Source organism: Hetaerina americana, unplaced genomic scaffold, assembly GCF_022747635.1.
Source record: "Hetaerina americana unplaced genomic scaffold, ioHetAmer1.1.p SCAF_112, whole genome shotgun sequence".
In the NCBI taxonomy this organism is placed as follows: Eukaryota; Metazoa; Arthropoda; class Insecta; order Odonata; family Calopterygidae; genus Hetaerina; species Hetaerina americana.
In genome coordinates, this window is record NW_027286204.1 from 170,637 (window position 1) to 314,815 (window position 144,179).

The 144,179-nt window shown below is 40.8% G+C and overlaps 3 protein-coding genes across 3 annotated transcripts; all 3 read right to left on the reverse strand.

Annotated features, from left to right (window-relative positions):
- Positions 1-5,870: 5,870 nt before the first annotated feature.
- LOC139685433 (octapeptide-repeat protein T2-like) lies at positions 5,871-21,187 on the reverse strand (the record flags this gene model as incomplete). Its single annotated transcript, XM_071582448.1, has 5 exons — positions 21,137-21,187; positions 8,388-8,473; positions 7,399-7,470; positions 7,244-7,315; positions 5,871-6,015 (listed from the first exon to the last, which is right to left on the reverse strand). Coding segments are annotated over exons 1-5 (426 nt in total), but the record flags the coding sequence as incomplete, so codon positions are not given.
- Positions 21,188-27,131: 5,944 nt separating this feature from the next.
- LOC139685449 (glutamate [NMDA] receptor subunit 1-like) lies at positions 27,132-65,289 on the reverse strand. Its single transcript, XM_071582470.1, has 12 exons — positions 65,124-65,289; positions 64,485-64,628; positions 62,229-62,386; positions 60,719-60,855; positions 58,916-59,019; positions 51,180-51,328; positions 49,632-49,789; positions 39,868-40,040; positions 36,229-36,338; positions 31,254-31,409; positions 29,628-29,762; positions 27,132-27,275 (listed from the first exon to the last, which is right to left on the reverse strand). Exons 1-12 carry the CDS (start codon positions 65,287-65,289, stop codon positions 27,132-27,134), a joined length of 1,734 nt encoding a protein of 577 aa, XP_071438571.1.
- A 10,295-nt stretch (positions 65,290-75,584) lies between these two features.
- Positions 75,585-80,018, reverse strand: LOC139685450 (glutamate [NMDA] receptor subunit 1-like). Its single transcript, XM_071582471.1, has 4 exons — positions 79,884-80,018; positions 77,583-77,687; positions 76,045-76,170; positions 75,585-75,908 (listed from the first exon to the last, which is right to left on the reverse strand). The coding sequence occupies exons 1-4, from the start codon at positions 80,016-80,018 to the stop codon at positions 75,585-75,587; spliced, it is 690 nt and encodes a 229-aa protein (XP_071438572.1).
- Between the last annotated feature and the right edge of the window lie 64,161 nt (positions 80,019-144,179).

Sequence of the window (144,179 nt, forward strand, 5' to 3'; positions counted from 1 at the left end):
GGGGAGTGTAGTCTGTGGCATCCTCTGACCCCACCGTGCCCACTCAATAACGCCCAAGCACGCGGCAATGGCATCGAAGCTAATATGCACTTCACATGACGACCGACGCCCCTTCCTCCCCTCCGACCAGTGACCTACATTCCTCCGAGGTATAGTTATTCGCACCCCTCGAAAGAGCACTCTCTTTTGATGTTAATTCCAACTGGACCGCACGCTCGACTGGAACGAAACAGAAAATCAAACTCAAAAGATGAATCGAATAGCATTCTCGTATCCGTGACTTCTGCTCACCACAGCGCTCGTTCCGGCGACTCCAATCCTGCCAGTACATCGGGGCGGAAGCGAGCGGGCCAGGCGGGTCCATCTTGAAGATGAAGGGTTTACAAGGCTCAGAAAAATGTAGTGATTGCTAATCTTACCCTCCTTCCTCCATATACATAAGTCTCCACTTCTACACACGAATCCCACACATCATCAGTGTCTTTCCTTTTCACAGGTTTTCCCGATCTTGAGTGAGAGATGCCGTAAAATGTGTCGTCCGTAAGTGTTCACAGCGTTTCATTGAAATTTCAAGAGGCAAGGAAGAAGACTTAATTCCTTTAAGGGTCCAGGTGCGGTCCTTCCCGCGGGTGCGCCTAATCCCATTCGTTGAATGAGAGAACGCAACGATCCATTCCCTCACGCCTCCAGTTCTCCCGACGACCATTCGTTGCAATCGAATGGGAGGTGATTGTCTTGTAATTTTTGTCGCTGAGTGTGGTGCGCTAGGTTTTGCAGACGCGATTTTAGATCCTTAGAGGATCCAATGCGCCGCTGTCCCTCTGTTCGGGCAATCCCGATACGCCCACGGACGCTAAATATGAATGCGTAATGACGAAGGAAGTTGGAAATCATCCCTCCGTTCAGACCGCCAACCGACTTTCCGCCGCGAAGCAAGGTCTTCCTCGCTTCGCTCCGCCTCCATCCGAGTGCCCTATGCCGACCGACGCCGTCGTCCTCAACGGCGAAAACGAGAAAGTAATCAGTTCGATGGCGCTCGTGATGGCTTGCCCTGGGTTAAAATCAACCCGTGATGTACACTGTTCACTAATGTGCTCTTCTATTTCGAAATATTGAGTAAGAATGTCCTGAACTCGCACCCATCCAACATCTGGAGTCCCTGGCTTCGCGTACGTCTCATGAAAATGCTCATTTCTTTCCATTTTTCCCGCCCCCGTTCTTGCCCTCTTGGAGTTTTCACGTGAGAGTATCCACGAGATGAAAAAGTGAATGCAAATGAAGAAGTGTGTAATACGAGGAAGAGAGCATTGAGGAAGTGTGAAAAGACGACGGGGAAACGGTCTCCGTTTCCACGCCCTCCCTCCCCTCCGCCTTCCCGCCCCCTCGTCCCTTTTCTCGCCTCCGATTGGTGACCGACCACTAATGAGATCGGGGGCCGATTGAGTGTGGATGTTAGATTTATGGACGCCAGCCAACGCAGGCTAACTCCAGCGGTCTTTTCTATGTATATTGCAATTGTTTAGTCCTGCTACTGGTCGTTAACCAGTCGTGACGCGAAGCAATTTTGAGATAGAGAAGTGAAGAAGCAGTTCAGTTTGCAATGCATCGCCGCCCCAAACAGCGTGCCAATTAGCGGAGAGTACCGGACGCAATCCGTCCATTTCTTGTCCATACTCGTCCTCGCCCTCTATACCCTCAGATGTTTCACCCTCCAGTTCTTCCTGTTTCTTTCAAGGGTGAGCCAACACTCAATGTCTATGGGCGCATGAAGTACGTTTCTGACGACGTGCATGCGCTGAGGAGTGAGCTTGTGCCCAACATTGGAAGAGGTCCCCTTCCTGTTATCTCCTGTATCCTATAGTATCTCCACCTTTCCCTCTCTCTTTCACTTTCTCCTTTTACCCCTTACTAACCCTTCCCCTTTCTCTCTAACAATCTCTCTCTTCATCTCTTCTTCTCTCTCCCCTCTCTCTTTCCTTCTCTTCCTTTCCTTATCTCTCCTACTTTCTCATACTTTCTGCATGCCTCTCATTTCTTCCTTCTTTCTCTCCTTTCCTTTATCTCTGCTTCTTTCTATCTACCTCTCCCTCTCAATCTCATACTCTTTCCATCTCTCTCTCTGTCAATCTATCTCCCTATCTAAATCCATCTCTATCATTCTCCTCATCCCTGTCTCTCTACATCTACATCTCGCTCCTCCTCTCACGCTCTCTCCATTTCTCTCTTGCACTTCTCCTCCCTATCTCCCTCTCACACGCTCTCATTTTCTCTCTACCACTCATCCTCTTTCTCAATATCTCTCCCAGAATATCTCTCATTCCCCCTCTCTCTCCCCCGCTTTCTTCTCAACTCACTCATTCCTTCACCCCTTTTCTCTCTCTTTTTATACATTTTTCCTTTAGTTTATATTTCTCTCTTCCCCCCTCGCCATCCTTTCCTCAATTTCTACCTCTCTCTCTGTTTCCTCACTATCTCTAACTCTTTCTCTGTCTCCGTTCTCCCCTCTTTCTCCCTCCCCCTCTTTCCATATTTCTCACTTCCTCTCTTTCCCAATATCTCTCTCTTTCTTCCTTATATCTACCTTGGCTCTCTCTCCTCCCTCTCATTATCTATATCTCTCCTCCCTCTCACCCTCGCTCTCTCTCCATCTTTCTCTATTCGCCCCTATCTCTCTCCCTCATTTTCTCTCACCATACTTTGGTCTCCCTGTGACTCTCTCTACCTCTCACTCTCGCCCACTCTTTCTCTATGCCCCTCCCCCTCTCACTCTCCCTCTTTTATCTTACTCACTCTCCGTTCTCTCTCCCTCTCTCCACCTTTCCCCCTTCTCTCTCCAAATGTCTCTCGTCTCTCTCTCAATACCTCTCACCACCTCACTCTCTACCACTCTTTCCCCAGCTCTATCTCCCCTCTCTCACTCCCTCTATTTTCCTCTTTCACTCTCTGACTTTATCCCTTTCTTTTTTTCTCTTTCTGTCTCTCTCTATCTCAACTATCTCTTTTTCTTCATCCTTCTATCTCTCCATTATTCTCCCATTCTCCCTCCCTCCCTCTTCATCTATCCTCCCCTCTTTCTCTCCTCCCCTCTCTCTCTCTTTCCCTCTATCTCTCCTCCTATCTTTCCTACTTCACCTCCCTCTTCCTTTTTCACTCTCTACAAGCTCTTCCTCTCTCTCTCTCACGACTCCCTTCCCTTTCCATATCACTCTCCATGTTCCTTTCCCTCTCCCTCCCCCTATGTCTCCCTCCCATCACACTCTCACTCGCTCTACTTTTCTCACTCAATTAATCTCTCACCCTCCATCTCCTTTTTTTCTCTCTCTTTTTCTTTCCATTTCTCTCACCTCCATATCCTTCTCCATTCTTTATCAATCCCTCACTCTTCCTCTGACTCTCTTTCTCTCTCAACATTTATCCGTCTCCCACTCTATCTATTGTTCCGTTTCTGTCTCTCCCAATCCCTCTTTATTCACTCCCTCTCACTTATTCCCTCCATCGCTCCCCTTTTTCTGGCACTTCACCTCCCTCTCCCTTTCTCACCATCTCCTTGTCCAACTCTCTCCCGGTCTCTATTCTCAACCCATTTCTTCCTCTTTCCCTCTCACTTACTTTGGCTATCTCTTCGCCTTTATCACTATATCGGAATATCTTACTATATTTACTTATCTGCACCACTTTGCGGTTACTCTCACTCTCCATATATATCTCTTCTCTGCACCTCTCACACTTTCATTCCATCTATCTCTCTACCTCTCCCTTCAACTATCCCTTTCTCTTTCCATTTATCTACTCTTTTCTAGCTTTCCTTCTCTCTCTCTCCACCTTTCCATCTTTCTTTTCATACATCTCTTTATATATCTGTCTACAATTCACTCTCCCTCTCTCAATATCTCTATCTCACACTCCCTTTTTATTTCCCTTTCTATATCCCTCTGCTTCTACCTCTCTCTCTCTCTCATTCTCTCCATCTCTGCCTCTGTCTCTCTACAACTCTCTATCTATTAATCACTATTTATCATCCATTCTCCATTCTTAGCTGATCCTTTATACTTTTCTTTAGTCTCTCTTTCTTTTCTCTCCCAATCTCTCTCATGATATCCCCCTCCTTCCCTCTCTTCATATACTTCTTTCGACATCTTATATTATCTTCCTTTCTCTTTTTCTCATTCCTCTCTTTTCTCTTTGACTTCCTCACTCTTTTTCTCTCTCAACTCTATATTTATATCTCCTCTTCTCTCTCTATCATTCTTTGTCTCTTGAGCCCTTGTTCTATCTCCCCTTCCCCATGTCTTTGTACCTTTTCCGCTCTTGTATCCTCTCTCTACATTTCTCTCTCAAATTCCCCTCTTTTCCTCTCCTTTCCTCTCTACTTCTCACTCTACCCCTCTGTCCCTACCACTTTCTCCCCGTGACCTCTTCCTCTTTCCCTCTATCACATTATATCTCTTATTCTCTTCTTTTCTCTCTCCATCCTCTCTATCCTCCTGAATACTTCCCTCTCTCCACACTCCTATTATATTACATCACTCAGGCTGTTTCTCTCTCTAGCCATATTACTATCATGTTCTTTTTTCCGTCCGACTTAATACCACTCTCTCACTTCATCTTGCTCACCCGTTCTTTCTATTTATTAAATTATGTCTCTCTTTCTCTCCCTACCTACAACTCTCTCCATCTTACTCTTCCTCCCAATCTCTCCTACTCTCTCTATCTCCCTGTTCATTTCTTTATTTCCCCCTCTTTAACTCTTTTAATCATTCTGCTTCTCTCTCTTCCCTTCCGTCTGTCTGTCCTTTACTCTCTCCGTCTCCCTTTCTCCCCACACTCTCTCTCACTTTCAATCTCTCCCTCCCAAACTCTCCCAATATATATCTATTTCGATCACTTTCCCTCTATCTCGTTTCATCTCTCTTTCTCCTGATCTCTCTTCTTGTGTCTTTCTTTTTCCATCTCTCTAGCGTTCCATTTTATTTTATTTTAAAACATTGTTCACATACAGCAGTGACGCCAATTTACAGTGAAAAATACAACAAACATAAAAGAGGACAAAAGACAATAACAGTATAACAATAACAACGAGAACCAAGCATGGACCGGGGAAAGTTTTAATTTACTGAAAGGTGGGATAAAGCTTGGGTGGTGAAGTTTTTGCATGATAGGTTAAAGGGGTCGTAAATTTTGTCCCCCTCTGTCTCCAGCCCCTCTTACACCATATATTTTCTTTCTCTTTCCTTCCCAACAGGTATGTCATTCTTTCACTCTCTGTCCCTCTCCGTCGCTTATTCTGTCCTTATAATATATCTCATACTATGCCTCCCTCTTCCTCCCCAATTTCTCTCACTGATGCCCTCCCTATCTCCATCTCTTACTCTTTCTCTACTTTGAAATCTTTCCCTGTCTCATTCTCTATAAATCTTGTCCAATCTCGCTCTTTCCCTCAGTTACACAATCTCATTTACGATCTCCGTCTTTATCCATCCTAAATCTTCATTTCCCTCTCCCTTTCTTTGTCTTTCTCATTTTTCCGCTCTGTTTCTTTCTCTTGGTCTTTTCTCTCCCTCATTATTTTCTTCTCTCTTTCTTTCCATCACTTGTTTTTCTTTCTTTACCTCGTTATTCATTAATCTCTCCCTCTTCGCTCTCTATTTATTCCCCTCTCTCTTTCTTTCCCTCTCTCTTTCTTTCCCTCTCTCTTTCTTTCCCTCTCTCTTTCTTTCCCTCTCTCTTTCTTTCCGTCTCTCTTTCTTTCCGTCTCTCTTTCTTTCCGTCTCTCTTTCTTTCCCTCTCTCTTTTTTTCCCTCTCTCTTTTTTCCCTCTCTCTTTTTTTCCCTCTCTCTTTTTTTCCCTCTCTCTTTCTTTCCCTCTCTCTTTCTTTCCCTCTCTCTTTCTTTCCCTCTCTCTTTCTTTCCCTCTCTCTTTCTTTCCCTCTCTTTCTTTCTCTCTCTTTCTTTCCCTCTCTTTCTTTCTCTCTCTTTCTTTCCCTCTCTTTCTTTCCCTCTCTTTCTTTCCCGCTCTCTATCTTTCTTTGCCTATTTCTTTCTTTTCATCACATTTTTTTCTATTTTTCCTTCTTCCCCTCTACCTTCCTTTCAATCTCCCTTTTCTCCTCTCTCTATATTTCCCTCTTCCTTTCATTCAATCATTTCTTTCTTTCTTGCCCTCTATCTTGCATTGCATCTCCCTTTTTTCCATTTGTCTTCATTTCCCTCTCCACTTCTTTCCCTCTATCTTTGTTTCCGTATCTCCTTTTTTCCCTCTATCTTCCATTCCTTTTTTTAATTCCCTTTTTATTTCTTTCCGTTAATTCTTTCTATCCTCCTTTCTATTCCACTGCTATTCTCTCCATCTCCATTTTCCCTCGCTCTTTATTTCCCTCTTCCTTTTTTCCCTTGTTTCTTTTATTCTAATTCTCTTTTTTCCCTTTCACTCTCCATCTATTTCTCATCCTTTCTCTTTCGTTATTTGTCTCATTTTTCTTTCTTTCTTTGCCTTCCTTCACTCTCTCTTTTTCTATTTCAAGGTTATTACCCTCTCTCTTAATTTTCCTATCGATTTCTTTCCATCACTTCTTCTATCCCTATATCTTTCTTTCCCTCTTTCTTTACTTTACACTCTCTCTTTGTCTCTCGTTTTCGTTCCATCATTTTTTTTCATTTTCCTCTCTTTCTCAATTTCCCTATCCCTTGCTCTCCGTCACTTGTTTTTTCTTTCTTTAATTCTTTACTCATTTCACTCTCTATTTATTTCCCTCTCTCTTTGTTTCCCACCCTATTTATTTCCCTCTCCCTTTCTCTTTCTTTCCTTCTCTCATAGTTTCCCTCTTTCTTTTTTCCCTCTCTTCGTTTCCCTCTCTCTTTGTTTCCCTCTCTCTGTTTCCCTCTCTCTTTGATTCCCTTTCTCTTTGTTTCCCTCTACTTCTTTCCCTCTCTCCTTCTTCCCCTTTCTCTTTCTCTAACTTTCTCTTTCGTTTTCTTTACGTCTCTCTTTGTTTCCCACTCTCTTTTTTCCTACTCTTCCCTTTTACCTCTATTCTTCCTTCGCTCTCTTTCTTTCCCTTTCTCTTTATTTCCCTCCCTTTCTTTCCTCCTCTCGTTCTTTCTGCTATCCTTCTTCCCCACTCTCCTTTCACTCTCACCTTCTTTCCCTCTCTCTTTCTTTCCCTCTCTCTTTATATTCCTCTCTTCCTTCCCCTCTATCTTAATTTCCCTCTCTTTCTTTCCCTTTCTCTTTATATCCCTCTAACATTGTTCCCCTTTCTCTTTCTTTCGCTCTCTCTTTATTTCTCTCTCTCTTTCTATCCCTCTCTCTTTTTTCCCTCTCTCTTTATATTCCTCTCTTCCTTCCCCTCTATCTTAATTTCCCTCTCTTTCTTTCCCTTTCTCTTTATATCCCTCTAACATTGTTTCCCTTTCTCTTTCTTTCGCTCTCTCTTTATTTCTCTCTCTCTTTCTATCCCTCTCTCTTTTTTCCCTCTTATATTCTTTCCCTCTCTCTTTCGTTCTATCTACCCTTCTTTCCCTCTCTCCTTTCCCTCTCTCTTTATATTCCTCTCTTTATTCCCCTCCCTCTTTATTTCCCTCTCTTTCTTTCCCTTTCTCTTTCTTTCCCTGTCTCTTTCTTTCCCCGTCTCTCTATTTCCTTCTCTCTTTGCTTCCCTTTGTCTTTCTTTCCCTCTAACATTCTTTCCCTCTATCTTTCGTTCTCTCTACCCTTCGTTCCCTCTCTCCTTTCCCTATCTCTTTCTTTTCCTATATCTTTCTTTGCCTATCTCTTTCTTTCCCTCTCTATATTTCCATTTCTCTTTTTAACCCTCTAAAATTCTTTTCCTTCCCTTTATTTCCCACTCTCTTTATTTCCCTCTTTCTTAATTTCCCTCTCTTTATTTCCCCCTATTTTCCCTCTCTCCTTCTTTATCACTCTCCTTCTTTCCCACTCTCTTTCTTTCCCTTTCTCTTCCATTCCTTATCTCTTTCTTTACCTCTCTCTTTATATTCCTCCCTTCCTTCCTCCCTCTCTTTATTTCTCTCTTTTCTTTCCCACTCTCTTTATTTCTCTCTCACATTCTTTCCCATTTCTTTCCTTCGGTCTCTCTTTCTTTCCCTCTATCTTTCTTTCCCTCTCTCTTTCTTTCCCTCTCTTTCTTTCTCTCTCTCTTTATTTCCCTGTAACATTCTTTCCTTTTTTTTTCTTTCGCTCTCTCTTTCTTTCCGTCTCTCTCTATTTCCGTCTCTCTTTATTTCCCTCTCTTTCTTTCCCTCTCTCTTTATTTCCCTGTAACATTCTTTCACATTTCTTTCTTTCGCTCTCTCTTTTTTTCGCTCTCTCTTACTTTCCCTCTCTATTTATTTCCCTCTCTTTATTTCCCTCACTCTTTATTTCCCTCTAACATTCTTTCCCTTTCTCTTTCTTTCGCTCTCATTTTCTTTCTCTCTCTTTCTTTCCCTCTCTTTCTTTCCCTATCCTTTTTTTCCCTCTAACATTCTTTCCCTTTCCCTCTCTTTCAATTTATCTTTCTTTCCCTATGTCTTTTTTTCCCCCTCTTTCTTTCTCTCTCTCTATTTCCGTCTCTCTTTATTTCACTCTCTTTTTCCTTCTCTCTTTCTTTCCCCCTCTCCTTCTTTCCCTCCATCATTCTTTCCCTCTCTCTTTATTTTCCTCTTTTTTTCTCTCTTTCTTTATTTCCCTCTCTTTCTTTCCGTCTCTCTTTCTTTCCCTCTCCCTTTATTTCCCTCTATTTCCTTCCCTCTATCTTTATTTCCCTATAATATTATTTCCCACTTTCTTTCTTTCCCTCTCTCTTTATTTCCATTTCTCTTTCTTTCGCTCTCTCTTTCTTTCTCTCTCCTTTTATTTCCCTCTCTTTCCTTCCCTCTATCTTTATTTCCCTATAACATTCTTTCCCATTCTCTTTCTTTCCCTCTCTTTTTATTTCACGTTCTCTTTCTTTCGCTCTCTCTTTCTCTTTCTTTCACTCTCTGTCTTTCCCTCTAGTTTTTTCCCTCTCTTTCTTTCCCTCTCTTTTTCTTTCCCCTTATCTTTATTTCCCTCACTTTCTTTTCCTGTCTCTCTATTTCCGTCTCTCTTTGTTTCCCTCTCTGTTAATTTCCTTCTCCCTTTACTTCGTTATCTTTTTTTCCTTTTCTCTTTCTTTCTCTCTCTCCTTCTTTCCTACTAGCTTCTTTCCCTCTCTCCTTCTTTTCCTCTCTTTGTCTTTCCCTCTCCCTCTATTTCCCTATCTATGTCTTTCCTTCTAATATCCCCTCCCTCTCTTACCTTCCCTCTCTCTCTGTTTCCCTTTCTACTTCTTTCGCTCTCTCTTTATTTCTGTTTCTCTTTCTTTCCTTCTTTTTTATATACATCTCTCTTTCTTTCCCTATAATATTCTTTCCCTTTCTCTTCTTTTCCTCTCTATTTATTTCTCTCTCTCTGTTTCCCTATCTCTTTCTTTCCCTATAACATTCCCTCCCTCTATCCTTCCTTCCCTCTCTCTTTATTTCACTTTCTCTTTCCGTCGCTCTCTCTTTCTTTCTCTCTCTCTTTAGTTCCCTCTCTTTCTTTCCCTGTCCTTTTATTTCCCTCTAACATTCTTTCCCTTTCTCTTTCTTTCACTCTCTGTCTTTCCCTCAGTTTATTTCCCTCTCTTTCTTTCCCTCTCTCTTTATTTCCCTCTCTTTTTCATTCCCCATATCTTTATTTCCCTCACTTTCTTTCCGTCTCGCTATTTCCGTCTCTCTTTGTTTCCCTCTCTTTCTTTCCCTCTATCTTTATTTCCCTATAACATTCTTTCCCACTCTCTTTCTTTCCCTCTCTCTTTATTTCACTTTCTCTTTCGTTCGCTCTCTCTTTCTTTCTCTCTCTCTTTATTTCCCTCTTTTTCTTTCCCTATCCTTTTATTTCCCTCTAACATTCTTTCCCTTACTCTTTCTTTCACTTTCTGTCTTTCCCTCTATTTATTTCCCTCTTTCTTTCCCTCTTTCTTTCTTTCCCTCTCTTTTTCTTTCCCCATATCTTTATTTCCTTCACTTTCTTTCCCTGTCTCTCTATTTCCGTCTCTCTTTGTTTCCCTCTTTCTTTATTTTCCTCTCTGTTTATTTCCTTCTCCCTTTATTTCCCTCTCTTTTTTTCTTTTTCTCTTTCTTTCTCACTCTCCTTCTTTCCCTCTCTTTTTCTTACCCTCTCCCTGTATTTCCCTATCTCTTTCTTCCCTCTAACATTCCCTCCCTCTCTTCTTCTTTCCCTCTCTTTCTATTTCCCTTTATCTTCTAATATTCTTTCCCTGTCTCTTTCTTTCTTTCTCTCTTTCTATCCCTCTCTCTTTATATAAATCTCTCTTTCTATCCCTCTCTCTTCATTTCCTTTTCTCTTTCTTTCCCTCTCTCTTTCTTTCTCTCTAATATTCTTTCCCTTTGTCTTTCTTTCCTCTCTCTCTATTTCTCTCTCTCCTTATTTGCCTCTCTCTATTCCCTCTTTTTTCCTTCTCTCTTTTGTTCGCTCTACTTCTTTCCCACTCTCCTTCTTTCCCTCTCTACTACTTTCCCTCTCTTTTCTTTCCCTCTCCCTCTTTATCCCTATGTCTTTCTTTCCCTCTAAATTCCCTCCCTCTCTCCTCCCTTCTATCTCTCTTTATTTCCCTCTCTCTATATTTCCCTCTCTCTATATTTCCCTCTTTCTTTATTTGCCTCTCTTTCTTTCTTTCTCTCCTTCTTTCCTTCTCTCTTTCTCTCTTCCTCTCCCTCTTTCCCTCCCTCTCTCTTTCTCATCCACTTTTTTCCCTAAATCCTTCTTTTCCTCTCTCTTTGTTTACCACATCTTTTGTTTCCCACTCTTTTCCTTTCCCTCAGAGCCTATTTCCCTCCATGTTTTTTCTTCTCTCTCCTTCCTTCCCTCTCTCTTTCTCTTTCCTTCTCTTTCTTTCAGTCTCTCTTTCATTAATTCTTTTATTCTTCTCTCTTTCTTCTTCTCTGTATTTTGCTATCTTTCTCTTTCTCGGTTTCTTCCCACCCTCTTTCTTTCATTTGGTCCTTCCCTCCCTTTTTCTTTGTCTTTCTCATTCTGTTCATCTCTATCTCTTTCCCTCTTTTGATCTTTTCCCTTTCTCTTTGTTTCCCTCTTTGTTTTCTTTCCCTCTCTCTTTTTTCCATTACATTTTTTCTGTTTTCCATTATTTCCCTCTATTTTCTTTCCATTTCCATTTTTTGCCTCTATTGATTTCCCCCTCTCTTTCTTTCAAAACTCCATTTTTCTATTTCTTTCTTCCCTCTCTCCCTATCTCTTGCTTTGTTTCTCTCCCTCTTTTGTTCACCATCTCTTTCTCTATCCCTTTCACTTCTCTCTCTCTTGTCTTTCTTATTCTTTTGCTCTCTCTTTCTTTCCACTTTCTCTCTCTCTTTCTCTTTCCATATTTTTCTTTCTTCCTCTCTTTCTTTCTCTTTCTCCTTCTTTCATCCTCTTTTTCTCCAGCTCTTTCACTCAATTCTTCTTTCTTTCTCTCAGTCCTTTATCTCTCTCTTTATTTCCCTCTCCTTCTATTTCCATTACTTTTTTCTATTTCCTTTCTTTCCCTCTATCTTGCCTTCCCTTTCCCTTTTTTCCCTTCTCATTTATTTCCCTCTCCCCATCTTTCAATTTTTATTTCTTTTTCTCTTCCTTTCCCTCTCTTTTTCTTTCCCTTGCTCTTTCTTTCTCCCTCCCTTTTACCTCTCTCTTTCTATCCTTCTGTCATTCTTACCGTCTCTCTTTCTTTCTATAGGTCCTCACTCCATATCCCTCATTTCTTCTTCATATCTCTCTCTCGTTCTGTCCCTCTCTCTTTCTTCCTCCATCTCCCTCACTCTCTCTCCCATCTCTCCCAATATATAATTATATAAATAAATATATATATTTTTATAATATATTATACACACAAACACACACACACACATATATCACTCACTTTTTCGCCATCCCTCATTCTTTCCCTCACCATTTCCTCTCTTTCTAGCCCCTCTTATACTCTTTCTTTTGCTCTCTCTGACCCAGCTCTTTTACCGACTCTCTTTCACTCTATATACATATATATTAATATATATATATATATATATATATATATATATATATATATATATATATATATATATATATATATATACACATAAACATATATGTAAATACATATATGTTTATGTGTACATCTCTTTGTCTCTTTTTCATTCTATCTCTTTCTTTTCATCTTTTACACACTCTCTCCTATGTCTCCCAATTACATTCCCCCTCTCTCTTTCTTTCCCTCTGTTATTATGTTCTTCTTTTTCTCAGCACTCTTTTAACCTATTTTTACACTTTCTCTTACATTTTCGCTCTATATCTCTGCCTCTCTCATTTATCTCCTCTTTTTATCTCTTTTTCTTTCTCTCTAGCCCTTTTTCTCTTTCTCTCCTTGCCTCTCTCTCTATCTTTCACTTCATCTCCCTTGTTATCACTTTCTCTTGCTTTCACTTTCCTTCCGTCACAGTTCACTTATCTCTCTGCATCACTCTCTCATTCTCTCTTTCTCCACCTTTTGTCTTTCACACTCTCACTCCCTCTCCTGTTTTTCTAAACATATCACTCTTTATCTATTTCTCTCTCACTTTCTCTCCTTTCATCTTTCCATCTCTCTTTCATTTCCTCTCTCTTCCTTTCTCTCTCTTTCCCCCCTCTGTTAATCTATGTATGCGTATGTGTGTGTGTGTGTGTGTGTGTGTACATATATATATATTTTTTTGTATATATATATATATATATATGTACACATATATATAAACCATAAACACAGTAATCAACCCGAAGGTCGGTTTAGTAGGTGATGGTAGAGATCACCCAGTACTAAGCCCTATGCGGCGTGTGAACATTCACACATCAGGGAAGGGGGGCCAGTTCCTTTCCCTGTGCCAGTTATGATTTCCCAGAAAGACCTGGTACCTGAAAAATCACTTAAGCTTGGGTAGAGCTGCAGGTGCTCAGAGTGCCTTTCCCGGGAATCGAACCCGGGACCCTCTGGTCAGCAGTCCAACGTTCTACCCACTGGGCTACCGCGACCCATATATATATATATATCTTTCCCTATCTCTTTCTTTCCTTCTCTCTGTCTCCCTCTATATTAATTTCAATCTAACGCTCTCTCCCTCCACCTCATTCTCTCTCAGTCTCTTTCTTTCTCTTTTCTCTGCACAAATAAATGTTCATCTTGAGCAATTGAATAATTCCACATATTCTTCCATGCGAAATTCTTTTCTCAGGATGGGGCAGTATTATTAAACTTTTCTTCATTAGTTGCACTTTCCTTTCTCCATTTACAGCTGTTTATGCTATGCTGCATATTATGACAATGTCTTCTCCCTGTAGTATATTATAATTATTCTCTTTTATTTCCAAATAGTTGTACTTTGGAATGAATGTTGTGTGAAATAGTGAGGAAATTTGAAAAAATTAAGTTATATTTCACAAAATATAGTTATTTCTAGGTAATTGTTTCAACATTTACAAGGCAGCATGAAGTGTACTATACTTTGAAAGCTAATACCGTGTACTATATACCAAGGGGTAAATTACATTATGCCTACATTATGCCATCATAATAGCAGAATAAGTACCTTGCAGCTGTTATCTCTTGGCACTCCGTCAGTGTGTGGATAGCGTTGTTTTTTCTTTAAAGACCTCAAAGCAGCGAAACATGCTGCATGTTCATCAATAAAAGTATTGTGAAATTTTAATTAGTTGAGCTTTTTTGTGCACTTAAGATGGAATTTCATCAAGTCAAGGCTTTACCTTCCACAGCCAACTTTACATCAGCTCTGTTTTTGTTATTTTCCTTTAACTTTTGCATGAGGCGATTACGTTATTCTTGCAATATGTTTTCCTCAGAATTGACTTTTTTTTCTAAGCATGTCTTTACAATTTCTTCTTCACTTCTGCCATCATTTATTTATTCAAGAATTTATATCGTTTCAATTAGGTAATTGCCGTGGTCCAACGATCAAGTCTGGTCAACGGTCACTCTTACAATGCACATGCATACGAGATACACAAGAAGAACAAAATGCTCTTATATACAACAACATTTTAATATTACCAACCGGACCTTTACTATCACACAAGGGCTAGGTTCACATCATACATAAAATGCTCCGTCCATCACTGCACTCTGTCCATAACTGCGCACCCTTCAATTTCATATAGCATTCAAAATCAGGCACTGTTAACGTATCATTCACTTTTGCAATGCAACTTCTCACGCTGTGGACATCACATAGAAACAATATTTTACAATACAATATTTACAATTAACAAAATATAAAAAACATTTACAATAGAATATATTACATATTTTCATGCTACCTTTTGTACACAGTACCATCTTGAATATGGTTCCATTCTAATAAATGAAAAAGAAACACTTTGTTCCAATCCACCAATTTATAATAAATGAAAAAGAAACACTTTGTTCCAATCCACCAATTTATTACAGGTACGACTAGTTTCGACGCTACGGCGTCATCCTCAGGTACAAAGTTGTCTAACAAACTAGTCGTACCTGTAATAAATTGGTGGATTGGAACAAAGTGTTTCTTTTTCATTTATTATAAATTGGTGGATTGGAACAAAGTGTTTCTTTTTCATTTATTAAAATGAACTTCCACAAAGTTGAGGCTGAAACTATTGAACTGGTTCCATTCTCTTCATATCTAATTGCACGCTAAGTTTCAATGATTTGCATGTAGAATTTTGTTTCATCATTCATTGCCTTATTTTGTTGGACCTGAATGTACCATATTATATCCGGAAAGGATGCATTCATTCATAATTTTGAGAAAAATAGCCTATCCATAGCAATAAGGCCTTTGTTGTCCCCTTCAAAGTACTCCCCTTGGGACATCACAAACACTTATCCCAGCCTCTCTCACACTTTTCAAAATAATCAGCTTATTTATTTTTTAAAATGGTCATCAGCTGCCTCGTGGTATTCTCTTTTATCTTACTGATGACCATTCTGGACTTGGCCAATTATTTTGAAAAGTGGAAGAGATGCAGGGACAAGTGTTTAAAGTTCCAAGAGAATTACTTGGAAGGGGACAACTGAGACCACATTATTCTAGGCAGGCTTTTTCTCTCAAAATATTGCATGGCTCGATCATCCTCTCTGGACTGACCTTGTGCTTTGCCCGTGGTTGTATAAATCCTTATTTTTTAATTTAAAGGCCCTTTCATCATTGTATGTTTTTAGATCCTTATTTTATTAACGCAGGCATTCATTTTTGCATGAAGTTAAATTTTCAAGGCATTGCACTTTTCTCAGATTCTTCACTAGCAACTTAAATTTATTGCATGGGCAATTGCCTCTTTTTGGCATGCAAATACTTTTAATTTTCATTGTCATGAAGTAATTTGAACTTGAAGTTGTTTGCTTATTGTAGTTGAAGTTGTATTTTCTCCTTTGCTTGAGTATATATTTTTCTGTACTCATCCTTTGTCGTGAAAATATGATTATATAGCATGGAAATATGATTATATAGCATGGAAATAGAATTATTTAGCATGGAAATATGATTAATAAGCATGGGAATAGAATTTATTAGCATGGATATAAAATTATTTAGCATGGAAATAGAAATATGTAGCATGGAAATAGAAATACTCAGCATGGAAATATGATTTATTAGCATGGAAATAGAATTATTTAGCATGCAAACAGAATTTATTAGCATGGAAATAGCATTTATTAGCATGGAAATATAATTATGTAGCATGGAAATAGAAATACTCAGCATGGAAATAGCATTTATTATCATGAAAATAGAATTATTTAGCATGTAAACAGAATTATTTAGCATGGAAATATGATTCATTAGCATGGAAATAGAATTTATTAGCATGGAAATAGAAATACTCAGCATGGAAATATGATTTATTAGCATGGAAATAGAATTATTTAGCATGCAAACAGAATTTATTAGCATGAAAATAGAATTTATTAGCATGGAAATAGAATTTATTAGCATGGAAATAGAATTTATTAGCATGGAAATAGAAATACTCAGTATGGAAATACAATTTATTAGCATGGAAATAAAAATACTCAGCATGGAAATAGAATTATGTAGCATGGAAATAGAAATACTCAGCATGGAAATATGATTTATTAGCATGGAAATAGAATTATTTAGCATGCAAACAGAATTTATTAGCATGGAAATAGCATTTATTAGCATGGAAATATAATTATGTAGCATGGAAATAGAAATACTCAGTATGGAAATAGAATTTATTAGCATGGAAATAGAATTATGTAGCATGGAAATAGAATTATTTAGCATGGAAACAAAAATACTCAGCATGGAAATAGAATTTATTAGCATGGAAATAGAATTATGTAGCATGGAAATAGAATTATTTAGCATGGAAACAAAAATACTCAGCATGGAAATAGAATTATGTAGCATGGAAATAGAAATACTCAGCATGGAAATATGATTTATTAGCATGGAAATAGAATTATTTAGCATGCAAACAGAATTTATTAGCATGAAAATAGAATTTATTAGCATGGAAATAGAATTTATTAGCATGGAAATAGAAATACTCAGTATGGAAATAGAATTTATTAGAATGGAAATAGAATTATGTAGCATGGAAATAGAATTATTTAGCATGGAAACAAAAATACTCAGCATGGGAAAAGAATTATTTAGCGTGGATATAAAATTATTTAGCATGGATATAAAATTATTTAGCATGGATATAAAGTTATTCCATTCTCATGATAATGGTAGTAGTTATCAGGAAAGGGGACTGACAGGTGAGTCCATTTGCACGAGTACACTCACTGTTCTCCCAAAGTTCAGGCCATTTTTGCCTCATTCTCTCCTTCTTAGGCATTTCACAACCTCTTGATAGTATTCCTTGTTGACTGACTGGTCTTTAGGTAATTATTTGTGATGCACAACCCCCTTTGAAAGGAAAAAACAGTCAGCATTGTCACCTTGACAATGGAGCAAACTTGTTGAGGTTGTTGGGGTGGGAGGATGTTTCACCAATTTATTGTAAACATTACTTTTGTTTTGATGTCATATCCATAAACCCATTATTCATCACCTGTTATAATCGTGGACAAGAGCAACTCGATGCATATTCAATATTTCATTCAGGAATTCATTGCACGAACCAATTGAGATTCCATGCTCTTCTGCAAGTTCCCTCATAGTCAAATGTTGATTTGCATGTTCAAATATTGAAATGCATAATCAAATGTTGAACAAGATCGTTCACTTTCTCAATGTGGGGGTCATCAGTCTACGTAGATAGTCTTCCAGAATGATTGTCATCTTCCACAGATTGCAGGCCCTTTTTGAACTTGTTAAACCACTCATACCACACAATATGCTTCATAGCATCCTCACTATAAGCCTTGGGAGGACCCACAAGATCAAGATTTTCCTCTCATCTGACCTCTATTCCATCCCTACACTCTTACACTAAAATATCTTTTCTGGTGTGGAACATTCTTAATCTTCTCTTCTATTCTTCACTATTCTTTCTCAGATATTCCAATATCTCCCTTTCTACATTAGTATTTCCAATTTTATCTTGTTCTTTTGACCATTATTCCACTCAGTTCTAAGTCACCTCTTTCTATCATTATAAATCTTTTTGGTTCATAATGAATCAGTTTGGCTCTAATTACTTTATTATTTTCTTCACACTTAATGAGCTGCATACCTACTTCACTTCTATGCTACCATAAATTTTCACAACTCTCTCCACTTTTACTCCGCATTTAATTCTCTTTCTGTCTTCATTCATTTTCTCTCTATGCTCATTTTGCGTTCTTATTTTACATTTTCATTTTCCATCATTTTTCATCCATCTGTCCTCTTTCTTTATCCTTTCTCTTTTGTATATTCACTTTTCTCTATCTTTATTCTTTTTATCCTTTCTTTCTTCTTATCTTTCGTCCTTCTCAACCTTTGTTCTATCCAAGCCATTGCAATTTTCCATTCTTCGGTCTTTTTTCATCACTACTCTTTACATTACGATTTCGCAGTTTTATAATTACTCTTCCTTAAATTTTCGCATGCTCTCATATTTTCTCATTCTCTTAATCCTTTTCCATTTTCATTTGTTTTCCTTCTGTAATGTATCTCTTTGTTTCCTTCAGTAGCATAACATTCTTCTATATTCCTATTCTTTTCTTGCTATGTTTCAGCTCAATCCTTATCTTATTAATTCATTTTGCATCCTGAGTCTTTCGATTTCTTTGACCATTCTAATCCTTAATCCTTTACTATATAGCTCTTCAAACTTCTTCATTTTATCTCCTCCTTATCCCATTATATGTACTATTTATTTTTCTTTATATACTATCCAGTTTCTTTTTTCTTCAAGACATGTCTTTGTTCTATGCCCTTTCCTTTATTTTTTCTTGTTATAGTCTTTACATTACTTTGTTCCGTCTTTTTCACTTTGCAAATTCTTCCTCTTTACTTATTACCTCTTTGTCCTTTTTCTTTCATTATTCTTTGACTATCAATCATTTTTCTTTCCTATCCTTTCACTTACATCATTATTTCCTTTTGTCCAGTTGCTGTTCAATTTTATTTCTTCATCTTCGCTGTGCTTTTCCATTCTTTATTGTTTCTCTTAATTTCTATTACTTGGTTTATCATTCCTTATAATTTTATAATTTATCTTAATCTACACTTTTTTATATATTCTCCTTTTACTCACTCTCTTTCTTCATTTTTTATCTTTAATTATCCTTTCTTCTTGTTCATCTCCTATCCTTATTGTTTCTCATACCTTTTCTTAGAATTGTTTTCTCATAATGCACATTTTGTTATTTCCCTTTCTTTTCATTTATAATTTATTTTTAACCCTTCTTTCTCTTAATACTTTTTCTCTCTCTGAATATCTATATTTCCATAATTTCTTTCATTATCTTTTTTGTCTTTCCTTTTTTCTTTGAATTTCTTTATTCAGCGTAATTTTTCTTTCATTATATATGGGGTGTTACTTTTCTTTTTCTGATCTTTATTTCCATTTTACTTTGTTTCTCTACAACTGAAGGTATTTTCTATTTATATTTCATATTTTTTTCAATTCTCTATCCCCTTATTATTTTCATTGCTTGATATGATTTTTGTGCCATTTTACCATTTTATCCTTTATCTTTGTTTATCCTTTCACTTTCTTGATTACTTTCTTCTCAATGCCCTTCTCTGTTTATCAAGACCCCGTCTTTACTCTAGCTTTATATTTACTCTTTGTCTTTCTCCCTCTTCTCTAATTATTTATATTTCCATTTCTTTGATCTCAATTATTTTTATTCCAATTTTTTAATATTGCATGTATTCATGCTTTCTCTTATTTTAAAATGAATCTTCATCCTGTATTATTCAATGCTTTGCATGGTCATTTTTATTTCTTTTTTATCATTACTCTTCCCTTTTCCTTTCTCTAACTTTATTTCCTTTTTATCTATTTTTATTGTTTATCATTTCTCTTTTGTTGTATTATTAATGTTATAACATCCATCCTCTTTTGCTACAATTTTCTATGATCTTCTATTCCTTTTATTAACCCTTAATCCCTTCATAATCTTTATACTTTTCTGTCTCTTCCTATATTCATTCTCTTACTTTATTCTTATATCTATAAATGCCTTCTCTTTCATTTTCCTTTTTCTTCCTATTCACATACTTTCTAATGGGTTACAGTAGTTCAGTGGGTAGAGCGCTGAAATACTGACCCTGGAGGGCCCCTGGAGGGTTCAATTCCCAGGCAAGCCTCTCTGGGCACCCTCAGCTCCAACCAAGCTGTGTGATTTTTTGGGTACAAGATCTTCCTGGGAAACCATAACTGGCGCATGGAAAGGCATTGGCCCCCCTACCCTGAAGTATGAATTTCACACACCGTCGGGGTTAGTACGGCGTGAACTCCACCATCACCTACCAAACCGAACTTCGGGTTGTTTACTGTGTTTATGGTTTTTTATATACTTTCTTATTTCCCTATCCCAGCTTTCACTTTTTTACAGGTTTTTCTTTTGAATTCTTTACTCTCAAACATCTTTTCCTTATTCTTGCCCATTGTTTATTTTCTATTTTTATTTCAGTGTCCTTTTTTATCCCAGTTCCTATTTGTCCATTATCCTCATTTTTTTCCCTCTCTTTTTTATATTTTTTTGTCTTTTCTCTCCTCCTCTTTCTTCGTGATTTCTCTAATCTATTATCTTTTTTAAATTCATCTCCTATTTTATGATTACTCTCTATTTCTTTTTTCCCTTGTACTGAATCCTTCCTCATCATTCCTCATGCTCCACTCATAATTCAATTTTCTTGAGTTCTCCACTTTATTAAATTTATTTTCTGTCTTTATTATAATTCTCTCTTCATCCTTTTTCATTTTATGTCCCTTTTACTTCTTTAATTATGCCCATTTTTAATTCTATTTCTATGCCATTTTATTTCCTTGCTCATTTCTCTTCTTCATTCACTCTCTTTTCTCCTTCCTCCTGCTGTATGTCCTATTATCTCATGCCATGCATCAGTTCTTTAGACTCATATCTTCCAAAACAATTTTCTTTAGGGCATAAAATCTTTCTTAACACTATTCCTTTCCTCTCATGCACTCTCTTTTTTTAAAAAATAATAAATGTTTAAGTCTGGACAGGAACTACCTTTGCTTCATAAATGATGTGACTCATCACTCCCTTACTTTCTGTTCAAGGTGACCTATATCCTTCCCCACCCATGAAGACGATTGCTGTATTGGCAACTGCTATTTGAGCCAAGCTCTGGCAGACAGTAGAAGAAAGGATCTTATGTTTAGAGAACAACTTCTTAATTTCAGTGCACCCATCTACTTTGCATGGTGTAGAAATGTTTTTAATCATATTTTCTGGCATATTATTTCAATAATTGCATGTTGACAACCAAACTCGCATGATGAAGAATGCACTGCGTGAAATTTTGCATGACATATTACCAACACATCCACATGCTACACAGACCTTGACAACTCCTATTCTGCTATAGCAATCTACTAATTTTGTTTAATTATATATCATGGAGAATGCATACTTTGAATATACGGTTCAGCAAATTTTTATCACATCATTTACCTGCTGAAGACACATGTGATCATAGGCATTGGAGACGTTGACCACAGGCATATCATATTTAAAAAGAAGGTTAGGTTAGTAGTAACTCATGTTTTATTTGAATCAATTATTTTATCAACCTTAAGCAACACTTTAATACTTCAAATTTTATTTTGGCATTGTTCTTTGCATGAAAAATATTTATTATGTAATTAACAAGAAGCACAACAATATTTTTGTAGCTGATGTAATTTATTTGATATTCTACATCAATATTTTACTCACATAAACGAACATTTTCTCATGATGCTTTTTCATTTATTAAATTGCATGTAGACCTTGTGCATATCATATTTTTCTTCCTTGTATTCATAACGGTATATTTATTTCCAATTCAGAAATTGAAATGTGGAAAATTTCATCCAAAAAATAATGTTCATGCCTTTCATAATTAATGTCATTGATAAAATATATCTTCTAGCAACTGTCTTCTCTATTAATAGTGTCCATATTTCCAGCCTGTTTATTTCATCTCTTTTGACCACCTTTACTGCATTCATTATCTGCATCTCTTCATATCAATATTATTTTTCACTTCTTACGGCATCCTCTGTTCTCTCCATACCATTCTCTCTTTCTCTCTCTCTCTCTCTCTTTGAGTGTTTTTGTCCTTCATTATTCATATTTTTATCGCCTTCATTTCTTAGCTTTCTATGATTTTCTCAAGAAATATTTATTTTCAATCATCAATTAGTGGGTTGCGGCAGTCCATTATTATTATTTCTATGTGACATATAATTTTGTACCTACAAGGACTATTGTATTTTTCATTCAAACAATGTTAAAATGTGATATTTGAATTACTTTATATCTGTGATTACTAAACTGTGTATCTGTGATTTATTCAATTCTTTTATGTGAAATTTATATATATATTTTTGAAATCTAAAAGTCATCATTTTGCCTTAACATAATGCACCTATTTCCCTTTATGTGTGTTCATCCTGTGGAAAATATTTCAAGTTCAGTTGTAATCAGTGAATTCTGTTTTTGAAATATGTATGATCTGTATTTGGTGGAAGTTTCTATCTATCCACAGTAGTTTGAGTGTTATTGTCATGGACCTGGGTTTAATTATTAATTTCATCACATGAATTGCCTCACGTACCTGAACTCAAAAACAGTGATTAAATAATATCCCAAGTGAAATGTGTACCAAAATAAATCTGTGCATTTCTTAGATGTTTACTTGTTGTAAATAATGTACCTATCAAAATGAAGTTAATTGCTCCAAATTACTAATACAATTGGGACCTTGTATGCATTTCTTTTATAATAGTAAACCCTAGAATATCACCAACAATTTCTCTTAGATTGGGGTTTTCAAATGAATATTGGCTCCGAATGATTAATTTTAATTCCATTTCCATTTAATTGTCATTAATTATTACATTTTTGCATTGATAAATTAATCAATTTGGTGAATTTTCCTGGCCATGAGATGCACTGAGGCATTTGACACACTGTGGTTTCTTCCAGGTTAGAATTTACCAAAAATATTTTGATCGGACAGAAAAGGGTCACAATATTTTCATAGTAGCACTTAATACAAATAAAATGGAAGCGTTGCAATAAAAATTTAACAGCTACACACACCCTGTATGCTCTGTACCTATATTTCACTGTTTATTCATCGTAGAATCCCAGTAATTCATCATCACTGTTGCCAAAATCATTTCCACAATTATTCTCACTTTCCTTATACGCAATGTCATATTTCCTTACATGTGGCACATTGCTAATTCCGCAGTTTTAAAAAGGTCATTATGATAGTCTCAATTTCAACTTTTCACCAGGACTTTTCCAATCAATTACAAAAACTAGAAATTGATGGCCATTGCATTCTTCCAGCTAGTACGACATTATTCATTAGTGCCTTATAACCTATCTTTCCCGTTCAAGTGGCAGTTTTTTTGACATTGTAGTACTGGTATGCATGCACAGACCATTTCTCTTCGTGAATCACACAAACCATGACATTGCCCCAGATAAATTGGCAACAAACGTACCTATCACAAATTTTCTTACTACCTTTAAAATCATTTTTATGAAACAGTGATCCAATTCTTCCTGTGATTATAATTCAGTTCTTAAAGTCTTCTTCAAGCCTTAGTTATTTAGGAGCACACAAAAGAAAAGTCATTTACTCCAAGTTTATCAGGAGAGATACGTTGTGTTAGCTGAGGGGTGGCATCCCCAAACCAAACTAGATGGTTAGAGCTGTAATGGGGAACATTCTGTAATATTTTTCACCCAAATATTTTGATTGTAATAAATATAAATAATGAATGCAGGCTGTTTTCATTTATTCACTGGGTCTTCAGATTATGGCTGCTTCTTAATACATGAAAATTGCGGAAACATGTTTTGGATAAGCTAAATTGACATGTTGTTGAAAAGGCTGTTAAGTGTGTTGTAGCGAGGGGTTACTAAATTAAAAACATATACACGTATTAATGACACCGCCATCATCAACCCATGGGTTCAAGGTAAGATTAGGGCTCACCTTGTGCACAGGCCAACACCATGTAATATTCGCACGCAGAGGGGCCAGTTCTTTTCCCTGCGCCAGATGCCAGGTTTACCGGAAAGACCTGGTGTCTGAAAAATATCTCAGCTTGGCTGAAACAAAGAGTACCCAGTGGCATCTCTGAGAATCAAGCCTGGGCGCCCTACCAATTGGGCTGCTATGTCATGCCATTTATGTTAATATTGTATTAATTATAATTATACTTTTGTTTTAAATATAACTGTGCTCTCAATGTAATTAGTAAATGACAAAAATGTTATCTTAATCATTTCCAAGGAATTTCTTGTAAATAGTTAAGAATTATTTGCTATTCATATGGTTATTAGCATTGTTTAACTTCCTTGATGGCAATAAATAAATCTAAATAATGTTTAAATCTGGAAAGAACCTTCCCATTAGCTTCACTTTCCTAACTGGGGATTAATTTCAATTAGATTCAGTCAATTGTTCAAATGGCACATTCGGATATTTAAATTCAGTCTTGGCTTCAAGTAGCATATAATATTTGGCTATGTCAATATTTCTATAGAAATGAATGTAAATCGTATATTTGACTTTTCTATTATTATTACTTACATAGCCGAAACATCAAACTTAGTATTTGATTTTTCAACTTCAATGAAAAAGACTGAATGCTTGACAATGTTCCTGACCTAGTTTTAGTTGTAGAGGGCTAATAAGTTTCTGGGCAGGAACAGGAACCTCCAACGAAATCCTCTCCCGCCGGCTCATTCCCCCTTTCAAGTGACCAGACTTTTCATTTGCATTCCCACAAAGCATTTGAATTGGTGATTGCCTGAATTGGCGTAGCCCTGGAGAACAATTTTCCGGGCATCCACTTGAGATGGACATGTTGTGAGGTGACATTAGGCGATTTCCTCATAATGCACATGATTTTTTTGAAGAAAGAATCTATACAATATATAACCTATATCTAATCTTGTAAATGAACTGTTCCCCAGATATATTTATTTTTCTAAATAAAAAAGGATGGGTAAAAACAAAATTGCTGAGTGGTGCAGAGAAAAAATGTGAATGAAAAAATAGTGTGTAACATTGAAGTTGAGATTTCTCATCAAATAAGAGGTAAAGAAGGAATAGCATCGATTAAGAGCAATTTATGGGGGAAAATTGAAGGGTTGTTGTGCAGTCTACATGTTAAGATTTCCCATACCTGAAAATATGGAATTAGACATCATTATTAATAGTATTGCTGACTCCTTCGTTAGCCATCTGTGTGACAGAAACCATTTTAATTAGAAAGAGCTCAGTAGTTATGGTATCCACGTAAAATAATGATTTAAGATTGGGAAAAGATATATAGTGGATTGATATAAAAGTGAAGACATCATGGGTTGCTGAGTACTAAATTCAGTAAAGTATCATAACAGACTCTTCATAGAGACATTACCCATTCCACATTACTCCTACCATGCATGCATAAGATGAAAAAACCTACCATCATATTCTGACTCAAATATGCACTCATTCTAATTAAACACCAGGATGTAATGATCGGAGAAGGTAGTGAAATTATCAGAAAAAGGCAAGAAGGGAAAGCAGTGATATGCTATTAAAGACACTACACCAAAATTCAAATTACAGAACTTCTTGACAATAATTTAAAGACATGTATCTATGGAGTTAATTAATCATTGACTTTGAGATGTGAAAGTCAAGCAGCAGAAGAAGGAAGGAAGATGAATTTAGTAATTAGAGTAGGGATGACAAAGAAGGTTTCCTTTGGAAGAAAAGTGCCAATTGAAGTTGCCTAAAATTAAGGGAGCAGTGGGTTATATAGGTCCAACCAATCCTCTTTTCTACATGGGTGAAACTTGGCCAACAGTTGGGATCAGACAAAAGAACATTATAAGAGAAGAGACGGTGGTGTAGGCTGAGAATGATGGAAATCAATCAAATCAGCACAGTGTAAAATGAAGGAGAATTTCATCCATCTTTGTTGGTTATTGCTGCTTAATTGCTGGTTTAATAACATATAAAATTATGTGGTGGAGATAAACATATGTGTAACTCATTTCTATGTCACTTGACTAACCTATTGAGTAAAATAGGTAAATGCTATGCAATAAAATCAATTCTCTTTGAATCGAATAGTTTTCTGCTGTCTTTATCAATTATTTATAATAATTTAGTTATCTTGAAAGCATTAACCATTTATTTGGCTATTAGTTTGGATTTTGAAGAGGAAGATTAACAGAATAAGCTCTCGTTGATATTATTTACATTATAAGTGAAAAACTCTTAAAATAACAAAATAATGGGAATCTACTTTGACATAAGCAAAGCTTTTGATATGGGAGATGATGAAATATTGCTAGCAAAATGTGAGGTGCTAGGCATAGGAGAAGTTGCTCTGAATTGGCTAAAGACATACTTATCTAACCGACAGAAGAAAGTTGCTCCCAACAAATATTAGAACTATTGATAGAACTAGATACTAATTGGAACTATTTTTCTCTCATCTCCACTCCAGTCGACTAAAGAAGTACCTAGGGGGTCTGTGCTAGCCCAAATAATTTTTTGAATATTTATTAATGGTCACCCCGTAACTTAAATGGTTAACTGCAATAAATGTGTCATGTATGCTGACATTGTGAGAATTATAATTATGTGCATACAAATGCTATATATTTATATTGAAAATTATTTGAAGTATAAACTCAAATGCTATTAGTGGTATTGTATATGATACTGTATTGACATGCAATATGTGATAGAGCAAGAGCTGAGGTGGAGTTAAAGCCATCTCCTGACAACATATGCTTTTGTACAGGCTAATAGCAGCTTCCCCTTCTTCCTTCTCGCCCCTCCACCCACTCGGTGCATTCTCCCAGCTGTGGGTTTAATTCTCTGCTGATCACCTCTGTTTAATTTGATAACCTTACTGAGGTGAGCTAACAGGAGGGAAAATGAAACGGACAAATGCCTGTGATAATTCCAAAAAGGCAATATTTTAAGCAAGTAGAAATGGATGGCACTCTATTCCCAAACTTTCAAGTTGTAGGTTTTGCAATTTCCCCTCCGATTGGCCAGGAACTCATCAGTAGGGGATGACACAGAAAGAAATTTCTTATTGCAGTTCTTAGTTTGTAATTCATTATTATTATGACATACAAGATGTCAGAAAAGTGATGGTAATTACTTTGAGGGTGATAGATTTTACAGTTGTAGCACCTTTGATTTCTTGTTAATGTGTCATTTACTTCTTGGTTGTCAAGTTTAGGCAGTGAAAACATTTACCTTTCACATTTCTCAGAAGCCAAGAAAATGCTTTATCCATTATGCCATAATATCGTGCTTTTGTCTTTATGACTGTTTTTCTGAAGTAAACCATGAGATGCCCTGGTCTCTCTTCACATTTTAGAAATGAAAACCATAATAGTCATTACCCTTCTGCATAACAGTTTACTCTGAGGAATAACAAATGTCATAAGAGCCATCTTCAATATCTTCAAAAGAGTCAAAGGAATCTATGTTCTCAACTTGAGGTGACATCTGTTGAATCAAATCCACATTTGCAGCTGCAGCGACCACTGAACCGACATTCCCCTGGAATAAAGGAAAATATATTGTCCTTTTATCATTGCTAATGTTTGAAACTAGATAATTCCTAAGGTAACTTTTTTCTGAGCATCAGCTCATGTACAGAAATCACATCATCACTACCATCTTAATTTTTATGATTCTATATAATATCACTGGGCATAACTCCATGCATACATATTTTTCCATTTTTTCATATTAATCACGATCAATGTCATCAGCTTGTAATTGCATGAAAGGAAAATGATTAGTTGTGTGGAAACGGGTGAGCCTGGGATTATTTGGCTCATACCATAGGAGGGTAGAGGTTTGTAGGGAGTAGCGTGCAACATCAAAGGTCAGCGTGGTTAGAGGCAGAGTGTCAGCGTGAGTGCATTGGAGATAGGAGGAGTCTGAATATAAAATAATTGATGTCCCTGGTGATTATTTTGCCCTTTAATTGCATTTAAGAGTAAAATGTTTTTGGCCAAAGATAGTCTAATAATTTTAGAGGTTATAAAGAAATGTATTTCGAAACCTTTGCATAATGGAGGTTAAATTTTGGGATGAATTCAAATACGAATAACTCTGTGAAATTTTTGGGATCATAATGTTTGATTATTTTCTATTCATGTATGTCTAGTGAATTTACTACCTGTGACTCCAAAATACTCTAAACTGGTCTTTCTTTTTACCATGCAATTAAAATGCACTTTGCAATTAAAATTTCTTTGGAGTCCTTGGATTTGTCAAAAATTGGCTTATTTCAACTCTAGTGGCATTTTTATTGACGATTAACAGTCAAGTTTGCATACTAATAGTGATAAACCAGAATAGCTCGATGCTGATGCTGTCCTTGTTGGCCCTGGGAGTATGAATTGTATGAGAAAAGTTCGACTTCAGTATTCATTGATTACTTAATTAGAACAAGACATTTTAGAAAAAAGACTTAACTTCAAAGTGAAAAATCATTTATCTAAAGTAATGGTCACATTTTAATACAGAGTGCTATGTGATTTTTACCTCATGCTTGCATTATGTTTGCACTGCATTTTTGCTCCATGAACATAGCTGCATAGCAGATGTTTATGTAGTGAGATAGATTCAGAGCCATCTTGATAATGTCTCGATCAAATTGCTCAGGCGTATCAATGAAAAGGGAGAAACGCATATGCATATTTTCATTATGTTGCAAAAAAGGAAAGCTCTTTGGCAAAACTTCAGGAAATTTAATGGTTTATTGATTTATCATTAAATTTTTGTGATAAATTTTGAGAAAAGATAAAACAAACTATCTCATGCATCCATCAGCAAAATTCATTGTCATATGGAAAATAGTCATACCTGAATACCAAATAGGATTCAACATACCATATGGAAATGGCACTAGGACCGGAAACTCATCTACCTATGTTTTAAAATCCATTGCTTTCGGGTGATGCAATGAGAAAAAGCTGTAAAGCAATTACATTTTTCTTGCAGACCCAGGAATTAATTTAAAAATATCATTATGAAAAAATTATGGGAGTATATTTACAGCCTACCTCCTAAAATGTATTCTTTGCAATTCTTTCTATAAAGAAGTACTCTTCTTATTTTCCTAGGATATATTCTTGAAATAAAAAATTTTAGCCACATTTTATCTTAATTTTTTAAAAAAGAAATGCATATTTCAAGTTGAGATGTTGGCCATTTGCAGATGCTATCTGCTTAGTTGCTCTAAAACGGATTACATTCCTGATTTGACTCTGGTACATCGACATTGACAATGACTAGAATCTTTAAACTTGCAAATATGTTATAGAATCATCGACATAGTCGTAATGGGAAAAAAGGAATGTCCAAACGTGGCAAGGCGGATAGACCCTCACTATACTCAAACCTCAAAGATCGGCTTACATATGAAGGAACTCAACAGAAATTTACAGTTCCATACAGAAGTATTCAGCAATTTGCCTTGAAAAATGAGGAAAAGTATGTACTGTAGACATAAAAAGCAGTATTGTGCGAGTTATTTCATTTCAAGTAAATTGATGCAAGTCAATTTTTATTTTCTTATCCCTAAAGCATTTAGATGACCTACTTCTTGAAAAAATAAAAACATTTCAAAGTAATGCATAGAATCGGTGTTCTTATACCAGATTTAAATGATAGTTTGGGTTTTCTTCATTTTTCTAACATTTTTTAATGGTATTTAATTATTTTATGTTGATGCATCTCATGAGTACTTTAATAAATAATATATCCCTCTGAAAATTTAGAAAATGAGCTCAGCCTTTGCTAGAGACAAGTCTCAGTTGGATAATGTCAGTTAAGGTATAATATGTCTGTCAGATAAGTTATTATATACACCAAATACAAAGATTTTACAGAACTCACAACAGACGATGGAATTAATGTTCCAAATGTCAATTCCTGAGGTGATCGCAGTTGTACAGTCTCAGCCATCCCATTGGATATCACCTGTGTCTGCTTCTTATGGGCAGCAATGGCCGCACGGATGAAGCGTCGTTTCTTGAAAGTGAAGGATATGCATATTATATCATAAATAAATACTTTCAGCATGGACACAAAATACTCATTGCCCCTAAAATGGCTGTAATTCTTTAATCTGTCTCACTTTCTGACCATTTAGTTTTCCTCTCCTTTGTTTCAGCATTTCTTAAGCCTCCAATTCACTTCGTTTCTTTTTGGTGAGAAAGCTATTGAATCATCAACAGCTATGCTCCATTTAATTTTAACGACATTATTATTATGTATTTATCTTAGGTGGCTTAACCTCCCTGCTTTGTGGTCACATATAATGTAGGTCCCCATGCTTTATTCTCTTCTCATTGATAGCACTGATTTAGTTAATCTAAAATACTGCCCTAACAACTAATGTGTATGATTTAACCACTATGATTTGTCATTTTCATTTTATCCTTTCCTTTCTCACTCTCTCTTCAATTCCATTACTTTCATTTTGACGATTCATTTCATGCTTTGCCCTTAACACTGATTCCACAGTGCACCCCTAAATACTGAATACCAATGGTTAAGAATGCCAATTATCTGGCTATTACCCTTTTATCTCTTGGCATGGATACCCTTAGATCTAGAGGAATGTGTCAACTCATAGAGAACAACCATCATTGCTGCTATACCACTGTAAATATCATCGGAAGGCTGAGATCCTTCAACAATTTCAGGACTAGTCCATTAGGTAGGAGGATATGAGGCAGTTTAAGAAATCATGGTGATATATTCCCCTGATTGACATGTTCAATACAGAAAATTTGCCTTAAACAGTGAGCTATTAATCTTAGTGGAATATAGTATGTGATAAAATAAGTCTATGGCACAGGGTGGAGGTAAGACTTGAATGCCCAAACCCATCCTAACATATGTCATTCTAGTGTTAATGGTTTTTGATGATCCTGGCAATGCTTCCAGGAGAAAGCCAGGCTTTTGATGTTTCCCTCTGAAGTAGCAAGAGGTACATGATAAGATTGCCGGAAGAGGCAATAATGCACGATCTCAGAAAGCAGCCTATGAACCACTCCGAAGATGCCACGCCCGGTCTGCTTTGGCTATAATTGTGCTACATGATGAAGGTTTCCATTCATCAGAATGAGCTTACAATACGATACTAATGAGAGATCAAATTCAGCATTTCCATCCATGCTCCCATGCATATTATTTCTGGTGAACTAAAGTAGCTGCATCACTTCAGCATGGACTCTTTGCTGGATCCTCCTCTCCACTCATAGTTAAATTTTTTTCAGTCTATTAAGGTTATTACAGTGTCTATCATAGGAGAAGCATTATACATATACTTATACTAATGAATTACAAGTCCTTACAGTTTCGCCACAATGATTTGAATTTTTTAGTCTATTTTTTCTCCAAAAATGCTCAGTGCAATTTTTCTAAAGAGAACGCCAGACTAATTGGTCTTCTCCTTTACTAATGACGTGAGATCTACCGTGAAACTAGCATCAGTCATGGGAAATGTCTACTCACCACAATGACGCGTCGCCACTTGTCAAAAGCGTACCGAGCGAGCTCTCGACGGTATTGAGCTTTGGCATGATGTCTTTTGTAAGCGACCTCGATGACTAACAGGGCAGCCCCACCAAAAATCCCCGCAAGCACCAGAATGAAGACTCCAGCCATGTTCTGCAGTGAAAGGAGAGGAAGTGTTATTCAAGAATCCCATGCCCATGAACACCCCTCTCCTTGCACAGGAGAGCCCATATTTGCAGTTTGCCATTTAAGTCCATTGGACATTAGCCACAAATTCATTTGTGAAAATTTTTGCCCTCTCAGGCTAGTTGGCTAATCAGTTTTGGAAACATACTTTTCGTTAAAATTACTGTATGACTACAGTTTTCAGTATGACTGATGTACACTTATTGTAATTTTATATTTTCATTAGAACTATTGAACTTCTACTTTAGAATTTATGAAAACACTTGGGTCAGACAGAAAAGATCAAAATATTTTGATATTACCATTTAATACAAAGAAAATTGTATTGTTAAATTGAAAAATTAGCAGCTACATATATGACAATGTGTATTCATAATAGAATCCCAGAAATTTGTCATCACTGGGCCAAAATTCCTTTCAGCTGCCTTGTTACCACATTCTGAAGTAAGTCACGAATTTAAGTGTATGAAAATCATCTCACATCCTATGAGGTTATAATCTTAACTTTTTATACGATGCTTAGTCTCTGTTATTTATTTGATATTATCGAATTTTTTATTTTGAGCAACCATATTCTATGCCTTTACGACACTCATTCTACATGAGATTGATTTCCTGCGTACTCTTGAGTTTGTAGGACAAGGTAAAATGTGTGATTACATATTTCATACTCTCCCCATTCTGGAGTGTTTCCTTGAAGCTTGTAAAATAACAAATAAAGGGGAGAAAATTTTCGCCTTTTTGATATTCAAGGCGATCCTATGGGATATGCTGCCTGAATGACTAAATATTTTTCTCAGTATTAAAATCTTTTTGAAACTCCAGGGACATTTTCCCCCTTCTGTGGTTTAACATCATGCAAAAAATAGCCCTTGACCAGTTACTATTATTACTCTTATTTAGGATATTCCACCAGTAAGTAAAGGGATGTTTTAGTCTAGGACAGGGGTGGTGATGTAGATGTATATGGCAAAGTGGCACACAGAGTGGCCCAAAGTGGCACACAGAGGTCAGAGGGTGGGTGCTACAGGCAATTCCTCGGTGATCACTTGATGGATTGACACGCGAGCCAAGAGTACATATACTCATATTACATGTACTTAAACATTAGCCCTTAATCATCAAAAGGTGCACCACCCCTGGTCTAAATACCAAGTTCCACAAAACACATGATTACTGTGACACACTCCTGGAACTTGGTAATTACCTAATATTTCTGTCACCTATTCTTTATTATGTATGTGTTTTATTATTGACCACTTTAAGATATCTTCCATCAAAGAAGAATCTTTTAATTTTAACTTTAGACCAGATCATTGCAAATTAATGGGATATCCATGAGAAAGATTTATGGCTACGACTGTCTGAATGGTCCCAAGAATTCCCAAAACTTTAATATACAATTATGCCAATGATGCATAATACACCTCAGATGTAGTTGCTTTCCATTTCTGATTTTTAAGACTATTGACATTCTATCCTTAAGTTTCTTCTCAATTTCGAATAATTTATTCACATCATCAGTCCATTCAGTTCAAAATTTTAATATCGGTAGCTATGATTCCAAGTTATGGATAGAAAATTGCTGGATAAAATTTATAAAGACTAGGTCTTTATAAATTTTTCAGTGACACTATATTTGTGTAAAATTTCTGGTTTTGTTTTGCCCAGTGCTGACACATGGCCATTGAAGCAGGGTGATAGCTGTAGATTTGAGGCTTTACAAATGTAGTGGTGTGGATCAGGATGGAGAAGATGACATGTACAAAAAGGAAAACAAATGAAGAAGTGCTAGGTATGGTGCGGTATGAGGGGGAATTGTTGGGAGAAATCATAATGAGACAGGAAAGATGGATTCAGGGCTCTCGGCGTTCAAATCACATTTGTGCAAAGCGTTTTCAATATCGCGTGGTCACAGACTACATCACGGTGGTATTGCCACCGAAAATTCGAAATATGTGCGAGTGTCACTTGTGGGTATTTTTCTGTGTCTTTGTTCCCCAGTATTATCTTTGTGAACATGTGTGTTTGTGTGTGTGTTTGTGTTTGTTTGTGTGTGTGCTTGTGAGTGTGCTTGTGGGTGTTTATGTGTGTACGTGCACGTGTGTGTACGTGTATGTGTGTGTACGTGTACGTTTGTGCGCGTGTATGTGTGCGTACGTGTACGAGTGTGTACGTTTTTTTAAAGAGGGAAGGGAAAATGCTCGTTACGCACGCACTTACAACACACACAAGGATAAGCACGACATTGGGCTCGGTCTGGTCTTGAATTCACCAAACGGTGAATAACCACGGGTTCCTGGATGTATCCAAACGCGGCCGGAGTCAGCCCCGGCGACTCATACCAAGTACAAAACTACCCTCTCTACATCCAAGCCCAATCCCCCGCGGAGCTGCCTAGCTCTTTCATCTGCTTGGCAGAATCCTTACTCCCCCCTCCCTGCCATGATGTTGGTGGCAAGATTAGGGTTTCGGGGTGCTCTTTGGGGGGGGGGAGATATGTAGGCATTCAGTGGGCCGTATGATGCATTCAGTGGGCTTGGTTCAACCGGGGGGGTTTAAATGACTGGGACACCCAGATATGCGCCATCTCGTGGGGGTCACCTCCATGTTACTTGCAGATTTGGGAAGGGTTTCAATCACCAAAATGGGGAAGTAGTCATCAAAAGATTGGTTGTGGGAAGCAGTATGAGTAGGGATGGGATAATTAAGGAAGGTGGGAGATTTGGTGGAATATCGGTGTTTATTCATGCGGAGGGAAAGGCTGGTCGTGGATTCACCCATGCAGAAGGCAGGGCAGAAGTTACAGGAGAGGCGATATATAATGCTTTTTGATGTATAGGTGAGGTCATGTTGGGAGTTGGCAATAAGGAATGGGGAGGGTCTTCGAAGATGGCAGAATTTGCAGAGTGGGCGTTTGCATGGGGCGGATATGGGCGGGGAAGAGATGGGGGTGCTCACAGTTGGTTTTGTCGACTTGAAAACGTCTCAACCGGATTTTAACCAAACGGAGGCACAATGTGGGAATAAAAGTGATGTGGACTGACTTTTATTAAAAATTAGGAAGGGGTCACGAATTAAATGTTTAATTTTGTGTGTTCCGGGGAAGAAAGTGGTGATAAGATTAGGGCATTATGGGCGGTTTGGTTTGGGGAGAGGAGTGTAATGGGTTGATGGTTTGAGAATTTTACTGTCCAGTAGTTTTTCAGGGTACCTGCATGTCCTTTGAGAGACATATAGCTGGTCCATGTATTTCTGTTGGGAGGGGGTGTTTTTGTAAAGACGGAAGCCACGGACTGAGAGTGAGAATGGGATGGAGCGCTTTGTATGAGGTGGATGGCAGCTGTCGAAATGAAGATGCTGTTGCTTATTCGTTGATTTAATGTGGACTGAGGTGTAAAATGTATTGTTTTTGAGGTGAATGTTGATATCTAGGAAGGTAATATTCAAGTCAGAGGTAGAAGAAGTGAATGATACTGAGGAGGAGGAGTTGAGAGAGGAAATAAAGGAGGATAAAGTTTCGTGTCCGTGGGACCAAAGGAGGAAAATGTCATCACTATAGCGGGCCCAGAAGAGTGGTTTTAGGGTTTGTTGGAGCAGAAACTCATGTTCAAATTACCCATAAAAAGATTGGCATATGCAGGAGCCATACTTGCATACCCCATAGCCATACCTCTGGCCACCCGCAACTCCACCCAAGGTATGTGATTTTTTGGGTACCAGATCTTCCTGGGAAACCATAACAAGCACAGGGAAAGGCAGTGGCCCCCTACCCTGATGTGTGAATTTAATTTCACATGCCGTGTAGGTCTCCCAACCAAAAACCCTTTATTATTTCATCAAGGCACAAGGAGTCATTGAAGTGTAGATAAGGAGGCTAAGGAATACTACAAGGGAGTATGTAAAACTGATTGGCTGTGGAGAATAAGTTGTCAGCTAATGGGAACAATTAAGTCCAAGGGGGTGGCAAGATTTAAAAAGATAGACACAAGCTAATTCAAGAGTCTTTATTTTGATTTGATTGGCTGCTGTCAAGAGGGAGGTTATAATGGATACTTTGTAGCCATTATTAAAACTGTCATAATGAGTAGCTGCAAGGCTAGGAACTGGTAGGATGGCGGATGGGGAGGATGGGTTACCGGATGAACTGTGTTGATTCTAATTTTGAAGGGCGTGGTTCATTAGCATTTAATATAGAAAGCTGGGCAGAGGGTACATTGTCGGAAGTATATGAGAAATATAAAATTGCAGGAAGACATCAGGAGGGACAGGAGATATTTGAGGAGGCGTTGCTGGGGAAGAGAGTTTGTTACAAGGATGGAGTAAGTTTTGCATCTAGTACGATTGCATGGAGTCAGTAGGGTCTAGAGATTAAGAGTGAATTCAGGAAGATTCCTGCTGGATTTAAGAGTATATAAAAGACTTTCTAGATGTTTAAATGTTGCATTTGGAGAGTAGTTGGGTGGTAGTTTTGTTTTTCAATGAGATTGGAAAAAGATCTCTAAGAATAATGTTTAGGGACTGAACGCCAAGGAAGTAGGTTGTGCTAATGGAAAAAAACAATTGCACAATTAATCATTTACGCAGCCTACTTCCCTTGTTTGAAATTTTTTTCCACCATAGCTTTTGATTGTTCTCATGTTGTCTCATGGAATTCTCTTTGCATAATGACAATCGTGTTGATGGCAATCAAATGCAGAGGTTCCTTTTGAATATGGCAACTCAGTTCTTCACTCAACATCATCGATAACGATTGGGTAGCTACGGAAACAGTATGGCGACTTACTTTGAGTCCTAGTGCATTGGAAGACTTTTCGGCGGGTTGGATTTCGTCGCACTGCAGCCCTTCGCGCACTCGTGGGAACCACTTCTTCTCCAGCAAATTCATGTAACCCTCTGGAAATAATGGCTGAATTATTCGGACTTGACACACACTTGTTAAAGCTAATAAATCTCTTGCCTACTTCACTCCAGAGGCAAACTTTTCTCTCAAGTAAAATGGGTAGAGTCAACCCAGGGTTGACTCTTCCCATTATATTCATACGGCCGTAGTTACCGTTCGCTTTGTACCTTTTCTCTCAAGGTTTTGGGAATTTATTGGATGAAAAGTTATGAAATGCTTTATTTTGATTTTATGTATGCATATCTATAGTACATACATATACATGTCATAAACATCCTCAATGTATACATGCATATCGATGATATGGAAACACTCACACGAGCAGTATAATATTTGGACGGCACAATAAAACACAAATAAAATAGTAACACTTAAAAGGACACTCACATTGTAGATTGTTACAAAGTCTTACATGAAGAAGGCCGAAAGCTTAAAAATCTACAATGTGAGTGTTCTTTTAAGTGTTACTACTTTAATTTATTTTATTTGTGTTCCCTCGTGCCGTCCAAATTATATATATGTATAATAATATATATAAACATATATATATATATAATATTTATATATAATATATATACATATATATAATATATATATATTATATATATAATATATATATATATATATATATATATATATAATATATATATATATTTATATATGTATTTCCGTGCATAACACTACGTTATGCAAAAATCTTGACCGTTGCCGAAAACGTTTTTGTAGCCCCAAAATAACTTACAATTATCAAGTACTAATTGACTAGTATGATATATTTTCTCTCTTTCGAGCCTTTACTTGAGTTTCTGCTATAGTTTTTCAAGATAATCCACGTCGCGCCGCCACAGGGTATCATATGGTTCTTGGAGTAGCCTCTGTATGAAAATCTTTCGGAAGGAAAGAACTGTCCTCAAAACTACGAGGGTCATCCGGAAAGTAGTACCCGTTCGTGAAATAAAGACACAAAAGTAAATATTAACAAACATAAAAAATTTTATTTGAAAGAGGATTCTTTAAACTACTTCTCAACATAATCTCCAAGCAAATTAAGGCATTTGTCATAACGTGTGACAAGTTTCTGTATTCCTGCTGCATAGTCCTTCGCCGCCAGCTCATTGAGATACGCGAGGGACCCATCTTGCACAAATTTTTGCATAATGCAGATGGTGTTTAACAATTTCATGAACAATTGTTCGAGAAACATTGGGAAAATGCTCACAGATGTCATCAATTGTGACGCGCCGATCGTTCCTCACGAATTCGTCAACTGACCAGTTGGTCTGTAATGACAGACGGTCTCTCCGAACGCTCATCGTCGTGTGTGTTCCCCCTCCCCATGTTGAAGTTGCGACACCACCGCCGAACAGACGACTCGTCCATTACATTGTCTCCATACACCTCCTTTAATTGGCGATGAATATCACATGGGCGAACGTTTCTTGCATTGAGGAATTTAATCACTGCCCTCACTTCACAACTGGCGGCGTTCTCAATTTTTTTAAACATTGTAAACAATCACAGAAACAACACAGGCAATGCTAGCGTCACGCAACTTGGCTCAGAGAAGGCAGACAAGCCACTGAAGCTATCTGACCTCGTCCAGCGGCTACTCGCGTCGTCAGCACTTCATGCGGCACGAACGGGTACTACTTTCCGGATGACCCTCGTAATTGGCACGAGACCACCTTCACCAACTGGAGCACTCAAAACGTCTCCTTTCAACTCAGACTAAACAAATTGCACTGTAAGACCCTTTAGTATACGGATGAAGATGGTGAATGGCTCTATAGTATGCACCACAGTTATGGGAGCGATAAACTTGTTGATTACCAAAATACAACTCCTTCAGGATAATGCGAGAAAGCCTTTCAATCGCTATCAATGCAGTAAGTCTTCTATGTTTTTGCACAGTTGTTGAGTGATCAAATGTACCGCAGGTTTTTTCCATTTATCATATGCGACACCTTGAGGTATTCCGTTCCCATGTTAGTCCAGCAGAAACCTAGAGGTTCATCAGTTCTGCCCAACCACTTACCTGCCCACAATCTGCTTCTTTTCGTGGCATTGAAAGTAGCACCAGATAATTTAGATTGCTCATATAAGCACAATGTTACTCTATCAAAATTTTCTTCTTTTTCCGCAAAAATGCTGACCTCATTGACGTGGGCACTCTCTTCTTGTCTTCGGTTGGCGTCTTCAGGAAGCAGAACATGATCCATTGAGGTAATTCCAATTTTGAAGAAGGTATTCCATTGATAAGGAATATAGCTGCCCAGAGAGCGGAAACATGCCATGCCTTAACCTCTCTTGCCTGATCCCCTTGTGTTTGTGAGTGTATAAACCTGAAAATGGAAGTTTGCTGCTGGGGCACATCGTGCCAAGATGGATCGGTGGAAGCTCTTCTAATTTTTTCATAACTAGAGTTAAAATATACGAAGCAACATAGTCTAGGTCCGATTTATATATACTTCTCTGGAAAGTTGTAAAATGTAAAAAATCGAATTCTTGAAAAGAAATGTTTATTACACAGAGATGGCAGCACATCTTTCATTCAGAATTAAAATTTTAATTCGCGCACTTCAAGAAGGAGCGACTCTTAAACAAATCTTTCTTTCGATGCTATCTCATTTACCCACGGGAATTCTGAATTATTCCGACAGCTGACCGGACGCTTCATGCATCGTAAACGGATGCTGCGAAATTCGATAGTCTCCGTTCATTTGTTTAAAAGTGAATAATTTTGTCAGCAAGCTGTAACCGCCAAATTCTATGGTCTCAAACTATTTATTCAAGTGTTATTTTTAAAAGACATAATTTTATTTATACGAATTCAGTGTTCATTAGGCAACATCAAATCGCCCTTATCCTAAGAATCTGCATCAATCGCATGGCCCCAGACGACACCGAGACAATCCAGTTACATCCGTGCGATGAAACTGGTCCAGTGAAGACGGCCATAGCGCATTAGATGAAAGTAGTTTGGTTTGATAAGGCGAGGCATTTATGGAACAACGGTTGCGTAATGGTGGTAAAAAAATAATAATTGATCAAGCAAATATGGTATCTACAGGGTACTGTCATAAAGTAGCGCATTTGCATTTCCCGCGCCGCTCCTAATGGTCGAAGCGGGATCCAACCACTGGGAGTAGGTGGGGGAGGGGGGGGGACGCTGAAACCAATGCCGCGAAACCAATCTCAGCAGTGCTAGGATCTTATACTAGAATGGTTCAATTAAAAAGCCACCTTTATCAGGATATTCATAGAAATGTCGTAAGTTTCCTTTTGACCGTGAATATTTTACGTAGTTGGTAATAATCATTATGTATTTTTTCAAAATCTGGATCTAATACAATATAGAGGCTTGGATTCCAGATTTTATTTAGGCCATTCAATAGAATCTAACTTTTAGCCGACTATTTTATATTTTATTTTCAATATTTAGCCATTAGAAAATATATACATACCAGAAAAAGAACCACCGTATATGGTAATGGGAGGAGAGGAAGGAGTAGCAACACAGACCTTCCTGCATCTCCAATATGGCGAGGGTGACTTTGTTTGTCCATGGCGAATCCTTCTGCATGCCGATTGCATATCCGGATTGTCCAAATAATTCTCCGGTCGTGACCAGCTCGCAATCCATCGCAGCCTCAAACTCGAGTCTTGGACTGTCCCAAATAAATGCCTTCAGTTTCCTGTAAACAGTATTGCAATACATTAAGTCTTCTTGCTGGAGGGAAAATCATGTAATAAATTGACATTTTAGTTTGGAAAGATCAGTTGGAAATATTATTATTAGGTAATCTACCGGTTAAGGTAGTTTTTGGATGGACACAGCTTATAAATAAATATTTTGTATCCTACTCTGAATCAGGTCCCTCTTCATCCCTGAGTACTTTCTTCCTCCCTTCATCCCGTCCAACATCCCTATCCTGTTCCTTCCCTTTCCTCGTCTGCCAAACATTCACCCCTCTATTACAGTCTTCAACAACCCACTGCCGGTCAATACCCCCTTCATCCACTTTTCCTGCCTCCATAGGATTTCTCCCAAAAAAACCCTCTCTTCGCCCAGCATACCAAGTACTTCCTCATTTGTTTTCTTCTCTGTCCATTTCACCTTCTCCATTCTTCTCCGCACCCGCATTTCAAAAGCCTCCAGTCTACGTCTATCCTCCTGTTTCAATGCCTACGTTCCCGCCACGTACATAGCTACGCTCCATATCAAAGTTTTTACGAGTCTTTTCTTAACACCTTTACTCAACGTCCCTATCATCAACTCCTTCCTCCTTGTGAAAGCCTCTTTGCCTAGCGCAATTCTTCTCCTTATGTCCCTACTACTTTGACCGCGTTGGTCCAAAACACCCCCAAGATACGTAAACCGTTCTACCTGCTCTAGTTTTTGCCCTCCAACTTTAATGTTAAGCTTAGCCATTTTCTTTCTAGAAAATCGCATAACCTTTGTTTTATTAATGTTTATTGCCATTCCATACCTGTCGCACTGAATTTCCAATTCACTCAGCAATGCTTGCAACCCCTTGGCTGACTGACAAATTAAAGCTTGGTCATCAGCAAACCTAACTGACTTTACGAATTCCCCGCCCACCTTCCTTCCTACTTCCAGTTCTTCCCATGCCTCTTTAACCATTTCCTCTACATACAGGTTGAACAGCAAAGGTGATAATGGGCAACCCCGCCTTACACCTCTTCCTAACACTGCCCATCCAGACTCCCCGTTCCCCACTCACACCTGAGCAGTCTGAGACAGGTACAGGTTGTGAATTAGCCTCATTTCCCTTCAATCTGTTCCTATTTTGTTCAATATACTCATTTTTTTCCCAATTCCCTCTATCAAACGCTTTTTCGAAATCTACGAAACCGGCAAATGCCTCCTGGTTGTGTTCTATATTCCTCTCGATTAATAAACTCTTTACTGCAATGGTATCACGCGTACCTCTCCCCTTCTTAAAGCCGAACTGGTCATTCCCTAAGTAAATCATTTGCTCTACTCTCTATCCTTTTGTTTATGATCCTGAGAACAACCTTAGTTGCGTGGAATATCAAAATTATTGTCCTGTAGTCCTCATATGATGTAGCCTTTACCTTTTTCGGAATAGGAACTAAAATTGAACTCACAAAGTCTTCCGGCCAGATTTCTTCCTCATAGATACTACGCATCAGCTCATACAGGCTCTTCCTCCCACATTTTCCTAACCATTTCAATAGTTCCGCGGGAATGTTATCCACGCCCACGGCCTTATTTAGTTTCACCTTCCTTAGTGCCCTTTCTATCTCATCGTCGAGTATGCCTGGACCTAAGCTATCGTCCTCTACGTCATGTTCCTTTTCTATGTCTAACTTTGTTGGTCGAAGTTCTTTACTATACAGTTCTTCTATACATGCCATCCATCGCTCTTGGATCTTTCCTGTGTCAACTATTATCTTACCCGCCTTATCTCTAACTGTTAGCATAGATCTTCCTTTCTTTTTTCCCGATAAGGATTTAACTTTGCTGTACAGCTAACCAATTTCACCTTTTATCCTCAAACTTTCCATATCCTGACACTGCGTCTTCCACCATGCTTCATTTGCTTTATTTGTTGCCCGCCTCAATTTATTGTTTAACTCTTTGTACTTCATTTTGCCTAACTCTTTGTTTACATTATTTCATTTTCTACTCTCATCCATCTTTGTAAGCACTTTAACGCTTTTCGCGTTAACGGTTCCAATAGTTGCCTTTGCGGCTTTCGATTACCCTTTCCTGACACTTTCGCATTTTTCTTCGATAATACTCAGCTCTTTACCATCCTCCAGATTTTCCTCTACAGCCTGTTGGTACTCCTTCCTTTTCAACCCATTTAATGCTTCTACATTCCATTTTCCAATCCACCTTATCTTTTTGAAACGGACGCTACATTTCATAACAACTAAATTGTGGTCTGAGTCCGCATCCGCTCCCGGGAAGCTGTGCGCATTTTTATCACACTGTTCCTAAACCTTTGCCCAACCAGAATATAATTTAGCTGATACCTTTCTGAGTCACTTGGCATTTTCCATGTATACCAGCGTCTTTTGTGGTGTCTAAACCAAGTGTTGGTGATTACTAATCCCCGTCTCCTGCAGAACTCAACTGCTTTCTCCCCTCGGTCATTCCGCGTGCCTAAACCGTAGTCTCCCACCTCATCACCATCTCTTCCTTCGCCTAACGTTGAATTCCAATCCGCCATCACTATCAAATGTTTCCCTGCAGGAACACAGGGGATTATGTTCTCTAATTAATCGTATATCTTATCGACCTCTTCTTCCTTATGGTTGCTCGATCGCATGTATACCTGAATAATAACCAAGTTCGTCGGTTCTGCTTTTATCTCTGAAAGTAATAATCTATCCGTTACAAGTTCCATGTTGACTACGCTTCTTCCTCCCTCTTTATTTAATACTGTGGCAACCCCTCGTTGGCTCTCGTCCCCGCCACTGTATATTATTCAATAATGATCACTCCAGTAATCCCCGCTATCCTTCCATCTCATCTCGCAAGACCCAAAATATCTATTTTCCCCCTTTACATCTCTCGCTTAATATTCTCGAATTTCCTTGTCCTCATCATTGTCCTAACATTCCACGTTCCTATTCTAACTAACTTGGTCTACTTCTCCTGCGTCTTCTGTCCTGCTGCTGCTGGTTTTCCCTTGCAAGGGTTTCGTGGGATGACGACAGCGGAAGCCTTGCCTCCTCCTCTGCCGGGCACGACACACGGCCAATTGTGCCGATCCCCGTAGTTGCCAGGACTCAAAATCTCTGTATTGTCCATCATGTAAATCTTGGGAATGATAGTTGAGGTGGTTTACCGTTGCCTTCCTCAATAGTGTTTTTACCGTGACACCATCACTTACTGGCCGCCCTACTGGGGTCAGACGCCATTGCAGCCGCCTCACTGAGGGACAGACACTGCGTGGACTACCTTTCGTCTGGCTCCTAAACTTCGACCTATCTGGCATGGGTGACCCTACCAGGAGCAATTATTATTACTCCCGCCAGCACAGCTCTAGGGGTCATCGGAACGCTCAAGCCCTCCACCACGTCAAGGTTGTAGTCCGGGGAGGGCAGTTGGAAATATTATGATGAATATGAGGTGCTGTTGGACTTACGTACACGCTCTTATTGAATTTTTATTCCCATTGGTTTATCGAGTTGGTTATATTTAGCCTCAAAACTGAACCTTACCGTTGGGTGTTACTTTCTTTTTTCGGCTTTTGATTTTTTAATTTTCGCAGTAAATTGTCTTTCTGCTGTCTATTTAATTAATTTTCAAGTAGGCGTCTGAATTCAGCCACATTTTTCTTTTGTCTTCGTTGGAGGAGTCTTTCTTAAGGAGACTTTCGCTAGAAGTTTCATAGCTAAGCGAATAAAGCTTAAGGAGCCTTGATCTACTTTAAAACAGTTAATTCCAACAAGCATTTGATTTAATTGGCATACGTTAGTATAATTTCGATGATTCTCAAAGGGATCACATTTTTCTATGGAGAATCAAAGAGGAGGGAGTTGGGAAGAAACTGTTCTCCGTATTCGATCGGATTCGGGTTTAATTTTCCCCCTTCGCAGTATCTTATATTTCTTCAAAATCCTGCGCCATTCGGCAGTTTTCCCGCCTTCATTCCTGGGCCAGATTACATTATCCACGTCGCCTTGGGAAAGGAATGTTTCAGCTTTTGACGTCGAAGTCATTTCTTCAGCTTTTTCGTCGGATCGAGGGTTATTTTCTTGTATCACTCAGCAGCACACTCCCTTCTGCCTCGATGTTTCTTTCCGAGGGCGGAAGAGGTCTCACTTGGGGGTTTAATGAAATGACGCCTGCTATGGAGGAGGAGGAGCCTCAAGAACAACTCTTTGAGTTAGCAAGGGATGCACTCGGTTGGTCTTGTGGGTCGGTGGTACCAGCTAGTCTATGGTGCACCGAGGTGCTTGCCACGAAAGCCTGGGATGTGCGTTCTCTCAGTTGGTTAGGCCCGAATGGAAGTTGATGGGTCGAGGAAAGGGTTTTCCAACTGCCTCGTTAGTAGCGAGAGCGGAATTATGGCTTTGAAGGGTTTATTACTTTAATATCACGTGGAATTGAGTCGTGACGATTGTTTGAAAGGAACATGGACGTGGATGATGGTGTGAAGGATACATGCGTTCGGTAGTAATCAAGGATACATTTAAATGACATTATCGCATAGAGACATCTTCTTCACATTCACAGCATAAAATATTTCATTGGTAGGAATCACAGCCTGCCTTATCTATTGTAGCATACATGACCTTTCGGTCACATTTGAAATTTTATCAAATTGAACATATTTGCAGCGTAATAAACTGCCATAACAAATGAACACGAGATCACACACTCAACAAAACAGTCGCTAAATTTTGAAAGGGCCGACCAGGCATGCATTTATAGTAATAAGTTTCAACTGTAGCTATTTGACTCCTTGGTTTTTGATTCCCAATGTTCTCCTGGGGAAAGTGTCGTTCGTCGTGAGTGTTGAGCAATGCAATTATCACTTCTCAACTCCCAACTTCCGAGAGGACGTCAACGCTAAAGGAAGTCGGTGAAATACGCACCGACGCATCACCCGGATTACTGGGCAAGTTTTCCCACGGAACGTTGTTACTTTGATCGTCGAGCCATGCGATGCGAATGGAAAATGCATCCGCAAGTGTTTAGAAGAGCGTGCGTTCCGCTCCTCCCGCATCATATTTCGTACAGTTTTCGTGGTTGGGCATCCTCGGCCTGAGGTCTCGGCGAGATAGGCACAGGACTCGCTGTTAGCTTGCACCTTATTTTTTTCCTTTCTGCCCACTTCAACTTCTCCATCCTTCTCCCACGCCCACATTTCAAAACCCTCCAATCTACGCCATTCATTCTACTTTAGTGACCACGTTTCCGCGCCGCACATAGCTCCGCTTCATATCAAAGTGTTAAAGAAACTTTTTCGTAACATCCTTACCCAACGTCCCTGCCATTAATTCCCTCCGTGGAAAAGCTTTGTATGGAGCAACTCTTCTCCTTATGTTCCTACTACTCGTACTTTGACCACTTTGGCCCAAAACACTTCCGAGATACGTAAACTGCTCCAACTGCTCTACTTTTTGACCTGTTATTTTAAAGTTCAAATTAGCCTTCCTCTTTCTGGAAAACCTAATAGCTTTTGTTTTATTAACATTGATTCTCATCCCATACTTATTGCACTAGATTTCCAATGAACTCAGCAATGCTTGCAACTCCTTGGCTGACTGACAAACTTAAGCTTCGTCATCAGCACACCTAACTGATTTTACGAATTCTTCTCCGACTTTCATTCCTATCTGTAGCTCTTCTCATGCCTCTTTAATCATATCCTTTACATATACGTTGACCAATATATCCATTGTTTTTCCCAATTCACTCTCTCAAACACCTTTCCCAAATATACGAAACTGGCAAATTTGTCCTTATTATATTCTACATTCCTCTCGATTTGTGATCTCATTACTGCAATGGTATCACGTGCGCCTCTCCCCTTCCTTAACCCAAACTGAGATTCCCCCAAGTTATATCCATATTAAATGGACTTGGTACTTTTCCACAGATTTTTATCTTAACGTACAAGGCGTTTCACCGACTTGCGGCACATCAGGTACAACTATACTTAACAACATTGCGACAATATCTCCGCTCAGGACAGAGAGGGGGGCGGGGAGGGGAAGGAGGGCCTGAGAGGGGAGGGGGCGACCGGGTGCGTTGAAGGGTTGGTTTGACCAATTCCAGGCTAGTTTCTGAGAAAGGAGTGGGGAGGGGGACAGGAACACTTGCTCTTTCATAAAAAGTGTCAAGTTGGGATTCGCTAGGAGCCTCCGTATCCCCATTTGCTCGAGAGCGTCCATTTTTAATCCTTTTGGGAGAATGTGTAATATTTCTGGGACAAAGTCACTGCTGTGGTCGAATTCTAGTTGGTGCTTAGCAAAGAGAGAGTTGGTATTCTTATTTTTGTGGCATCGTGCGTGTTCCTTGGCTCGTAGCTCGACATTCTTCCCTGTCTGACCAACATACACCGTGTTACAAATCTCGCATTTCAGTTTCCAAATACCTGATTTAAGAAGGCTATCCTGTGTGTCTTCACCATTGACCGTTTGGAGAGGGTTACGGGTGGGTTGAAGGCTGCTTTGAGTGAGGTGGGTAGGCAGTTGGAAATCCTATATGAAAAATCTCCCTGAAATGGGATCGAGTGCCACTTAAATTCTTTAGATACTGCGGACTGTGCGGAGGAAATACTATTCATGGCCATTGATTTTTGTTTTTTCCGAAGCAATATATCAACTAGCTTAAGATTGTAGCAATTGTTGATAGCTATATTCGTGATTGTTACGAGTTCAAAGTTGAAGTTTTCGGGGGGAAGGGGGCGGTGGATCATGGAGTGGAGGGCCTCTTGCTTGTGAGAAAAATGGTGGGCGGAATCATTAGGAATTATGTGGTCTGTATAAGTGGATTTCCTGTACATCGCAAATTCATGTCTTTTTTTCCCTTAAGGTAATTGACAAGTCGAGGAAGTTGATTGTGCCGTTGACGTCTTTTTCCATGGAGAACGAAATATTTGGATGGAGTGTGTTTTTGCAATTGAGGAAGGTGTATAACTGGCGGTTGGTTCCTGTCCAAAGGCATAGAATGTCGTCAACGTATCGGATCCAATAACCCACGTTTATTACATACTGATTCTCGGTATTGAAAAGATTTTCTTCCAATGGATTGAGGGAGAGTTCGGCTAGGAAGGGGGGAACCCATAGCTGGCCCATCCGTTTGACTATGAAAAATGTGGTTGAAACTAAAATAGTTTTGGTTAACCGTCATTTTGATGAGGGAGATCAATTCGTGGGACATATTTTGGGCAATGGTGGAATCATCGAGGAGTTCCTTCACCGTAAGCAAGGCTTCAGATTTGGGCACAGCAAAGTTTGAGCACAGCAAAGTAAATAAATTCTTAATGTCAAAGGAGACTAGTCTTGCTTTATCCGATTCATTGATTTCTTATAATTTTATGGCAAGCTCTATTGAGTTTTTAACTCCGTATTTAGGTTTAAAACCTGTGAGATCTCGGAGCATATTGTTTAATTTACGTGACAGAACGTGTGAAGGGGCGGACACAGCTGAGACTACAGGTCGAATAGGCATGGCTTGTACTTTGTGCGCGTGTAGTTTGGGGAGTCCGTACAACCTGGGGGCGGAAGGGTTCATTTGGATTAAACGAATATTTTCCCTAGCATTGAAAATCTGAGACTCAGACACTGCCCGTTTCACTTCACTTTGGAAAATCGCGGTTGGGTCTTTCGATAACGGAGTTATGCGGTGGTTGTTGATGAACTCAAGGCACTTTCCCACATATACTGGTTTATCCAACACTACGACACTACTTCCCTTGCCAACTTTCTGGATGATGAGGTCTTCTTTGACAGATGTGTCTCAGATGTCGGAGGGTGGACGTCTGCTGCTGGAGGCTGGAAGAGCGGGTCGTTGTGGATACTGCTTCCTTTAATGAGGACATGATGATTTCAGCGACTGGATGTTTGGTAGCTCCAGACTGGTTTCTAAGGGAAACCTCGCAATCTGCGGCCAGATTCTTAATATCGGCTTCGGAAACTTTCCTGAAGGGAGCAAACTTCAAACCTTTCTTTAAGATATAAGTCTCCTCCTCGGTGAACGTATGGTGACTTAAGTTGACAACTCTTGCGGCCGGAACAAAATTAGATGCTGTGCGGGAACTATTTTCGTAAGTAGTACCCTGGAAATTTTGAGGTGGAATATTATTAAGGTCACTTAGTTTTCTCCTCTGGGTTACATATTTTCGAGCCGAGATTTTACTCACTAAATCTTTCACGCCATCCACAAATGTAATCCATTCCGCAAAATGTAGCTTAGGGCAAAGTTCTAAGTGCAGGCAGAACAAATGGTGTGAAAAGGAATCCCTTTTTGCATACCACAGTTTCAGTTATTCCCTTAACCACAGGGTTTTCGCCTTGCGTATCGCTCCCGTGGCCGATATGGACGACGAAGTGGCACGAATCTGGATGTACGCTGGAAACATTCCTTCTTGAGGCACCAGCTATTGAAAAGAATATTCAATAGCTTGACAATTAAATGACTTGTCAATTACCTTAAGGGAAAAGAGACATGAGTTTGCACTTTACAGGAAATCCACTTATACAGGTACAGACCCATAATTGCCAGGACTCATGTTCTCTATACTGTCCAACATGGAAATCTTGAGAGTAAAAATTGAGGTGGTTTCCCGTTGCCTTCCTCAAGTGTGCCTTTAACGTGCCACAATCACTCAACGGCCGTTTCACTGAGGAAAAGACGCTGCGCGGACTACTTTTCGTCTGGCTCCTGACCTTCGGCCTCTCTGGAATGGATGGCCCAATCAGGAGTAAATACCATTGCTCTCGTCAGCACAGATCTAATGCCCATCATAATGTACGAGCCCTTCTGCCACGTCAAGGTTGCAGTTCACTGGGAGGGATATACAAATTAAAAGTTAAACACACGATATATTTTATAAACTGTCAATATGACTATATATGAGGTATCGCAACTTCTTCTTTCGTGCGATAATGGCTAAATTGATTGAAACCATTCGTATAAATACAAAATAGCAAATTAATTAGTAATATTTTGTAATGATGAGATGCTTAGTGCTTGAATTATCGTATTTGGGAGCGGATTGAAAGCAGATCGGAGTTTCTCTCTAGTGATGAGGTGGAAATGAATATTTCCGATCCCTAGTATTTTTTACTCCTAGCTACATTGTCATGTGGGCGTCATATACAACAATGGATGCGTTTGAGTGCTCATTTGCCGCGCGATTAAACTATAACTACTATATTCTCAGCGATATTAGAGATCGGATTTTTCTCCACTGCGCCAAGAAATCGCAGTAGCCCCACTTTCGCGACTAATATGGATTGACCTCAGAAAATATGTAAATTAAGAAATCTCTTAGACAAGGAACATTGCTATTTGAAATATCGAGGACACTGGAGTGCTCTACACTGCATCTCCATTGCATCTGCAGCCAATGTTTTGCTTTCCTCCCGCGACTGGCTTTCTTAAGTGCCCTTCATGGATCATGTTTTGCGACTTCACAGTGCCATCCATTGTGATGTGTCACTTTTGTTGGTAGGGAAGGACCAGCAGAAAAATCCTTAATTCTTACGAAGAATGAAGTGGACAAGAAGCAAGATTGGAATCCGTGAAGAAGATGAAAACGTTTTCGTACCCATTTTTAACATCTTGAATGGCTTGATCAGCTGTATCATAATTAATCGCCTCCATGTCTTCGTAGAGTCTGGAAAGTTCCACTTGTCGTTGGAAAAACATTTCCACGGCGGATCCCTTGACTGTGGCACAGGTTAGGTTTCCAAAACGGTTTAGCAACTGCAAAATTCGTAAAAACAGAATCAATAAATTTCAATTAAAACTTTCGGAACAATTTTCGAATTATTACATACCATCGATGAAAAATATTACCAGACCTTTTTAGAAAATTACTCCCAAACGGGTTGTAAACAAACTGTACTGAGAACAACAATTAAGTTATGACATGGGTCATACGCTTCATCAGTACTCCTCTAAATTGTCACCATTCACATTCAGGGACTTGTTGGCAATGATACGCTCCATGATTCACCTGCTATGAGCTAAGCTAAGCAGTGCAATGAGCAGATTATCGGTTAATGAGAGGCCATGTTCGCGTCGCTTAGCTAGTCGGCAATGTGTGATTTCTGAGTCCCCGTGCCAACTTGAAGGAACTGCCTTGTTGTATGAAGTGCACTCGTCCTTGGATGATTTAGCATCAAAGATAGGTAGCGCGTAATTTCCCTCATTGTCCTCGTGAACGTATAAGGGGTTTCAGAATCCATTTCAAAATAAGTTTATTTAATATTTGATGAAATTAGTGGACAATTTGACGGGAATTGAAACAAAAGAGTGTCGGATCACTGAGTGAGGCATTGCTATTTCTAGTGTTTGGCAGATTGAAAGCTTATAAAAGCGTATTTATTTAGGTCCTTTATTGCGAATACCACCTCTTCCCTCAAAATGCGAGTGGTTTCCATTAGATATTTGTCATCGCGTGGTGAGACACTGTTGGCACGAGAAGCATCCCGCGGGTCCAATGGCAGGGAACCACTCGATGAAGGGCGAGGGTATGCAAGGGGGAAGACTCCGGAGGTGGTTTTGGAATGAGGTTCCTCCGGAAGGCTTTTGAGGCTATGTTGATGGAAAAAGAGAATCTATAGGACCACGGTGGACCGCTTTAAGATGTGGAAGCACCGCTGGGAGCGTGTGGTTCAATCAAATGGGGACTACTTCGAAAGAAGGATGCCACACGGCCCGGATGACGAAGATATGATCACATGTCGGATAGTTTCCGGACACACCCGTATGCGTGCGATATGTATTTGATGTTGCGGAGAATGATAAAAAGGAAACTGATAACCTCATATGAAGCTGTTCGATTAAAATTAAGAGAAAAATCTATGTAATACACAAGAAGGCAACAGCTAATTTATTTTAAATCTGATTTTTTCTCAAGGCCCAAGATAGAACGGAAGAATACCTGGGAAGACATGTGAAGAGGATGGATAATTTTGGAGAAGTCGGAGGACATGCTAGAGTGAGTGAGGGCGAAAAAGAGCGAATGGATATGCCCCACGGGAGTGTTTGAAGCGCCAATGCAAATTATCCTTGGATGGATAATCCATGTGGACAAATTGGGTAATTACTAAAATAATACTCAAATTGTGGCAGGAAGGAATTTACTTACCATAGCATCCTGCAAGCCCGTCGGTTTGGAATAAGGCCTTTCGAGCACGAGGAAGGCAGCCAAGTTGGCCGTATATGAAGCCACTATCATCATGGCAAAAGCAGCCCACACTATTCCCAGTACCTTCGCTGATAAACTTCTTGGGGCCCCTTGAACGTTGAAATTAAGCAGTGTTATCAATAGAAGACACGGAAACTTGAGTTATCTGCATATCATGCTTGCTCGTGAGTCAGATCTACATCCGATCAACCCAGTTCACTTGGGCACAATTCCACTTCCAGAGTATGTTTTTATTTTCTAAAAGAAAATACAGATATACGTACACTGCTATCTCAGTCCCCGTACTCGCAGTTTTCTACGTTAAGAAAACAGAATGACTTTTTCAATGGGAAGATCCATTATCTAATTTATGAAACCATTTACTGCGTACCTCGGAGTATAACTTAGCAGACAACGCAAATGCACCGAAATAAGTGGCGTCAAGTAGTGAATGGGTGCCACAGCTCGAAGATAAAATATGGGTTAACAGAAAGAGAAAAATTTCGGACAGGCTCCTCAAACGTGGTCCTCTCATTGATCAATAGAAGAGGAATTCTTATCGATTCGCTTTTACTTAAAGATAGCCTAGAGCATTGACAAGTAATTTACAGGGTGCGTTCCAAAAGTAATGCAATTATTTTGTTCTACGTAATTTATAGATCAGATTTGCACAAACACTTGAAATTCTTCAAAGTACTGTCCTTGGACCTCAGCACATTTTTCCAGTGACTCTTCCATGAATGATACGCACCCTGGAAGGCGTCTTCGGGGACCACTCTCAAGGACTTCGTCGCGGCTGATTGGATCTCTTCTATGGACGAAAAACGGACGGCTTTCAGGGCTGCCTTAATTAAAGGGAACAAAAAGAAGTCTGCTGGGGCGCCATCAGGACTATAAGATGGGTGGAGCATCGTTGGCAACTGGTGCTTGGCCAGGAACTCGCGGACTCTCAGCGCGTTGCGGCAAATACCTTGGGCACGACCTTGGCGTACACTTTCTTCATCGTTAAATCTTCAGCAACAATGCGAAACATAACAGTACACGACAAGTTCAGTTCTTTGGCAACCATCTTGATATTCAATTGACGGTCAGAGTCCAACAATTGTCGAACATGAGCCACATTGTTGTCGGTTTTGCTGGTTGACGGAGAGCCACTCTGAGCGTTGTTCGTCGTGAACCTCTTCCCGGCCCTCCTTAAAGGCTTTTAACCACCTCGAAACTTGTAAGAAGAACAGATCTGAGTCTCCGTAAGCCTCGTGAATCATTTTGTTGGTCTCCTCGAGAGGTGTTTTCAGTTTAGCACAAAACTGAGTAATCGCGTAACGCTGTTCGAGCGTCGATTCAATTTTTTCCTGACACGGTCGGCGCGCAGAGGTTTACAATAACTGACGCGTTGCCACTTCTACAGCTTAGAGAGCACTGAGACCGGTTTTGCGGCAAAGCTTAGCGTAGTCTTCACCTACCCCAAGTGGTTCGACCCCACTCCGACCAATAGGACCGGTGCGGTAAATTTAATTGCTTTACTCTTGGAACGCACCATGTAAGTAAGTTGACACAGATGTCACGTAATAACTACAACACACTACTTCAAACCTAATTGGGATGCCCCAGATGAAAAAGCGGGAGCGTTTGATTAAATCAGATGTGAGATGAGATCAGAAATGATGGGCTTATCGTCAACGGGGCAAAGGATACGTTGCTCGGCTTAATTCGTGACACATGAGAGCGGCCATTTCGCCCCATTAGCAGTCGCTAAATATGTCTTTGAAAGTGACCGCCGCGTCACACAAAAATGATTCACTTCTAAAGAACCAATGGAAAAATTCAAAGTCTGCACTAGTGAAAACCTGTGAAATCACGCGCACCAAGGCCGTATCCTGGAATGGCGAATGCGGCCTTTTAAATGGTACATTTGTAAATCAAGTACTGAGATGATTAAGATCACAGTTTACAGCTGGAGGCTATGGCTAGTAAAAAATCTCCGTTATTATTCCCCAATCCCCTTCCTCTCGGGACTTTTCCAATCTCCCCGCATAGACTGCGTGATATCGGCAAATAGTTACAACATAGTTACGGGAACCTCCCCCTCACTCCTTGGTCGACCATCAACGAAACTTCCCCTCCCTCAGCATCTTCCTTCCTCACTTGACAGCGCACGTTGCTGCTGCGTTGGCGTTTCCCACTGACTTCTCTTGCTCACCACTGCATCAGAGTTTGTAATCTCATCGAGATTTTTATACTGCCATTTTTATCTTATTTTGTCAGTCCGTGATCATTAATTGACTTTTTCTCAATGCTCGTCTACGGACAAGCGGCATTTCTCGTAGCACAATTTAATCTATGTATGACCCGATTCCAGCTGTAATTATCATAATCGTTTAAAGTACTCGGATCACCGGTTTCCTGCTGAAGCTCAACAGCTGGTAGTATTCCATTGCCTCTCCTTACTAATTCCCTCATTGATTCTGTCCTGTTGTCAATTCTTATTGACACAGCCACTAACATACCAGTTATGCATTTCCGTCGAAGTTTCCGTCAAATACGTGACTATTATAGGCCATAAGATTTCCTTCAGCGGATCCGCCACTGAGGCATAAGAAATAAAATGACGCAATGACCCCGTCGTCATTGCTCGCTTCACTCAATCCGTGGTTGATCAATTTTTGACTCATCACTCCGATGCCCGGTGCTTTCAGGGCCTAAATGCCTGCTGAAGCAAAAGCTCTCTTTGATGGTGACCACGTATTATTTTCCGTTTGTCATTCAGGGGATTGATGTTTCTTTAATGCACGTATCTCTGCCTCCAGGATTTCGTGTACACTCTTTCTCCATGGAGATGCCAGAGTCTGATGGACTCACTCCCATCCTCCATCTTTCATCTCACGAAATTATATCATTAATGACTCTTTTGGGCTCTTCCTCATTTATTGGATTTCATACTTTTGCAAATGGAACACATACCTGTTTTTCTTTTACTTTATTTTTGGACAATGCATACAAAATACTCACTGCATTCAAGGCCTACGGTAACTTAAAAATTTTCCTGAGATTGGGAGCACACGAGAACACATCGTCGAGCTTAAAAATACGCGGGAAGTATTTATGACTGCAATTGACTATATGGCTCCAACGTACTGTGCCTAGGATTCGCTCGTAGCTGGCGCTTAACTGGGAAGACTTCTGGTGATGTCGTTTGGAGCTCAAGGACAACGTGAAATCATTCATTTCCCCACACCCCTGGTTCGATTCCCATCGAAGGCCATCGAAGGTCATGAAATCGACGTCGGGAAAAATGCGTTCGTCTTCGAGGATTTTATTTGAGAAGTGACAGACTGTACAGTACAACGTTCCTCTCGCAAGGTCTTCGTCGCGGCCGATTGGAACTCTTCTATGGACGAAAAACGGGTTCCTTTCAGGACTGCCCTAATCCGAGGGAACAAAAAGAAGTCTACTGGGACAATAGGGGGTCAAGACTATAGGGGAGGTGGGGCAGTGTAGGCACCTGGTGTTTGGTCGGGAACTGACGGACTCGTATTGCGTTGTGGCCATGCGAGTTGTCGTGATGGAGTTGCCAGGTAGCGGAGATGTCTTTTATCGTCCTGATGACCCTTTTTCGGAGTCTTTCCTGCACATCCACGTAGTAGGTAGAGTTAACTGTCTATCCTTGAGGAAAAAACTCCTTATGGACCACTCTTTTACTTAGGAAAAAGACAATGAGCATTGTTTTCACTTTTGACTTGCTCATTCTTGCCTTTTCGAGCTTGGGGGACTGGAACCACTCAGAGCTTTGGCGTTTTGTTTCGTGGTCGTATTCAAAAACCCAGGTTTCATCACTAGTGATGACGTCGTCCAAATAATCAGGTTCATTTTCAATACGTTGCAAAACTTAACTTGAAATTTCCGCTTGGTTTGTCTTTCGTGACACGGTCGGCGCACAGAGGTTTACAATAACTAACATCCTGCCGCTTCCACAGCTTGGAGAGCACTGAGACTAATTTTGAAGCATAGCTTAGCGTCTCTTTCACCTACTAAAAGTAGTTTGATCCCACTTCAAATAACAGGAGCGGCGCGGGGAATATAATTGCATTACTTTTGGAACGCATCCTGTATATGCACGATGAGACTCTTGCTGGTTAAACTTATGATTCAAATGAATATGAAAGTGGGAATCAAAGGAATTTTGGCGTTTTAGTTTCGTTTTCTGCAGAAGGACATGAACTTAATGAACGTAATTAAAAAGAACACGATAATTTATCCTTCAAAAAACTCAAGGTTGAGGTTTCTAAAACCATGTGACATGAGGATCAAATAGTGTCGACCTAATAAGAGAAATTTTAGAGGGGGTTAATCTTATGCTTCAGTGATAATTTTGCTGTCTACTATTAAATGTGCCCTTGGATAATAAGCTAAGTGAGAAATGAATGCCACAAAGCATCGCTTTTTCAGTGTTTGTGAAACTTCGAAATGTAAACCAAACAGACGTATCAGTCGATGTTCTTTCGTTCAATGGGTGCAAACAAATAAGTATAACCACGCCATCAATGAATATAAGTTACAGTTCATTCCATTAAAAAGCGTCATTCTCCCTATAAATTCCATTCTATTATTGCAACCACGATTGCCTTTGCCTGAGTTAGCAGTCCAATGAAACTCGTAAAAAAAAGTTCATCATGAAAGAACAAGTTATTTTAGATTTACAAAAAATAAATAATAATAAAAATAAAGATCCGTCCAAAAATCAAGTTATCATCCTCAGTGACACAATTCATATTTTAGAGTGGCGGTTAGTTTTGGGCAATCAACGAAATGGTTTCCTGAATTTGAGTTTCACTTGTTTTTAATTTTTGTTGAAGTGCGTAAAAGAGAGGAGTTGATAAAAAGTCGTTAACTCTGATTTATTTTCGAACAATATATCTTCTTGAGCTGTTCTCAATGATCTTATCCTCATTTCATCCTTTAAATATGTTCTCTTTATGCCTACTGGCAATAATGACTCTCCTAGACTTTACCAAAGCCTTCGACTCTATTGACAAAGATATTCTCTTAGCAAAACTTCAAAACCTGAATTTTTCTTCCTCGTCTTTACGGTGGATTCGCTCATACCTAAGTAACCGATTCCAAAGAGTCATTACACCTAATTCATCCTCTAACTGGCTTCAAATACCCAGGGGTGTTCCACAAGGATCCATTCTTGGACCCTTGCTTTTTTCCCTGTATATAAACGATATTAGTAAATGCATTTTAAATTGCAACCATCACCTTTATGCCGATGATTTACAAATATATCACCATTCCTGCCTTCAAGACCTACCTACAATTATAAACGAAATTAATGCAGATCTAGCTGCTTTGTCACTATGGGGAATAAAAAATTTATTGAAAATAAACCCAATCAAAAGTCAGTCCATTATAATTGGATACCATAAACTACATTCTAAAATAAGTATTGATAAACTACCACCACTAAAATTGCAAGGATCTATCATACCATACCTAAGGACAGTAAATAATTTAGGCTTAACCATTAATTAGACGTTATCTTGGACTGATCATGCAATTGCTGTCTGCAGAAAAATTAACTCATCCCTGCATTCACTGAAAAGGTTAAAGCACATTGCTCCCCCCTCCTTAAAGATGCTTCTTGTGTCCTCTCTTCTCATACCCCACTTTGATTACTGTGATGTAGTATACCAAGACCTTTCAGGCGAACTGAAAACCAAACTCCAGAAGACCCATAATTCCTGTGTGCGGTTCATTTGTGATCTTAGGAAGTACGATCATATTTCCGACTCATTTAATAGAATATCCTGGTTAAAGCTAGAAGGCCGCAGGCATTTACATATTCTTTCACTTCTCTACGGAATACTTTCAAACCACTCACCTAAATATCTATACAAAAATTTCCTCTTCATCAACTCAATCCACAACAGAAATACTAGGGGTAATAATAAACTTCTTGTCCCACACCATCGCACGGAAATCTATCACAAATCTTTTCATGTTACAGCATGCCGTCTGTGGAACTCTCTCCCAGATGACATAAAAAACTCTTCATCAACAACAACATTTAGAAGAGCACTTCACAAGTTCATTTTCCTCAGGTACTTAACTTAACCAGTATACCCTCCCTCATTCCACTCAGCTGTTATACAGATCACTGTGTCTACTTTTTTTACCCTGCTTTTTTGTTTTGTCATCTCAAGCGGTAGGAGTTTGCATAATTATTTTTAGAAATATCACGCTTCTCATTACTCCGCATGTGTTGTCAATGTATTTAATTTCTCCAATTCAATTTCAGTAACTTAATAATATGTATACTCTGTAAAAATGATTGTTACAATGTACATGTATCTTTCCTCTAATTAATAGGGTTTTCGCAGGTTTTTCACACCCCCCTTCTCTTCGTGGATGTTTTTCCTGCGTGGGTTTTTACTAGTTGAGCAATGCCACGCTCTCCCTAGCTTTTCCCACAAACCTCATTCTTTGCTTAGACTTTCCTTATTTTATTGTTCTCTATCTTCACTGTCATTTAATTTGAGTATAGTATGTGTAGGTGTATTCTTAATTTATATATGTATATGTATGTATGTAAGGATGTATATGTGCGTACTTATGTATGTATTTATGTAAGTGTATGAATGCATGTATGTATGTTTATGTGTGTATATGTATGTGTGTGTGGATATGTATGTATATGTGTAGGTATGTGTATGAATATAGGTATGTATATGTGTGTATGTATGTGTATGTGTGTGTCTATATATATGTATATACTTTTTTCTTTTCGACGTGCAAATCTGTGTTAATGAATTGATGTCTGTCTATATGTATTCATGAGTACATATTAATGTAACTATAAGTTTGATGGCTAATATAATATGTATACGACCATGGGTTAAATGGAAGAATGGACCATTTGGTCTCAATTTCGCCCAAATAAAGACCACTATCTATCTATCTACTGTATGAAGTCATTTTTCATAGGCATATATGCAATTTATATATGCCCCGTTCTTTAATATCTGTGTACTTAGAACTTGATTTTGACTTTTTGTGATATTTTTATAGCCTAATTTAATGAAAGTCTTTCCTCCACTCGTTACTGTAGGGTCATAATCTAGGCACCACCCCCGATGAATTGGGGCAGCTGATGACCAGCCTATTGCACCTCAAAATGAAATCGCAGCACGCTCTTCGCAACTGGCGGGAACAGCCATTTTCGCGGACATAATTATCTGCATTCACCAACAGTCAAACGACTGCTGAATCAACATAATAATTCCAGTGACTTAGGACACAATCAATAGATGGCATTGCATTCGCATAAATTTGTTCTGAACCATCAACATTTTAATATAAGAAAACGGCCCTTCCTCTTTGGATATCCCTGGTTAATGCAGTATTTCTAAGTAAAATAATTTTCATGCGCTGACCGCTGTAGGGTTTTTGCGTCCGCATGGCGTCTTGGCTTATATCTTTTCGTTAATGGTCTTTGATGACGAAAATATCGGTTTTTGACTCCTTTATTCGTCTACATTGGCTATTGAAATATTATGGTTATTATCATTCCATGGCTATACTGGATTGCCGCCTGTCATAATTATGAGCCAGTCGCTCTCACTCCTTCGTTTGGGAATTTTTTTTCATAATTTTTGAGTGTGTTGTTTCACGAGTCACCTTCGACGTCCCTTCGTTACCTTCTCCGATGCCACTGTTGAGGAGGACTCCCCAGGCGAACCAAATGGCGCTCGAAAGGTTGAGGGCGTCTTCCTCGGCGTACGCCTCCACTGTCGTCGTGCAGCTACCGCGCTTCGCTGCAATCCCTGGAGAACAGAGGCGAGAGACCTCATTCATTGAGCGCCCCTAAAGTGGCAACCATTGGGAGCAGCCCACATGAATCGGTCAATGGGCGGAGCGAAGAGTGTGTTGACGCTTGTTTAGACGAGCAATTTTTCAGCCGACGATGAGGCAGGAAAACGGACTAAACGGTAACTGCCATATTAATATGGAGCATTACTCTTACTTAGATGTTCCAGCATGCCCTGTCTAGTGGCTACAAACAATTGTATTTTCGTGTACACAGCATGTTTATCGAAAATATTTAAATTAATTTTAACTGGTGTGTAACTTTTTTCTTTATCTCATATATTACATTTCTGGTGAATGTACTTTCGTTGCCCAAAGAATTTAGCATAATTGCTAAACACTCCAAAAATTGAAGTTTGCCTCACATATTGAAGGAGGAAGAGTGAAATAGGTTCGCTGTACAGGAAGGTGAAAATTCTGTCAGGGGATAAGAAGAAAAAAGCTATTCAATCAATCAAAGAGAAGTCAGGGAAGTCATTATTTTAACAAGGGAAGATTCAAGAGAGATGGAAGGAATACACGTTAATATAACAATTGAATGGTAAAGACACATTTGACCTGTAAGCTTAGAAATAGAAACAGAAAATGGCAAGGATGAGGATAGGTTTGGCCCAAGCATACTTGATGGCGAGACAGAAGATCAAATAAAAGCATGAGTATCTAGGTTACATTTCCGCGGAACTACTCAAGGTTTTTAGAATACCAGAGAGATGAATATTTATGGAGAGGTTTGTAGCATTTAGAAGGAAAGAATTTGGCCGGGAGAACTCCTTCAATCAGTGTTATTTATCCATATCACAAAAGGGAAAGATCGCTCAATAAACCTAATTTCGCAAGCACCTAAATTGGTGCTTAGGATCATCAAAGAGGAGATTTAGAAGAGAGAAAATGATTTTTATGCCATGATTCGTTTGGGCTCGGAAAGGCTAGAGGCACACGTGATACCATTGTAGTAATTAGGTCATTACTAAGAGGACTGGAAGGGATAGCGGCAGTAAGGAAGCTGTAGGTCCTGAACTTTTCAAGTGACTAAAGCTTATGATTAAGCATTAGTTAGTCATCCATCAAAGAGTAATAACAACTGCTCTGCGCAATAGTCTGTGAAATTGAAATGATGTGGGCATAAATCATATAAATTGAATTGAATGAGCTTGTCTAGAAATGAAAAAAAGGCTAGCGTAAACATAGTCTGACTACCAATCAGAGTAATAAATTTTAAAAACCGGTCTATTTAAATTTTATTTTGCGGAATATTGCCAATTTTTAATTAATCATGATATTCCGCCATATCACGCCTGAAACGTCTCTTTTTAATGAGAGCAAGCATGACAGATCACCTGTTTAGGAAACGTGAAAAGTTGTGCATTCTTGAGGAGAAGAATTTCATTTGATAAACGCATAAGTTCAAGAAAGCTCTTCCAAAATTTGTTTCTGTAGAACCGGTTTGAAATTTGTCAATTGTTTCACGATTATGTAATTTAAAAGACGATTGTGATTGCATTCAATCTTGAAATTGAAAGTATTGGACTCGTGAATCGTATGAGTGAACCCATGTGGTGGGAATCAGTGATGAATGGATTTTCCCGCGCTCACCCATTGCCGGGGGATCCTCCGTTGAGGGTGGTGGAATGGACTTGTATCTGCTGAATGGGGAGAATCGGTCCATGAGGCAGAGAACGAGCGCCACGATGTGAACACAGGCCAGCACGAGCATCCAGAGCGTGTTGTCAAACGGCTGGAGGAACGACACCAGGCTGGAAGACCGGGAGGGCTGTTGGCGGATAAACAATTTTGCCCTCTTTCACTTACAAAAAGAGGAAAAATTAATGTTTGCGGAGTTTCTAAATCTGATTTTTCCCCATTTTAACTAGAATGAAGAAAAAATAAAAACTTTAATTGGAAAATGATAGAACATCATTTTTCATTAAGTTGATATCTGAGATTACCCAAGAAAATGTTTCTTCCTAAGCCTTTCTATTTGGTGTATATATATATATATATATATATATATATATATATATATATATATATAGTACAATACACAGTAACACACAATATAGAAACACAAAAAAAGAACACTCACACGTATTTTCTTGATATTTCGACGGAAACAATCCGTCTTCCTCTGAAGATATAGAAGTAATGATAAATCCATCATTTCTTCTATATCTTCAGAGGAAGACGGATTGTTTCCGTCGAAATATCAAGAAAATACGTGTGAGTGTTCTTTTTTTGTGTTTCTATATTGTGTGTTACTGTGTATTGTACTATTCGGCACTTCCGTGTTACGTCTACGAAAGCATATATATATATACACGTGCGTGTATACGAAGGTAGTCTGAAACGCGTCCGACCTAATAAATAGGCGAGAGATTTTTTTTCTACATCAATTTACATTTTTCAACAAAGTCTCTTTTTAGTCGATACACTTTTACCAGCGATGCTCTGCATTTTTTTTAACCCTACAAATGGCAATTGACGTCTTTCTCTGCCCTCGGGCTTAGTACTAGTTAAACTCAACCATCATGATATGGGAGGCATGAGACACTGTTTATGAAGACTGCGAGTCTTCCTTTACACTACGTTTATTCGATTGAGACTTTTTACAAAAGTTGTGTTAGACCTAAAATTTTACTAGTATTCTGAAAAAATTATAAAATTAAATTTTTGTAACGACTTAATATTTTGATGTTTAGTGTATTCTCCAGGGGTAGTTATTATCCCTCCCGAATGACGTAACCAGTGTTAGGCATTCGCCTCCGTTAATAGCACACCCCCTCCCCTCCCCTCCCCGACTTGATCCCTTTCTATCCTCGCCGTTTCCCTCCCCCTTCCAAACCCTTCCCCGGTTCCTTTGATAATCCTACTCCCTCACTGACCGCATTCACCCCCATTCTCTTCCCCTCCTTTACTTCTTCATTAGAAATCACTTAGGTCCATGGTCCATTCACTTACTCTCTCAATAATTACGCTTTAGTGCCAAACAGCAGTCATCTTAATGACTTTTAATGGCATGAAACGCACAGATGTATCTCTGTGTAGCAAGTTTTCCCTTTCGACATTTCATTTTACTGTTATTCTTAAGTCGGCTGTTGCGAATTTTGAACAATAAAAATTAAATGAAAGCGATCGAGTGGCGCTCACCTTTCTTTCGAGTATTGTTATTCCTTGGTATTTGAAGGGTTTGCTGAATTCGATGAACTCTGATCGCTCGGGATTTATGGTCAGAGGTGCGACGATCATGTCGCCTCTCTCCGCCACGATCTCTCCTATCATTCCAGTCCACTGTTTTTTGCATCCGGCTTCATTCCATACGGCGAATCATCCATACAGGGCGAAGAATATTCATTAATATTTATTTACTAAAAAAGTAATATTATTGTTATTAGTTCATATGTAATGCTGAATATTTTACAGAGATAATGCCAAAGTATTGCTTTGCATTTAAATTGGGAAATACATTACATTGAGTCAATTGCATTGAACCCAACACATGAAAGGTTTTTCATGCCGAAAGACGTCTTTATCTTTTCTCATTTCACCCACTTGCGACAGTTTATCCATCCTCCCTTATTACATACATATAAGTATATATTTTGAGTCGGATTATAACTAAATTATGAAGAAGATATTATCTAAGAATTGCCTGGGACTTTGTTTCAAAAAATTTCATTTAATTCACTATCAATGTCTACACAATACACTTCATTACTCTAGATCGAGTACAGTAACTGAAATCGCCGGCGTCCAATGGGCGGAGGTATCTCTCTCTATCTACCGCGTCGGGCGTAGCAGAAGTTTCCGCAAGCCAAGAGTCATAAAATCTAATTCATCACCATAGAGGTGAGGGTCCGTAAGCTCCTGAGCGCACTGTTTCGTCGTGACTTCCGTGAAGCGTGATCCTCTCATTTGCCGGCATAATACAACATTTAATAGCCAAAACTCCCATTAAGTACACACCGCGGTCATGGGAGTCATATGCTTTAAAAATATTCAATCACCCGAAATACACTATGAGCTGTTCTTATAGTTAGGCTTTACAGTTGGATATTTCAAATTTTGTTTCGCAGCATTCTCGTTTTCAAAAGCAGCCATAAGTTATCTGGCACCTTCTGCCATTTTAATGTCAATATTCTCATTATTCTACAGATAATATTACAGTAAACTACTGGCAAGACTGAAAACATCTGGCATACGTATGTAAATATATCCTGGGATGAATTTTCGACTTTTTGAATGGTCGGGTATGAAGAGTTTTCATAGATGGATATCGCTCTAATCCAGTAGAAGTCACCCTAGGTGTTCCCCAGGGTAATGTTATCGGACCTCTTTTATTCATTCATCACGTTAATCGCATGCACTCCATGGTAAATAGTAAAATGCGTCTAATTGCCGACTATGCACTGTTTTACGGAGATATCCGTAACCCTGAGGATGAAGTATATTTTAAAGATGATCTAAATTATTTACAGTGTTGATGTGACACTTGGAAATTGGAATTAGATTTAAAGAGGTGTAGTGATGAATTTTTGGAAAGTGTAATTCCCTCCCGAACGCCTATTGCATCAGGAACAGCGAAATGGAATGTGTAGACTCAATTAAATACCTAGGCATTACCCTCACCCACGACTTCTCCTTGGTAAAACACATATGGGGAATATGTGGACAAGAGAAGACAAAATTAGGATTTATTTTAAGATTAACAAGTTAAAATTAAATTTCCTATGGCCGTCATAAATTAGCACCACTCGTCCCAAAAAAGAACACTTTAAATTTGCTGTGATGATTTGCGGGAGAAGAAATTCCACGACAGTGACCGACCGCAACCTCTCAACCTGAATACCCTACTGTAGTGGTTTGCGGGAATGTTACTTCTCACCAGTGAGCTAAAAAAGGCACTCACACTCAAACCCAATTGGAATCATTCACAGGGTCAAAGGAAATCTGTTTAAGGTACCTGATACTGTGTATGAACACATTCACACTATCCGTGATATATGCTAGGGAAATTAATTCCGAGCCAAGGACAAGCACAGAACAGACACACTCACAAACACTCACTCAAAGAGGGCGTAGATACTGGGAGAATATTACTCAAATTGAACAAATTCAAGGGATATAAAAAAACAAGGAAATACGAGAGTGTGCGTCGTCGGATGATCGCGTATTTCAGCCTCAGAGCGGCCCTCCTCAGCGAACTGAAGGAAAATAAGCACTTGCAGCAGGAAGTGAGGAACGGTTTCCTCATGCTGCCATTGGGTTGCATAAGGGAAACTCATCAATTTTTGTGAGTGATGAAGTTTTTTTTCAAAATATTCTGCATGAAACTAAGAGAGCAAATTGGGATGTATTAAATAATGATGAGAATAAATATTCCCCTTATATGTATGTAAAGCTCACCCGTCGTGTTTTTCATGACGTAAGTGCCGTATTGTCCATCCGGTGTGAGTGACAAACTATAGGTGAAGTTTAATTTCCTCGAGAGCTCTTTTAGGATATCGACGCAGTATCCTGCACAGCAGTACTTCTCTTGGATTCCTTTTCCTGAAATTTATTCATAAGCAAGAATTATTGTAGGTAGGAGTAGGCATTTGTGTGTTGTGGCATCGTTATTTTATTACTTGCATAAACTTGGCATTGCCTTTTAATTGAAACCTAAATTTAGCATAATGAAGTGCACACAATTCCAGCCATTACAATGCGATACCTGAGATAGATACTACTGTCCCGGATAAGAAAGCAGTGCTTACGAAACTGCATGCACGTGGAGTATTGACGCGCAGAGCCGAGAAACGGGTCATTGGACACACGGGACGACAGAGGGCGAGGGATTCAGGAGCAAGGCGCTGGAGGCGGATGAATCGATAGCTAGGGAAAGTAAATGCAAGAGAGAGACAGGAGGAGGAGGCGGGTGTTCTTCGGGGAGGGGAGGGAGGCGGGTGAAGGGTCAAAGAAAGGAGGTGACGGCAGTCGAGCGCTTTGATCGGACAAGGAAGTGGATGGCGGAGTCGAACCACTAGTGAGGAATAGGTGACGTACCAGGGGGAGTGGTGTCCCTGGATGGAGGGCAGGGCACTTCGTCGGTGCTGCAGTCTCGCCCTAGACGTGACGCTCCCTCTTCCCCTTGCCGATTGACGCCTAGGGATACGGCAACAGGTTCTAAATAAACTTTGCGGACGTAAACGAAAGGGTTTTCTTCGATCATCAGCACCTGTAAAAGAGTGAAGATTTGTCGTCGGAAACGGGAGAAGAGAAGCATAAATGTCATAAAATCATTATACTTCCGAATTTTGGGCAATTATTTATATTCAATGACGAGAATACAATACAATACGACAATGTAATACAATATATTACATACCCATCTATATATATATATATATATATATATATATATATATATAAACATATATATGTATGAACAGGGTCGCACCCAAAAGTGGTAGGACTGATTTTCTCTAGCGCGAACGGAGCGGTGGAGGGGGGTCTGCCTGGCAGGGTAAGGTGGAGGGGGCTCTTAGCAACAGACCAGGAGGTATTCGCCTGTTTCGTAGATTTCGAAAAAGCTTTTGTTGACTACGCTTCTTCCTACCTCTTTATTTAATACTATTGCAACACCTCGTTTGCTCTCGTCCACGCCGCTGTATATTATTCTACCTGTATAATTATCACTCGAGTAATCCCTGCTATCCTTCCATCTCACTATATAAATAAAACATATATATATATATATATATATATATATATATATATATATATATATATATTCATATAAATATATATATTCATATATATATACATATATATATATATATTCATATATATATTCATATATATATATATGTATATTCATATGTGGGTCGCGGTAGAGCGTTGGACTGCTGACCGGAGGGTCCCGGGTTCGATTCCCGGGCAAGGCACTCTGGGCACCTGCAGCTCTACCCAAGCTAAAAGTGATTTTTCGGGTACCAGGTCTTCCTGGGAAACCATAACCGGCACATGGAAAGGAACTGGCCCCCCTACCCTGATGTGTGAATTTCACACGCCGTATAGGGCTTAGTACTGGGTGATTTCTACCATCACCTAATAAACCGACCTTCGGGTTGATTACTGTGTTTTTTATATATTCATATCTATTTATATATTCAAACACGAAATCCCGCCAAACGGCGAACATATACTCAGTCACATAGAAATAGATATAAGAAAAAGGGTTATGAACACTTAGAAAGGACGAACACAATAGAAGTAGGGAAGGCGGGATCAAAAATATCACTAGTGTAAAATATTTCCTGGACCGGGACTTGAACTCCGGATCTTTCCACTTGTCGGATGAGCTAAACTGCTTGAGCTATCCAGTAAGCGTAATTTACACGGAGATTTGCAATGCTTTAAGCAACCTATCCCCCTTCGAAATTGTTTTACACGCGATTTGGCTGATTCCGCCTTCCCCACCTCCACTGTGTTCGTCCTTTATATGTTTTCCTATCCCTTTTCCTTATATCGGTTTCTATATGAATGAGGATATATATATGCACATACACACAGAGATATATATATATATATATATATATATATGTATATATATATACATATACATATACATATACATATACATATACATATACATATATATATATATATATACATATATATATACATATACATATATATATATATATACCTGTATATATATATATACATACATATATCCTCGCTATCTTTCCCTCTCACCTCTAACAGCCCTAAAACATCTGCTTCTCCTCTTTCTCTCTAACACTTTCTTATTTCTATCTTCAGAATCCTCAACGTCGTCCTAACATTCCTCTAACTGGTTCGTCGTACTCTTTGCTGCTGCTATCGGTTTTCCTTTTCAACGACTTCGTGGGATGACGACCGCGGAAGCCTTGTCTCTTCCGCTGCCGGGCACGACACACGGCCGATTGAGCCGAGTCTCGTATTTGCCAGGAATCATTTTCTTTCTACGGTCATTATAAAAGTCTTGGTAGTAATAAGTAACGTGGTTTCCCGCTGCCTTCTTATATAGTGTTTTAACGTGACACCATTTCTCAATGACCGCACCACAGGGGTCATACGCCATTGCAGCCGCCTCACTGAGGAACAGACGCTGCGTGGACTACCTTTCGTCTGGCTCCTAACCTTCGACCTATCTGGCATGGGTGACCCTACCAGGAGCAAATATTATTGCTCCGCTAGTAGTGCTCTATGGGTCATTGGAACGCACAAGCCCTTCCACCACGCCAAGGTTGTAGTCCATGGGGAAGCTTTTTTAAGACATAGACATGTATTTTCACAACTTCCATCTTCGACCTCAATGCAAATATAAGTCAACGGCCCATCGGAGAATAAGCTACACGAACGTCTACACTCATCACCTACCTTACTTCCTCACACCCATTGCCTTTACATCCTTCCTAAAACGCACATGTTCATTGCTGCCCAATTCCCTCCTCCCGAACCACGCGAACTGAACTCATCTCCACGTTTTTCAATCCCTACGTACCTCCAACTGATTGTCTGTTCACCCTTCCTTTATCCAAAAAATGTCATTTCCTCGAGCTTCTAAACTCCACCATACTTCCCATCATCTCACGAACACCATGATACTCACTATAGACGACGCCTTCCTTTACACCTTAATACCAAACACCAAGGTCTCTTTGCGATTATCCAAAATGACGACAAAATTCACTCCATCAAACCACGAGTTTCCTAATTTGCTTACCTTGAGATGGGTCGGTATGACGATCCCTTTTGGCTTCCTGCGATGCTGTCCCGGCCATATTATACTTTCCTCCTCAATTGTAAGTTCCATTTGGTCGTTCTCCTGAAATATACGTGGCAAATTTTGAAGTGGTCAAAATAAAACTGAGTCGGGCGAATTTTGATCGACAACCCGTTCCGTGCGCTACAATGAGGTGGTATAATGTGGGTGGTAATGGCTGGTTTTGAGGGTGTTGGTGTGGTGACTCGAGGGCGGTGGCGTGAGAGGGCGCAACTCATCCGCGGGTGCCCGCGAGTGCACTTACGGCAGAGTAGAAATAACGCCCCACTCGGACCTCGGCCGCCTGCACGTTCACCACGTCGTAGCTGGCGTATCTGCGGTCACCGTTTTCATCGAACGACACTCGCCCCGTCTTCCCATCGATGGAGACATTCACCAACGACCTGAAGGGGGAGGGGGGGGGGGAGAATAAGGTTTCACGTCATTCTGGAGGATTAAGGTTCCCTGTGGGGCAATTGTTGTCAGTATTAGTTGACGCAAATCCGCCTTAAGATTTTGATGAGTTTTTTATGTTATGCTCTAATTATTTTTTTAGTTGCTCCAGTCATATTCTTGGAAATAATGGGTATCCCTTAAAGTATGCAAAATAAAGGTTTATTCCCGTTTGTAGTCTCGTTGTCTTCCTATAGTTAAGGAACTCATTATCGTTATATTGAAGATCATTTCATTAAAAGTGCACATCATCACTTACCATTCAAATCATACGTACTGCCTCACGGTGAAATTTATTCGTGTAATTTGACAAAATCTCATCATTTAATGCTGTCACATCTTAAATGTGTGATTACAATTGAAACAAGAGCACGTATTAACTTGAAGGAGATTGCTATTCAGCAAAAGCATCGGTCAGATAGATCCATAATATTTCAATTGATGATCTCATGGCATGAATCCTAAGACCTCTTGATCAGATGAGCTTCGCTATTTGAGTTTTGATTGGAATTTTCAAGTGACATACAGGGTTCGTCCGGAAAATAAGTGTACTGATTTTTTCCCGCCGCTCCAGGCGCGCCCAGCACCGCTCTGACGGGCTGCGATTGGAGGGGAGTATGTTGGCAAGCGACGCTGAAAAAGGCAGTCGGCTCTGAGCTGTGGTGTAGTGAGGAGCTCTGTTAACGCAAACCTCCACGCTCGACCCACGTCACGGAACGCGATGCCGAAGTTTTTGGAGCAGCGTTATTCCATCAAACTTGCGGTAAAGCTTGGGAAATCGTCTACCGAAACTGTCGGTATGATTAACCAGGCTTACGGGGAGTCAGCCATGTCCAGAAACATGATCTTTCGGTGGCACAAGATGTTCGTGGAGGGCAGAGAAGAGGTCGACGACGATTCTTCGAGATGTTCCCGATGATGCCTTCGCGGGAGCGTTCCAGGAATGGGAACGCCGCTGGAACAAGTGTATCGACTCACAAGGGTCCTATTTTGAGGAATATTAGCTTAAGATATGTAAAAGTGTAATAATTTTTTTTTCCTGAGCTCAGTACACTTATTTTCCGGACGAACCCTGTATCTGCTACTGAATCATTTCGATGAAGTGATTGAATTTATCTTGCGCTTTATGCAAAATAAAATCGTTCACGATGTGATATTGTAATTTATGTATTTATACGGATACTTCCCGATCCAATTCTGTCAAAGAGACATCCGATGTAGAAGTCGTCTCCATGCCTTTTGGAACATTGTTAAACCGCATTCTCCGATCGCGTCTTCTTCGAACCGTGAGGAGCGGCGACAGGGGGGCTGAGGAAAATACTCACCGGAACAGCGCCCTTCCTGGGGTCTCCCCCGCGGCAGTGTCCAGGGTAGGTACGCCGCAGGCAGGGCCGACGGCCTCCAGCGGCCACCCTTGCCGCTCCCCCAAGGCAATGTCGAGAACGGACCTGCGAAGGAAGGCATTGGCTCCATCGACGAATGGGATATCTAGTCTCCGGAAGTCCTCAGCAAACAGAGTAGTCATTAGAGGTCTGTTTTTCCAGAATGGTGGTGACAGTTATTGCGGGTATCTTTTCTGGTTTAGGAATTACATGGACGGTTAAATGGGAAAATTGGAGAGGAACATTTTACGTCGCTCTAATCGTACATAGAGAAATCGCTCGTAACTAGGACAACTTTCCTCAAAGCACGCTAATATTGTCGGCATAGTTTGCTAAGACATTAATGTAATAGTATATCTCAGCTGTTTAAAATATAATATTGTGTGTAGCAAACATATCATGTAATTCAATTATAGGCGGGCACGTGCAATGGTCAAGCAAATCAATTTTATTGCAGTATTCATGCCGAAGATTGAGAAACGATTCGGCGGTAAGGGTTTTAATCTAGAACCTTGCTGTCCACATAATTCTTAATCTGTTGTTTTCTGTTTCAAGTCCCCGATTGGCAGCGTACTCTACTGTGCAGTGGCTTATGAGTTGATTAGTTCCAAATTGCACCAAAAACGGTTATTCTACGAGTTCTCGTATTATATGAATAATACCTTTTAAAGGGACACATTTTAGAAAGCAACCTGCTTGACAAGGGTGATATAACATTTGGAAATATGCAATAATTTTATTTGAAATCACTCGAGCTTTTTCTTACTTTCTAAGTAATATCTGAGAGTTACTCGTAAGATTTCTAACCCGCGATGATCTTAAAAGAGATTTCACTCGCGTAATATACGTACGTATCTTTCAAACAGCGCTCCTAATTTCAAATAGTCGCTACTCACATGGCGTCCATCAGATGAGAGACCTCATGAGAGGCTTCAGCAACTAGCTTGAGGCCCAGTGCGCCCACCGGCACTTGCTTGGCCCCAAGGGCATCCTCCGCCACCAGCCACACCACTCCCTCGCCCAGCATCACCCGGCCCGCGTCTCGAAATACAACCTCTGCATCGGCCTGGCTGGGAAATGGGGATGATCAGGCATCTCTAAACGGATAAGTGCTTTGTTAAACGGTAACAGGTGGGAAGACTCTTGTTCAAATGCCGCTTGTTTGGAATTTTTGAGAGAAATATCGTAATGAGTTTAACCCTTGAAAACAAATCATTTAGGCTCTAGTAGCATTGCATAAAAAACACCATAAACACGGTAATCAACTAGAAGGTCGGTTTGGCAGGTGATGGTAGAGTTCACCCGACGACGCGTGAAATTCACACATCAGGATAATAAGGGGGGGCCGGTTCCTTTCCTTTAGCCGGTTATGATTCCCCAGGAGGACCTGGTACCCGAAAAATCACATTGCCTGGGTGGAGCTACAGGTGCCCAGAGAGGCTTGCCCGGGAATCGAACCTGGGTCCGGGCAAAAACATGTATATAAATATGTATGTATATAAACATATATTAAAGTATAAAAACATAAGTAAGTATATATATAAATATAACTATAAATATATTTATTAATATAAATATAAATTATATATATTTATATATCACTAAGTGGGTCGCGGTAGTCCAGTGGGTAGAGGATTGGACTACTGGCTGAAGGGCCCCAGATTCGATTCCAGGGCAAGTCTCTGGGCACTTGCAGCTCCACACAAGCTACGTGATTTTGCGGATACCAGATCATCCTGGGAAACCATAACCGGCAGAGGGAAAAGAACTGGCCCCTCCTACCCTGATGTGTGACTGCGTTTCATATGCCCGACGGCATATGAAAGTCACGCATCAGTACACAAATTCCTGTGTCGGTGAAAATGAAGGTGCTAGAGAAAGCAGTTCGGGTGCATTGAATTTTGTTTTAACCTCGGGACAGAGATTCAAGAAGCATTCCACGTTGATTTGGGCACAGTGTTTTCGTTGCTTGAACCACTTACAGGCTAGACAAACCTCGACCGATGAAGAGCCGAGAAGTGGACGCCATCGACGTCAAGAAATGACGCCCTCTTCAACGGTGTGAATATTTTAAAATGTGAAAACCGTAGGTGAACTGTCAATGAGATTGTCAATGAAGCTGATATTAATATTGGATCGTGTTTCATCATTTTGACAGAAATGCTTTTCTCAGATAATCTGTGGAGAAGCTGCTTAGTGAACAATTCTAAAGGGTGGTAGCAGTTGAGGCCTTCGGCTTCGTAAGTGAAGGGTGGCTGGAATTAACGCCGGCTTTCATTGAATTGAAATGAATCTATTCGATTAAAATTCATTCAATGCCTGCCTCAATTCCAGTCGTCATCCACTCACGAACCCAAAGGTCTGAACATTTATTTGTTCTAAATCTCACGTGGCCTTGCCACCATAACTTTCTCCACAAGAATCAAAAGTAATAAATATTAAATTTGCTAGGCCTTTATTAAAACAAAGCAATGCGAGTTTCATGGAAAACTTCACCTTCTACTACTATACAATGTTTTACTTCTTGTTTTTGCATAGTATAACAATCTTTACGTGATAAAAAAATTATCATATGTTTCCGTTTAAAGAGCTCTCATAGTTCTTGAACACAAACAAAATCTCGGTTTTCGCACTGATCGTGTTCAAGTTAAAGAGGCGAAAATACATTTCCGCTCATCTCCCTGCTTTTATATTTTCAATCTCAGGAAGACCTCAGCCATGGAATTACCTTCTGCAGAGTGGGCGTGGCAGCAGCTCTGGCCCAACTCTAAATGCTCCGTATCTTACTTAAAATTCAAAATTTAACTCAAGCTTTCACCGAAGCTGTTTTACGGCAAACGTTCCATGACATGGTAGATCGGAAATATCCGATTAATGAGTTGGAGTTATATGTCTCATTATCATCCTAAGTTTGAAATAATTTGGCTCTCAGATGCTCAAAGCATTTGAACTAAGTTATGAATCAAATGGGGCAAATTGATTCTTACCTCGAGTACAGAAGGATCACTCTGGATCGTAAGTTCTTCAATGCCGACAGCTCCCGCTCCAAGGTCGAGAGGCCTGCTTGGAATTCAATCACTGCCTCCATCTTCCCATCCCAGTCATTTGTCCCACAGCCGTTGTAGATGCCAGAAAATACAGTTTAAAATTTAACTGCAGCAGTTCTGAGATAATTTACCTACGTGAATATAAGTGGGATGCAAAGATACGTACATCTCCCCATTTAGTGCGTATCCGATGCCTCTTTTTTCCTATTTCAGAAGGTGGACAATTCGTCTTTCCGAGGTAATTTAATTTTAAAATATTCCGACGAATTAAAATATGCCCCGCCTTTTGCAAATGTCATGTATTTCAAATAAGTATAACGGGTAGTCAACCGGTAAAGTTAGTTTTCTGATGAACGCAGAGGACCAAACACTGCCCCATTCCCAAACACCTTTTCAGGATATCAAATTTTCTAAAAGATAAATGCCGCAGAAAGATTATAGTAGGATGATGGGAAAGACCCATAAATTGACTATTATATGCGATTGACTATGATGCGATGAGTATTGAGTAGTAGGGTGCACCATCCAGACAAGGGACAAGGGGGATGTATTGAAGGTTCGTGGATGCAAAAGAGAGGCCCTTGCCTTCCTAGAGAGAGGCCTTATTTGCCGTCCTACCTCTCTCACCCTCTATTAATGCCCCTTCATACTTTTCATTACAGCGCAATATTTTTCATGGTATAGCCTAATCTACTTGATAGTGAATTTGTTTAGTATTTTATTTTTACATTACTTAATTCAGCTGCCAAATTTGGTCTTAATTTCACTTTAGAACCATGGAGTTAATTTTTTCGTGAGGTCAATTTGGCCTTAATTCTGATCTTAATATAGGAGTCCATGTTACTAAAGCGTACTCTGATTTACAGGTTATATAGTAATTATATGTGATGTTTAAAAAAGATCAGATTGCATTTTTTTCCGTGCTTTTTTCATGAAACCGAGTATATTTTAAATGAAAAAGTTAACTCTATTTGGGGCGGAAAAAGTGTCACCGAATAAAGCGTTGAGCCCAGTTCTCTTATTTTTCTGTTTGAGCCAATGAGAAACATTCCATTCTATATTCAAAATTTTTAGTCTAATTACCGTACTTCTGGGTTTGTATCGCATGATAACATTTTCCTCGTTTTTAAATATAGTGTTTTCTTTGGGCCATTTAAAAACGTCACTGAAATCTTCTAGAACTAGTCATTTAGTGTTCCCACTGTGAAAAACACTTGAATATCATCTGAGCATAATTAGCACAGTAACTCTCACTATAAGCAGATACATTTATAAAAATTAATGATAGATACGGTCCTAAATCGGGGCCTTGTAGAACTGCAAACTTTGCAAGATCCTCATCAGATATATGTAGATGCGGAAGAGAGAAATCTGTTTTATAAATGCGGAAAGTCATACGTTCCTGTATTTCAGATAAGTGCGGAAATAATCTCTGTTAAGAAGCACTAGAAATATCATAACATTTTTTTATTGGTTTTAATTTGACATGGAGTGGTGAACTCCATTAAAAGCTGTTTTAAAATCTAACTAAGTAAATAACCTCTATCTGGATATAACTGCTCATAACTCCCATCAGTCTCAATTTTATTAGATTATAAACTACTTCTATCAAAACTGATAGATAGTGTTGCAACTCTTACATTTGACTTTCACCAGAAAGTACATATTCTTATAATAATTGATGTGAACATTTTGTAAAATGCAGATATTATGTTAATGGTTAAACAAATTAATTGCCAAACATTTTCTTAGAAATATGGCAATCATTAACAATTTTGCATTCAATGGGACACACATTAGTCTTGAAAAGCATTAAATAAATAACATTGCACTGGGGAGTGTATACCCTCCGATGCTTCAGCATTAAAAACTTGGTTTGAATATTTTTTTGTTTTAATGGCTTTTATACGTGGTTACCACTTTGCGTTCCGCAGTCTCATTGCTATATTTTGGGTGAAAATTCTCTCTAGGTAAAGGTTATTCCGAGGGGCTCCAAAATTCCATTCCAATGCATCCACTCTTACTAGACATCCTACTTACTCCTTCTTCCAACGGAAAAAACGGGATAGAAACTGTAGGATTCACATCTACATCTACATAATGCCCCGAAAGGGCGTGTGGCAGGGGGTTTTAGGTCACCACCCGTAAAAGAGAACAAAACCAGATGCAAAATCAACACATCCATGCAAATCTACACCCACAGTTGCATATACATTCATGCAAAAACCCTTTCAACTTACACGTATGCCAATATATACGAGAAATTAATCCAATAACATGCAAGCTAAAATTTGAAAAGTAAGAAGGCAAAATTCCACAGCCACCTGGACATGCCACATAAAACGGTCTCCTCCCCAAGGACACAAGTAGGGAATGTGACCCAACAATGTAGCTAGCGGGAGGAACCCCCCACAGAGAGAGACGTGGGATGGAAGGGAAATTTTAAAAACAGACAATGCAGAACCAGCAAGTACTGTAACGAGCACTACATTCATTTAGTGGCACTCCCATACGGTCATGCGGGAAGGGTCTGATAACAAAACACACGAGGTTAGTGAAATTGCATGCAATTAAGTAAAACTAATTATTCCCTAGACGCTTAGGGTGGTAAGTGAAATATTGTCTATCTATGCATAACCCTACAGTTGCTACTCCGTACTATCGGTGGGAAGAAGGAGTCTGCTAGTTCTGACATCTATTTCCCGAATTTTATATGCATGATCCAAGCGACCAATGCATGTAGGAGTACGAATAATTTTCGAGACCTCGGTGCTGAAACATGCGAAACTGAATTTATTCAATAATTTCAATCCTGCATTGAATTGTCTCTCTTTCAATGATCCCCACCCCAACTCCACAAGCATTTCAGTGACGCTTTTCGTTTTGTCGTAACAGCATTTAACGAAACGGGCTGCCCTTTCGCTGAACCTTCGTCTTTCTCGCATCGGGAGCCCGCAGTGGCTTGGTTTGGTGGGGGGATGAGGGGCCCTCGTACCTGCAGGCCGCCCTCGAGCTTCCCGCGGGCCGCCCTCCCGTCGACCCCCTTCGCGTAGACCAGCGCCACCCTCGAGTACCCCAGGCGCCGGAGCAGGGGCAGCCACGCCTCCACTTGTTGCGGCCGCGGGGGCACGGTGCGTAGGTACGAGGTAAACACGCCCTGCGAAGCACGGCAAGAGTAGGCGTTGCTTCACTTCTGCCCCCTGTCATGGCGGCAAGTTGCCGACGAAGAGTCTTTTATTCAAATAAATACAATAGCGGGTCCTGAAATTAAAGAATTTCCGGGAGCGACTCACCTTGTCCGAGAGCGCGGCGTCGCGAGACGAAATGCCGATGACGGGGATGTCGCAGGCGGCGCTCGCGTGCGACACGGCGACCGACGACGACGACGACTCCGAACCCGACAACAAAATGGCTTGCACCTGCAGAGAAGAAGCGGCGATTGGGTGACTTCGGCTGCAGCGACTGCTTCATTGGATCCATGAAGCGCCTTCCCTGTCGGGTGTTCCTCAGCGTGCCGACGAGGGCGCAGTTTTAACTTCACGGGCAGACAACTCCGCGAAATCCTTAATCCAGTCAATGGCACCGGATAATGGGAGAGGAATCCATGTGGCGAGGAATTCCATGCAGAAGGGGTCGTGCAATACGGAGTTTGGTAAGTGTGGTAAATGCGTTACTCCTTGTTCCTCTAACCGTGCAACAAACGAAGCGGTCGACGACAAGAGAGCCAGGTGACTGTCACTGCAACAGTCATCATTAATAGATTTAGAGTGAACCAAAATTTCCAATTGCCTTTATTCTCATTTGCTTCATTTATTCCTTTTCTTTCAAATATAAGGCGTACCAAGTTCGAGGTTTAATCGGGAAATAACAAACCTCTACGTATGGGCGTCTAATCCAACCATTAATGGGGGAAAATGATTCATCTTAATTTTTAATGGCCGATTTCATGCTATAAAACGCTGGTGCAACACTTGGCAATTAGAATTAAACTTATGAAAGCTTGTAGTAATAAATATTTGGAAAAATAGCAATTCCCTTCCGAACGTCTGCTGTATTGGGAACACCGAAATGGAATGTGTAGACTCAATTAAATACTTAGGCGTTACCCTCACTCACGATCTCTCCTGAGTGAAACACGTACGGGGAATATGTGGACAAGCTAACAAAAAATTAGGATTCATAACAATATAACTGGGTAAATGTGATGAAAAGGTCAAAGAGTTATGTTATCTCTCATTGGTTAGGCCTCATTTAGAATATGCTGCGAGTATGTGGGATCGAAGTTGGGTTAATTGCCGCATTTGATCGAGTGCAGTGTAGAGGAGCTAGATTTGTAAAACGTTCTAATGATATACTTAGTAACGTATTCCCAATTATTATAGCAGCGAGGCTAAGAATCACTCACGGAGTGGAAGTTAAATTATAGTTTGAAGCTCTTGCATAAATTGGAAGTGCGTCTCTTTAGCAGTGATGTTGAAAATGTATTATTATCCCCATTGTACTACGGTAAGTGAGAGTATGTCGTTAACCTAAAGTAGGAATAAGAGAGGTCCGATAACACTTCCCTGGGGAACACCTGAAGTAATTTCTATCGAATGTGAGCTAACTCCATCTATGACTACTCTTTGTACCCGACCATTCAAAAAGTCTTAGATCAAACCCAGGATATTTTTATTCATGCCATATGCTTCTAGTTTACAGTGATTTATCGCAAGACGGAGTGTGACCGGAATCTCTTCCATGAATGTCAAGCGATTGTTCATTTATTGATTGACTGAACCTATTCGGGAGAGCTCCCTAGTGCCAATGGGAATGCTCCCTAATGCCTCACCTTGTGCGGCATTAGCTGTCGGCATGCGTCAATCACGGCGCGCAGCGGGTTGGGGTCCAAATTCACGGTGTACGAGTGGAACGTGAAGGAGGTCCTCGGGAGACCCTGAAAAAGAACCGGCCCTAGTTAAAACTCTGCCCACACTTCGGGAAATTCGGCAGGGAAGGGGCGATGTAGCTGTCGGTGGAAAATAATTATTTGATATGAATACATTACACCATTCCTCGCAACTATAGGTGTTAAAGGGGAACATTAAAACGAATACATTTCATTCTATAATTTAGGTATAAAAATATGTAATACGATTTGCAATTAGTAGAAGGGCGGTGAAATTATTTCCCTAGTTCAATCTGTTGCCTCGTTCTATGTTATTGGACCAAGCCAATCCAATCGGAGCAAATGTTGCGCTTATTCTTACAGTCCTTACTTTTGGCGATTGACGGAAATTTAAAACTTAAGTATTCTCGAGAAAATGTGGTGAAATGACCCTGAGCTGCGCTAAGGTACCCTTACAATAGGATACTCCTTGGTTTAATACTCATTCCCCAGATTCCTATAATCAAGCTCCATAGTTAAAAAAAATTACCATGCCATTGTTCTTGATTCAAAATAAGTACCATTTTATGCCGCAAAATTTACGCATGAAAGTTGTGACAACAGTGGTATTTTAAAACTCAAGCTTAACACAAATAAAAACAGAAAAAGAACAGCCACTTCGTTAGGATTCCTTGGTACGGGTACCTTCCTCAGTGAAAGAGTATTTGAGTGTACATTGGGGAGGGGGGGAAGAGGGGAGGAAGGAACTTTGGGGAGAGGGGGGGCGAAGGAGTAGTAGATTTGAAATATTGACGGTTGATGAGGGAACAGGGGGCGAAATGTTTAAGTGGAGGGATGTAGGCATGTAAATGCGCGGTCAATTGTTTTAGATCCCTTGATTGCCTGAAGGATGAAAGGGTGGATGGTTTGCGGTAGTTATCGAAGCAGAGGCGCTGTGAGGGAGGCCCAGCATGAGTGGGGGAGGGAGGCGGGAGGGGGGGGCTGAATCGCAGCGGTCCACCACGCGGTTATTTATATTGGCATTGGGGGTGTGGTCTGCTGGTCGATACTCGAAAGCGAAGCAAGTTTGCATTTGAGGTGATGATGTGAGCGGAGTTTCACGAGGGAGATCGGCTGAGACAGATTGAAGCGACGCCTCCTCTTCCATTCCCCGCTGCCATTCCGCTGCTTTGGCGGCAAGGCGTTCACTCTGCAGAAAATGGCTCGTGGTCCAGTGGTCGGTCTCGGGCAGCGTTTTTCCTTCGTGATCGGCCTCCCCCACCCATCACATATTTGCTTAACAGGGAACACCGCAAAACACAGAATTGAGGAGTGTATCCGTTATGAAAGGACTGGACTAGAAATATGGCATAACATGGCGGAGAAGAAAATTACATCACACAAAATAGTATTATTCTGTTTAAATACCAATTGTAAACTCCTATTTGATTTCGTCGCATAAGTGGCAATTGAGTAATGTAAGCATACATATCTAATACGATTTATTGTCAGTGCACACCCTCCTATTTAACATGCTCTACAACTAAATGCAAAACTTAAATACATTATGCATGCACGACACAAATTAGTGAAACCTAGGTTGAATTAAAGTATATTATATATGTGGAGTTACAAAGTTTTATTTCGAAGTTATCCATGCTAATTTTCTTTGCATTTTTTTACATTTCATTAAATAAATTATTTCTCAACTGAAAACATAAAAACTTATGTTCATTAAGTCGTCGCAAAAGGATCAAAACGGTCGAAAAATAAATGGCTGTCTGCCAGATCCTAATTGGGTTGTGGCGTTGTTAGCAGCGACGGACCTTAGAATAAAGGCTTTTTAATGAATTATTTTCACGTTACAAATATCTCGAATAAAAATTCCCATTTAGAAAATATATTGTAACGTTATTTGAAAGACATTGTAAGCAAAATAGATTAGAACAAGCCATTGCGTATGAACACCTTTTTAGGGCGTCCATTTCTTAACACTGGACAGGAATCGAATGAAATGGAGTCCATTGGCACTTGTAGCGAAGCGGGACGGGCCACGCCTTAGATGGGGAACAATTGGAGGAAATAAATTCCGCTGACAGTTATTATCATAGCTAAGAGGATACTAAAAAAATTAACCGTGCCCAAACATTCGCTAAAAACATTCGTGGCGATCTGCGGGGAAATGAATGCCAATCTGCAGACACCAGCTCTGGGCGACTCTGGGCATGTGCTCCGGGTGCGGCGGCCTCCCGTCACCGGACTTGCCTTCACGATCTGGTGGAAGTGGGAGGCTGTGTCGTTGCTCCCGAAGATGCCACCGATGGCGACGACGGGCGAGGCGCCGGCGCCGGGCCGGAGCGCAGCGAGGAGCACCACGAGCGGTAAACTCTGCATCTCCATCGGAAACAAGATCCCTGGAATCGAGTGAACATGGTGCAAGGCGGTTACGGGATCTTCAAGGTGGCTGGAAACCTTAAGAACTGTGCCCGTGGCTTGTGTTTTGTTACTGATGCGATAGACTGACTACGCGCCACATTGAGCTACGTCATTCACGTGTAACACCCTTTATATAATTCCTGAATGTTATGCGCAAAGGGACTTTGACAAAGAAAAGTGACCATCACATTTCTTTATGCTGGCAACGTGCGTTCATATCCGTAATATACATGTATATCCGTTACAAAATAATTTATCTTAATTACAACCGTTCGCGGATCTTCAAACTTTAATAATTTGTATCCAATTCGTTTGTACGAGCCTGATGCGCTATTTTCCATGCAATGCATGGCTAATCGGTTTGCAAATTGAAATAAATGATAGCGGTGAAAATCGTGAAAACATACCCCTGAAGTTGGCTTCCGTTCCGGTCTGACCCGTTGACTCCGTGCGCTGGAGATGGAATGGGCCTTCCCCCGGCGATTCCTTCCGCCGCCCCCTCCCCTTTGCCCTCCGCCTTATCGACCACGCCCTCGCTTGCGTGTGGTGCCTCGACCGCCCCACGCACGCACGCCAAACTGCCACGCACTCGGCATCATTAACAAATTGATATTTGTCTCGACGGCAAGTCCGAGCCTAGTCCACGAAACGTATCATTTCCACCTTGAGTGATTGCTTGCCTTTTTCGTTTACAGGCGCACCGTGTGAACTCGACGCATTCTAGCTATGTCCATGACACCGCATGAGTTATTGTAAAAAGCAAAATATTGTTCAAATTGAATTCGATCCTTTGGTATTCCATTACATTGTTTTGCTGCCAAACATTTACCTAACCGCGGCGAAATATTCACCCAACGAGCAGTGAAAGCGGTGGTGGTGACGATACTTAACGCATCTTCCTTGAGGAACACTTCCTTACAAGGAATTTCAAAAATGTTCAACTACGAGTGCTGTGTCAAGGATATTTTTTCTTATCTTTCCCTTAATGTTCACGCAAGTTCGTAAATTCCAGGGCTGACAGGTGTGCGTTATACTGAGGCGTACCACTGTGTCGTGTTTGTTTATTTGTCCTTCACCCAAAATGCAGAGAGATCGGTCTAATCGAGGGCACTGGTCCTTTTCTCCCACCTTTGCCCCTTTCTCCAAAAACGCAACCGGAGAAACTGAACTTAGGGCATTGTGCTGTGAAATATGTCGTCCAAATCGATGCTTAACCGTGCTACATCTAACACTTTCCTTGGCCTACTCAGGTGGACTGATGGGAAATATTTGTCGGAATGTGCTCAAATGGTATTTTAAAATTACTTTTTGAATATTCCTAATGTTTAAAAATGTTTAAGTTTTATTTTGAAAAGTTCGTATAAAAGGCTGTTTTTTTAATACGTACATCCGTAAACAAGTGTATTAAAATATTGATCTGCAGGAAAATACCAGTTTTGGTATTATAACATTAATGCCAAGTTATTGATTACACTCGTACCGCTCGACTAGTCCATATCTACTGACAGTAAGTACTTGAAACGAACCAATACCATTAGTGCCAATTTTAAGAAAACATTCTATAATATCTTATTAAAATCAATGTAAATCATAACACACACGAGTTATGCCTATCCAGGGGGCTAGAGGTCAGCTTTACCGCTAGCGTCTACCTCTACCATCCTTGGGCAATACGGGCCATTCTGTTTAATAATTGTTTCCAAGAGGGATCGGGATGATGAGGCAGCTTCCCACCCGGAGGGTCTGAATCCCGGATGTGGTAGATATTTTACCAGTGGTATCCCGATCCCTACTTGACGTGCTTTGTGAAGTACACTTCGATCGAGACGCCGTCCGTTTAACTTCGGACCCCTTGGCGCCTTTCGTTAAGATTAGGCTAATATCGACGCCGGGTTTCTCTCCCTCTTCCTCCTTTCAGACCCATCCTTGATGGCACCAATGGACCCAGCTGTCGGCCGCCTCCCCCAACCAATGTTTCTCCTCCCAACTTTCTAGGTTTTTACACACAATGTCAGAGGGTTATAGGTCGTCAAAAGGCGTCATATTACGAGGGAATCGATCCCACGCCAGGGATTGAAAGTACTTTTCAAACATACCTCATTACCATGCAACAATTTCAAAGTGTGCAGATCATTCACCTTGCCCGAGATCTTGGTCGTCATTGTTATTGTTACGGCATCTCCCGCAGTTACCTAGGATCCCTCATCACATTTCCTCAAAAAGCAGAAAGTAATCTTGGGAATAATAATTGAGGTGGTTTCCCGTTGCCTTCCTCAATACTGTTTTTAACGTGACACCATCACTTACTGGCCGCCCCACTGGGGTAAGACGCCATTGCAGCCGCCTCACTGAGGAACAGACGCTGCGTGGACTACCTTTCGTCTGGCTCCCTAACCTTCGACCTATCTGGCATGGGTGACCCTAACAGGAGCAATTATCATTACTCTCGCCAGCACAGCTCTACTGTCCTTTACGGTTTAAGGAAATATCATTTAACATACTCAATCTTTACAAAGATAAGCCTTTGCAATAATAGAAAGTATATCGTTATAAAATGCACAAAGTTCTCACTAAATCGTCTGTCAATTTTTTGGCAGTTGCGCTTGGAACCGCACACGAAGCGGGAGTGAAAATTAATGTCCCTTGATAATGGCGGTCATCTGTTGAAACTTGGACGTATGGTTTGGAAACCTTTTGTGCAAAACACCGCCTCGAGCGACCCTTTTTTCCAGTGGCCTTCGGTTGACCTCTCTCGGCAGCGTTTTCATAGAACGTTTGCGGGTTGGGTACGTTCAAACCCGCTGAATGATGGCCAGATTTATATGCACAGTGATAAATAAAGCGCGCGAATCCCGTCTGGGTTCGTCCCTTCGCAGTAGTCTCCCGCGCCCGTCTTGTGTGTCTCTCGTTCCCGACAATGGGAAATGCCTTCCTCCCGTGAGTCACCGAACGTTAGCCCCCCTCCCCCCCCAATGATCGGTGATTCCCCACCGCTCTCGCTCCTCTGACGCTTGGCTGGCCGCCTAATCGGACGAGGGCACCTCGGGCCAATGCGGTTCGCCCAAGAAATCTCTCTTTGGAAAATATTTAGCCCTGCTTCATCAATTACCTCAGGTATTTGGCTTGTGAGTTCATGCTGGAACAAACCAGAAATGCATCAAACATGACAAGTATAAATAACAACTTGTACATAAATATTATGTTCCATACTTCAAAAATTGAATTAGATTCCTTTCTGGCTTATGGTTTTCATCGAAATCTCCAGAATATGGGGACGGAAGGTTGGCGTTTGCGGCGATTAGGGGAGGCTTCGATGCTTGTGCGCTGGTACACATATTGGCTCATGCGGTATCCCAGTAAGATACGTATGGCATGTGTATTTCTACCCACATATATGTATTTCTACGGTATATCTATACACACATTATTACATATTGAATTATTATTAATATTAATAATCATTATTATTAATATTATTTATTATTCTTATACGGAGTATGTATTTCCACCTACCTATATATGGTATGGTATATGTATTGGTCTACGCAAAGGAGGAGAGCTACTGAAAACAAGGGCAATTATATGAATTGCATAGTATTTTATTGAATTAAGGTCGGGGACGCGGTACACCAGGGGTAGAGCGCTGGACAACTGACCCGGCCCGGGATCAATTCCCGGACATGCCTCTCTGGGCCCCCCTGAGGGCCACCATTGTACGTGTACCAGATCTTCCAGGGAAACCAAATCTTCAAGGGGAAAAATATCTTGTGAGTTCTCATTTGAATTTTTAACTCGTTTTTTTCTTTTCAGTTCGCTTAAATCTCCCCTGAATTCCTTCTTGGCGACCGCTCTATCTATAATGATGAGTGATCTTATTCCGTCCGTCGCTAGAACTATCGTTCCTCATCTGTTCATCTTGGCGCGACGATGCTATTGACGTCCAAACGGTTTTGGAACTCGCTCGTTGTACCATCTAAGATACGTTTTAATTTTGTTTAATTTCCTCGGAATTAACCCGTTGACTGATGAGCACGGGATGTCAAAGAAGTGAATCCACGTATCCTCAGTATTTCGGTAATTACTATCTTCATTTAAATTAACGAGTAAAACCTGTAACATTGTATGTAACCCATTATAGTCCCCGTTCCTAAACAAGATACTTTTCCTTTAGGCTTATTTTTCCTGGCCCAAAGTATGCTAAACTTGTCATTTACGGCTTTGTGTTCGCTAATTCCTTTAAAATTGTCTATATTTAAGACTCTATCAGGTACTTTCCTTGCTACCTAATCGAGAATATTACAGCCCCTATTTGGTAAAGTGACAAGTTGATGCATGGAGGAACGTTGGTATATGGAGACCCAATGCGAAATAACGTAAATATTTTTTTCTTCTAGGAGCAGCTCTAAGGAATTTACACAAAATATTGAAATGAGAGAAGTAACTTGGTAATTCTACGAAATATTATTCAAAAACGACCTAACAGTTTCAACTTTTGACATTATCATCACCTGATGAATATTCAACAGGTACATTTTTTATTTTTATGGAATGTATTATTTAATTTTCTGCCCGATGTTATGTGATTCACGTTAAGTGACCTATTGCATGCACTGATCATCACCTAATTTAAAGCTAAATAATTGTTTGTAGAAAACTGGAGAGGTTTTAATCTTGAGATAATCGTTTTTCATACCGTGTCCATCTAAAACCTAACTGAAACGGTAGAATATCAATGGAAATGTCACGAGTAATAGTAGTCGTGCGCGTCGCGCCACGGACAATTAGGTTAAAGCCAGGGTTAAAACGCGAAAGTGTTTCCCTTTGACAAATTCAAAGACTGTAAGAGAAGCCGTGACAATGAAAGGGAGTCATCCGAATGTGTGCACCGAAATGCAGAGATTTCGGTAACTCTAAAAAATTTAAATGCGGTGTCCATCTTCACATTTAATACGCAAAATATGTTTTTTATTGAAACCGTTTGCTCGAATTTTTCTCTATGTTGAAAATATTTAACTTTTTCCATTGTCTAAAAATCCTTCGAACTCGTGGTGAATGTGCATTTAAAGCATGAACACTAAAAAGTACGAGGTTAGTCTTTTACAGAGAATTTCCATAGCGTGTCTTAAAAAATCTTGACTCCCTTCCGGGAGATTAAACCCTCGACTTATCTCGTTAGCTATAGACTTTCCCAGCAGGAACGGTCCATTGCTAACGGGATGGACCGACGGCTGAAATTCTCAGCCATTTGCGATGGCGTTAAAGGCATGAGTGGCTAGGAGAATTTATTGAAGAAGACGGGATCCTATCGAGAGGACCTCCTTTTTATCATTGGGCCCTCCGGCAGTCAGCGGTGGACCGAGAGGCGTTCCATGTCTCCAGCATAGGTGAATTTGACCCCGGGGGTCACGAGGGAACGGATGGTTTTCACCCGTGCCAGAGGTTTCCGGTAGAGAGAGGAGGGGTGGGCGACGTGGAGGGTGGCCCGCCGGCAGAGGGCCGCCATACCCACGAAAGGACCGCGGTCGCGCCGCCGCCTCCTCCCGACACTTCTGCATCGCAGCCTGCGGACTCCCTTGCACTGCGCGTTGGAATCGCCGGGCCGTACTCTCACGTTTGCGGTTGCTGCTAGTTCCCATGTTCCAGGGCCGAAATACTGCCAACTGGAATCCAGGCAGTCCCCTGTGTTTGACGATATAAAAGTGCTTCATTGTCATCTTGCTTTCAAGTGCTTAACTTCATAGTTATTATCGCATGTTCTGACTCAAGGGTTTCAATGCAGGAAGGAGCGCTGACTGACTCCCCCCCCCCCTCCGAGTAAGTGGCGCGGCAGATTCTCCCGTCGACCCGAAAACAGCCCCCGCCCGTCACCTCCCAACCCCCACCGACCGCCCGCCCTCCTCCCCCGGGGTGTTAAACCGACCCCTAATCGGATGGTGGGCATGGCGAAATGTTTCGAGGGTCCCCTTCCATCTTGACAAAGGGCATTGTCGAATCCACGTCACGCACCCGTCGCCGCCGCCTGGACTCCAAACGCACGCACCTGCCGCAGAATGTTGTCCCATCGGTTGAAACGAGAACGTCTGAATGCCTCGGGTTTTTCTTGCATTCGAAGCAGCCTTTCAGAAAACGGTGTGCCGATGGAATGCCGTGGCTGTGCGGATTTTCATTCACCATTGACTGAGATGGGGAGAAAACAAAACACAAGTCGATGATGCATTTCTGGATTTCAAGAAAGCCTTCGATAAAGTCCCGCACAATAAATTGTTACACAACTTAAATAATATGGTTCTATTGGGAAAGTGAAAATTTGGATTAGAGACTTCTTGTGGAATCGCCAACAAATAGAAGCCACCGATGGGTTGTGACCAACAAATATAATAATAGATATAACTTCGGTCGTCCCCCAGGGAAAATTTATAGGGCCACTTCTATTCTCACTATGCATTATTGAATTAACCTCACACATTAGTAGTAATTTCAGATTATTTGCTGACGACACAGTAGTATAGTGCATGGAAAAAAGGGGCCCAAATCAGATCGCGAGCTACTCTCTAGAGACTTAGACACAATCTCGGAATGATGCAAGAAATATGGATTAATGCTTTATATAGATAAATGCGCAGTTTTGAAATTTTGGAACAAAGGAAGCGAGGAACAGGATATAAACTACAAAAAAATTAAATGAGAAAGTAAAAGATGGGTGTCATTTTGCTCTAGTTATACCTCATTCAGAATATGCCGCAAGTATTTGGGATCCTTGGGAGACAATTTGGCAAAGAGAATTAGATAAGTCCAGAGAAAATTCGCCAGATTTGCGGGGTACTATGTCAATGTAATGGTTGCGGCGATGGCCAGAGACGGCAGCCAACCTCCAGGACCCAAAACGTCTCACTCAGTTATAATTCCCGAAGGGTGCGTAGTTAAACTTTTTTTGTATTTTCGCCATTTCCAGGGTAATTACTGACTTGAATACGACTCGCGTGGAGCTACCACATGGCCGTGGTCTTTTGTATGAAGAAAGTACTTTTAAATGAATTGTTTGACATCAAATTAAGCCTTCTGAATGAGTTAGGTAAATCCAATAAAAACCATGAATATAAAGAGAAAATAACTTATTTATAAAAGTTTTAGAGGAATATATTAACAACAAAGTACATAATATAAAGTAACAGGATTGAAAAAAATAGAATGGAAATTTCAAAATGCAGCCCTGCTATTTTATGTATGCGTTATTTAATGAGAAAAGTAGAATTTATATAAACAATTCTACCTCTAAAAGAAAGGCAGGGTACAATAACTCACAATATGCGTATAAAATTAATGAAACAATACCTCATTTCATGTAAATGCCGGCTCAACAAATGAAACAGCTACAGTTCAAGTATATTCACTCTTACATGCATGTACTCTTAAATCAGCCCTCATAAGCGGTTAAGAAGGCTATTCCAAACTTACGCCGTCTGTCAGATTGAGCTGCGGATCCCTTGATGCCTTTAGTTCAGAGCAGGCTAATGCCGACGCCGGATTCCTCTCAACCGTTTATCGTTTCTTGTCCATCCCTGATGGTGCAACTGACCTCAGCTGTCAATTGCCTCCCCGAAAAGACACTACTACTACCAAACTTACAAACTAAAGAATACTAAAAACTATTGCAGCAGAGCAAATAGCTCCAAACCATCTGTGAAATAAAAAAAATGAATTAATTAATTTCCAGAGTAATAGAAGACAGACCACGTATACATTTATAATTAATGATTTCACTTTATGTCTAAAGAAAACCTCAGATTAATGAACACCACACTAAGAACTGAAAGGAAATATCAAATAGATGACAGTGAGGCCTGAAAAAACTGGGAATTGGATCTTAAAGCAAAATTGGAGTTACTTGAGGGGAAATATTTTCTTTTCCCGTTTGAGTTGATTCGATTCTAACAGCATTGATGACACTTTCAATAGCTAGAACCAATAACCTCCAATTAACTCGCCAAACCAAGGTAAACTACCTTTGGTAAACAGTATATTACACCGATGGCATAGTGTAAGCAAACAAAAAATAGGCATTCCCTCTGTAGTAATAGTTAAATTCTGTTAGATTTCTTCATCCAGGTTAATCTATTCAAGAAAAATCTCCACTTATATTAAGGAACACAAAAATGTCTCAACATTTTCTCCTTAGGAGAAAAATGATTTAAAAAAATCTCATTCAATATATTAAGTACTTCTTTCCCGCATTCATAATGTAATGACCCCTTGCTTGCTCCTTCACTTGAATTATTTTTCACACCCGTGCCAATTTTTTGCAGTATATAGGTATATAATTATATGGATAGTTGTTATTTATTATGTATGCATTTCCTTTATTTATTTTTTATACATTCTAAAGTAGAGATAAGCAGTACGTGAAATGAGCGGGTTAACTGCGAATGACAAAACAAGGGCGTGAAATGACTTTGGTAGATGAGGAATAGTGAAATGAAAGACCAATTGACGAGCCCAATCATCATGCGGGGTCAAGAGTGTGCTGCATTGAGAGTGAGGGAGAAAGTAAGTCGCAACATAACACCAGCCTGTTCTCGACAGTGCGAACCCTTATAAGGGAACAGGGCGAAGGGTGATCGCGGGGGACAACTTCACAAAACTAAAAGGGAAATGGTGACCGCTTGCTACTCACAGTCCCTCTCGTCCTTGTGCTCCCGGAATGTATTTATGCATCCTTGTATTCTCGGAATATCCAGCCAATTCAATTCCTTTTTTTCCGTTCCGCACTTTTGCTTGTGTTCCTCCTTCGCATCAATTGAACTTTCTTAGCTTTTTACACTTCTCTAATAATATATCGTATATTGCTTACGTTTTGCGGAGGACGTCTCATCAGATAGGTTTGATGGTAGGGACGTCTTAATTCTTAAACGCTGCTATTAGACCATTGCATCTCAATATTTCCCAAGGGTGCTCCGTTCGGAAGCTTCTTAGGAGTGATCCCCTGCAAGGCCTTGAACATGGCTCCCTTTGCTATAGGTACATAGGGTGTCAAAGAAAAAGACGCTTGTTTATTTTTCAGCAATTCATATTAATTAGCGATTGAAATAAAAGAAACTAGATTAATACGGTAAAGATTTGAAGTAGTAATATGATCAACATTTAAGCAAAACTAAATTGATTTCCATAAATTTAACAGTGACGCGCTGAGAAGCATTTATGAGGATGTATATCAATGACTGAATGAAATTCATAGTGTTCTGTGAGATAGCTATTTAAGTTGTTGCAAAGAAGTTTATACGCACTTGCGGCAACGAGAAACGCTGAATAATGCTGGGAGAGGCATCAGAAAATGAAAAAAGTAAATAGAAAGCTAGCGCCTGCAGATTAGCATTTCCTAAATATAAAATTATACGTAACTCCCTCCGTTAATTGACGCATTAATGCTTTTCTTCGACAATTTTGTTAAAAAAGTAAATCAATCCCGCTCGCATCACTCAGGCCATTGGAATAGTTAAACATACAATTGAGAAGAACATCCAAACTGAAAATGAGCGGATTAACTGCGAATGATAAAACAAAGGCGTGAAATGACTTTGGTAGATGAAGAGAAGCTCAAGGTATCGGTATAGTTTGTCAGGTCAAGGTATAGTTTGTTAGTCGGCCAAGGGGCTGCAAGCATTGCTGAGTGAATTGGAAATTCAGTGCGACAGGTATGGGATGAGAATCAATATTAATAAAACAAAGGTTATGCGATTTTCTAGAAAGAAAAAGGCTAAGCTTAACATTAAAATAGGAGGGCAAAAATTGGAGTAGGTAGAACAGCTTACGTATATCGGTAGTGTTTTGGACCAGCACGGTCAAAGTAGTAGGGACGTAAGGAGAAGAATTGCGCTAGGCAAAGAGGCTTTCACAAGGAGGAGGGGGTTAATGACAGGGACTTTGAGTAAGGATGTTAAGAAAAGACTCGTAAAAACTTTGATATGGAGCGTAGCTATGTACGGTGCGGAAACGTGGTCATTGAAGCAGGAGGATAGACGTAGATTGGAGGCTTTTGAAATGTGGGTGTGGAGAAGAATGGAGAAGGTTAAATGGACAGAGAAAAAAACAAATGAGGAAGTACTTGGTATGGTGGGCGAAGAGAGGGGTTTGTTTGAAGCAATCCTATGGAGGCAGGAAAAGTGGATGAAGGGGGTGTTGACCGGCAGTGGGATGTTGAAGACTGTGATAGAGGGTAGAATGTTGGGCAAAAGAGGAAAGGGAAGGATGAGGATAGGGATGTTGGACGGGATGAAGGGAGGAAGAAAGTACTCAGAGATGAAGAGGGACCTGATATAGAGTAGGATGATGGATTTTGTGTTTTGTTAGGAGTAATAAAATGTTTGTTTGGTAGTAGTGTCCATCCAAAAACCTACCTTAACCGGTAGATTACCTTAAAAAAAATGGATGAATCAAATTCATAAATACGTCCGCGTCGGATTGATCTCTGTCATGGAAGGCCAGACTCAACTCCCCCTCTCTCCCTCGTTATTTCTTCACTTTCCCTTTTTTGCATATTCCTTAGAACCCTTTTTTCTTCGCTACAAGGTTTCCTTGAAGGTTGTGTCTTCTGTCTTGCTTTCCGCGGGAGAATCACCGTTGCCGCAGAATGTAAAACCTTAACTACCAGCGACAATGTGCTATTCTGCAAACGTGACTTTATTTGCCGAGCTATTTAAGATTGCTACAGGAGCCTCGTAAAAAAAACTTTTGCTAGAATAAAAATTATTCTTTATCTAGATATGTATGCTCCTTCCGTTTCTTATATTCGATGATCATTGAAGGAGTGAATTATTTTTCCCTTTTCTGAATTCGCCATTTTCTTAATTCATTTCACATCCTTGATGTTCCAACTGGGGCATTGTACCATTTGTCTCATTTTGACCAACAAACAGCCAGCTTCATTTAAAACTTGGAATTTGCTTACACCTTTCTGTAGCGTTCCCCGGAATTCCTCTTGATGGATAGATTTTCTCTACCACGAGTGAATGCCTTTTTCGTCTCTAATCTTGTTTAATCTAGTCTGGCACCTGAAACATTACGTGTGCAATTTTTATTTTATGTAATATATTATATGAAAAAATATTTCTCTTTAATGTGGAAATAGCATGGCACCACATTCTATACGACCATCCATACTAATGCATCCTTTGCAATGCGATATGCTGCGCCACTTTCTGTATGAGGTTATGTTTATTTGTGAGAGCTGACTTTGTTATGGTTATATACCGCAGTGCACTCCTCCCAGACCCTTTGCTTTTCATTTAATATCCGGTTACAGCTATCAAGCGTTGGGGACCCCCTATTCACCCTCTCTCCCTCCACACTTACTGTGTCAATCTTCATCTCACACTTCGCCAAAGGCCTCATTATTAGTCCTATTGCCTGCCAGGTTTTCCACTTTTTATCCGTATACGTTTCACCAAGGAGTGGTTATGATGGAAAGTAAAGCCTAATTCATTGAGTCTTCACCTTCTGTTTCGTAATACCCGATTCAGTAGGCATTGAGGAGGGAGATACTCAATTTTCTAAATTATTCACTACGAACTTTGAAAAGTTTATATCTGATTAAAAAAGAATGGGGAAAGAAAACTCCAATGGCCGTAAAAATTAGTTGCAAATCTCTCGTCAGACCAATTGTTGTATTGGTTTAACGGGAATCACGTCAGGGACCAACCACAACCTCTCGACCAGAATACCCTCTGTGGTGGTTTACGGGACATTAATCCGCGTCAGGGACCAACACACAGCCACACGCACACTATCCTGACTGAAATCCTTCACGAGGCTGTGAGACCCTGTTAAAGAATTTCAGATGGAGATGGAATCCTTCACGAGGCTGTAGAGTAGACCCCGTTAAAGATTCCAGGATATTCTCGAGCACACACTTTGTGACTGGTACAGACCAATCACACACACAAGCACTCAAGAAACACACACTCAAAAGGGGCCAACTTCTGAGAGAATCTGGACAAAGGTAAAGAGCGCAACCGAGGATATGCGTCGAACACCGCATCGGCCAAATTCGTGTAGTTCGGCCAAAAAGTGACCCTCTTCAGCGAACCGAAGGGAAAACACCTCCGACACAAGGTTGAAGAACTTTCGGGGTCTTTAACGGGGTCTACTCTACAGCCTCGTGAAGGATTCCATCTCCATCTGAAATTCTTTAACAGGGTCTCACAGCCTCGTAAAGGATTTCAGTCAGGATAGTGTGCGTGTGGCTGTGTGTTGGTCCCTGACGCGGATTAATTTCCCGTAAACCACCACAGAGGGTATTCTGGTCGAGAGGTTGTGGTTGGTCCCTGACGTGGTTCCAGTTAAACCAACACAACAATTGGTCTGACGAGAGATTTGCAACTAATTTTTACGGCCATTGGAGTTTTTCCCCATTCTTATTTAACTGAGAGGCCGTAGAGCTCATTATTTCTTGTTATCTCTGATTTTTTTAGTGTTCGAAAAACGTCCCGAGTTTTCCTTCTTTCGTGGAACCCTGCAAGCCATCGCTAGGTTTTGTGATGCGGGGTTCAGACACGCCAATTTCCTCCTGCCACAAAAACCTTTTACCCTCTGGCGCGGTCGGTTATTGTTATCCCTTGTCGCGCGTGGGAAAAATAAAATTTTATATCTAAATCCGTTCCACATTTAATCTCTATAGTTTAATGTAAACGATCCCTTCTGCCGTTGTACGTTTGGGTAAATAAAACATTATCAGCAACATCGCCAAGGAGACATGCTTCAAATATATGCATTGTATTTAGTCGTAATCTGTAGATTAAATATAGCTGCGTGAGTGATCCCAAACCTAGGCTCTCTAATAATTCAGATACGCCTCTCAGTTTATCATCACAGCTCATCTTCTTAGAAGCTTTTAGATCGGTTTATCTTCTCAACATTAATGTCAAGTCGCAAGCCATGAGATCTGTTCGATCACTACCCAAACCCCTTGGAGTTAATTATTCCTTCGATTGCAAAACTTTACCTCAACTCAGGTCTGTGAAAAGTCATGAAATTAATTTTAATTCAAACTTGCATTGGCTTTTTAATATTAAAATTATTCCGAAGAAACAAAATATGTAGTTTACTTATCGCATAATTCGTTTAATTGTTTCCGGTAACGATCTCCTTTCAACCTAATTATTTTTACACCCTAATTTACAACTTTACACAAAGAAGTCTATTTTTGCTTCCAGATAGCCGCATATTTTTAAGACATAAATAATTGGTTGTTTACAGTGAACAGTGATATTTAAAGCGTTACAGCAATTCTTATGTCAATTGTATCCATGCTTTATGATTTCTGGGGAAAGATGGGAACACGCATAGCACGCCATCTTATCGTACGCGATCACCCGTATTGTTTAATTAACTTTTTTGGTTGACTTTAACTGTGCATTATCATGTGGTGAATTGCTAATCAGTAAGTGGATGATCTTCATTTATTTCTTTTAGATGGAAGTTTCAAAGATCACTAGTTCAATTTTAGAAATCATTCTTTGTTCGGCATCATGGGACTAGGACGACATACACGCACACCTAGGGTTTCAAAAAACTTGGATACGAATGAAACCCTGATGTAGTAGTAACAATTCAGCAGTCAATCATAACAGCACACTCTAACGGAAAAATGACTTAAGATCAAGAAATGTAGTGCAAACTATCCATAATACTTTCGTAAGCGCCACCAAGCTTGAGGCATGGAATACATGGTGTGGTATTCTTAATAATAATCTGAATCCCTTTAGGCGGTTTGTTTCGTGAAACTACTAATGAATGTACGATATGTATAATCCAATCCGAGGAATTACGAATTATGATGACTCCCACCAGCACAGCTCTATCGGTCATCAGAACGCACAAGCCCTTCCACCACGTCCAGGTTGTAGTCCGGGGAGGGCCATAAATTAATAAGAAGAGTATAACTGCATGCCATTCCTTTTCCTTTAAATTTCATGTAATTTAACAAGGTAAACCAGCAAGGTGCTCTTATAAAACCTAACCACAGATCCATTAAATATAAGGTAAAAGGGTTTACCAAAAAGGTGTGCGTTGACCTGTATTAAAAGGTGAACTGTAAATACAAACAGCTAAATTTTGATAAAAAAGCAAGGTGCTTTGACACAACCAATTTACGATAACGTAGGATATAAGGCCAAAATGGTATACGAATGAGGTACGTAAATAGAAAGCATTAATTAAAAAAAGCTTCATGATGAAGGTAGGGAAATAACAGAGCATAGAAAAGGTTTGCTTGTTCTCCTTTTAAATAATAAACGCATTATTTAAGATTGCGCTAATCCGTTCTCTTAGGTGCAAGAAAAATATGGACCGCCCCAGTCACGGATGAAGAAATACAAGGCAACACCATCATGAGAAAATGATCTGAGAGAAGAGGAAGCATGGCGAAAGGATTAAATTTGAACCATTAGGGTCGAAATGCATTTGGATTAAGGCTAGGCACTCTCCCGCGATTATTTTTAACTTTTTGATGTTTGTGGCTCTGATCCTTCCTTCTCTATTGCATTGGATTGGACTCGACATGCTGTCGTTCTCCCAATCCTGTGGTGTTGGAGGGAGTGTCGATCGTTAGAACCGCTCACTTCCAGATTATTTATTATATGTACTAATACGCCTTTTTACAGCCAGCGGGAAATCAGCTGACGTGAAGAGGAAGTGCAGTGATGTTGAATTTTTCCGGGTATTTTTTTCTCTCATATGCAGTAAGGCCACGGTAATTCTCAATACACGGGGCCACTTGTTTAATCTTTTCATTCCATAGATTATATGATAGCTCAGCAAAGAATTTTCAGCATTTTAAATCTTAGTGACCTTGTCATATTAGAAAAAATAGTATGGAAATATTTATTATATATTGTGGAGTTTAATAGAAGGAATTCGACTGCATGGTATTTTCATTGATTATATTTTAGTGGAAAATGTTTCTCTATCCGAAGAAGATGAATATTTTCTTACATTTCCATATTTGTTTAATATAGTCGAAAGTCACACTGCTTGAGACTGGAATTTAAGAAGCCACAATTGAAACCCAGCGCCCAGGGTCACTAGCATGTCTTGTATTCATCGCCTCCATACGGGGCAACGACCATTAGAAGTTTTTTTTGTATTTTTTAGAGTTAGTTTGTTTTTGAGTCCTTAGAATCATCGGAAGAAAGTAAATATGAAATTCAGATTTTTCTAGTCGGTGAAAAATTATAATAAATTAAAGTTTGGTAGGCAGAAGTGAACGAATGAAATCTTTTAAGTTTTTTTTTATTTTCAAAACCCCAACCTTACAATCCTTGCAAATTTATATATTTGTTATGTGTAGGTCGCGGTAGTCCGGTAAGTAGAGCGTTGGACTGCTGACCGTAGGGTCCCGGGTTCGATTCCCGGGCAAGGCACTCTGGGCACCTGCAGCTCCACCCATGCTATGTGATTTTTCGGCTACCAGATCTTCCTGGGAAACCATAACCGGCACAGGGAAAGGAACTGGCCCCCCTACCCTGATGTGTGAATTTCACTCACCGTATAGGGAGGGCTTAGTACTGGGTGATCTCTACCATCACCTACTAAACCGACCTTCGGGTTGATTACTGTGTTTATGGTTATTTGTTATGCGTGGGTTTTGAATCAGACTCTCAAGGGATAATTACTTTTTTGTGTTACCTATTATATTCATTAAAGATTTTAACCTAAATTTGTTTATCTGGCCATAAAATATTGTATCGTACGTGAGTGCATCTCTTGCTCATGAAAGGACTTCCTGTTGAACATAAGGGTATTTTCACACTTATCCCTTTCACTTGTGTGTGTATCCTTTCCGAACAAAAATTTTAAATCAATTAATTAGTCGAAAGCCCAGTCGAGGCAACAACATTTGCGTTATTTCATTGCCTACCACCAAGAAACTGATCAGTTTTTAACGAATCCTGGATTAGAATTTCTAGAAAAGTATATTTTTCATTAAAATAAAAACGTTTCAACCTCTCGCCATAATGGCTATGTTGAAAAATATGATATGATATATGGTTTTGTGTCAAATATAAAGCATTCATATCTTTGGTGGTTGATGTATATTTTTCAATATGATGTGATTTTTGCGATAGGAAACTTAGGAAAGTTTGAATAATATCTCCTGAAAAGTATTAAGCGAACACACACTGCGACATTTATCCAATTTTACATGGGAGTTTTCCGTTATTGTCCTCTATTATGCCACGGAAGTTTGACTCAATAGCTGTCAATTGGAGGAGGGATATGAACACACACATTATTCTTTTGTAGTCAAGGTAACTGAGCTCATAACACTGGCGTGGCATTCTCTCCAGTGCCTTGTTCATTAAGGCACGGAAGGCCCTCGAACGTCAGTGAAGTCTTACGGCCAAGACACACGCCTTTGTGGGTGTAGGTTTGCATGGAAATGTTAGTTTTAAATTTGGTTTTATTCCCAAGGGCGTGTGGCATGGGGTGGTGACCCCACGCCACAAGCCCTTGGAAATAAAACCTTGCGGCACAATGCGGGATAGAGGATATATGTAACGATGCGGATGTAATGTATAATTAGAGAGATCAAGTGTAGAATAGATATCAATTTTTTCCACGAACGATAAGGAGTAAAATTGTCCGACCGTGGTACGGGTTAAAATATTAGTATCAAAATTAGTCTGGTGTGTATTCACCCCCTACCACACCTATAGACTGCAGAGTATTTTTAAATCTTTCCACATTTCCACCAGAACGTTTTTATGATAAACTTAGTACCGCATCCAAAATAATAAAGCATCTAGGCTGGGAATCATTAAATAGAGCGAAGGTTAAATTACAGATTAAATCTCTTGCATAAATTGGAAGGAGGTCTCTTTAGCAGTGATGTTGGAAATGTATCATTACCCCCATCGTACTACGGCAGGAGAGATCATGTCAATAAAATTAGAGAGATCAAATGTAGAACATATAGATTTAAGATGTAATTTTTCTACGAACGATAAGGGATAAGAATAATATTGTCCGACCACCTTAGGCTCATATTTGGGTCAAAATTACTCTGGTTCTTTATCACCCCCTACAACACCTAAGGAAAGGTAATGGTTGCCTTCCATATTACTAACATACGTATTTCCCAGTGAACTAGTAGATGTTGCGGTAGGAGTTATAAAAGATGGACAAACATCAACTGCAGTTGATTCTAAACATATTGACGAGTATATCACTCAACAATTTGGTAATGAGCCAAAATTACTTTAGTTTCCAAAGTAAATATTATAAATAAGATTTCGGGACTGCTATTGGCAACTCTCTTTCACCCTTCGTGACTAACGCATTCATGACCCATTTTGAGAGCACTTTAAGAAAAATTTGATTACTTGCCTTCCGTATATTTACGATATGTTGCCGACATCTTTGCCATTTTTGACAGTAAGAAATATAATATTAAATATATCGTTGAAAATCATAATAGTCTTATCGATTCAAATTAATTTACCAATGAAATAAATAACCACAATAATGTTATTTTTTGAAACCTTTCCCTGACAAGAGTCAATAATAAAATTCACTTCGACATACTTTGCAAACCTCCCCACATTTACATACACAGAGAGTCTTTTGACTACAACAGCTACAAGCTTGCAACATTCCACTCTCTTTTACATAAGCTGACAAACACCCAATTAAACGAAAAATGTTAAAAACAGAGAACTTTGCAAAATCAAAGATATTGCCAAGAAAAAGGGCACTCAAAAAGAGAGCAATAGACAACATTGTGAATAAATATAAGAACAAGAAACTCACCACGACTCACAAGAAGGAAGCGTCTTCCCGGTCCATTGAATTGCCTTTCCGCCCACGGCTAGCAAAAGGTATTGACCAAATATTTAAGAAAATCATCACTAACATCTGTTTTTCTGGTAACCTCAGATGGAAGAGTTTGTTGGGTAACGGTAAAGATTAAGTTCCTAAAACCGAGGAATTGGGCATTAACCGAGTCAACCGTGGCTCATGCGATAAATTTTAAATTGGACCTACTCGAAACAAAGAACACATTGCCTACTACTAAAAATACAATAGACCCGAGAAATCCAGTATTACAGAGCACTTAATCGCAACCGGGCAAAACATCACACAGGATAGTTTAAAACTACTCAAACAAGCACCGAATAATTTATTGGACGCCGGCGAAAGTGTTCTAATAGATAAATACAAAAAACATCTCATAAATAGCGATTCAGCCCCCATCCCATTCTCCCCTCTCTCTTTAGCATCACCTGAGCCAACTATTTTGATCACCATCCAATATTCCGTGACGGTCATGTAGTCGCCACTCACTTTTGCCCCGCCAATCTTTCCCTCCCCCCTCTTTATCACCGGACGAAAAGTTCCTTCTTCCCTCCAACGGTCATTTATTAGGCTCCCTCCCCCCTTCCTTCACCCCTTTTCACCTATGCTATATATCCAGGGTTTCCTCAATCAGATTACTACTAGATGCTCGCCCGCGGACACAGTGGATACCGGACCGCATCCGTGGACCGCCTGGAAGTCCCAGTGCGAGCGTGCTCTTGCCCAAGGGATTGACGCCGTTGAATCGGCTCCGGCCGACAATTAGTCCGCCGGTCCTGAGCTTGGACACGAAAAGAAGACTACCGGAGGTGCTTGCTGCCAGTGATGAAAGCAGCGCCGGCGTGGTCTGGTGTGCCGAAGACGAGCCTCGCCCGAACCCAGGTGGTGTGCACTGCGGTGCACCATGCGACGCGGCCATTGCAACCACGTGTTAGAGATTCATCGCGAAGGGAATTTGGAGACACTCGAGGACCTTTCACCAAGAATGGTGCAGGGAATTTTCGAGAAAGCGACAAGGTATGACTTAGCCGCTTTGTCGAAAAATCCCAGAGGTGCAAGTCTACCAGTGGAACCGACGTAAACGTCCCACTTTGAGTCCTCACATCCCCTCTTCCCTTTCGCCGATGAAGAAACCGCGGCGGAGTTGAAATACCAGCTCAGCCACGAGACGCCAAGATACACCACAAAAGAAACCAAGGCGTCTTGGATGATCACATCGATCTGGAAAGACGAAGAGGATGCCCCAGCGAAGATTGGGACATCGCCAAGAAGATAACCTGATCCACTTCAACCTTGTGTCTGTTGAAGTGGCTTTTCTCCTCCAGAGTGCTGAAGAGGACCACATTGGGGTCTAATTACTCGTATCCGCTTTTCACACCATTGTGTTCCCTTAGTTTTTACATGTTATTTTGCCTTCCTCCTTTATTTGCCATTTCTGTCTTTCTTTTCGCTGACAGACTTAATTCCCTACTATTTTCGATTTTGAAAATGTCATTAGGCTATCCAATGTTTTGTCCACTTCAAATTTCAAAGTGTTCTTATTGATTTCCCGTAATATCTAATTGAGTAGTGTGTGTGTGTGTGTGTGTGTGCGTATTATTCCCGCTACGTTGGTTCCAGGCGTCTGGATTAGTTTATTCGGAAACCTATTCGTTCTCTTCCTTGTTAACGCGGAAGTGGTTGAGGTAGCACAGAGCCGGTCACTGGCGAGGGAAAAAACTTCCCCGTAAACCACTTCGGGGTAACCAGTGTGACTGTGGGTGTATTTGTAAGTTCCCGAATACGGTCCCTGGCAATAGCATTAATTTCCTTGTAAACCTATGCGGGAAGCATCCCTCGCCCTCTTGTAAACGTCTTAGTATTTTGAATGTGTGTTTGATATCACTGGCAATGACCACATTTCCCCGTAAATCATCACATCAATCTGAATTAGTATTTCTCTTCTTTTTTACTTTTATGGTGGTGTGGAAATCCCTTCGCGGCTAAAGGAAACTTCTATCAATATACTCGTACGAGTATTCAGTCGAGAATAGAGAATGTTGAGCAATTAGAAGTGGCGCAACATACAATGCTGAAATGGAGCATGCAAGAAATACATTCAAAATTATTTTATAAAAGAATAAAGTATTTTATTTTAAATATCTCAGGATGAGTACAACACTTTCCTGTAGCCAAATTTATACCATGTACACGGTCAAAATTGTTCATGAATGTCCACTGCTCCCACTTTAATCAGTTAGTTTAGTTCAATCCCCTTCCGGACGTCCTGCAACGAGCGCTGGTGTGGGTGGCACTGAGGCACGATGCTCGCTCCCGTTTCGTCGACTTAAATCCACAAGAATCCGGCGGAGACGTGCACTTCCCTGAACGTCGTCGGGAGGGCGGCGCGAGAGGCCTTGGCTCCTCTCCCGACCCATCACCGCAGATCGATTGGCAAGCGTCGAGCGAGCGTCCCGCAGAGGGGAGGGGGTGCCGCGAGACACCCCCAGACGCCCCGCTCAGCTCCCCCGGAGGCCGTCGCCGCCCTCGGGAGAGTCACCGTCGCCGGAGTCCGCCGCCTCCTCGGACCCCGTCCTCCGGCAAGACCGCAGGCGGCAACAGCACCTTTGCTGCGAGGGCGTCCCCCGCAGCAGCGCGGCAGCCTCCGCCCCGCCGGCGGCGCACGGAGGCGGTGCCGCACGAGGTCCCGCCCCCCCGCAAGCCACTCCCCCAATCTCCTCCTTTTTGAACTTGACCCTGCGGTTCTGGAACCAGATCTTCACTTGTTTCTCGGAGAGGCGAAGGAATGCGGCGATCTGGATGCGTCGCAGGCGAGAGAGGTACATGGAGGCGGCGAACTCTCGCTCCAGCTCCAGGAGCTGGCCGCTGCTAAAGGCGGTGCGGATCCTCTTGCAGCTGCCGCTGGGGGAGGCGACTCCGGTCGGAGGCGAGCTGGGGACCGGGGAGACCGCCTCCCGCCGACCGGCCTCCGAGGTGGGCTCTCCTTCTACTTCGGCCGCACGCCAGCTTACTGCGAAGAAGGGAGAATAGGTGATGAAGAAGGGAAAATAGGTGTTAGGGAGAGGAGGTGGGGCAAAAGGGTGAATAGGTGGTGCTTAATTAATACTCGAGATGCCGTGTGGAATCTTACGACGCATGGAAATTATTCACCACACTCTACAATGGAAGGAAATAGGAGTTCACTCACTCAATTTGTACGAGATGGTGCAAAACCGTTTTTGGTGTGTAAAACGGTGAAGTTAAATTGACATCAAGGAGACAAATATCATTTTATGACTTGCCAAAAAGTTCAAATGTTAATAATAATGAAAACTGGTCTTTTATATCATAGGATACATTAATATGCCGAACACGAAAAGCCGAGACTGTTGGTAAATCTTTACTGTTACAAGTAAAATGCACTGTGAATACTTAAATGAAATACTAGCCGTGTTGCTCTCACGTTAGCGAAAGGAGTAACAAATGATTATTTTAACTCTCCGAGTCATTGACCGGATTGTGGTTTGGGTATCATAAAAACATAGGTTGTCTTCCAAATTGTGTTCTTGAAGACAGAGCAGTCACGGACAATCACCGGCGGTACCTAGCGGAAGTAGCCTGCCAGGATTATAGGACAGCGTGCTTGGAGACATTAATTTCTAATTCCACCCACTTTTTTTAACAACACAACTCAGGTGTCGACTTCTGGCGGGAGAAATGATAATTGCTCCTGGTAGGGTCACCCGTGCCAGATAGATCGAAGGATAGAAACCAGACGAAAGTTAGTCCGCGCAGCGTCTGTTCCTCAGTGAAACAGCAATTGAGTGATGGTGCCATGTTAAAAAACACATTTGAAGAAGGCAACGGGCAACCACATCAATGATCAATCCCGAGATTTTTATGATGGGCATTAAGCATCAAATGAGTTCTCGTAACTACGGGGACCCGGCAGGGTGTCGTGCCCCGCGGCGGGAGAGGTAAGGGTTCCGATGTCGTGATCTCACGAAATCCTTTTAAAGCAAAACCAACCACAGTAGCCACTGACGCCTCAGAAGAACACCAAATAGGAACTTAGAATTTTAGGACAATGTTGGGGACGGGAAAATTAGAGAATATAAAGAGAGAGATAGAAAGAGGAAATATAGATATTTTAGGTCTGTTCGAGGTGAAATGGAAAAATAGCGAGGATTACTGGTGCGATTATTAAAGCAATTTTCTACGAATGGGACGAGAGTCAACGAGGGATTGCCATTATATAAAATAAAAAGGTAAGAAAAAGCATAGCTTGTATAGATAAGCAAAATGGAATCATACTAATAGAGGTAAAAGCAGAACCGACGAACTTGGTCATTGGTCAGGTATACCTACCATCACGCAAAAATGAGGATGAAGAAGTCGATGCGATGGATACGATCAATTAGAGGACATAATCGCGTTTTTTTCCTGCATGGAAATCTTTAATAAGGATGGGGGATTGGAATGCCACGGTGGAGGAGGGAATAGATGGGGGACTACGGTTTAGACCCGAGGTATGACCACGGAGAGAAGCAATTGAGTTCTGCAGGAGACAGGGGTTAGTCATCACCAACACTTGGTATAGACACCACAAAAGACGCAGGTATATGTACATAAAAGATGCCAGGTGACTCAGGGAGGTATCAAATAGATTGTATTCTGGTTAGACACAGATTTAGGAACAGTGTGATCAATTTGCACAGCTTCCCGGGAGCGGATGCGGACTCTGATCACAATTTAGTTGTTATGAAATATAGCATCCGAATCAAAAAGATCAAACAGGGGCGGTGGGTTAGGAAATGGCATGTAGTAGCATTACCTGAAATGGCAAGGAAGGAGTACCGGCAGGCTGTAGAGAAAATCATGAATGAGAGTAAAGAGCTGAGAACTTCCGAGTAAAAATGGGAACATATTAAAAAAGGGATAAATAAAAGCGCAAATCGAAAGAGTACCAGCAGACTGTAGAGAAAATCATGAGTGAGGGATAGGAGCTAAGTGGGGACCATTATGGTTAGGTGACTAACGTCCTGACTTCCTACCCTGACTGTCTGAGTTCGAATCTTGGAGACGGCAGCTTCTTTTTAGTTATACCCCGATCCCTACTTGAGGTGCTTTGTGGTGAGCAGTTTGAATGAATACACCGTCCCTCGGATGGGACGTTAAACTGCGGACCCCTTGGCGCCTTTCGTTAAGAGTGGGCTAGCGCCGACGCCGGGTTTCTCTCCACACTTCCTCCTTTACTATTCCTATGACATGAATGACCTCAGCTGTAGGTAACCTCCTCTAAAAATAATACTACTATGAGCTGAAAAATATCGAGAAAAAATGGAAATATTTTTAAAAAGGGATATCAAAAGACAAAAAGAGAACTATAATAACTGTTAATACGAAAAGGACAAGGAAACTATGGATCACGGATGAGATTATGAGAAAGATAGATAAGAAAAGGAAATTTAAGAATTTAAACACAGAGTTAGGCAGAAGAAAGTACAAAGAGTTAAATTATATATTGATACGGGTTAAAAATAAAGCAGAAGAAGCTAGGTGGAAGACGCAGTGCGAGGATATGGAAAGTTTGCAGAGGAATGGTGATATTGGTACGCTATGCAAGAAGGTTAAGTCACTATCGGGAAGTAAGAAGGGAAGATATGTGCTAACAGTTAGAGATAAGTCGAATAAGGTAAAAGTTGAAATAGAAAATATCCAAGAGAGGTGGAAGGAATATAAAGAAGGACTGTATAGTAAAGAGCTTAGACCAACAATGTTTGACATAGAAAAAGAACATGACGTTGAGAAAGATAGCTGAGGTCCAGGCATACTCGACGATGAGATAGAAAGGGCATTAAGGGAGAAGAAACTAAATAAGGCCGTGGGGGTGGATAACATTCCCGCGAAACTAATGAAATGGTTAGGAAAATGTGGGAGGAAGAGGCTATATGGGTTGATTCGTAGTATCTATGAGGAAGGAATCTGGCCGGAAGACTTTGTGAGATCAGTTTTAGTTCCTATTCCGAAAAAGGTTAAGGCTACATCATGTGAGGACTACAGGACAATAAGTTTGATATTCCACGCAGCTAAAGTTGTTCTAAGGATCATAAACAAAAGAATAGAGAGTAGGGCAAATGATTACTTAGGGGATGATCAGTTTGGGTTTAGGAAGGGAGGTGGACACGTGATTTTAGTAATGAGGGCACAGATTGATACGCCCTTTCAATTACAAGGGCACAGATAGGGAGGAACATAGAATGGATCAGGACGTATTTGCCTGTTTAATAGAATTCAAAAAGGTGTTTGATAGAATTATATGGGAAAACTAATGATTATATTGCAGAAAATAGGAATACATTGGAGGGATAGAAGACTAATGTGCATACTATACATAATATACCGGTATATTTTCATAAATGCTTTAAGCATACATCACGGGTTTTCAAGCATACATCACAATTTTATCCAAAAAAAAAGACAGTGGGACACCGTTTTTGTCGTTATTCGGTGGAGTTCTCCATCATATAGAAAATACACACACAGTAATTCCAAATTAATATGTATTGCCGATTATAAATATTCATTTATTATATCGGGCGATTGCATGTCGATGCCACATGGTTGCGAAACCATGGTCAGTAATAAATATTAAATATGGAATTCCTATTCAGGAATTTTTCTCGGGTTTCCAACCGGGTCAGGTTTCGGAGTACCGACGTTTCGATGGCTGACTCTGCCATCGTCTTCAGGGTTGAAGTGCAGAGCATGGAATTGCCGGGTATACATGTTGCGTGGGTCAGGTGTGGCCTGATTGGTCGGATGAGTTTCTTCGGCCCGCTCCGGTCAATCGGCCTTGTTCCCGTGTGTTTCTCATCTTTTTTAGTATCGGCTTCCAAATATTACTTATCTGGAAGCCGGTGTCTCGGTTTAAGTTGTTTTTCTCCAGTCGGATCTCTATTCCTTCTTTTACCACGCGGTCCCAATAACCGTTGGCATGACATAGCCTCTTTGTGGCTTCAAAGTCGATTCTATGCTCATGGGTGATACTGTGTTCGGCGACTGCCGACTTTTCCGGGTAGTGGAGTCGTATGCATCTCTGGTGTTCTTTTAGGCGTTTTTCAATTGTGCGGCCCGTCTCCCCGATGTAAACTTTGCCGCACTCGCAGGGAATTCGGTAGACTCCCGATGACTTCATTCCGCGTTTGTCTTTGGCCGTGACAAGGAAAGATTTTAGCTTCCCTTGTGGTTTGTGAATCGTTTCCACCTTGTGTTTTTTCAGTATTCTTGATATCTTGTGTGATACTGAAGATGTGAACGGGATGCATGCTCTGGCGATTGGCTTTTCTTCCTCCTCTCTCCTACCCTTAGGTCCCGCGAAGGCCCTTTTAAGGGCCAAATCGATTTCTCCGAAACCTGACCCGGTTGGAAACCCGAGAAAAATTCCTGAATACTATTCGCCGGGAAAGCCTGAGATCCTTCATTATGGAATTCCTGTTTCTATTTTTTGTATAATGGGAGGCTGTATTTTGGACACGTCTTATGATAGATTTTAATATAGAGGTTTGGTGAGTACAATAAATGCAAATGTCTACGGTAGCATTCTAATTTGAGGAATAGATTAGGTCTTACATAATGGTGTTAATTATTGATCATTACTGTAGTTCAAAATCTTTCAAAGTTAATTTTCTTCATTGCAAAGTCACAACAGTTATACAAAAGAGACATCAATAAATTGTGGAGAAATAAAAGAGTGGAGAGAAAAATGAACACAAGTAGGGACTCAAAACGTTCCAAAATATAAGTCAGAATGCAGAAAAAGACAACATTAAGTACACTAGAGGCCACACAAAGGTCTTATGAAGGGTTCATGGTAGATATCTTGGAATAATCCAAAAATAGTAAAGTGTAAAAGGAAACAGTCTATTATAAAAGAGTACAGAATTTAGTAAGCAACGGAAATAAGAAATGAAGAGAAACTTGGACTGAGGACAAATGCAGAAAACTTCAGGAAATTATGAGAAACACTGAAAAAGCTCACTCCATAACCTGAAGAACATTCATATAGAGAACAAACCTTTGGGAAAGGACATTGTAGAAGTAATAATTGGTGAAGAAGAATTTGCATTGAGGTGAAACGAAATCCATAAGGAATAAATATATACGGAGCGATTGTATATAGGAATTATAAATAGGGCAATCAGGAAAAGATATCCTGGAAGAAGAGAAAACAGTTCAAGATGAAGAAATTAGACAAATCACAAGCATAAAAGAATTTGACCAAGTCCCTGAGGAGTAAAAACACAGTAAAGCTCCAGGGCCAGAAACAGGCAACAGTAGATAGGGTCAAACTGGCACTTGATATCAAAAGCAGTGCGTCAACATGTTAAGTAATCAAGACAGGCGTGAAACAGTTTATTCAAACCTATTCATAGATTTTAGCATTGCACAAGGTAGAATGCAGGGCTCATCCTAGAGAAGGACTAAGAGAAAATTGGAATTTTTCAATGTGCTGGTGCATATATTGAAGATACTCTGGACGAACAAGCAATGAAGAAGTTCTGGCCAGAGTGAGAGCAAAGTGTCCTTTGGCCAGTCGGGCATCAGATAGAACATTTAATTTGATAAAAATCATATAGAGTCTAAAAAACTGCGGGAGTTGCCGCAAGAGTAACTTTTAAGGTAGTCATCCGCTAAATGTGCATTGCAATTTAACAATATCAGAGTGTAAAAAACATTCGACTTGACTGGGTTTGGAACCCAGATCCCTCGATGTCCGGCCGAGTGCTTTGGCCAGTTAAGCTATCGAGGCGTCCTCTTACAGAATCTCAGTCAAGGCGAATGATTTTTACACTCTAAAACTGTTGAACTGTAATTTCATATAAGCCTACATGCTAATTGTACATGCAGTATTGTACAGGATTAAATGCTGAACCATCCTCAAAAAATAGAGGAAATTTGAATGCTTGAATGTTCATGTACCTATGTTTACTATACCCTGGATGTGTAAGTAATTGAGAGTTTCTGGACAGAGTGAGGGAAAAATACAAGTTGATCGAAGCAGAAGCAACAGGCTGGAAGGACATCTGATAAGGCGTGATTGAGATGGCGTGCAAATCTTATTGGGGAAGATTAGAAGGATCAAAGAAATGAGGAAGACATGGGATGGAGGTTATGGATGGCGAAAACAAATATATTTGTACTAGAATGCGAAAGAACTGACATTGATCGGGGAACTCCTTATGAGAGAGATCAAACATTCCACTCACAAACTCTACAGGTCAAGGTATAAGTTTCTCTGAGCCAAATAGCGACTTTTTATGTGGTACTCATTCCTGCCTTCTTTACAAAGATTCATGCATTTAAATGTCAAAATGCTCACTTGGCAACTTTTTCATTTTATCGTCAATTACGCTATTATCATGTTGGTTCAATGCATAAACATATTGAAATCATCGAGCCTTGCCTTTGAGGAAGGAGATACCTCTAATCTCACAATCGGTCTTTAATCTTGCAGATGATTTGGCAGTGGATTTAGGGTATTTGGGTATCACTACAGTAGTTCTTATCACCACCAAATTTGCTTAAATATTTTGGAATATCACAGTTATACCTTTCTTGTTTACATAGAACTTTAATTCATCTTCAACGTTTTAAACTTTTTTACAGTAATTTTCCATTATCCAGTCATGCCATTTAAAGTCTGCTTAAGGGGGATGTTTAACAAGCAATATATGTTCTTAAATCGTATTTATTCGAGTCTTCAGCTCATCCAAGATCATCACGTTTTCACGGAATTCACATTTTTGTTTTATATGAGCCGGTTTTTCTACTTGTTTCCCAAAATAGCATATCAGATACAACAGAAGCAAAATAACTTACACAACATTGACCAATCCCAAATTATTTAATTCATATAACTAATAGCATACTTCACGTAACTTACGTCAAAGCTTATCAAAATAATGCTCGATGAACTTCAATGGTTGGCATTTTATATCGAGAAACCTCTTATTGTGTACGGAGGAGAAATACATGCATGTGTGTTGCCCTTGGTCATACCAGGGCAAAACCCATACACCTTACTTACGTAAATCAATATTAATACATCAGTGATCGTATATGCTTTCATAGGTCTATATGACTAATCTCCTCCATGAGATAACATTAAATTAGAAACCTCTTTTTCATTTTGAATAAGACGCCATTTCACTGCTGTATTGAACGTGTTTGTTAATTAATGAAAATATTTTAAGAGTACATAGAATGTTAAAGCAATAGATTTGGCAATACAAAATACTGTGCCGAAGAAATCGCGCATTGGAACACGTAAGTAGCTCGCATCATTCAATGTGATAAAAGGGATTATATATATATTTATAAAAGCATGAACATGATAGGGTAATAATTCATGGAGTAGCTCTATACAATCAGAGGAATTCAACAAAGAATGGCAAAAGAATAGGTGAATAGATCTGGCAACTCGCGATAGTTCGCACACGAATAAATACATAAAATATCACATACGGGAACACAATGTTTCACAAAGTCTTCGTTTATTAATTCAAAAGTGGTCACTTACATCACGCATTAAAAGACGAATGCGAATGACAGTGAAGTTCACAATAAAAAAATCGCTAAACAAAATTAATAATTAAAATTCATCGAAAAAAGAGAAAAGTTCAGAAGAGTTCTTAGGAGATACTTTTTTAAAGTGCGAACATTGCTAATTTCACCTGTTTTTACTCAGCCATTCTGGTTATTTTCAATGCGAAATAATAGTACTTAAAGCACTCCTATGCTTAAATTTAAAGATTTTAACATGCCAGGTGGACATCGCCGATTAAAATAAACTGCTGCCACATTGAAAATATAACCTGGCGGATTTCCTAATGCAGGCTACCCTGGCCGTGGGTATTCACACTCCCACCCCTTAGTGTGCTATCACTCCCTTTGAAAATCGTTCGTAATCACTTTGGAAGGTGAAATTCACTTTCGGCGGTATAACACCGACCGTCAGATGAGCTCCGCAGGAGGTGTAAGGTTCGTAATAGCCCTCAAGGTACCCGAAAAATTACACAGCTTGGGTGAAACAGTGGACGGCGCACCAAGAGATCGAGCCCGGGTCTCATGATGATTAGTCAAACGTTCTACCCCCTTGCGATATTGGACTAAATTTCTTATACACAATTTCAGAGGCAAAATCATTTAGTGTGAATAATACAACTACAATACGCGAACTTCCAATCTGAAACTGTTTGCTCAACTGACATTTTGGAGAGCGTGTGCCATCCTCAAGAGTATTACGGTTGGTGGGGGACACTACGTATGTGCACCGCATGGGGAGGTGGAGGGAAGTGAGAATTATGGGCAGGAATAGTTCGGTGCGTTATTGTGTAATGCTGGTTTTAAGCTTATTCGGAACGGAATTACGCAATACTACATCATGAAAGAAACAGTGATGTGAGATACAGCTGAGAAGGTACTGTTGAGGTTTCAGGCTTCACATTCGTGGAAGTATTTAATATCCATATTTTTGCACTTTTTGCACTTTTCCACCCATTTCATTTGGAGACACAACTCGTTTCACCGAAATGTGGCATTGAGTCGGTGAATCGCATTGCTCCCTCAAAATGACATTCGTGGAAAATCGGAATTAGCCAGATAGTTATTGTTTGAAGGAGGGCATTTCAGTTATTTCAACCCAGAAGTTCCCTGTTTATCCGGTTCGTGACTTTTGAGTTTCAACGTATTTAGTAATTCCTAAGCATTTTCATGCCGATCATATCATGCGAAAGTGAACGCAAATCATTTGAGAGCGAAGATAGCTCCAGGGCGATGAAACTCCCCGATAAATACCCCCGAGAATTCGGGGGGGGAGGTGAGATATTTCACCCCCCCCCCCATGGTTTTGCAATTCCGATACGACTGGAGCATTATTCCCAAAAGGAGAACATGACGCGAATGAAATCAGACAGTGGAATTCGATAATGATCGGGGAAATTCAGAGCAAGACAGAAAGATTTATCGTTTCGTATCCGCTCGACGGATACTATCTCTTTAATTTAGCAAATCATGAGGAAAAATAACCCCTTGGATCTCAACTGGTTCATTTTTTACAGCATGCTGACTAACTAAATAACAGATTCAGGCGGAACCTGGTGGAAATCCTCCACGATGAAAGACGACACTCTACTTTTCCGCATAGAATACCTTTATTAGGGTCTAAGTATCATTACAGCGCAACGTCTTCAAGTTGTTTGGAAGATTTTACACTGTAATGTCCCCCTAGGTCGTGCTAAAAATATTTTATGTGTAAAAGCGAAGTGTTTTCTTACATCAGACCGTTGGATGTAAGCTTATGGCTGTCAAAGAATGCCACTGCATTACGTAAAATAACGTTCTCTGGATATGCGAAGGCGGTGTTTAAGATTGATCAACGATCGTCATTTATGCCAAACTCCCCTAAAGGAAGGGGTGGCGTCGCCAGTCTCCCAGCCGCGGGTGCCTTTGGAAATCGACCAGCCCAATATGGTCTTCGTTGGGCAGGTCCGACGTCATTTATGGCACCTTTGAAAACTCTCCGCCGTGGGCTTCCCCACAGAGTTGCGAAATCTATTTTAACCCGAATAATAGCTGGGACTCCTCGCCTTGATGGGAAGAGCCAGAAATACGCAAAAAAAGGTGAGGGTGAATAGGGATGTGATTAACTCGAGGCGTACAACACTCTCTATGAAACAGACGAACAAGCAATAGTAACCGTTAGCAAGAGGCGGATTACTTCGGGTGCTCCTGTAGAAAATCAAATCGGCCGCTTATGGTCAACCGCTACTTTCCCCAAATGACCCCGCGAAATACGAGGGAGGGAGGCAAATTTGACGGAATGGACTGGCTTCAGTCACTCGTGCGTATACCGCGCGCATTTTGCAATTTCTGCTCGGGTCACCTTCTCCGAGACATCGTCCAAAATCCGCGTCCACATACGAAGTCCTCAGCCACCCTTGTTCCTCCCTGAAGTGGAACCGGATGAAAACGTCGCACTCGAATTATAGCTTCGGAGCACATTTAAATGTGGGCGAAGGTGACTAGAAGGCGATGCCTTTGACTTATTAAGTTAATGAATTCTGAGCAAAGTACCCCTTTTACCAATTTCACTTTGCCTTACAGTGCAGCCATCCATTCCTGAGAGGAGCAAGGGGTCGGAGGCGGTTGAAGAACTCCCTTGCACACCGCAATTTATTTCTCAACGTAAGAGATACAGTTACGCGTTTGATACGAGTAAATCACGAAAAGGTGTCTGATTCTCGTTCAGTCTCTCGAGTCGCTTCCGTAATAACGGCCTGCGGTTTCATTTCAGGAACGACCGATCTCTCGGTCTGGCCACAAGGATTTGTGACCACAGATGAAACTTGGCTCCACCCAGAGACACAACAGCAGTCAAATGAGTGGAAGCATGTTGATCCGCCACCACCGAAGAAAGAAAAGGAAATACGGTCGGCTGGGAAGGTGATGGCTTCAGTTTTCTGGGATGCGGAAGGGATCTCTTCCCAAGCTCAAAATTTTCACCAAGTGCATTAGTGTACAGGGAGACTGCATTGAAAAATAAAAAAAAGTTTCACTGAGGTAAGTCGTTTATTTCTATGCCATTCCGTGAACTTTTAGAAATACCGTCGTATAATAGGGTATAACGCTCCTATTTTGTCCGAGCCATATTGGGGAATATCGAACGTTTCGACTGATTTGAGCCCTTTGAATTGGGCTGCTTTGAATTGAAACCGCAAAGCATGAAAACGTATCTATATCCACATTTAAAATCGAACCCAAAACCTTGGAAAGAAGGCGTATCCTCTGAGGGGCAAAACATTACCCTTTCGGACTATTTCGTCATAATCCTAGTCAATACTTTCGGTTAATTACTATGACATTCTCCTAGAGAAAAGCCTCCAGACGCTAGGAAACGAATTAATCGAGTGCAATGCATCGGCAAGTGCATTGGCGCCAATAACTACTAGATCATGTCCTTTAACTAGGAATTTGCCACGACTATACCTGTATTTATTAGCTCTTCGTCCAATGCCAATTGGTTAATAGCGCGGATCGACAGAATTAGAAATGAAACCATGCCATAAGTGAGATTAGATACTCTTTCGTTGATAGCGAGGAATCATCACGCCAAATGATGTTGAAAAGACCGACGATTAAACTGGAGGCACTGAACTTGGACCATGCATTTTAGAAATCTTGTTGTTGTAAATGAAGCAGGTATTGAGTCCAAATTTTATAAGTGTGTCTGGTATTTTCTTTTTAAACTTGGATGCTGTTATTAATACGCAATCAAGTGATTTTTCCCGATGCTCTATGCTCTGAAGCATCGAACACTGAATGATATTCGTCTCCCATTGGACAGAGGAACTTCGTGATGAGATCAAGATATGAAATTCGGCTCCTAGGAGTAACAGATTTGCCCTTACGCTTCGTATTCCTTCATAACTTGCTTGTAATTTAAGTTCATGCTGTCACTGCGCTCCAAACTCCACTCAATTTTCAACCAACGGGAGATTGCAAATGAAACGTGACTCACCGAGGAGGCTAGCTATTAACTAAAGGATGGCACTGCATAAGAGGGAGATAAAAAAGTGTCTTCCTGAACTCTCTCTCTCTCTCATAAGTGAACTCCTTTGAACACTCGCTCGCGGTGTGCGCACTTCGTCCGGATCGACCAACAGTCTCGGAGAGCTGCTTTCTCGATGCGCTTGTGCGGATCTAAGGCGAAAAGCATTCATTTTGAAGAGCAAAAGACATGATTTACTAACAAATTGAGTTCATTTGACATTGCATTATAAGTCTCGAGATTATCCCGCTTCGCACGCAGTGGTTTCAAATTGCGATCAAAAACTTCCCTCGTGTCATGACCCCGGTTCCTTTGCTCCCATCCTTCGTGATTAGTTAGGTAATATTCAAAATTTCAAATGCCTGAAGACAAACATTTATAATTTAAGTAAAACTCCCATTCGTCCCGCAGCGGCTGAATCATTTCATGAACTAAAATTTGGATGTTGGTGCTTTTTAAGGAAGACATAATGAAACGAAATAACTAAAGCAGAAAAGTAATAAGGCAAAATGAAATGTAAGGGAATAGTCTGTCAGAGCTGCGTACCTGGTCCTTTAGATGATTTTTGTCCTCGTGACTCACCTACACACGACATAAAAGTGGTCACCTTGACCAACCCTGTTCCTCTCTGCTCCTCCGCGCGCCCTCCCGCCCAAGGTCCGCGGAGCGCCAATCGAAAGCGCGCGGCGGATGCGACTTTGGCGGCGGTTTGGAAACTCCAAATCAACCAAAATGAGAGGCCAGTCCGCGGTATTGTATCGAGTGAATGCCTATAATACTTAATGATTATTTAACAGCATCATTCGTTCTCTAATGAATGGCTACCAGATTGATTGATTGAATTCCTTATAAAGTGTTATTACACCGAAAAATCATGTTATATAATTTGCTATTGTTTCAGTTAGAGAAATCATCCTCCTGTAAGATACTGAAAATAAGGAAATACCATTTCATGCTCTTGAAGTGTACTGTCGAATTCAAGGGGATAAAAATGGGATTAAGATAAGAATGGGTTATTTGTTTAGAAACAAACAGAAAGAGGTTGAGGGATGCATTTATTAGAGATTAAATGGTTTAGCAAAACAGATTAGGGAAGAAAATGCAAGAACTTAAACACGCATATAGGAAGAAGAAAACACTTAGATTGACAATCAGAGTGTTTTGGCGCCTGACCCCAGTGGGGCGGCTAGTAAGTGATGGTGTCACGTTAAAAACACTATTGAGGAAGGCAAAGGGAAACCACCTCAATTATCATTCCCAAAACATTTACATGATTGACAATACAGAGATTTTGAGTCCTGGCAACTACAGGGCCCAATCGGCCGTCTGTCGTGCCCGGGAGCAGGGGAAGCAAGGCTTCCGCGGTCGTCATCCCACGAAATCCTTGCAAGGGAAAACCAGCAGCAGCAGGACAGAAGACGCAGGAGACGAAGACCATATTAGTTAGAATAGGAACGTGGAATGTTAGGACAATGATGAGGACGGGGAAATTGGAGAATGTTAAGCGATAGATTGGAAGAGGAAAAATAGATATTTTAGTTCTATGCGAGGTGAGATGGAAGGATAGCGGGAATTACTGGAATGACATTATAGAATAATATACAGCGGCGGGGACGAGAGCCAACGAGGGGTTGCCATATTATTAAATGAAGAGGTAGGGAGAAGCGTAGTCAACATAGAGCAAGTAACGGATAGATTATTGCTAGTAGACACAAAAGCAGAACCGACGAACTTGATTATTATTCAGGTATACATGCCACCGATCAGCCATACGGAGGAAGAGATCGATAGGAAATACGATCAATTAAAGGACATAATCGCGTGTATTCCTTCAGTGAAACATTTGATAGTGATGGGGGATAGGAATGCGACGGTAGGCGAAGGAAGAGATGGTGATCAGGTGGGGGACTACGGTTTAGACACGCGGAAGGACGGCGGGGAGAAAGCAGTTGGGTTCTGCAGGATACAGGGGTTAGTCATCGCCAATACTTGGTTTAGACACCACAAAAGACGAAGGTACACATGGAAAATGCCAGGTGATTCAGAAAGATATCAGCTAGATTATATTCTGGTCAGACGCGGGTTAAGGAACAGGGTGATAAATTGCCATAGCTTCCCGGGAGCGGATGCGGACTCAGACCACAATTTAGTTGTTATGAAATGTAGCGTCAGTTTCAAAAAGATAAGGCAGGGGCGGCAGGTTGGAAAATGGAATTTAGAAGCATTAAATGAATTAAACAGGAAGGAGTACCAACATGCTGTAGAGGAAATCATGGAATATCGTAAAGAGCTGAGTACTATCGAAGAAAAATGGGAAAGTATCAAGAAAGGGTTATCGAAAGCCACAAAAGACACTATTGGAATCCTCGACGCGAAAAGGACTAGGAAACAATGGATCACGGATGAGATGATTACAAAGATGGATAAGAGGAGAAAATGGAAGAGTTAACACAGAGTTACGCAAATGGAAAAACACAGAGTTACGTAACACGAAATAGAAAGAGTTAAACAATAAATTGAGGCGGGCAACCCATAAAGCAACAGAAGCATAGTGGAAGACGCAGTGCGAGGATATGGAAAGTTTGCAGAGGAATGGTGAAATTGGTGCGCTATACAGCAAAGTTAAATCTTTATCGGGAAGTAGGGAAGTAGAATATCTGTGCTAACAGTTAGAGATAAGTCGAGTAAGGTAATAGTTGAAATAGAAAATATCCAAGAGAGGTGGAAGGAATATATAGAAGGACTGTATAGTAAAGAGCTTAGACCAACAATTTTAGACATAGAAAAAGAACATGACGTAGAGAAAGATAGCTGAGGTCCAGGCGTATCCGACGATGAGATAGAAACGGCATTAAGAGAGATGAAACTAAATTAGGCCGTGGGGGTGGATAACATTCCCGCGGAACTATTGAAATGTTCAGGAAAATGTTGGAGGAAGAGGCTATATGGGCTGATTCGCAGTATTTATGAGGAAGGAATCTGGCCGGAAGACTTTGTGAGATCAGTTTTAGTTCCTATTCCGAAAAGGTTAAGGCTACATCATGTGCGGACTACAGGACAATAAGTTTGATATCCCGCGCAACTAAAGTAGTTCTCAGGATCATAATCAAACGGATAGAGAGTAGGGCAAATGATTACTTGGGGGATGGTCAGTTTGGGTTTAGGAAGGGAGAGGTACGCGTGATGTCATTGCAGTAATTAGGTTATTAATCGAGAGGAATATAGAACACAACCAGGAGGTATTTTCCTGTTTCGTAGATTTCGAAAAAGCGTTTGATATAGGGAATTGGGAAAAACTAATGAGTAAATTTGAGAAAATAGGAATAGATTAGAGAGCAAGGAGGCTAATCCGCAACCTGTACATGTCTCAGACTGCTCAGGTGCGAGTGGGGAACGGGGAGTCCGGATGGGCAATGTTAGAAAGAGGTTTAAGGCAGGGTTGCCCATTATCACCGTTGCTGTTCAACCTGTACGTAGAGGAAATGATTGAATACTCATGGGAAGAACTGGAGGTAGGAATGAAGGTGGGCGGGGAATTCGTAAAATCAGTTAGGTTTGCTGATGACCAAGCTTTAGTTTGTCAGTCAGCCTAGGGGTTGCAAGCATTGCTGAGTGAATTGGAAATTCAGTGCGACAGGTATGGGAGGGGAATCAATATTAATAAAACAAAGGTTATGCCATTTTCTAGAAAGGAAATGGCTTAGCTAAACATTAAAATAGGAGGGCAAAAACTAGAGTAGATAGAACAGTTTACGAATCTCGGAAGTGTTTCGGACCAACACGGCCAAAGTAGTAGAAGTAGTAGGAGGAGAAGAATTGCGCTAGGCAAAGAGGCTTTCACGAGGTGGAGGGAGTTGATGAAAGGGACGTTGAGTAAGGATATTAAGAAAAGACTGGTAAGAACTTTGATATGGAGCGTAGCTATGTACGGCCCGGAATCGTGGTCATTGAAGCAGGAGGATAGACCTAGACTGGAGGCTTTTGGTATGTGAGTGTGGAGAAGAATGGAGAAGGTGAAATGGACAGAGAGGAAAACAAATGAGGACGTACTTGGTATGGTGGGCGAAGAGAGGGGTTTGTTGGGAGAAATGCTTTGGAGCAGGAAAAGTGGATGAAAGGGTTATTGACCGGCAGTGGGATATTGAAGACTGTAACTGAGGGGAGAATGTTAGGCAAACGAGGAAAGGGAAGGAACAGAATAGGGATGTTGGACGGGATGAAGGGAGGAAGAAAATATTCAGAGATGAAGAAGGACCTGATGTAGAGTAGGATTCTGGATTTTGTTTTGTTAGGAGTCACAAAATATTGATTTGGTAGTTGTCTCCATCCAAAAGCCTACCTTAACCGATATATTACCTAATATATAATACATATATATATACATATATGTAGTATGCATACATATATATATATAAATATATATATATAGACACATATATATCTTATGTATGTGTGTGTGTATATATATATATATATATATATATATATATATATATATATATATATATATTTAGCAGTTGGACGGTACAATAGAACAAAAATAAAATAGATCACACGTGAAAGTACACTCACATTTTAGAAAGTTTAAGCTTTCGGCCTTCTCTGAGGCCTTCTTTAGGTCGGACTGGAAGTTCTCCGACGAGGGAAGTACGGGGTCTGGAGTGGGTGGGCTCAGGGTACGCTGGGTAGGGAATTAAAAATGGCGGTTGAGGGTGGGATTTCCAAAGATCAGAAACCTGGTACATATGTCGACTTGCGAGTTCCCACCTCTATATTGGCGACTGAATTGTGTAGGGATTCTAGGATGGTTAGAAGGAAACGCTGTTCGAAGGAAAGTTTGTGGGAATTCGCGTTTTACGGGATAGGAGAGTGATCTAACTTTAATAAGTGCCTCACTTCTTAGAAAGATTAATGAGTGGAAGGTCATGCCTGATCTAATTACAAGTGATCATAGGCTAATATTCATAAAAATTAAGGATGTCAAGAAGATATCGACACCACAAAGAAGGTTCAACTTCGGTAGCGTGAATTGGGAAAAACTCAATGATAGCTTCTTAAAAAAACTAGTTCATATTGATAGACATTTACTTTGGATTCACCACTCAAAACACATCGATGAGCGCAATTCTCACTTAACTTCTGCCATTAACGGCACGATGATGGGAAACATTCCGGTTTACATCAAGCTCGATAATCAACACCCTTGGTGGACCGCTAAACTAGAACGCATGAAAGAAGTCGTAAACAAACTTCGCAAAGACTACCAAAAGTGTAACTCTCAGGATAAAAATATCTTTCGTTGCAGATATAAAACCAAGTTAAAGGAATATAAGCTAAAGATCAAAGAATCCAAACGTAAATCTTGGGAAACATTTAGCTCAAGAAGTCTTAGCAACAATGCTTGGGGATTCGTCTACAAACTATTTGCTGAAAAAGTTAAACTACCCGCAATACTTGGAACTTCTATCCTTGGGGACGGTAGCATCCCTCTTACGGAGGAAAAAATTAAAATATCATTAAACACCTTATTGCCCGCAGATACTGCTGACAATTACGAACAATCGATTATCAGAACGGAATCACTAATCATGCCGGACACCCCAGACATGGAACCGTTCAACGAGGACGAAGTATGATTAGCGGTCCAACAAATCAAACCCAAGAAGGCACCTGGACACGACCAGATACAAGGGTTGAGGATATTGACTGAATCAAGTCAGACTGCTAACATACCTAGGTTTCCGGCTAGTAAAAAACTAGCCGGAAACCTGGTCAAATTCATTACAAGCATCTTTAATGATTGTATCATGTTTTCCTATTTCCCAGACTCATGGGAAATCGGAACCTTGCATAGCGTCTTAAAATCTAAGGAAAAGAAAGAGAAGAAGAAAAGGATCCATCTGAACCTTCCTCATTCAGGCCAATCACACTGCTCCCGGATCTGGGAAAAACATTTGAAAGAGCTATCAAGGGCAGAACTGAAGCTATTTTCAACAACACGCCCTACCACCCTAACCAATATGGATTTAGGAGAGGGAGAAGCACATCGGATGCCATCACCATCTTTTACGGTTAATCGACAATCAAAGCAAATATACCATCGTCATCTTTATCGACATCAAAGGTGCATTCGATTCCGTTTGGTGGCCTTCAGTTATACAGGAGCTCAAGACCCTAAAGATCCCAGCTAATTTAATGAAGCTTCTGATCAGCTATTTTAATAAAAGAGAGATCAGATACTCCACGCAAACAACAAAAACAAGCAAGATTTTAACAAGAGGCTGTCCACAGGGGTCGGTTCTTTGTCCGTTATTCTGAAATCTTATAAACAATCAGGTACTCAGAAGAGACTTCCCTATTGGGTGCGAGCTCATTGCCTTCGCAGACGATATGGCCCCGACTATAGAAGCAAGCACCAGAGCCAAAATGGAACCTATGATTGCGGAATGTATGTATAAAATTGAAAACTGGGCAACTGAGAACAAATTTAAGATATCGCCTGCTAAAACCCAATACATGATTTTCGGAAGCAAGATGGCTAGGAACCCTACTGTGAAAATTTATAATAAAAACATAAAAAGGGCTACCGTATTTAAATACCTCGGAATTATGTTAGACGATAAATTATCCTACCAAGCCCATATTAACTACACCACCAATAAAATAAAGAGAATCTTCCAGGCAGCTCGGAGATACTGCAGGTTTAAGTTCGGCACCGACTCCTTAATAACCATCTACAAAGGAGTAACAATTCCCATCGCCACCTATGGCTGCGATATTTGGGTTCATAAGATCAACCTAAGTAGAATCGACCGTAAACTAAAAGAAGCTCAAAGGCCCTGCCTGTTATCAATATGTAGGGGCTACTCCTCGGTCAGCACTGACGCGTTGTGCATAATTTGGGGGCTACCACCCTTAAAATACGAGATCCTGGAAATAAATGCGAAAATAAAATTACAATCTGGACAAAGGGCTAAACACTTCAATCTTTAATTTCATGAAAATCAATATATAAGGAAAAACGTCTTAAAAAAGAGACTGAAGGAAGAATCCATCATTCAATGGCAATCTGACTGGGATAACAGTGTTAAAGGCTCATACACAAAGGACATTTTCCCTGTTGTTTGCGATAGATTAAAACTAAAAATAAACCTTTCACACAAATGCACCCAAATGCTATCAGGCCATGGAAATTTTTCAAATTACCTTCACAAATTTGGGAAATCGAGAACTAACCTAAGTGATATGTGCTTAATAGAGGACACCACCAGACACAGAATTGAAGAATGTATCCGTTATAAAAGAACAAGACTAGAAGTATGGCATAACATGGCGGCGAAGAAAATTAAATTGCGCGAAATAGTATTGTTCTGTTTAAATACCAATTGTAAACTCCTATTTGATTTCGTCACATGAGTGGTAATTAAGTAATGCAAGCAGACACATCTAACGCATTTTACTGTCAGTGTAAATTTTCCTATTTAACGTGCTCATCAACTAGGTGAAAGGCCAAAATATATCATACATGCTCGATACAAACTATTTGTATCTGTATTTATTATGTCCGTATGTTTCTGTACTTGTGCTGATTATTGTGAAAATACGTACTAATTGTACTTGAAGTGCCTAAATTCTAATGTTCTGTGTGTTCTGTAAATGGTTGAGTGTGTAATTTCAAATGTATCATTATGTATCTATTGGATACTTGAGAGTTTATGCAAATAAGTAATTAAAAATCTCATATCGGATAACTTTGGCGATTGAAGACATAAGGGGAATTTAAGCGTGAGCAGGTATCCCCTCAATTAACATAAAGCAGTGTTGTATAACTATGTATGTTGCTACTGGAATAAACAAGGAAGGGTTGGTTAGGATGTCTCTACTCCTATCACACCCGTTAAAAAAAGGAGAATGAGGCAGAATTGCAGCCGTAACGATGATATTTTCATGCAGATGGACAAAGGAATAATGCATTCGCCTATGTAAAATGAGGAGCACTCTTTGCACGACAAAAGATAGATAACGTTTTTCGAGAAGCAATAAGCGGGGGAGCAAGGTGGGAAGGCAATGAGGGGATGTGGGATGAGGGGAGCAGATCTGATAAGCAAATATGTGTTTCATTGGGGGCGGTTGGAAGTATGGGAAATATGAGGCATTTTGTCAGGGGGGGTGCCAAAGGGTTTGTGGATCTCAGAAGGTTTTTGAGATTGGCAGGTCGTCTGCATGCGAGAGAGGGGCATTGGGGCAGTAAGGATGAGATCGCATCATAATCGTGTAAAATAGGAAACAGTTCTTTAAGATTGGTTTTCAGTCTGAGGGATCCGGGGAAATAGGTGGTACTAAGGTTTATTCCTGCGTCAGATATTGTTGTTTTTCTGTCGTGTGTAAAGTCGAATGGAGCGGCGGATTTTATTTTGGGGGAACTTTTCTGGGAAACCGCGTTTATGAAGTGTGTGGTGCAAATTGTGGAGGTATTTCTTGAGGTTGGCTGTGGTGTTGCAAATCCGGTGTCAGCGTAGAGAGAGAGAGAGAGTTGGGAATCGAGCGTGTGGTTTGAGAAGTGTGACAGCTGGTGACATTAAGATATTGCTGATGGTTAGTAGTTTTGATATATTCTGAGGGGGTGAATTTGTTGTTGTGAAGAGAGGTATTTGTGCCAAGAAGGTTGATGGTTGAGTCTGGAATGGGAGAAGTGAATTAAGTGCGAAAGAAGAATTTAGGGCCGATAGGAAATTATTGAAGGACTCAGAACCATGTTCCCAGAGATAAATATGAATGTGTCGTCTATGCAGCGGATTCAGAAAAGAGGTTAGGGGTGTTGTGAAGGGAAAGTGTTGCAAGTATCTTCAAGGTGGCCCATGAAAGAATTTGGCCTATATATATATATATACAATTTATTATTCGGCACGTCCGTGTTACGTCGACGAAATCATCTATATAAATATAAATATATATATATATATATATATATATATATATATATATAAAATAAGAAATATGTGATAACGATCATTCAACCTCAACTGGACCCGCAGTCTTTTCTTCAGTTTTTCATTTTACCCTTGGCATCAGATATGCCATTGCATCCTATATATTTATAATTTTGTTACCTTACGCAGCCTATCTTACTTGGTAATCGTATAATGTAGGAATCTTAACGATCCTTGATACATCAAAATCGGTGTAAATGCTTAATTGCTACGATGAATTGTAGAAACTCTTTTACATGAACCCTGACAACATTGCACTCCTTTTCGGCAGGCGTGCAATAACATTAAATTATAACCATTTTGTAATTAAATATGCCTCTTCGTGGGGCATTTAGTTTATAATCCTAGGTGAACTTGCATTTAAACTTTGCTCATAATAAAACTAGATGAAAGAACATTTTCCCTACTTGTAACATAATCCTATCATTATACAGGTTTAGTATCTTTTACATTTAGGTAATTTAATTGTCTTTTATAAGGGTTGCTTCTGCTGAATCACTCGTGCCTGTGAACATCTTAAAAATTCCCCTGATTGAGACAAAATTCATGATTCCCCACGCTCAGGTCTCTCGGCTTTGCCGTAATACTACCAACCCTGAATATCGGAAATAAAGTGTTTTTGGGCTAACGAAAACAAATATCACAGCAGTAGGGCTTTCCACTCACCGGGTGATTCTACCGAGTTATTCCGATCGGGTGACTTCGTTTGACGCTCTGGAATGTCATGTGCATCCAACGATCGACTGGTCAACTCAGGCGGCGTTGGAGCGGTCCTCAAGAGGGGCGAAGCAGCAGGCGGGGGAGCTTGAGGAGCTGCGGCGGGAACTATTGGACAGCACCCATAGAACGATGCAAACAAGTCCACCGAGGGCAGCATGAGGCTGTGCGAAGAGTGAAGCCCTCGCCTTTGGAATTGAGCCGGTGACCTGTGGGCATTACTCTCGTCCCCGAGAAAATTCTGAGGGTGCACTGGATCCACGTTGAATGCTATTGGATAACTAGCGTAATTAGATGACGCGGGTATGAAGGTAGAAGGCGAGGGACAAACTGGTGGATCCTCACAGAGATTAAAGGGCGACCTTTCCGGGCATGGTCGTTGCGTGTTGGTGTAGGTGAAAGGATAAACGTTGCCTTCCATACGTGCGGGCATTAGAGTCTCCAGGGACTTCAACGCTCGGTCCTCCGTAGATGTCCTTCGACCTCCTCGTTTCTCGGAGTCGTTCGCCGCCTTCTCCTTGGACGAGGGTATGTCTCCTTCTCGGTTTAGGACTGCCCCACTCATTCCTCTCTCCGACTTCTCCGTGGTGATTTCGCTCCTCGGATGTAGGAGAGAGGTGTGCACTGACTGGAGGGCGTGTTGGTGATGGCGCGTGGGGATGTACCTCGGAGCGCGGTAGCTTGAGTTGAAGTTGCTGAAGATTTGAGTGTTGAGCTGCGATGTGATGCTAACGAAAGGGGCGTAGATGCCGTCTATCGCTCGGGTGACGGAAGCGGCGGGAAGCGGACACTCACGGCCCGCGAGCTCCGGGGGAAAGTGGGCGAAGGGCCTCCCAGGCCCGCCGTGGGCCCCGGGCGAGAGCCGCGTGGGAGCGCCCGGATACTGGGGGCCACCACCGTCGGTTTGTATCCGCCTCAGCTTGGAGTCATGCGTTGAGCAGACCAGGGCACCCGCGTGGGCCGATGGTCTTTTCTCCGGCTTCGGAGTGATCAATGATTCCACGAAAAACGCTCGAGACATCTTCACTCGATTCGCTGACGAATTGTTATTCACACAATAAATTGCGCGGCGCGCGATTCACATCACAAGAGCAAATTCGGTTAAGGAAGGAATAATTTAATCAGAATGAGCCCTTCGATGAAAGCCATCTCACAGATGTTCGTTGTACGGCGAGGTCTCGTGTGGCTGTAATGCAAGTACTTTGCTTTCACATTTACTTTGCGTTTCGAAAGCTAAAAAAGAAAGTATTTCGGAAATATTTTGTGAAAAATTAGCACTCCAATATTATGTAAACTATTAGTAACCGGCACCATGTGTAATTCAGGGACAAAAATATTTTGCGTTAATGGAAATTTCAAATTCCAGCTTAAACATGAACTGTACGAGAGTAGGGTATTTCGGCCGCGGAGAAGATTTAATGTAGTCCAAAACGGTGAATGGCGTAGAATGCTAGAAATTCCGAATGGTTTGCCGCAGGAATCAATCAATCCTCTGTTTCGCACATGTCCTTATCGGGGAGCTGCACTTGAGTCGAAGTCAGAGTCACCGGCGTCGAAGGTACCTCGGCCGGCAGTGCGAGGACGCCGGCGTAGTGGGTCTCCAGGCGGGGGACGAGGGAGGACGGTGCGGTGACGAGGGTCTGAGTTCTCTTACTGCCTGGGGACGACTGTGGGGGATGATAGAAAGGGGGAGGGGTAGTGGGAGGGCCCCTGCCCCCTGGGGTGCCGTTGGTTGGCCAGCCTCCTTGGTCGTGATCCCCCGTTGGTTGGCCGACCTTCTCCGTGTTGGGAGGGGTCGAAACATTTTGGGGCGCGGCGTGCCGACTAAAGGGTTTTTAAGTAGAGAGGGGGATCGGTAAGGGAACAGGCGTAAACGAATCATCTCAGCTCCCTTTCGATACTAGCGAACTATAGAACGAGTTCAAAAACCAAGGGTTCGCCATGAATTGAGCGTTATGGGGTGGAGCCAAAAGGGTCCGAGCGGTATAATACTTCTAGCATCAGTCGAAATGTTGAGGGTCGGTTCGACGTAAAGAACGGGCACTGGGATGATAGCTCACCAAATGACACACATTCTGGAATTTATTTTACATAATTTTCCATACATTCACTATTTCGGGATAATGTTATGAATATATATCAATATCTTCGAAACAGAACGCTCTTCGGCGACGCACAAATAAATAAAACATTGATTAAGATTTTTAAAACAAAGAAACACAAAGAAAAGACACTCACATATGTAGTTTTGACGTTTTAACGGAACGGCCATCATCATTAGGCTTTATATGTGTGTGTGGGTGTATGTGCATATATATATATATATATATATATATATATATATATATATATATATATATATATATATATTATATATATATATATATACTCATATATACAGAAACAGATATAAGGAAAAGGGATAGGAACACATATAAAGGACGAACACAATAAAGGTGGGGAAGGCGGAATCGAACGGATCACAAGAGTAAAAATATTTCCTTGACCGGGACTCGAACCTCGGATCTTTCCACTTGCCGGGCGGATGCTCTTAACCACTTGAGCTATCGAGGAAACGTAATTTCTTCATCAGAAGAAATAGAAGTAAAGACTATAGTAATGACATTACTTCTAATGAAATAAAGTAATGACATTACTTCGATTTCTTCCGATGAATACGGCGCTGAATTCCGTTGAAATGATCAATAAATAACGTGTGAGTAATCTTTTTATGTGTTCTTATATTGTTTGTCGCTGTCCAAGTTTTATATATATTATGTATATATATATATATATATATATATATATATATATATATATATACATATATATATATATTTATTTATTTATTTATTTATATACACATATAAGTTGGAAATTCGGTGCAGTAGATATGAGATGAAAATCTACATAAATAAAAAAGGTTATGAGGTTTTCTAGAAACTGAAAGGCTAAGTTAAACGTTAAAATAGGAAGGCAAAAACCTAGAGAATGTGGAATAGCTAACGTGTATTGCAAGTGCATTGGTCAAAAATTATCAAAGCAGTAGGGACCAAAGGAGAAGAATTGCGTAATGCAAAGAAGCTTTCACATGGAGGAGGGAATTAATAGCAGGGACGTTGATTATGGATGTTTAGAAAAGGCCTTAAGGTTTATAAACTTTGATATGGAGTGTAGCTATGTAAATTGCGTAAAAAATGGAAGCAGAAGGATAGACGTATATTGGAGGCTTTTGAAATGTGGGTGTAGAGAAGGATGGAGAAGGTGAAGTGGACAGAAGGGAAACACATGAGGGGGTGCTAGTAGTAGTGGGGGAGGAAATGGGATTGATTAGAGAAAGTATGAGGAGGCAGGGCATATTGATTGCCAATGAGATGTGGTAAACTGTGGTAGATGGGAGAATGTTATGCAAACGAGTAAGGAATAGAATAGGGATGTTGGGCGGAATGAAGGGAGAAAGGAAGTGTTCTGAATTGAAGAGGAACTTGTTATAGAGAAGGATAGTGGGTTGGGATATATACATATATATATATATCCATGACTCTCTCAGAAAATGTCGGTACCCTGAAAGACTACTGAACAGTAAAATCCTCAAACCGTCGACCCAATACACTCCCCTCCCCAAACCAAACCGCCCAAAATGCCCTAATCTTATCACCACTTTCTTCCCCGGACCACACAAAATTAAACATTTAACCCGTGACCTCTTCCCAATTACTAATAGCAGTCAGTGCTGCAAATGCTGCCATCTTCTGAGACCCTCCCCCTCACTTAGTACCAACTCATAACCGGTCGCCACCTGTACCTCAAAAAATATTATATATCGCCTCTCCTGTAACTTCTGCCCTGCCTTCTACGTGGGCGAATGCACGACCGCACTTTCCCTCCGCATGAATAACCACCGATATTCCACCAAATCTCCCACCCTCCTTAATTATCCTATCCTTACTCACACTGCTTCCCACAATCAATCTTTTGACGACTGCTTCTTCGTTTCGGTGATTGAAACCCTTCCCAAATCTGCTAGTACAATAGAGGTGAGAGCCCGCGAGATGGCGCATATCTGGGTGACCCAGTCATTTAAACACCCCGGGCTGAACCAAGCCCACTGAATGCATCATACGGCTGCCTACATATCCCCTCCCACCCCATTGTTCATTTCCTATTAGTCCCTTACCTCTCCTTCCTTCACCTCTCCCCCGCATATGTCCTCTCAGCTCTTTCCTGAGAACGCCATTCTGAAGACGACTGCCGAGCCGTCGAAACGTCAAAACAACATATGTGAGTGTCCTTTCTTTGTGTTTCTATGGTTTAAAAATCTATATCTGTGTTTTTATATATTTGTGCGTCGCCGAAGAGCGTTCCATTTCGAAGTCTGGAGTCATTGGCGCCCCAGATCTAAAGGGCGTGCTCCTACCGTTCCGGAGAGAAAGACTCACCCTTACCGGTCAATTTACATTCATATAAAACCCATGGTATTCCTGGAACATAACGACCTTGTGTTTTTATGTTTACGAGAAAGATAAAACTAAAATACTATCCTGGGATAGTGATTGACTCCCAACTAATATTGAATTGATGATTAAAATTAAACTTAATATCTAGATCCTTTTTTTATTTATTTTTTTTCTTATTTTTGTTTAAAAAATATATATATACACACATATATATACATTTATATACATACATATATATAAACATATATATATAAATATTATATATATATATATTATCAGTATTTCAATCCTTATCCTTAGATTAGCTTACTGCAGCCCTTCATTCTTCAGTATTTAGTGTCATTTCCCTCACCTTGTTAGGTTCCCTGTTTTACGTCCATTTTCCATATGCACTTGTCTCTTGGCCTTCCTCGCGGGATATATATAAAACCATAACCATAAAAAGTAATCAACCCGAAGGTCGGTTTAGTAGGTGATGGTAGAGATCACCCAGTACTAAGCCCTATACGGCGTGTGAAAATTCACACATCAGGGTAGGGGGGCCAGTTCCCTTCCGTGTGCCGGTTATGGTTTCTCAGGAAGACCTGGTACCCGAAAAATCACTTTAGCTGCCGGTGCCCAGAGTGCCTCGCCCGGGAATCGAATCCGGGACCCTCCGGTCAGCAGTCCAACGCGGGATATATATATATATATATATATATATATATATATATATATATATATATATATATATATATATATATGCTTTCGTAGACGTAACACGGAAGTGCCGAATAGTACAATACACAGTAACACACAATATAGAAACACAAAAAAAGAAGAACACTCACACGTTATTTCTTGATATTTCGACGGAAACAATCCGTCTTCCTCTGAAGATATAGAAGTAATGACTGTAGTGAGTCATTACTTCTATATCTTCAGAGGAAGACGGATTGTTTCCGTCGAAATATCAAGAAATAACGTGTGAGTGTTCTTCTTTTTTTGTGTTTCTATATTGTGTGTTACTGTGTATTGTATATATATATATATATATATATATATATATATATATATATATTTATTCATTTATATATATATATATATTTATATATATATTATATACTTATCTTTATTTATATATATATGTGTAATACGTGATTATGAACTCAACATTTTATTGATTCTTCTGCCGACTAAGTGGATGTTTCTTGGACTAAACAAATGGAAAAAAACGGATCACATTTCATGGCAATATGTTATCGGATACTTGGCGATGGTTAAATCCGTAAAGTGTTTTATGCATTTTGTTTCGTTTCTTCTCTATGCTCTTATCTCGTCCTCTTCTATCGCAAGGGCATTGTTTGTAGCTGTGAACGGTTTTTGCATGAAGTGCGAAGATGCAGAGCGTTGAGAGTGTTATTAAAAATCATACTGGTATGTTCAATTAGATCTTTTATGAATAAAAAATTCCACAGGAATGGAAAGATACCAAATCGGTAACTGTTTCAATTGCAAGAGAGACCAAAAGCATAAATTTTGCCAAGGAATTAAATTAATCTCATATACAGTGAAATAAAGGAAGAATATTATTTATAAGGTAATTATAAGGTAAATATCTTACTCTGAAAACCAATTTGTATATATATCTGGAAAGCCAATAACAGATGCATTTGTATCGGTTAAAACTATAATTGGAAAGGACCTTAGAGCAACGAAGGAACGTCTAATATTTATGGATTTATAAAAGATGTAAGTTCAAATAACCGAAGAAAATCCTTTCTTGGGCTTTCTGGGGAAAGAAGCTACCGTTCATCGATGTGCAATTAATAATGGGTATATTTGTGGCAGCAAAAATGAAGTTAACTCTGTTGCAGAGGTGATTGCTTTTTGGAGTGAGTTAGCTCACACCAAGGCTCAGAATTAAGTCCATTCTATCCGATTGCCAGCAACATCACGTCAGAACTCCTGGAACTCCTCGGTGCACGTCGTTTTCTGATGGTTTTTGTTTATTATCATTTAACAAAGAACTATTTAATTGGGTGAAATTATCACTTGTTTTGTACTAATTTTCTGCCACATTATATTTAAAGATTCACGTTTTTTAGGTTTTTGGTGATTTTTTCCCTTTCTCTCTCTTATTCTCCATTACCCATCCCACCTGGTTCTTGCAACCCTTGCCCAAAAAATTTTTGGTGGATTGCGGAGTGTTTTTGTACATGTAGAAACTGGCATAATGACTTATTGGGTCATTAACACACATTTCAAGACACTTCTAATTAAGCTCCAAAGCATTCAACCTGCGTCCTTTCATTTCAGTGTGAAGAATGTCTGCTGTGAAGTTACCTGTGTGATTTTTATCTAAGAGGTGTTTCATTTTTAACAGGTGAATCACACCAGTGACTTCACAGCAGACATTCTTCGCACTGAAATGAAAGGACGCAGGTTGAATGCTTTGGAGGAGCTGGAAATTTGGCAATCCCTTCAGTCTGACATGTTTGAGGTGGTCAATGAAACATTACACCTCTCCCCTTCCCCCCTCCTAACATTCTTAAAAGACTCCAATACCTTTCCGCACCAACCGCCCCACCCCCACCAAGGCAGTGATGATTATCAACAATACCTTAATAAAGGTCAACCCATTGTAGGCAAACACCCCCCCCCCCTAGTTAAATGTAGAACACAATGTGTTCGTTTTTTCCCCCGCCGCTACTTCTAATAACGGTGGAGTGTTACATTGTGTTTTTCATTTAATGATCATTTAATTAACATAAACTTTCACAAATTTAAGCCAATAGCCTTTCAATACAGACCCTCCCCATCCTCTAGCCCACTAACAGGTTGCTACACCGGGTTCAAATCCCGGCGGTGTTGAATATTTTTCAGAGGTATCTCGATCTCTATTTGAGGTGCTTTGTTGAGGTCACTTTGAGTGAGTACGCCGTCCGTCGAATGGGACGTTAAGCTGTGGACCCCTTGGCGCATTTCGTAAAGAGTAGGCTAATGCCGTCGCCTGGTTTCTCTCCACCGATCACTGGGCTAACCGATCAAGCGTGCTTGCCGAACTCCAAGAGAGGGAGCCATGGTGGGGGGCAAGGCTACCTTTGGTGTTTAGGGAAGCAGAACGCGATTGGCCGTAAGAATTCTTGAAGAAATATCTAGAAAAAAGGGAGCATGGAAAAGAAAATAGAGAGAAGGGCTGATGATGATAAAGAAACAAAGGTAATGGAAGCCGAAGCAAGAGAAAGGAATTGCTTACACACAGAGCATTTGGAAAATATAATTATCGAAAGGAATGATATTCGAAGTGTCTTCGTAGAGATTCGTAATTATGACAGATGTCGAGTAAAACCGATGACGAAGCGATTGGGCTGTCGTCGTTGTGGACGTATGAAAATGGCTGGTAATATGGTGAGTTCATTCCTAAACCAAGAGCTGTCTTTGCATGCTTATTTTGGCATGCCAAATGCCACATGCGGCACAGCGGGCGTCTTCGCCCGCTTGAGGATCTCCCGCTCCATGGCTGCACTCCGAGTGATTCCCCGAGTATCAGATCTTTGTGGGGAGCCACGGGTGGCAACTGAACCCCTCGCCTACCTAATATGTGAATTTCACTCGCTCTTGGCTTAGTACAAGGCGAGCTGTCCTCACATATCAAGCCAATATTAGGGTTGTTGTCTGCGGCATCCTTTCATCAAATTTCAATAAAAATTGTTAAATTGTATGATCTAAATATTTCTGTTTCCAATGATTCCATTTACGGAATTTCATCAAATCGGCCCATGATAAGCTGTGCTCCAATCGTGCTTTCCCTTAACATGTGTCAGGGCGTCTTCTGATTCCACTGCGTTCACTGTCTAGCGTCGCTCAGTCGAAATGTGCCGAACATTTTGGTCGGTCCACTCCTCGCCTTGTCGCCCTCCGTTCGGCCTTTTGGTGGCGGTCGGACGGGTCCCTTCGTTCCGCCGGGCGTCCTCCCGTTGCCAAGGCGATAGTGGGGCGCGCACCGACGTCCGCCCCTGACCAGTCAGTAGTGGGCGCTCTATTGCCGAGGCCCTGCTCGCGTCAGGACCACTCCTTCGATTAGCGAGGTGCGGCAGAGTGGATACCTGAGCGCCCCAAACATGGCGAGCCCCCATCAGGGACCCCCCCCCTCGGTGTTCTCCCCGGATGGAGGACCCCTGCCGAAAGAGCGTGGATAATTGGCGAGGAGGCAATTACCGGGAAGGATGGCACCCCTTGCGCGAATCCCCCCTGGGCCACCCGCGTGACTTATCCCTCCCTCCCTCCTTCAGTGAACCCTTCCCTCTTTAGTCCCTGTACCCGCCTTTTTCAAGAACGGGGACTGAGCGGAATGATTTAATGCCTACGACCCGAGAGATTAATAAGCCTCGTTATTGCAGTGTGCGCTTTTATCGCTGGCCCACGAGGGTATTCGGTGCATCGGGACTCGTGACCTCTTTGGGCCAGGTCTGCTCCCTTCCAACGTGGGCGCGTCGGAGGGGAATCACGGGGCGCATGCATGGAGACACTACGTTCGATTGTTCCCGTCCTCCTCTTCCGGCTCACCGACTGCATATCGTACATGCGACGGTTGCCTTCAATCCATTGGTTTAGCCTAGACTCTCTCGAATAACCGGAACCGCGTGAGCCTTACTGTAATCTAATTACCATGGATTGTTTGCCGATCGTCATCATTTGTTTTTCCGCTTCCCACATCACCGAAAACCAGTGGATCGAATGAATTTCTTAAATGTCAGTTATTTTACTTACTACAATTAGCTGAGTGGCATATATTTCCCAGATGAATCGCGTTGCATTAATCGTCCCGAAGCATCGTGGGATTTTGTTGCTCAATCGTGTACAAATACCTAATTTCTTTTCCCTCTGTTTTCTTTGCCTTTCTCACTAGACTGGATTGATGTGGTGCCAAATTGAGTCGTGAATATAATGTCTACTCCTGGGGATCAGTGCCAAAGTGGCCGTCCTAACGTCTCACATGCATCGCGAGCGTATATTTGAGGGTTTTGCCGCAATCAACGTGAATGCTATCGGTTGAATTCGCCCACTTTCAATCACTCCTCGTTGCCATCTTAGAGGCTCACATGATACACTTGTAGATGTGATTGGAAAAGTTTTTTTGAGGTGCAGACGCGCAAAACGACGGCCGATAACTGGAATGACAGTCACCAACATGATTTCGCCGTGAGATGTCGCCGTTGGGGTCTGCTGGCTGGGGGCATCCATCGCTGGGATGCGGATCCTCCAGTGAGAGAAGGAGAATATGCTCTCTCCCAACTCACCTCAAGCGTCCACTTTCCTCGACACCTGCGTTGTGCACAAAAATTATACAAATGATGCCAGGAAATATGATAAATGTAAGATACTGCGTTTGCCTTCATTTCGTACAAAGTCATAATATTCTCGCTGTTTGTGTTTTTTTCAATTTCAATTTTTTTAAATTAATTTACCGTGTCCGAATTTCTTGTTTTTAACAAGTTTTCGAAAGCATAGTCGATTGATTTTTGAGATACAATATGAAATTTTACAAATTTTTATGCAATTACCATTATTATATGATGTGCAAATCCGTGCTAAATGCGTAAAAAAATAGATTTCGCATAAAAACACATAGCTAATCTTTTGTAGGTGATCGCCATTTGGCCTCGGCAAGACTCCTCGCGAAGAGCGAGCGTTTAATTCAAGGATTGCGATCTTCATACTTCTGTATATTCTACATGGTACCCTGAAAGCCACCGCTATGGTGTGTGGCAGGGGGTGATTCGTCGAGAGACGTTGACACCTGCGACGTGTGAAAGTCGTCGGGGCAGATGGCAGCCATCGTTGGTCTTTCGTTCATTCTCGCGTTCGGCCGAGTCACTTGCAGCGCCGCCCATGGATAAGGGGCGCCTTGCCAGTCGTTCTCTGCGGCGTCGCCCTGGCAAGGCGACACAGGGCGCCACAGGGCGTCACAGGGCGCCGAGGCACTCCTACCCAAGCGGTGATATAACTCGAGAGGTCCAGCTGGGTCGTTTGAATCTTATTAAGCAGCTTCATGATGAATTCTTATTTTCCATTGGCATGACTCCTTATTGTTAACTTTTGATTGGTATTGCTTCATATATCGCCCGAACTCTTGCCAGCAGCATCGTTACTATGTAATTAAGGTAGTCAACGTACTCATAACATCATAAATCAGAATACTGAAGAAAAAGTGGAAAATCTAAATCGTAAACTAAATATGTATTTTTAAGAAATAATTTATCAGTAAGCAGTCGTCTACATACTAATGCTAACCTGATTGTAACACTTGCCGTTTAAACGCGTTTTGTGATTGCGATAATAAATGACAAGACTGTGCCACGTCTTTATTAATTTTCATATAAAAATAATTTACTTTTTTAACAAAATTGTCGAAGAAAAGCATTAATACGTCAATTAACGGAGGGAGTTACGTATAATTTTATATTTAGGAAATGTTAATCTGCAGGCGCTAGCTATTCTATTTACTTTTTTCATTTTCTGATGCCTCTCCCAGCATTATTCAGCGTTTCTCGTTGCCGCAAGTGCGTATAAACTTCTTTGCAACAACTTAAATAGCTATCTCACAGAACACTATGAATTTCATTCAGTCATTGATATACATCCTCATAAATGCTTCTCAGCGCGTCACTGTTAAATTTATGGAAATCAATTTAGTTTTGCTTAAATGTTGATCATATTACTACTTCAAATCTTTACCGTATTAATCTAGTTTCTTTTATTTCAATCGCTGATTAATATGAATTGCTGAAAAATAAACCAGCGTCTTTTCCTTTGACACCCTATGTACCTATAGCAAGGGGAGCCATGTTCAAGGCCTTGCAGGGGATCACTCCTAAGAAGCTTCCGAACGGAGCACCTTTGGGAAATATTGAGATGTAAGGGTCTAATAGCAGCGTTTAAGAATTAAGACGTCCCTACCATCAAACCTATTTGATGAGACGTCCTCCGCAAAACGTAAGCAATATATCATTGCAGGCAAATATGAAAACGCTCCTGTATATATACGCTCCTATATATACTTGGCATGGAATTAAGGAATCTTTTTGGCTGTGTATCAAAAGCACGTGCAATGAAACACAAATGGCTAAATGAGAAAAAATTCAACATCAGGGTTTCAAAATTGGAAGTAAATTCTTTTTCGTCTTCTTTATTCTTGGTGATTAGCTCTGCAATGTTTGCGCTATTTCGTAATCATTTGCATAACAGAGTGTGAAGTGTTCAACGCCGCTGCATAGGCCTTTTATTTCTCTCGCCAAGTAAAGATCGTATATCTCGCTTGTAGCTCACTTTGGGTTGCATACCATATTGATTCTTCAATGGCATTTCGGCCAAAAATGTTCAGTGCAAATCACTCGCAATTTGAAAATGTTTTATTAACATCCCATCGTACTACGGTAGGAGAGACAATGTCAATAAAATTAGAGATATTAAGTGTAGAACAGATAGATATAAGATGTAATTTTTTCCAAGAACGATAAGGGATCAGAATAACATTGTCCGACCGCGGTAGGGTCATATTCGGGTCAAAATTAGTCTGGTGTGTATTCACCCCCTGCCTTTTACCCTAACGGTGGCTTGCAGGGTACTAAAATTAATATAAAAATTGCACTTCAAGCGCATAGCGTCGCCATTCGGAGGAGAAATCGAAACCCCCCCACGTCATTTTTGCTTAATGTAAACTCCGAGTTTTTCTCGATCCTTCCTCCTCTTAAGGTTGTCCTCACCGAACTGCTTTGCATTGTGAAGTTCGCCTCAGCAGTCCTGCGTTACACGTAACGACTTAACCTCTCTTTCTTGGCATAACGAAAGAATCGGTCTTTTGATTTATATCTTAGGGTGAGGCTATAAAGAAAAGCGGAGAGTTGAGACTCGCGTTGGGCGCTCGCCGACCCGTGTTTGACGTGGTAGGAGTAAGACCAATGCCGGGGGTACCCCTCCCCTCTCTGCCCTCTCCCGAGGGAAGGACTTTATTTGACTATGAAAGGCTCGATCGAATATGTTCGTGCGACAGACATGCCTCGGGAGACTCCTTCCGTTTCACGTGTCGCGGTTCCATTAAGAGTGCAGCTGAGCATCGTCGGAAGAAGGCCCCCAGGGGAAAGGTACATCAAAGAGTGTCGTCGACCCTTTGGAAGAGGCCCTTCCTCTCATTAGAGGCCTTTTGTGGCGCATGACAAGTGATTTACTTGGACACGCCGCATTAGAGGGGATGGGTGAAGAACCTTGCGGTGCATGACGACGGCGAATCACATATAAAGCAACCGTCATTCAAATTACTTTTCTGAAGGTCACTTTAATGACATAGAGAAAGAATCGATCTCGGGCAGATCCACTTTAAGAGGAAGTAAATCTCTTTGCCGCGCCCTTTAGTATTTATTCCTTTCGCATTGGGTGACGGAGACCTCGACTGTGAGGTAAATGATTTCGGTATCAATCAGCAATCTTGTAATTCTCTTAATGGGTTGTTTAATAGCACAATGCGTGCGACAGAGCCGCAGAGATTGTGTACACATTCATTTTCGAGGAGCACCCTTTATAATAAAGGATCACGGAAAGAAAAGGACGCAAATGAGAGAATGGGCATTGCGCTTGCTTACTGCTCCCGGCACCGGGGTCCCTGGGAGGCGGAGGTTTGAACGGGTGTGCGGGCGGGTGGGCGGGCGGGCGGTTCCAGCCGGCGGAGAGTTCGACGGGCGGGAGGAAGACGATAATCGCGGGTTGTGTGATGCTCATCGCCGATTGATGGGAAATGAGAGAAAGATAAATGCGCTTTTGGGGAGAGTGGGCCTTGGTGTCATCTCACAGTCGTCGCCATCTGCTGTGTGCCTACACCATCCCAACAGATCTTTTTCACTTCAATGCGAAATTAAAATTAATAGCGATAAAAAGAGCGAGGGTTCAATTGTACCTACCGGTGACTTCTACCTTGGCTTGGTGGGGTTAGCCAGAACAAAGCCATTGGTCCCTGGTCGAGTAATCTAATCCTGGTAGTTCCACGGACCGCGGGTAAAATCCAAAATGCTCTTGATGGCTCATAAATTTCGTTGTCGGCGATAGGTGCGCATTGAGTCGGCCAGTGATCCTCCGGCGACTGAGCTCATATCGCACTGCAAAACTGAACATAAGGAAAGGCGTGCTACGAAATTTCAAAATTCCTGACCTAGGCGGCATTCCACGACCACGATGAACCCATGACCTTCGGTTGAGCTTGGGGCGCGACATTTAGCCTGCCGCGGGGTAACCGTTCCTGTGGATGTCATTACGAAGAGTTAACTGTCGCTCCATTTTTTTCATCATATGATCGCTGTGTTTGCGAGTGAACGAGTTTCCATGGCGTCGCAGGCTGTTGCATTTGGAGTGAGCCGCGGAACGGGTGGGCGGTCGGGAGATTTCCAGTCGTGGGAGAGTTCAGCGGGTTTGGTGGTCGGAAGGAAGGCAATCAACGCGGGATAATGAGTGAATGTAACGATAGTGAATGAATAGCATTTAAATCTGTTTTGGCACTTGGGCGAAGTGCAGGAGCGGATGAAGGAGTGCCGATACTTCGATGATTTAGTTTCGAGTCGAGAGAATGAGTGTTGGTCGACGAGCACGCCTTAATGCTGTACTTGTAAACCTATTTATATACCTTGCTAGATATTATAATTTAATCATGATATTTCTATTGTTGAATATTTACAAGCAAGGATTTAAATTCATTTTGACTAAATTTTTGGCAAGTATTGAAATGCATAAATCATCTGCATTGGTACCCTGACAAACGGCGCATGGCAAGGAGACAATCCCAAATGGGAAGTAACGGCGAAAGTAACATTATGAACACAGCATCATAATACCATTAGTGGATTGATATGCATGCATGACTTTCATTCCTGAATATCGGATGCTTTGACTGCAACCAGCTTACATCCATTTCAGAGATGAATCAATAGGAGGTGACTATGTTTAGGTTGTTGGTAAAAAGTAACAGCCATATTGATTGCATCGAAAAACAGTTATTTTCGGCTGTTTCGTTCGTTTTCAATGGCTCTTTTCCTCAAATATCTCGGTGACTCATTGTTTGCCTTTGCAATTTAGCTACTTTATCACCAGGCTGTATTATCAAGTAATTGTTTTCTAAGTAAACCCCTCCACAACCTTACATATTCCACGACAAATTTCCTGAGACATACTTGTACGTCCATTGCGTCGGTTCACCATAATTAAATGCACGTAAATATGTAAATATAGTTTTCACGGAATCCCTGGGAACCGCTGGAGTACAAGCTAGGTTGCAAATGAGAAGAAAATTCGGACGAATATTTATTGCAGAGCACAAATATATCTCATTTTATTACTAAACGACGTAGTGGGCAAGGGTATGAAATCAATATATTTTAATCATTTAGATGAACGAGAGGTTCAGGGAAATAAGTCAACCGCTAATTTTCTCAAAAACCATAACAATGAAAGCCTAACCAGTAGTTCAGAAAATGTCAACTTACCTTATTTTTTCTCTCCTTTTTGCCAAAAGAATTTCCAACAACCGATGGCCGAAAGCTAAATTTGACATTGTGGAATAGAACATTTTCTGAAAAAAAACCCCACAAATCCTTCGAGCCCTATCAAATAGCAGTTACCATATTTAAGGAAATTGCTTCAGAAATTGCGTCTAGAGAACATATGCAAGTATACATATATTTGTAAGTTTCATGATGAGACATCTGAAAAGGATATTCATGGGTTAATGTTGGCTCTTATGTAGTAAATGCCATAGATAGAATTAAAGACTTGGTGAACGGTCGGGTACAAATGGTAGTCATTGATGGAGTTAGTTCAAATTCAGCAGTAGTCACATCAGATGCTCAGGTATATGTCATCGGATTTCTTTAAATATCTCTTTATGTTAACGACATTGACTCCATGTCGTTATATTAAAACGCTCTTTCTTCTGTCTACAACGCAGTGGTTTACGTGGGGATAAAGTCGTATTAGCAGATGACCTTACTGCAATACATGACCTTGTACAATGTTGGTTCGAAACATGGCAATTGGAATTAAACTTTGAAAAGTGAATGGATATGAATTTTTGGAATATGAATAGTTGGACTTCGTCGAGAAATCGATAAAACAGACCTTATTTTTGGATTCCTGAGAATTGGAAAATTTTCTCCACAGCTACCCTTTCTGGACTGACATGCTGCAAGTCCCTTCACGTAAAGCCGTTTCGAGGCCAAACAAAGTTGCTTCATTATGCAAAAAATTAAGGGGATGCAGCAACCGACATGCTATTACATTAAAAATATTAAATTTGCGGATAAAAAAGGTAAAGGAAATGCGTTTGAAATGGAGCACTATTACACCGGATGGCATTAATTTTTTTAACTCAGTTCATGAAACGGGGTTGATAATTTGAAGATGCTGAGTTATATTGAAAACGTATATTTTGTGAAAGTTGGCCGACTTTGAGGCAGTGCATGTTATTAATGCGGAATATTTCGGATAAGTGATGTGAACGATCGGATGAGCCATTCGTTTGGAAGTGATCGTGCGAAGTTTCACCCTCCAGATTAATTGAAGCGTATGCGGCCAGCTTTTTTCAACTCGAGCCCACCGTGCAACCTAAAGGTTTTGGAAGCTGTAGTTGCAGAGTTGGAGCATATGGCTGATGGCTGCTTTCCCATTATGCCATATAAAAAAAGAAAATTAGCAGGGTCTATTATCTCAGGTTTATTTCTTTCGACGAGAATTTCACGCTTTACACACCCTCGAAGTAAGCCTACTCGAGGCGACGGTCGAGTTTTCAACCCTGATCGGGCAAGATTCGTCGGCGCTAAATTCGATACCTCTGTAGCCAAGAACATCTTTAATAGTTCACATGTTGTTAATTTTTCCATGCAAATGACGATGAAGGAAATACCAAACTGTCCTGATATCATTTGAAATAAGACTTTGGAATAACCTAGTGTTTAATATAAAGATGTTCAAGAAGGAAGAGAAGTTTTTTATAAGCTGAAGAAATGCTAACTTCACTTTTCATAGAACTACAGCTGTGTAATCTTGCATTAATATCCTCCATGGAGAATGAACTCCGCAATTTGCACAGCTGAACTCAATGAGAGGACTTTAAATATTGGTGTATTTAAATGACACGTTTAGCGCGAAAGCAACTTGGTTCTTAGGTTTCAGCGGCGTTTATCAGTAGAATTTCTCTCCATTTTTAGGGTCTTCACCACGTCGGTTGTTGACATCAGACATTTCGATCCCATCAGACAACACCTTCGGCCCAAAGAAGCTGGTGGGAAAGTCAGCGAAACTTGTCAACATTGTCAGCGTACGAGGTGAAGATCAGAAAAACGGAGGGAAACTCTACGAAACTAACTTGTCCTTATTTATCAATTGTTACATCTTCCGTAAAAACAGATTTTAAGAACAATCATTTCTAAATTTAGCATTCAAGAACTCGGAGTATTACATTGCAAAGCTGAAATTTACAAAAGAAAGAAAAAAACTGAAATTTCCGTTAATTCGGATGTCGTCCTTGCCTCTCCCGGCTCACATCTGTTCTCATTTTGAAGGATGACATCCATGGGAGTGGTTTGACGGAGGCGGTCGCAATGGAGCCCGCGTGCGCATTGTGATGCGAGAGTGATCGGGTGGCGTGATCAGTGACGCCCATTTGATCGCCGAATCACCGCCTTTTCATGAAATTGTCACGTCAAATATTTAAATGCGAAGGGTACTTAGGGATAGGATTCCTCTTTCGGCCATCCTTCTACAGGCCGTCCCCGATAGGAATTCTCTCGGAAGTTGTCATTCTTTCACCACAAATGATTTCACCCACTCCACTCGGAATTTCAAACAGTCCGCCGTTTGTCAAAGGTTTACCCTTCGGCCGTTAATAGATTTTCAGCTCCGTGGACTCAAATGACGACACTTAACAGTCGAAGAAAAGAATAACAAAACAAAATTAACCCTTTGCTCGTAAACCTGTCAGGGCGGTGGATATGCGAGTCCCGGTCGGATGCATTCAAACGTCCGGGCGCGTGATTTGCATCGCGGTTCTTATTAATTCCTTCTCTCCTGTCTCTAAGGAGGGAGTGGGGCGCGGCGTCCGTCCGCGGCACCACCGCTCGACTTGTCGGTGGTCGCCGCCGGTCTGAAATTGTTTATACGGCTTAGGATTGGGTCGTCACCAGAGGGAGAGAGACAGGCCTGGGGGGAAGGGGGAGGGGGTGCCGGCGTGGTCCATTGTGCGCCGGGTTCCACTCGAGTGTGCAGTGGCCGTGTGGAGGAAAGAGGGCCCTCCCCCCCCCCTTTGAGAGGGGCCCTCTCCCTCCACCTCGCCGCCGTACGCAAGAGCAGTGCGGGACCAGGAGTACGGAGGGGGGGGGGTCAATCGAGGGAGAAGCGTCGTGTCTCGGGCGGGGGCTTGCAATCGCTGTTTGCCCGATCGATCGTCGACGGCGCTTCGAGGAATCAGACGTCAGGTAGATGCGATCGCGATAACAATTTTTAAGCGGCTTATTTAGGTGTAACCAGGGAGTACTATATTTTAAAGCCCCCGAAACTTCTGAGTGTATTAGGACGCTTCAGTAGCTCAACTGGCTAAAGCACTCGGGCTGCTGGAGATTCGCTCATGGCGGATGATTTTTCCACCTTGAAAATTTTGGGCCCTTATTAGTGGTTGACTCCGTTAAGACTTACTGTCGCGGTATCTCCGGTATTTCTTTGAATTCAGCATTTCAGTTGTTGGAATGTTCTTTAATTATTTATATCGGATCAACTAAGTCCATGGAAATGATTCATCGCCAGCACCTTTGACGGCTTGAAGCAAACTTGTTCTTCTTCTGGCTTCCCCAGCGTGACGAAGCTTTCGTGAATTATTTCAATACCAAAGAACACTGCGGGCATTACCGCTCTCTCTCTCAAGTGGAACTGTCTCCTGATATGTTTCAACTGGGTGCAAAGGGGTTTCAACCCTCGCACTCGGTCCTCAGCATTTTCTTCCATTTTTCCTGCAACTTCCGCCATTTCTTCCTGGAGGGAAGGGCGGGAGGTGACCCTTCGTTCCGAAAGGCCTCGTAGGAGGTCCATAACAGAAACGGAATAACAATTATCGAATGAAAGATTTTGGCCGAGGTCATGTGTTTGTTTAGATGGGAAACTGCGAGGAAGAGACGCCGTGACTGCCAATGTGGATGCAACTGTGAGAATAGCTTCGCCGAAGTAAAACGAGGGTCACAGATTAAACCGTGGTAGGTATAAGGCGCTTTTTAAATGCACTTAAAGTTCGAGGAAATTGTAAGTGAGGCGGTGCTAATGGATACGGAAATGGGAAAGAGCTTGTTTTACGCCGTTGCTGGCAACAGGGAAAGGACTCAGTAACAGAACATTTGGGAAACGAGGCTTAAGCAGGGTCTAAGCTGCCTGAAGGGGAGAAGGTCTAAGGAATGTTGTCACATGATGAATGTTGTGTAGAAGTCGGCGCATCTATATCGAACTTGTGGCGTGACCTGTATGGGACGAAAAAAATGGAAATTTGCGGCGATTACGTAAGAACAGGTGGACAGCCACATTTAAGGGAAGAGGTTAAGGTTTTTTGATGAATTATAGATTTAACTCAAATGTAGAATAATTATTGCAAATTCGATGTACGCGGATCGAGAGCCATTAGGGGACAGCGCATTCGCGTTGTGGTTTGTGGCAGCTGTTAAAATGGCTACACCCTTCGTTGCTGGAAGAATTTGAAATGAAGGCCCGAGGTTAGGAACTGGTTGTTGGGAGGGGAGTTGTTTCCTTGGCATAATTAAGTAATATTTATTTTGGCGGCCACGAAGGTAAATGACAAGAGACAAAGGAGGAATTGAAGTGAGGAACAATTTGGTGATGGAATCAGGACCGTGAGTCCAGATCAAAAAAATTCTCTATAGAATATTCTCATGTTCTCGTACAATTGGTTTGAGAGACCGTTAGATGAGGAACTGCATTTCAAGGAGGCTCTTGCTCGAGGGAGACATACTCGCGCCCGTAGAGCCCATTGTAGAGCACTTGAGAATAATGAACCATTAACCTGCAGGAATCATTGATCGCTGAAGGAGAAGGCAAGGGCAAAACAGATAATGCGTTTTGAGGAGCAAATGAGCCGAGAGATTGCGGGGAGGCAGGTTTGCGGAGACGGAGTGCCTCTCCGAGCGGTGCGAGATCTCCTGTGGGGGATCGAAGCGAACCGGTAGGTCGTATCTAATGTTGCCATCGTGATGTTTCTTTGAAGAGGGAGTTGGAGACTAAAGAGCCTCTCTATCGGGTGACGCGGATGCCGGAGGGAGTGAGACGGAAAGTATGCGGAAATGTTCCAAAGAAACTGCGGGAGATGCCGCAACAGTAACTTTTAACGGAGTCATCCGCTAATGTGCATTTCAATGCAACAATTTCAGAGTGTAAAAATCATTCGCATTGACTGGGATTCGAACCCAGATCCCTCAATATCCGGTCGAGTGCTTTAGCCACTTGAGCTACCGAGGCGTCCTCTTAAACTCTGAAATTTTTGGGCTTTTAAAGGAACAAGATGTTGTGACGAAATACCGTACATACAATGTCACAGGCATTCGTAGTCGTGCGCGAGGCGCCACAGTCCACGAGGTTAAAGCCAACTTTAACCACTTATGGTGTTTTCACTTTGACAAATTCCAAAGAAACTGAGGGAGATGCCGCAACAGTAACTTTTAACGGAGTCATCCGCTAATGTGCATTTCAATGCAACAATTTCAGAGTGTAAAAAATGCGGAAATGCATCAAGTTGGCCAATTAATGGTATTTTCTGGTCTACTAATGGCCTTTCGGCCTGGGTTGCTTTAAGCCGGTAAGGGTGGGGGGAATACGAGGGATGGGGGAGAAAGAATGGCAATATCAGATTTCTTAAGCCGTTCCTTGGGGCCGTTGGCTCCGAAACATGGGGATAGAAACCCAAGAGGGCATCATTCTGCCCAAGGAATGTTTGCATGTTTTACAATATCTCTATGTTTTTGAGCATGGTGCTCACTTCATGTTTACTTCCATGAAATTCAGGAATGATGTCCCTTCAGCCTCAGAACTTCACATGTTGAGGGGTCATTCGCGCGGTTGCCGGGGTCGGCGGGAGTGATATTCACCTGGGGCACATGATAGGGGTTCGCTCCTCCGCGAAATCTAATCCCGAAGCCCACTATCGAAACGGCCGCATCCGCAGCAGCGGCTGATTCACGTCGAAAGGTCGCATCCCAGAAAGGTTCCAGAGGGCTTCTTTGCTGGGGGCGGGAAGGACTCTTTCGGGCGCCGTCGTCCCATGGGCGGGAGGGTGTGCTTCGAGGGGTTCCCGGTGGGAAGCGATCGCGGCGGGTCTGTTGCTTCTAAACGGGGATCGGGTGCGGGGAGAGGTCGGGTGCAGCGGGGGTGCCTCTCTCTCCTTACCACGTGCCCAACGTACGCTTCTTTCAATGCAATAGTGTTAATTGACTGTTCCTCGTTTCTTATAGACAAATGGCAATGCCATACTCAATGACGTTCCCAACTAAAAAGATGAAAAACGTCAAAGGAAAAAGAGCATTGTCCTGTGAAACGACTTAGCTTAAATAACCGTAGAATTTCAACGAGGGATACTATGGTTTAATCAATATCAACACATTCATTTAGATATTCTGCCCACAAAAATTTGGTATTGGACGGTCTTATGTTTATTGAATAAACTCCCTCTTCATGGCCTGAATTATCTCCAAGACCTTCATTTCTTCGTCATTTCTACCTACCTTCATGCTGTCTATAAAGCCATCTCTTTTCCTTCATCCACACGTACTCCATTTTCCCAACGTTTTCACTTTTATGATGGTCTTCAACAGAACACTACTTTTCGACATATCCCTGTCTCGCTCTCAGTCCAACTTATTTTTTCCATTCTTCACCACACCCACACGCCTAAAGCCTCAAATATCCACTGGGAGGATGGCAAAAACAAGAGCAGGTGGAACAGTTTACGTACGCCGTGTTTTTATTGTTTTGGGCCAAAATGGTCAAAGTAGCAGGGACCTATTTATTTATTTAACGACTTTATTGGGGCGAGGTTGAAATTTCATAGCCCCTCCTTCCACTTAACTCTTATACATTGCAATAAAGACAATCACAAACATCCATACCCTAGATGGAGGAAAACCCATCTAGGTGGGAATCAAACCTGCGACCTCTCGGTTAGCAGGCGAGGACGTTATCCCGGCGCTACCGGGGCCGGCGGCACATGGAAAAGAATCGACTAGGCAAACAATCTTTCACAAGGAGGGGGGAATTAATGAGAGGGACGTTAAGTAAGGATCTTAAGAAAAGGTGCATTACAACTTAGATGTGGAGCATGGTTATGAACAGCGCGAAAACACGATCATTAAAGCAGGATGATAGATGCAGATTGGAGGCTTTTGAAATGTGGGTTTGAAGAAGATTGGAGAAGGTGAAATGGACCGAAAGGAAAACAAATGAGGAAGTGATACGTAGATGT

What these genes read in the sequence shown, in the direction of transcription:
- LOC139685449 (XM_071582470.1), bottom strand. Translation starts at nt 65,289, where the DNA reads ATGATCGAAGAAAACCCTTTCGTTTACGTCCGCAAAGTTTATTTAGAA. An exon ending in TAACAATACTCGAAAGAAAG is followed by an intron (nt 60,856 to 62,228) that starts GTGAGCGCCACT and finishes ATCCGCCAACAG; the next exon opens with CCCTCCCGGTCTTCCAGCCT. An exon ending in CATATTGGAGATGCAGGAAG is followed by an intron (nt 36,339 to 39,867) that starts GTCTGTGTTGCT and finishes CATTATTTCCAG; the next exon opens with AGGGTTACATGAATTTGCTG.
- LOC139685450 (XM_071582471.1), bottom strand. Translation starts at nt 80,018, where the DNA reads ATGGAGATGCAGAGTTTACCGCTCGTGGTGCTCCTCGCTGCGCTCCGG. An exon ending in GACAGCTAATGCCGCACAAG is followed by an intron (nt 76,171 to 77,582) that starts GTGAGGCATTAG and finishes TCTTCTCTGCAG; the next exon opens with GTGCAAGCCATTTTGTTGTC. An exon ending in ACGCCGCGCTCTCGGACAAG is followed by an intron (nt 75,909 to 76,044) that starts GTGAGTCGCTCC and finishes CGTGCTTCGCAG; the next exon opens with GGCGTGTTTACCTCGTACCT.